This window comes from Hemiscyllium ocellatum, chromosome 2 (assembly GCF_020745735.1).
Source record: "Hemiscyllium ocellatum isolate sHemOce1 chromosome 2, sHemOce1.pat.X.cur, whole genome shotgun sequence".
NCBI classification, from domain to species: domain Eukaryota; kingdom Metazoa; phylum Chordata; class Chondrichthyes; order Orectolobiformes; family Hemiscylliidae; genus Hemiscyllium; species Hemiscyllium ocellatum.
The window spans coordinates 120,316,313-120,438,208 of record NC_083402.1 but is presented as its reverse complement, the minus strand read 5'-3'; the positions used below and the strand labels follow the sequence as shown (position 1 = coordinate 120,438,208).

The following is a 121,896-nucleotide window of genomic DNA, read 5'->3' as shown; positions in this document are numbered from 1 at the left end:
GATGAAGTGTATTTGAAGGGTTGTATTTGGGTCTTGGGTGGATAGAAGGAATTGTACATCAATCACCATGTACTAATTATAAATGATTTTTTAAAATAAATCAAATCCTCAAATATTCAAAAAGTAGAGATTTGAATGTATCTTTGAAATTACTTCAGTCAAATCTATATTTCTACTTTCAGTAAAATATAAACTACTTGTTTGTTTCAGTTTCAGATGCAGTTTTCTTTCTCTATAAATAAACCTGAAGTCCAGTTTGACTTTATCCAAATTAAATTTATTAATTTGACAACTGTACTCAACAGATTCAGTTGGTATAATGTAATAACTGGAATGCAGAAGTCTTCACTGGAACCATAAGGTGGGAACTCATTCCTCTCAGGGGAATGTTCTCCTGACAGTACAGGGAATTATTCCTTTCCCATTCTTGGGTTCGGAAATGGTGCTCGTTTAGAAAACTTACATTTATCTGTGTTACTATAGTCCATTTATAGTGTCAAACTTCAACCTCTGACTACAATGCAAGAACATCTTCTATTTTGGTGATGCATCCATCACAGTTTGTAGCTAAAGGTTAAGAAAAGGTTAAGTGGGCAGCACGGTGGCACAGTGGTTAGTACTGCTGCCTCACAGCGCCTGAGAACCGGGTTCAATTCCCAACTCAGGCGACCGACTGTGTGGAGTTTGCACATTCTCCCCGTGTCTGCGTGGGTTTCCTCCGGGTGCTCCGGTTTCCTCCCACAGTCCAAAGACGTGAGGGTCAGGTGAATTGGCCATGCTAAATTGCCCGTAGTGTTAGGTAAGGGGTAAATGTAGGGGTATGGGTGGGTTGCGCTTCGGCGGGTCGGTGTGGACTTGTTGGGCCGAAGGGCCTGTTTCCACACTAAGTCTAATCTAAAAAAAAATTATCAGTCTTCCACTGAACACCATCAGCATTCCACTGAAACATTAAAATAGTTCCAGCAGATGACACATATCTTTGTCATTTAGCAGGGTTATGAAACAAGTACAAAACTGAGGTGCTTCATAGAATGCTTCTTCACTCTTTATTGGTCAATTTCAAATTTAATAGTTCTTGTCGACCTGTAGAGCTGAGCAATGAATGGAAATCTTTGGAGTCAATGCCAATGGAGAGACTCATAGAAGCATTCTGAACTGCAGAACGTTTCAAGACAAGTGCTTTTTCAAGTGCTGTTTCAACTGTGGAATGGTGGATTGTTGCTGCTGGCAGACATGGCACATGAGTGGGAGTTTTAATAATTCAGCTACTCCGTCCTTGACTGTCACTTTTCCATTCTGTTCCACCATCTTCATTACATCTGGTTGAATTTATAAAACAAAAAGCATTAACATTGCATTATTATTATTATTATTATTGGCTTCTTGTTTGTCCACATTTTTGATTTTTAAAGTACCAAGATGGCAACAATTATTTAGCTGATTCGAGTAAAAACCCTCACTCAGTAAACAGTAAAGCCCAAACAAAGGAGGAAAGTCCTCTCCTCTTGCTTAGAGAGCGCATTGGTAAAATAAGCCATAACTACTTTCCATATCACTAGTCAGAGGAAAACTCTCCACTATCTGGAGTCATAACAAATATAAATGATAATGAGGAATTAACTGAAATAGTTCCCTCAGGGTAGGGACCTAAGCTGAATTATCACATGGAATAGAATTAGCGAATGGTTATAAGCGCAGGAAGAGGTCATTCAGCCCACCATGTCCATGGTCGCCCTCCAACTGAGCAATTCACCTTTGTTGTTTTCTGGGGCGTAAATGTAGATATTAGCTAATGAGTACACAATGTTCAATACAGTTATAGGAAGGATGTTATTAAGCTGGAGAGGGTTCAGTAGAGATTTTCCAGGATGTTATTAGGTGAGGAAAGTTCGAGTTATGGAAAAAAAAGGCTGGTTAGACTGGGACTTTTTTCACTGGAGCATAGGAGGTTGAGAGGTGACCTGATAGAAGTTTATAAAATAATGGAGAAGTTTAGACAGAGTTAATGGTAAATGTCTTTTCCCTAGGATGGGGGATTTCAAGACCAGGAGGCACATTTTTAAGGTGAGAGGAAAGAGATTTAAAAAAGACATGAGGGGCAAATTTTTTACACAGGCGATGGTTCACCTGTGGATTGAACTTTGAGAAAGTGGTGGATGCAGGTACAATTACAATGTTTAAAAGATATTTGGACAGGTACATGAATTAGGAAAGGTTTGAGGATATATGGGCCAGGAGCAGGCAGGTGGGACTAGTTTAGTTTGGGATTATATTAATGGACGTTGTTTCAAAGGATCTGTTTTTCTGTGCTGTATGACTCTAGTTGTGATTCCTCAGACAATGAAGGAATCTCAAACCACATACAGCATGATCTGGTTTATGTTCAAGCTGAGGAGTAGAAAATAACATCAATGATACAGAAGTGCCAGAAAATGATTATCTCAAGCAAAAGAGAATACAGCATCTCCCCATGGCAGTCAACTGTATTACGGAGTTCTCCATTATCAACATTCTAGGGTTTCGAGACAATGAACTGGACCAGCCATATAAATACTGTAGCTACAGTAATAGATCAGAAGCTGGAGATTCTGAAGCATGTTGGAACTGGAAGATGAGTTTTGTAACTCACTTCCATCTCCAAAGTGGGAATCAGGATTTTGATGGAAAACTTCTCCTTTTGCTAACGATACCACAACTGCAAGAAGATGACCAGTTTTTTGACTTGATTTATTATTGTCACATGTACCTAGGTACAGTGCAAATTTTGCTTTGCGTGCTGTATCGGCAGACCATACCATACAAGGTACACAAGGGTAATAGAACAGAGCAAGGAATACAATGGTACGGCTGCAGAAAGGTTGGGATAGAAAAGAGGAGCCAGAGAGACGACTTCATAGAGGGCTTTGAAATTATAAAGTTGATAAGATGGGCATCAAGATGTTTGCACTTGCAGGGAAGACAAAAATTAGAAGCCATAAGTACAGTGCAGTTTCTAATAAACCCAACAGAGAATTTAGTGTACCTCCTGTACCCAAAGAGTGGGGAGAATGTGGAATGCACTATCACATGAAATAATTGATTTGAAAAGTGCAAATGAGTTGAAGGGAAAACTAGTTAAACATGAGCGAGAATGGAACAAGGGGATATGCTGATAGGGTGAAATGAAGTGGGAGAAGTTTTATCTGGAGACAAATATCAGCATTGACCAGTTGAACCAAAGGCCAGTTTGTGTTATACATTCTATGTAATTCTAAAATATTTGTAAAATCATTTACAACCCATTAATTTAAAAAAATTAAACTTAAAAATTCTAAAATTTGAAAACCTTAATGTTAATCTTACTCTACCACACTGGATCAGTCATTTTCTTCACAACAGGTCCCAAAGGGTGTTTGTTAATGAATGTTGAAGCTCCTCACGGTGGTATACTGTCACATTTATCTTTCACCTATGCAAATGATTGTTGGTCAAAGTATAGTGAGATAATAAATGAATACGAAAATAATTTCTTGTGGATCTCAACAGGAATACCAAAGTAAAATGTAGGAACTCAGTGGAGATCTTCATAACATGATGTGAACAAAAATAAGATGAAAGAAAGTTTATAGATTTTAGGGAAAATCCATGTATGATATTGTTCCTGTGAAAACTCACAGCGCACATCTGAACAGTCACCAACTACAAGTAACCAGGAGTCCAAAGTTTCACTGGAGGGAACAGTGTGCAGATATGGGGCCAGTGGACATATGGTTATACTGTCTCAGAAAACTAAAATATTTCTGAAATGATCCTATAATCATGAAATTCTTTTTAATAGTTGTATAGAAAGTGCTATCCTTTTTCGAATGTCTCATCTGGAACTGTTAGGAAAGCAGACTCTCTAAGTGTACAAGTTTAACACGATCTACTCTCATTTGATTAATGTAAAGAATGTAATGGATAATGAGAATTGCCCTTTCTTTGGTAATATTATGGGACGTATTCAAGGAAAAGGCTCCAATTCCTTAGATTCCATAGCAAAACAAGTTGATTCTTGAATTTATTTGTGCCTTTCTTCAAATGAATTTTTAACAGGAGTCTGACATATGGACAAATAGCAAAGCTTGATATTGGGATGATGGAGACTAAAATACTCTCAAAATTATATTCAACAGCAAAGATGACTAAACAACAGCACAGCAATTAAGCAACTGTGGCAAAACCAACATTCAACAATTTTCCAATTACATCTAATTTATAACAAAAGCTATATATTTCCGAACATCATTTCAGAATTACAAAAATGTCAATTTTCAAATATCTATATTTGTTGATTATATTAAAATAATATCAGTATGTTTCCTTTGCTGTACATTCAGTAAATCCTCTGCATCCTTGAAATCAAGAATTTGCCTGTGCCAAAATATAAGTTACAACAAAAATCAACATCTATGGGCAAAAGTCACATACCTGCAATTTTTAACCTATTTTTAATGAATGCAGCACTCATGAATTTCATCATTCCTCGGGTTTCTCAGGATCAGAATGATTATTTAAGGTAGTAAGGTTTCATGTGGGCAGCTGACACCAACTTGAGCAGAATAAACAAGGGTCCCATGAAAAAGTAGCAATAGAGACCATTTCACGACAACTACGCATCGCAAAGCACTTTATAACAATTAGTTAAAAATCACACAATAACAGGTTAGTGCCCAGGTTTATTTGGAAGCACTAGCTTTCTGAGTGCTGCTCCTTCATCAAGTGGCTGTGGAGTATAAGATTGTAGAATGGAATTTATAGCAAAAGTTTACAGTGTGATGTAACTGAAATTATATATTGAAAAAGACCTGGATTGTTCAAGTCTCTCATCTTTTAGAATTAACATGTTGGTTTCAGTTCATATGTAAATGACCAGCACCTCCAAGTTACAGAAATTAAATATTTTAAGCCTATTGCAATTTTACTGTAGAAAAATGGGGCACCAATTAGTGCAAATCAAATTTCTACAAATAAAAATATTAAAATGAGCAGGTAATCTGATTTTAGTTTAGGTTTTGATCAAGGTATAAATATTGGCCGGAATAACCAGAACAACTCTCTTGCACCTTTTCAAAATAGTGCAGGAATTTTTTTTTATACACCAGTGCTTCTCAAAGTTTCATATCATTGTGATCCCATTTAGCTGCCTGATAATAGCGGTGACCCCTCATTTGTGGGATTTGGATTAAGTGCAGGAGCAGTGTTGTGACCCTGTGTGAGAAAACATTGTATTATATTCACCTGAGGGGGCAGACATGACTTTAAAAACATTGGCTCTAAGAATGCAATACTCCCTCAGTATTGCACTGTGGTTATCAGTCTTGAATCACATTCTGAAGACTTGAGACCCAAACTTTCTGACTGAGTGGTAAGAGTGCTACCAATTGGGTCACATCTGATGTACTGGGAGTCCACTCAATGCAGAAATGTTTGAAAACCAAGTGGATGGCCAGCTTACCTTCTGATTCCAGAAAATAGTCTGTAGTAAATGAATTCCAATGTTTTTTGGTTTTCAAGCAAGGTGAATCAAAGTCTTGGCTGATCACATGAAGGTGAATGTGGCTGAAGGTGAAAGAGCATGGAAGAAAAAGTAATTAATTGTTTGATATCCTTCTTCTTTCAAAGACAACCGATAACTATGATATCTTACAGCAGATGGCCTGTCTAAATGGAGTTCAGTTCAATGAAGAGTATAAAATTCTTAAGGTTATTCAGAGTTTGTTTCCCTGACTGAACTGGAGTTCACAGTCTCAGATAAGAGATAAGCCACTTCAGGACTGAGACAAGCAGAATTTTTTTTCACTCAGATGATCATGAACCTTTGGAATTCCCTACTGAAACTGGTGGATGTTCAGTTGTTGAGTATATTCAAGACCAAGATCAGTATCAAACATCATGGGAATTGGGTTTAAAGGTGGAACTGGAGTAGAACATCAGCCATGGTCTTAATGAATGGCACAGCAGATTGAGGAGATCTTTAAACAACAACAGCTCCTATTTCTTCTGTTAACAGGAGCAATAAAAACTGCAAACTAATATCACAATAAACCCTGAGAAGTGCCATTTAGCAATCCAACTATATTTCATTAAGACCACAAACATGCTTTTTTTTTTTACACAGAGTTTATAAGTTTATTATGTTTATGCACAGCTATACTGATTCTGATTTGTACTTAAATACCCATAAACATAATTTTGATATCCTGCTATACAATTGACAGTGATCACATGAATCAGAAGATTACTGATTTCAATCTTTACAAGGATTTCAGCATTTACTGCGGCTGTGTAGTACAGGAAGTGTTTTTATTTCCCTTCGAGATTAAAATAGAGAGCCTACTTATTGATATAGTTCAGGGAAATGTTAAAAGTTTCAGATGTATGATATGTAGAACCAAGGGCTTCCCAGTACTTTTGATCAATATTGTTCCTTCAATTAAAGCAAATGGAATGGTCATGTGGATGGTTACTATTTGGAGGTCCTTATTGAGAGAAACAACAAGCATTCCACTCAAAGTAATTTATTATAAGTAAAGCAAAGATTTTGGAGGTGCAGTAAGACAACCAGTAAATGGGAGTCTACATTAATGCAATCTACAGGCCAATTTAAAACTATTCAGAATCATAGAGATGTATAGCATGGAAACAGATCCTTTGGTCCAACTCGTCCATGCCAACTAAATATCCTAAATAAATTGAGTCCCATTTGCCAGCATTTGGCCCATATCCCTCTAAATCCTTCCTATTCATATACCCATCCAGATGCCTTTTAAATGGTGTAATTGTACCAGCCTTCATCACTTCCTCCAGCAGCTCATTACATACATGCACCACCATCTACATGAAAAAGTTGCCCCCCGGTCCCTTTTAAATTTTTCCCCTCTCACCTTAAAACTATGCCCTCTAGTTTTGGACTCCCTTATCCTGAGATGACCTTGGCTATTCACCCTATCCTTGTCTCTCATGATTTTATAAACTCCTGTAAGGTCATCCCACAGCCTCTAATGATCCAGGGGAAATAACCCCAGTCCATTCAGTATCCCCCTATAGCTCAAACTCCAACCTGGCAACATCCTCCAAATCTTTCCTGCAACAAGTTTCACAACATCCTCCCTATAGCAGGGAGACCAGAATTGCACACAGTATTCCAAAAGTGGTCTAACCAATGTCCTACTTTAATATAATTGCACATAGGACAGGAATACTTTTCAAGACGCTCCAAGTATTCACTTTAATGACTGGTCGCTGTAAGACCTTGAAGCATGATCAGATTTTAGATACTCCCAGCAAAGGACTGGACAGCGATATCAATGTGAAAACAAATTTCTCTCACCTCATGCTGGGAATAGCATGGTAACCGAGCCGAAATTTCAGTGTGTCGGTATCCAGACATTCTTGCACCAGCTTTTGGCCAACTTGGTGCATGTGTTGAAGTAGAGTTAAGTGATCCCTCCCCACAACCTTCAGATCAGAGAGAGATTCCCATGGCAAAACCAGCCAGTGAAATCGGGCCTTTGGATATTTGTCCTTAATTACAACAACTTTATCATCTTTATACACCTGTTGGAGGGAGAAAAATAGTAATGGCACTGATCAGTAAAAGCACATAACACTGTTGCATTAATATAAAACATAATGTTATCTTCCCATCACAAAACGCTCCTCCCCCCAGCCCCATCATAACTTTTCTGGGAACATTTCATAGGTACCAATAATTAGCAACCCAACAGCAGGTATGTAGAGGTAACAGAGATGGTTCAGCAGGAAGGAACAGAGTGGAAATGGTCAAAGTAAAACCTAGGGTAATGAGCTCACAAATTTGAGGGGGAAGAGGGAAAAATGAGCAATGTTCCAGGTTTTGTTTGCCTCACAGAGCTGCAGTTTTTAATGTTGGTAATCTTTCAATTGCTGACTGTATGATACAAACACAGAATTTTACAGTTCAAACTCAGACCATTTGGCCCATCAACAAGCCTTCTCCCACTTCTCATACAGTCATACAGCACGGAAACAGACCCTTTGGTCCAACCAGTCCATGCCAAACAGAATCTTAAACTGAGCTAGTCTCCCCTGCCTGCTCTTGGCCTATATCCTGCCAAACCTTTCCTATGAAGGTATTTATCTAAGCATTTTTTAAATGTTGTAACATGTCCCCACAGCCACCACATCCTCAGGAAGTTGATTCCACATGCAAACCACCCTCTATAAAAAGTATTTGCCGTTTATGTCTTTTTTAAATTTCTTGCCTCGCAACTTAAAAACATGGCCCCTTTCATAGGGAAAAGACACCTGCCATTAACCCTTTGCATACCTTTCATGATTTTATAAACCTCTGTAAGGTCATGTCTCAATCTCCAATGCTCCAGTGAAAAACGTCCCAGCCTATCCAGCCTTTCTTTATAACTCAAACCTTCCAAAACCAGCAACATCCTTCCTATAACTGGTCTCATCCTATCCATACATTTCACTATTCCTTTCACCCTCATGGGTATGTCTAGCTTGGGTTTATCTTGCTTCCCCTTAACTGCATCTCTGCTTATCAACTCAGTTCCATTATAGTTAATAAATTCCATAATTTCATCACACTTCTGGGTTAACAAGCTTCTCCTTCATCCCTTTCCCAATAATTAGTGACTATCCTAGATTTGTGACCCTAGTTTTAGTCTCCCAACAAAAAAACAATGTATGTGTCCACCCTATCAAACACAATTCATAATCTTAAAGACCTCTATTTGATTACCTCACAACCTTTTCATACAGAGGATGGAACTTGCATTGAATGATCTGCCACAGCAAGTGGAGGAGGCAAGTACAATTAGAACATTTAAAAGGCATCTGGATGAATATATGAATAAGAAGAGTTTAGAGGGATATGGGCCAAATGCTGGCAAATGGGAGAAAGTCACACTGGGGCATCTGGGTGGTGCGGATACGTTGGACTGAAGAGTCTGTTTCCATGCTGTATACAGTAGAACTTCAATTATCCAAACAAGACGGGCGGCGAGTATTTTGTTCAGATAAATGATCGTTCAGATGATCGATCTGATCGTAAACAAGCCGTAATTTATGAGTGCCGTTTATCTGAACATGTCTCGGTTATCCGGCAACGCACGCCATAATGCCATTTAACCGATAACTGAATGCTGAGTTGCCTAATGCTATTTTTAATGGGATCTGGAGATCCTGTTCGGATAATCTGGAATTTGGATAATCAAGGTTGTACTGTAACTCTATAATAAAAAATGTGAGATGAGTGTGAACAGCCTCATGGAACATTTACACCAAAGAGCCAGTTTGTGGTATGATGTAGCTCCATGATCATCCATTTTCACTCCTTTCTGACATATATTTATTAAGTGACAGTGAGTGTCTGTCTCACTCAATATAAAAGTTGAAATTTTATTTATACAAATGTATTACAAATAACTGTAGAAAAAAATATTTAGTACCTGCATTTTGGGGTCCTGCATGGAGACCTTTAGTCCCTGACTCCACATTCCTTTAAAATCCTAAAAGGACAAAGCAGAAACATACTTATGCAACATATTGATGTTTGGACAATAAATATCTCAACCTCTAGATCGTTATAATGACAAACATGTTTTATTTTGTTAATGCTCTATGGATTTTCTTGTTACTGGCAAGGTCAGCATTTACTATCCACCCCTAATATCTTTGGAGAAAGTGCTGGTGAACCATCTTTTTGACTGTAACAGGGGGTCATTTAAAATTCAATCACATTGCTATGGATCAAGATTCACACATAACTCAGATAGGCAAGGCCTTCCTGAAGGACACTACTGAGAGGTATTTATGACAATCTGGTAGTTTAAGATTATTTTATTCCATATTATTTAATTAATTGAAATGAAATATTCCTGAAAAGACAGGCATGGTGCTGAACCTTTTCAACTTCCACTCATCAGGACAAACATAAAAATGCTAAATTTTAAATCATCATGACAGGTTCTACTACAGGAGAAAAGGGTGCACATTGATTGGCAAGTCAACTGATCAGCCAAACATTGCCACAGAGAAAGTAATGAGGAACTACAGACTGCCTAAGCTCTTGGGTAATTCAAAAGAGGTACAAGACTTGAACACATTCCTTGTGTTTGCAGAGCTGCCTCATACAAATGCATGTCACTTTGAGTAAGCATAAATTAGCCATGGTAAATGTAAATTACCAGCTGATGAGGTCCGATTTGAAGTTGTGTCTAGATCAACGTCCAGGAAACCAGATTACTAGTAACATAACATTCATCATGGTATATCCCTAATCATATATATTTGTGCGCAGACCAAAGACTGTAACTTTACCACTATCTGTCTTTCCCCTTATGTTACTGGACTGATAACCTAGGAGGTCCAAACTAAAATTTTGGGAGCATGGGTTCATATCCCATCATGGTGGAAGTTAAATCAAAATGTAAAAAAATTTTAAGTGAAAAACTAGCTGGTAGAAGTGAGTGGTGATCACAACAATCATGACTAATTATCATTAAAATCCATTTGGCTCACTGACAATCTGGAGGAAATCTGCCATCCACAGAAACAAAGTGGACTCGTAACCATTTTATAAAATGATCGAGCAAGGCACTCTGTTCAGGGGGAATGAGGGACGGACTTGCTATTGACACCCACATCATGAGAAAATGGATTTTAATTTTTAAAAAAAGCTTTTAAAAGTGTACACATTATGTAAAAAAGATGGGATAATAGCTCACTGCCAATTCACACAAGTTACTTGCCGTGGATGGAAGTGGACACATAGAAGACCCCATTCTTTCTGGTCAAGTAAAGGTACTTTTCACCAGACTTTAAACGTATTAAAATTACAATACAGACATCGGCAAATAAACTGAAGAATACTGCATTCTGCCTTTTCAGAACTAAAGTTTTTATCAAGCTAAGATTTTGATCATCATTGTTAAATCATAAACCACTTGATGCTGGATACAGGCTTTCCCCAGACTACAAACGCCCAACTTACAAACGTCTGTACTTACAAACCGATCTCCGTAAAGGCTATTATTTTTGAAAAATCGAGTTACATTCAATGGTTCCTACTAACGAACAGGCAGACTACTTTGTGCGACGCACAAAACACTGCGAGATTTTAGCGGTTCGTTGGCCTGAATTACGTATTATAATATTTAAGATGTTTTAGGTAAAATATATTTGATATACTAAGACAAACATTTGACTAATTGACACTAGATGTGAACTGCACACAACTATTCCGACTTAAAAACAGAACTCGTTTGTAACCTGGGGACTTGCTGTATTCATTGAGCAGCAGCTAATGTTTAAGACAAGGACCAAATCCTGCCGACCATTCACTCCATCTGTTTCGTTAATGTTTGGGCTTTAACAGAAACGATGGTCAAGGGTTATTTAAGAGAAGAGACCAGGCAGTGTGGTATAAACAGAGGTGTTACATAAAGTGGGCAGAATAATTAATGAATTACTTTTCTTCCCGAGGCATCAGAGGAGTTTACCAGAGTCACCGAGTTGCTGCTATTTTCTGCCAAATGCCCATCTTTTGTCTTCTCTTTCTTCTCTTCAGACTTCGAGTTAAATGTGTGGTACTGTCTTGGATTGGAGTCCTCAGTCTTCAGATGTTTATTTGACATATTGGAGCTACTGTTTGGACAAATCTCTTCACGTGTTCTCTTTGGTGACAACGTGTCCCTGTCCGAGGTCCCTTCTTCAAACCTTATGGAGTATGGGTAGAGCCGATTGACAACGTATAGATCCTGTCCTGGCTTTAACTTCACCTCTTGATCTCTTCTCAAGTCTTCAGAATTGACATTGCTTGGATTTATGCCCAACTTTAGGGTTGTTTGATTGGGGGAGGGAAACAAAACAAAGTTATTTTCCTAAACCTGCTGAGTACTTTCAATACTTACTGTTTAGATTTCATACCAATGACTTTCACAGAATCTTGTCTCAAATTATTTGTCCAACTCTTTTGGGAGGAGTATATTAATTCTAAGCTTTAGAAATGGCTCAGCAAAGATTTTTAAATGAAAGCATATAACAGACATAACAGAACAGAGCCAAAATACTTCAGTAAAGATTAAAAGATCTAGTCTTACATATAGATCCACCATTTAATCCATTCAGGGAATTATTTTAATCAATCAACTAATAGGAAATTAATCAGTATTCAGAATAGTGTAATTATTCCTCATGGAACATGCATCCTAAACAACAAGCAAGCTTAACGACAACCACACTCTTTAATTAGTTCAAGGTTTGTTTAAACCTTTAATTAGTGTTTTACGCTAAAGACAGATTTACGCACTGTAATGTACTGCAATACCATACTTCTGGAGATAGATAGGTTCTTGCTTGTCAAGGGGATCGAGACTTACAGGGAGAAAGTGGGAAATGGGGTTGAGAAACTTATCGGCCATGATTGAATGGTGGCGTATACTCTATAGGCTGAATGACCTAATTTCTGCTCCTATGTCTTATGGTATAATATAAGCTCACGGCCCACGGAACTCATTGTTTCAGTGTTATTTCTTTCAAATAGTCATCTCAATAACCCTAGCTTTCTCTCTTTCAAATATTTATCCAATCCCCTTTTGAAAGTTACTTTTGAATCTGTTACCTCCACTCATTCAAGCAGAATTTCAGGTCATTAATCATCGCTTTAGAAATAAATAATCATCCCATCCCAGATTATTTTGTCAATTCTGTGGTAATTATTTAGCTTTGTATCCTCTGATTACCAATAGTCCTGACAATGGAAGTAGTTTCTCCTGATCAAATCCACTTATACATTTGAGCAGATCTGTTCAATACATAACAATAGTAAAAAAAGCAAAGCATACCTGTTTTACAAGAACATATCCCTTATTGTAATCTGCTTTCAGCTGTACTGGAAAACAACAATACAAAAACAGTAATATTAATTTTCCTCATCCTCCCAAATTCCATTTTAATTTTTTAATATATCCCTTCCTCTCAATATAACTCAGGACAAGAATACCATTAATAGAATGAATAAGAAAGGTGAGGCCATTCAGCCTATCAATACATGCCAACTCTTTGTAATTAGTAAGACTCAATGGATTATATTTTTCATAGCTCCTTGAAAGTGGAGTCACAGGTAGATAGGATAGTGAAGAAGGTGTTTGGTATGCTTTCCTTCGTTGGTCAGAGTATTGAGTACAGAAGTTGGGAGGTCATGTTGCGGCTGTACAGGACATTGGTTAGGATACTGTTAGAATGTTAGAGTCATAGAGTCATAGTTGCGTGCAATTCTGGTCTCCTTCCTATCAGAAAGATATTGTGAAACTTGAAAGGGTTCAGAAAAGGTTTACAAGGATGTTGCCAGGGTTGGAGGATTTGAACTTTAGGGACAGGCTGAACAGGCTGGGGCTGTTTTCTCTGGAGCGTCGGAGGCTGAGGGGTGACCTTATAGAGGTTTATAAAATCATGAGGGGCAGGGACAGAATAAATTGAGAAAGTATTTTCCCTGGGGTCGGGGAGTCAAGAACTACAGGGCATAGGTTTAGGGTGAGAGGGGAAAGATATAAAAGACATCTAAGGGACACCTTTTTCACGCAGAGGGTGGAATGGGTATGGAATGAGCTGCCAGAGGAAGTGGTGGAGGCTAGTACAATTGCAACATTTAAAAGGCATTCAGATGGGTATACGAATAGGAAGGTTTTGGAGGGATATGGGCCAGGTGCTGACAGGTGGGACTAGATTAGATTGGGATATCTGGTCAGCATGGATGGCTTGGACCGAAGGGTCTGTTTCTGTGTTGTACATCTCTATGACTATAAATAGGACCAGGGGCTTGCCGCCTCTTGAAATTTTTCCATTAGCCAAAAGATCACAACTATCTGATGCAGCCTCAACTCCACTTTCCGATCTGACCCACGTCCTCCTCATTCCTTGACTGCTTTGTCAATCAAAAATCTATGATTCAGCCTGAAATATATTCAATGACACAGCCACCACACCTCACCAGAGGAAGGAAACTCCATGTCAACTCCATCTTAAATTGAACCTATCTGGCTCTATATTGCCTCATTAGAGAAAGTATCCTCTCAGCATCTACCCCATCAAGTCCCCTTAAGAGCTGATGTTTCAATAAGATCAACTCACTCACCCGAATGCCAAGTATACTGTATATCCCATTTGCTCAACCTTTTTGATCCTTATCCTGAGCAAAAATATATTCTCAAATTCGATCCAATGTAGTATACACGGTTATAGCCAGTCAGCTGACTTTCATATCAAGATTGATTATTCCATAGATTATATACAACACAAAATATATAATATGGAATATTCTGCTTAATGTTTTATGATCAATTCACAAGGACAAATTAGACCCTGCTCCAGTCGACAGATCCCCTGTAATCAACCCAAGTCTCCCAAGGACATTCTCTCCACACCAAAGGAACCATGTTCTCCCTCAATTTTGCCATTTCAGCTTGTAAATATCTCTAACCTACTGTGATCTCAAAGCAATTGTTGTTTTGAAACTGTAGGATATTTCATATAAACGTACCACTCACCTTGATGCCGTGAACACTTTTTATCTGTTATTTTGGTTTCAGGGCTTCTTCCAATCATAACACAGACTGCATGCGCAAGTCGTATTGGTTGGTGCCTCCCATCTTTACTCACCAACCAACAAACTCGCATTATGCTGCAGGACAGAAAATTAATTACACTCAGAGATATCCCTCTTCATCCTTCAACGATCCAAGATTTCTGTATGCCAAATTAGATCTCCTGTTTATTACAGCCTGCTAATGCTCTACCAATGCAATCTGCATTCAGCACCAAAGACCAAATTTGTGAACTCTCCCCATAAACCTCTCCACTTCTCTCTCCTTCTTAAAGATGTTCCCTAAAGTATGTCTGTTCAACAGAGTTGTTGGTCATTTGTCCTATTACACCCTTACAAGGATCAGTGTTAAGTCTTGTTTCATAATCATTACAATGTTAAAAACTCAATAAAAATGTAAGTTGTTGTTATAATGTCATAGAGATGTACAGCATGGAAACAGACCCTTCGGTCCAACCCGTTCATGCTGACCAGATATCCCAACCCAATCTAGTCCCACCTGCCAGCACCCGGCCCATATCCCTCCAAACACTTCCCATTTATATACCCATCCAAATGCCTATTAAATGTTGCAATTGTACCAGCCTCCACCATTTCCTCTGGGAACTCATTCCACACAAGTACCACCCTCTATGTGAAAAAGCTGCCACATTGGTCTCTTTTATATCTTTCCCCTCTCACCCTAAACCTATGCTCTTTAGTTCTGGACTCCCCGACCCCAGGAAAAAGACTTTGCCTATTTACCCTATCCATCCCCCTCATAATTTTGTAAACCTCTATAAGGTCACCCCTCAGCCTCCAACACTCCAGGGTAAACAGCCCTAGCCTGTTCAGCCTGTCCCTATAACTCAAATCCTCCAACCCTGGCAACATCCTTATAAATCTTTTCTGAACCCTTTCAAGTTTCACAACATCTTTCCGATAGGAAAGAGACCAGAATTGCACGCAATACTCCAACAGTGGCCTTGCCAATGTCCTGTACTGCCGCAACATGACCTCCCAACTCCTGTACTCAATACTCTGACCAATAAAGGAAAGCATACCAAATGCCTTCTTCACTATCCTACCTACTTGTGACTCTACTTTCAAGCAGCTATGAACCTGCACTCCAAGGTCTCTTTCTTCAGCAACACTCCCTAGGACCTTACCATTAAGTGTATAAGTCGTGCTAAGATTTGCTTTTCCAAAATGCAGCACCTCGCATTTATCTGAATTAAACTCCATCTGCCACTTCTGAGCCCACCTGCCCATCTAGTATTCGATTATTAAAATCTAAAGCAATTTAAAACTTAAGGTGTCATTTATTCTATGCAAATCCACAACACCAACATCTAACAAACATAACAGTTTTCTTTAAAAAAAATCTGGCTACAATTTAACCAACCAGGACTTCTAAGTTCAAGGCCTAATCTAAATGAAGTGCTAACATAAGGTAAAGCAGTAACGTTGGCATGATATAAATGTTATTTGTAATTTTCTGATCAGTGAAATCGAAAGTCATAAAAATTTGCATTTTATAGCACCTTTGATAATACAAAAGCAACTTACACCTATTAAACTACTTTAGGATGTGTAGCCACAATTCTAATATAGGAAACAGAACAGCTGATTTGTTCATATCAAGGTCCAATTTACAGTACTCCAATGTCACAGTGAACAAATTACCCTATTGAGAGGGAGAATGAGGTCTCAAATTAAACCTCATCAGAAAGACAACATCTCTGATAGCATGACATTTCCGCAGTATTGACGTTGGGCAGTGTTCTCTCAAGTCTTCTAGAGCGAAGACTCAAACAATCCTCTTAGAGGACAAAAGAAATCGGCTTTGAGCAATGGGTAATTGTTGCAAAGCCACTAAGTACGTTTAAAGTGAAGCGGCTTAAATCACAATATGTAGAAGAGCAGACTACAATGATCCCAGGAGGCATACCAGTCATTCCTGTGCCGGCTCTCTGAAATCACTAGTCCTACTCTGCTACTGTACTTGTTTCTTTTTCATGAGTTTACGCAATTTCCCTCGGAGGGTTATTACTATATCGAAGCGGTTATTAAACCTAGTCCTACCTGCCTGCAGCAGGACTGACAAGACTCTGCAATCAGTGGGCCCAAAGGCTCAGCTCAGCAAACCTGTACAAAATAAATCCGCAGCCAACTAACTCCCACACTGGGATACACTTAAAAACAATCGCGTCACTTAGGTTTCCTGTGTGGTTCCACTATATAATTTTGCTTTAAAAAAAGCTACTGGAACTTTTCTCCCACAACAATCAGCCGCTGCAGGACACTGCTAGTGTCCTACTTCCCGAAATGCACCGCGTTCGGTCCCCACTGCCTCACTCCCCGACATGCACCGCGTTAGATTTCCACTGCCTCACTCCCCGACATGCACCGCGTTAGATTTCCACGGCCTCACCCCCGACATGCACTGCTTTGGGTTCCCACGGCCTCACCCCCGACATGCACTGCTTTGGGTTCCCACGGCCTCACCCCCGACATGCACTGCTTTGGGTTCCCACTGCCTCGCTCCCCGACATGCAATGCGATCCTGGCGTTAGCTACTCTTGTGAGCCGACGATGTGGATGTCATCTTTGCAGTTAAAAATCACACAACAGCAGGTTAAAGTCCAATAGGTTTATTTGGAAGCACTAGCTTTCAAAACATTGCTCCTTCATCAGGTAGCTAGTGGAACAAGATCATAGTACACAGAACCTATAGTAAAGATCAAAGTGTCATACACCTGATGCGATGTATTGAACAAACCTAGATTGCTGTTAAGTCTTAACCATTTAGAATGAGTTGCAGGTTTCAATTCATTAATATGTAAATCCAAGAACTTCTTTCAAATTACATTCCTGAGATAACTTAAGGTTTTATAAAAAAAATAAGTGACATCTCATCTCAGACAATGCATTCAAGGTTTGAGGTTGGAGTCTGCATCCCCAACCTTGAGGCAGACCAGTTCTGTTTGCAAAAGTAGGAATTTATAAAATGTCACATAGACTGACTGCCTGCAGATTGTGCTTTTGGAATAAAATAAAATGTGTCTGCAAATACAAATAAACTAGCCATTTGGAGACAGACCTGGCTCGAAGGTAGATGATGGTGGTGGAGGGCTGCTTTTCAGACTGGAGACCTGTGACCAGTGGTGTGTCACAAGGGTCACTGCTGTGTTCACTGCGTTTTGTCATTTATATAAATGATTTGAATGTGAACAATGGAAATATGGTTAGTAAGTTTGCAGATGACACCAAAATTAGAGGTATAGTGGAGAGCAAAGAAGGTTATCTCAGAATGTAATGGGATTTTAATCAGATAGGCGAATGGGCTGAGGAGTGGCAGATCGAGTTTAATTTAGATAAATGTGAGGTGCTGCATTTTGGAAAGACAAATCAGGGCAGATCTTAATGGTAAGGTCCTGGGGAGTGTTACTGAACAAAAGAGACCGTGGAATGCAGGTTCATAGTTCCTTGGAAGTGGAGTCATAAGTAGATTGGGTAGTGAAGAAGGCATTTGGTATGCTTGTCTTTATTAGTCAGCGCATTAGGTATAGGAGTTGGGAGGTTATGTTGCAGCTGTACAGGACATCGGTTAGGCCACTTTTGGAATATTGTGTGTAATTCTGGTCTCCCTGCTATAGGAAGGATGTTGTGAAAGTTGAAAGGGTTCAGAATTGATTTACAAGAATGTTGCCAGGGTAGGAGAGTTTGAGCTATTGGGAGAGGTTGAATAGGCTGGAGCTGGAGCATCGGAGACTGAGGGGTAACCTTATAGAGGTTTATAAAATCATGAGGGGCTTGGATCAGATAAGTAGACAAGGTAACTTCCCCAGTATGGGGAAGTCCAAAATTAAAGGGCATAGGGTTTAAGGTGGAAGGGGAAAGATTTAAAAGGAACCAAAGGGGCACTTTTTCACGTGGCGTGTGGTGTGTGTATGGAATGCCTGAAGAAGTGGTGGAAGCTGGTATAATGACAACATTTAAAAGGCTTCTGGATGGGTATATGAATAGGAAGGGTTTAGAGATATATGAGCTAAATTCTGGCAAATAGGACTACAGAGGAATCTCAATTATCCAAATATCAGTTATCCGAATTTCGGATTATCCAAAAAAGATATCAAGGTCCCAATGGAAACATTACATTAAAAAGGTGTTACCAACACTGATCGCGACTTTTGTTTATGATGATTAAAAGTTAATTCAGCTTAGTGAAATGCTGCTGAGACCAGACCCGGACATCAATGGAAGTCCATGCACCTTCTCCAAATGACTGACTGACCTCCCACCCTCTCTGTTTCTTGTCACACTTTCCCTGGAGTTCTATACAGGGATGTACCCTAAACCCTTCTTTCCCAGATAATCTCTCCAACATTGACCTGTACAGGGCAGAGTGGGAACTTGTCAAAAAGTTGTGTGTGTGTGTGTGCAATTTTGAGACTCATCCCCCAAAGACAGCAGCAGTCTTTGGGGGGGTGGGGTGAGTATCAAAAGGGGAGGGGGGTGGTGTTGCGCAGTGTGCTGCTGCTTTCTCCTGAACAGGAAGTGGACATAGCAAGTGCTCGCTCTGTCAATCCCGTTGAAGTGAAGCAGAGGCAGGAACATGCTACATCAATGCTGCAGGTCCCTTACACACAAGTGTATGTCTGCTCATAAACACAAACCCTGAGACAGAGGGAGCAAGGCTGGCAGAGCATCAATTGTTAAACCCACGTTTGTTCGAAATTTTTCCTCTCATGGCATTAGGTTTAACAGACCCAACCATCATGGCTAGATAAAAGCCCGAATCAAAATGGCGGACAGATCTGCTTCCAAATAATTCCAAAAGGGCTGCATCTTGTAGAAGTTGTCTATATTTGTAAGAAAGTCTAAACGAATGTGTTCCATAATTAACATACACCACCTCGACAGACTTGGGAGGTTTTCAGACACCCAACACATCAGAATGTTCTTACTCACACAAAAAGTGAGAATGTTAAAAAGCTTTTTCCCATGGACATCTAAGTGAGATAAATTCGGCAAACCTACCAGCAAAGAGACCAGGTCCACCTTGACTTCGGTCCCCAGGACCCTCTCTATTACTCCTGCCACAGTGATCCAATCTGCACGGAGCCTGTGGCAGGACCACAGGCAAAGAGTGGGGGTACCCATATTTATTTTACATTTGGGGAACATTGAAGATGCTCCCTGCTTAAACTTTGCAAGATGATCTGGAGGCTAGATGAGTTCTATGAAGAATTTGTAGCTGCATAGCATGGTCCTATTACATATCGAAATCATTCTCACATTCTCACAAATGTCCTCCCATGTTTCCAAAGTGATCTCAACTCCTAACTCTCTCTCCTAGACCTCACATAGATGCTTGATGTCACCCAAGTAACCTCCCCCCAACAAACGATAGTGAGGACTCACTGAAAGAGTGCCCTTAGCCTGAAGCACCCTCTTCTCCATATCAGATCTATAACACTCAGTCAAGAGTGTGGTCTCCTTTCGAATAAAATCTCTAATCTGAAAGAAATGGAAGAGGTCCCTACTCAACAATCCATATTTCCGAGTCATTTGATCAAACGACATTAATGTTTCACCCTCAAACAGATCACTCAAACAAGAGACCTTCCTATCTGCCCAAAATTTAAACCCGGGATCCATTGTCCCTGGCCAGAAAATCAGCATGCCAACTGAAGAAGGTAGAAAAGATGTTTTAGACATATTATCTTCCATCTGCCTCATTGCCCTCCATGCTTTCACCATGTTTTGGATTACGGCAATGTTCCACAACTGTCCTCATTTTGTCTAAAAACAACAGGTTAATAAGAGGACACTTTGTCTGGGAGGCCTCAATGTCCAATCATGTCGACACCAAGTCCCCACAGGTCCAGTCACTTACAAAAGATGGGAGGGAGCACAGTTGATATCTTCTAATGTCAGGGACGTCCACTCCCCCCAGGTCCCTGGGACAACTGCAGTTTCGCAAGCTTAATAAGGGGCCACTTATCGGTCAAATAAAAGAACTAAACCTCTCATTCAATTTCCGAAATGTTTGCCTGGGAAAGAGCAAAGGGAGCATCAGCAAAGGGTACAATTTGCTAGGAAGAACATTGATTTTGATAAGAACGACTCAACTCAACCATGATATTGGAAGGGCCTCCCATCTTTGAAGGTTTTGTTTAATCTTGTCAAGCAAATGAACAAAATTAGCCTTGAATAACTTACCAAAGTTAGGGGTAACAGGGAGGCGCAAGTAAAGAAAACCTGCCTGTGCCCACTTAAAGGGGAACTCACCTTCCACATCAGGTATTCCCTAAGACCCCGCCCTGCCTCCACCCCCTCCCCTCCACCCCCACCCCCCCTCCACCTCCCCCCCCCCCCCCACCCCCACCCCCCCTCCCCAATAGGCATGGCATCTGACTTTGAAACATTGATCTTGTAACCTGAGAAAGAACCAAATGAATTAATACACCGTATCAAACAGGGCACCAAAACTGCTGGATTCGAAAGAAAAATAAGAACATAATTTGCATATAGTGTAATCTTATGTACAACCTTTGGGGCAGCTATATTAGAGTCCCACAAATATCCTCTGCCAGCGGCTCAACCACCAGTGTGAAAAGCAAAGCTGAAAGGGGACAGCCCCTGCCAATGTTAAAATTGTACCTTATACCATTGGTGAGAATTGCCGCTATAGGATCACTGTAAAGGACGCTTACCCACCTAGTAAACACTTCACCCAGGCCAAACCACTCTAGGGTATAAAAAAGATATAGCCTATCTCAAGGATGGCAGGAGGCAATCATGATTTTATGAATAGTTATACATGTCCAGCATTGTCCTGACGGTATGTTTACAAATTCTTGACAGAACTCACTGAAAAAACCATCAGGGCCAGGTGATTTTTCATTTTGAAGTTGCCTCACTGCCTCCTGTATTTCTTGTACTGTTAATGGAACATTAAGGAGAGATGCCTGCTCAGCAAACACTCCCAGAAGGTCCTAGTTCCTGCCTATCCTCACAACATTCAGACTGATACAGTTCAATACAAAACCTCCAAAACGCCACGTTGATCTTTTTTAGCATTACAAGTACAAGCCTCATTCCCTTCCCTAATAGAAACAATAGATTGGGAGGTATTATTCTTCCTAACCAAATATGCTAAATACTTACTCAACCTATCAACACGCTCAGACAACCTTTGCTTCACAAAGGCTTCTTCCTGGCTGTATGTGTAAGCATGGGGTTTAAGGTGGATCAAAGGGCTGTGATCCACTGCAGCTTAGTCACTGATGGTCTACTGTAATATGCTGTCTCAGCTGCCTTTAATCATGCCTTGAGCAGACGGTGCTGCTCTGCCTTCCATCGCTTCTGACTGGCTGAGAATGCGATAACTATCCCTTTAGCATAGGCCTTAGCAGTCTCTCAAAGAATGGACGGATTACTAGCTGTACTCAGTTTGGTGGCCAAAAATGCTTCAAATTCCTGAAAAAAGTACTCAAAGAACTTGCTGTCCTTGAGGATGAAGGGATCCACTTGCCAGTACCATGAACTTATTGGATTGCCCCTAATCTCAACCACTAATCTCGATCATACATGGTAATATTCCCAATTGAACATGATACCACCAAATCTAAAAGAACAGTGGGTGTTAGGAAAAAAAATCAATCCTTGTATGGCATTTATGAGGATTGGAAAAGCACATAACGTTCCTGCCTGTAGAGTGGAGAGATCTACCAACCCCAGTTCCAAACATAGATCACCCAACTCTTTAGATTGGGTGGAGAAAGCTTTTGGGGGGGGGGGGGGGGCTTTGGGTTTTCTATCCAGCACAGGATCCATAAGGCAATTAAAGTCTCCCCCACCCCAATAATATGCTGCAATGCAAAGGCCATCACTTTAGATAGTGCATCAGTCAAACATTTGAGGGGTTGGGCCGGAGGACAATAGACATTCAAAATACCATATACTTCACCATGTTTTAGGTGCCTTATGGATAACAAACTAACTATATTCACATTTAACACAATCTATTAACTTAAATCAAAGATTCTTCCAGACTGGTCTGGCCAGCTCCTTGCTCTTAGTATTATAGGACGAGAAAACACCTGGTCAAACCTGCATTGCTATAACTTCAAAAGTTCCTTGCCATTAGGGTGAGTCTCCTGCAACAGGGCAACATCCACCCTCTCCTTTTTAAGGCTCAATAACACCTTTTTTTCTTTTAACTGGTGAATGGATCCCTCTAATATTCCACATTCACCATTTAAGAACACTGCTAGCCATGATCCTTTACAACCACCTTTGTCTTCAGAAATGACATAACAAGAGTCCAAAGACAATATATTCCTGTTAGGGTGAAAGGTAAGGCTGGTAGGTATAGGGAATGCTGGATGACTAAAGAAAATTGAGGGTTTTGTTAAGAAAAAGAAGGAAGCATATGTCAGGTATAGACAAGATAGATCAAATGAATCCTTAGAATTGTATAAAGGCAGTAGGAATATACTTAAGAGGGAAATCAGGAAGGCAAAGCTGGGACATGAGAGATCTTTGGCAAATAGAGTTAAAGAGAATAAAAAGGGTTTTTACACATATATTAAGGACAAAGGGCAAGTAGGGAGAAATGGGGCTCCTCAAAGATCAGCAAGGCTGCCTTTGTCTGGAACCGCAGAAGATGGGGGAGATACTAAATGAGTATTTTACATCAGTGTTTACTGTGGAAAAGGACATGGAAGGTATTGAATGTAGGGAGATAGATGGTGAATCTTGAAAAATGACCATATTACAGAGGATGAAGTGCTGGATGTCTTGAAATGCATAAAAGTGGATAAATTCTCAGAACCTGATCAAGTGTACCCTAGAACTCTGTGGGAAGCTAGGGAAGTGATTGCTGGGCCCCTTGTTGCGATATTTGTATCATCGATAGTCACAGGTGAGGTGCTGGAAGACTGGAGGTTGGCTAATGTGGTGCCACTGTTTAAGGACAAGCCAGGGAACTATATACCAGTGAGCCTGAAATCGGTGGTGGGCAGGTTGTTGGAGGGAATCCTGAGGGACAGGATGTACATGTATTTGGAAAGGCAAGGACTGATTAGGGATAGTCAACATGGCTTTGTGCGTGGGAAATCATGTCTCACAAACTTGATTGAGTTTTTTGAAGAAGTAATGAAAAGGATTGATGAGGGCAGAGCAGTGGACGTGATCTATATGGACTCCAGTAAGGCTTTCGTCAAGATTCGCCATGGGAGACTGATTAGATAGCAAGGTTAGATCTCATGGAATACAGGGAGAACTAGCCATTTGGATACAGAACTGGCTCAAATATAGAAGACAGAGGATGGTGGTGGAGGGTGGCTTTTCAGACTGGAGGCCTGTGAACAGTGGAGTGCCACAAGGATCGGTGCTGGGTCCACTACTTTTCATCATTTATATAAGTGATTTGGATTTGAGCATAAGAGATATAGTTAGTAAGTTTACACAGGAAGTAGAAAGATCCATTCCTGGCAAAACTGAAACAGCTGGAGGTGATGGGGGAAACCCAAAAGACCATCACAACCAGAATTGAAACCCTGTTGGACCCAGAGAAACCAGATCACAGTAGAGGACGCCATTTTTATTATGGGGTGCAAGAGTGATTGTCCTGAGCAAAGGTCACTGCCAGATATTGGCTGAACTCTGCCAGAGTATTCCAAGAGGATGTTGGTGAGAAGTTATGTTTGGTAGGCAGGATTGGATGCAGACATAGCAGTGTTGGTGGGGCAGTACCCAGAATGCCAATAAGGACAAACATTACCACCAGCAGCTTCCCCACATTCATGGAAATGGCCGAGTAAACCCTGGACTCGGTTACACCTTGACTATGCAGGTCCTTTCAGGGGCTCAATGTTCTTAATCATTGTGGATGCCCACTCAAAACAGCTGGACATGCCCTGAGTTTGTCAAAAGGGGACAATGATACAAAAACTGTGCACATCTTGTGCAGTACATGGACTCCCAGAGGTACTGGTCACAGAAAACAGGCCATCATTTACCAGTGGGGAGTTTGAGTATTTCTTAAAGTCAAATGGTATTTGTCATATAAGGACAACTCCACACCATCTATCATCTAATAGTTTGGCAGAAAGAGCAGTCCAAACTTTGAAGGCAATCTTAGAGAAAAAGCCCGAAGGGCCAATGGGCTGAGAATTGGCAGATGGAGTTTAATTTAGATAAATGCGAGGTGCTGCATTTTGGAAAGGCAAATCTGAGCAGGACTTATACATTTAATGGTAAGGTACTAGGGAGTGTTGCTGAACAAAGAGACCTCAAAGTGCTGGTTCATAGTTTTTTGAAACTGGAGTCACAGGTGGATAGGATTGTGAAGAAGGTGTTTGGTATGCTTTCCTTTATTGGTCAGAGTATTGAATACAGGAGTTGGGAGGTCATGTTGCATCTATACAGGACACTGGAATACTGTGTGCAATTCTGCTCTCCCAGCTATAGGAATGGTGTTGTGAAACGTGGAAGGGTTCAGAAAAGATTTACAAGGATGTTGCCAGGGTTGGAGGATTTGAGCTACCTGTAGGCTTGGGCTGTTTTCTCTGGATCGTCGGAAGCTGAGGGGTGACCTTATAGATTTTTATAAAATTATGAGAGACATGTATAGGATAAATAGACAAAGTCTTTTCCCTGGGGTGGGGGAGTCCAGAGCTAGAGGTCATAAGTTTAGGGTGTGAGGGGAAAAATTTAAAAGGGACCTAAGGGGCAACTTTTTCATGCAGAGTGTGGTGCATGAATGGAAGAGCTGCCAAAGGAAGTGATGGAGGCTGGTACTATTACAACATTTAAAAGGCATCCAGATGGGTATATGATTAGGAAGGGTTTAGAAGGATATGGGCCAAGTACTGGCAATTGGGACTAGATTAGGTTAGTATACCTGGTCGGCATGGAAGACACTGAAGGTTCTGTTTCCTTGCTGTACATCTCTATGATTCTACAACTGGCCACTCCCCTTCCACTATTAAATTAGACTCTTCAGCACCTCTGCCTTTAATGAACTCTCTTCAAAAAAAACTTAGGACAAAATAACCTTCTTAAAGTGACAGCATTGTCATAATTCATACTTCAGGCTATTCACACCAATTTATCTGCTAGCATCTACATTTCTCACTGTACCAATGTCATCTTTCTTTAGCTTTTAGCCTATATTCCTTTCTCCATTGTACACATATGAAGCTTCCCCTTAACTGCATCCATGTTTTTGTGTCACCTACTCAGAAGTACAGAATTGTAACATAGAAGGAGTCTGTTCAGCTCATTATGTTATAGTGCAACTGCAACATATCTGTTCCTTGTGAAGTGAGTTTCACATTCCCATCACTCTAGAGTCATAGAAATTTAAAGTGCAAAAAAAAAACCTTTCAGGCCATTGTGCCAATGCTGGTCAAAAACAAACCCCATAAGTCTGGATAAAGAAATTTCTTCTGAAGTTTCTATTGGATTTTTTCATTGTATTTATGTTGGACAGTTATGGATACCTCTCCCCTCCTTCCTCCCCCATACCTCACATCCCAGGTGCCTTGAGAATTATGTGTATCTTATCAGTTAGAGTCATACAGCATAGAAACAGGCTCTTTGGTCCATCATGTCTATACTGACCAACAACCGCCAAACTATACTAATCCCATTTACCTGCACTTAGTCCCATATCCTAGTAAGCCCTGGTATTTTAAGTGATTCTTGAATATTCAGGCAATTGATATATTTGAAAACATTAATCATGATGAAATTAAAGACCAAGTATCAATATTGGCTACTTCAAGATCAGATATTGCATTGGTGGAATATTGAGCAATCTGCCTTCTAACTTAACCAGATGTATCAGATTGGTTCTCATTCCTCATGCACTTCAAGAGACAATCTGTCATAGGTTTGTCTCAGTCACAATATGGCTGTCACTAGTAATGTCAGTATTTATTGCCCACTCTAATTACCCTTAAGGAGTTAGTGCTCAACTGTCCTGTTGGCTGCTGAATTCCATTTCAAGGAAGGCCAATTTCTTTCCTGAAGGGACATTAGTAAATCAAAGTGTTTTCCTACAATATCTGGTAGTTGCATGGTCACTGTTATGACTAGGAGAAAGTGAGGACTGCAGATGCTGGAGATCAGAGCTGAAAATGTGTTGCTGGAAAAGCGCAGCAGGTCAGACAGCATCCAAGGAGCAGGAAATTCGACGTTTCGGGCATAAGCCCTTCTTCAGGAACCTGAAGCCTTTCCTGAAGAAGGGCTTATGCCCGAAACGTCGATTCTCCTGTTCCTTGGAGGCTGCCTGACCTGCTGCGCTTTTCCAGCAATACATTTTTAGCACTGCTACCACTACCTTTATTCTTGATTTATTTAAGTAGCAGAATTTAATCCATGATTGGCCATGTTGAGTTTTACACTCACATCCTTGGATTATTAAATCTCAATTATTAGTCCAAAAGCATTACCACAATACAACCTTACTTACACAATGTTAATTAAGTGAAGGATTTATTTCACTTAGTTTTACCATTTTCCAGTATTCTGTGCTACTCTCTGCTTAGTAGCCATAAAAGGTGATTGTTAAAACCTGAGAATAATTTCATTGCTGTCAAAAGATTTTCTTTCTTATCTGTATCTAGGAGAGAATAATTGGCTATCAATTGAATAATTGATCATTAATATGTATATCTCAAATCACAAGAAACACAGAAGAAGGAAACTTATCTAACTTTGTTCAGAAAAACTTTAAAGTCAACATTTCTTGCCATCTTGAATAATTGCTTCTTTGGGATTGTTCACAGAGAGTGTTTGTGGAGCAATCCCATCTCATGCGATTTTAAATGGATTCCTGAACTCCAAGGCTGCTGGTAATTATTCCTTAGTCTCACCCCTCCTCCTCTTTGTGATTTCCTCCAGTCCCACAGTGGTTGAAGATATCTAATTTTGTCCTCGTATATGCCATGAATTTTTATTGTTTCAGCATTGGTGTCTGTAACTTCAATTGCCTTTGTCTCAATTGTTGGATTTCCCTCCCAAGACTTTGGGAATATATTTTGCTCTTTTAAAATATTCCTTAAAACCTACCAATGTGAGCGAACGTTTCGTCATCTGACTTAATATCTCAAATGATTCAGTGTCAAACGTTGTTTTAAAATGTTCTTTTGAAGTGCCTTGGGTCTTCTCATTATTGTTAAGGTAGTATATAAATAAAGATTAATGTTACTATGTCAAAAGCACTGTGTAAATGCAAGTTGTACTATTGAACCAATGTTCTCTGTCTTTATTGCATTCATCCTGGTAATTCAGCTTTTCAGACCAGCACTTTTAGATTAGATTAGATTACTTCCAGTGTGGAAACAGCCCCTTCGGCCCAACAAGTCCACACCTACCCACCGAAGTGCAACCCACCCATACCCCTATATTTACCCCTTACCTAACACTACGGGCAATTTAGCATGGTTAATTCACCTGACCCGCACATCTTTGGACTGTGGGAGGAAACCAGAGCACCCAGAGGAAACCCATGCAGACACGGGGAGAATGTGCAAACTCCACACAGTCGCCTGAGGCGGGAATTGAACCTGGGTCTCTGGCGCTGTGAGGCAGCAGTGCTAGCCACTGTGCCACCGTGCTGCCCATCTGTCTTCTTTTTCCATCATTCCAGGATTCCACTCATCCATCATGGTAGATGGGTTTTTCAACTGTACCTGTTTCATTTCTTGCTTGTCTGTTCTGCCGTCTTTCCTTTTGTTCCCCTCATCAGCAGCCACCAGTCTGTGTATTCAATATATTGTCCTCTGCTATTTTCAAATACATCTGCCATTTCAATATTTTAAAGGAACAAGCAAACTTCTGAGATGTAACACTTGGCCCTTGTACTACCACTCTGACCATCCAAGGCTCCATATATTCTTTCCACTTTAAACATTGTTATTTTCAATTTGTGCTTCTGATGTAATCTGCATTCAAAAATAAACACAGACTGGGTGATGATTTTGCTGAATACTTTTGTTTATTGTACTAGCCTAACTTGCAATTCTTGTTGCTTGGAAAATTAATTCCTCAACTTTCACTAATTCTGTTCTTTCCGTAATTGGCTTTCTACAATGTTCCAAGGAGAATCAACACAAGCTTAAAGAACAGTACCTCATCTTCTGGTTAGGCACACAAGAGTCTTTCAAACTAATCACTGAGTCAACAATTTCAGATTGTAATCTTTGCCTGTTTTATTTCCTTTTCAGTTAAGTTTAATTTTAATGCTTCTTTTTTCTTGATTTCACTTTTGGACCAATATTGTCATCATCCTGCCTTTACACATCGTGTAGCCACACCTTTGGTTTCTCTACTCATCCCATTACCATTCTCTATAGCTTTGCACCACCAACCCTTTTGCCACTTAATCACTCCTAGTCTCTAAATTTTCTCAGCTCTGATGAAATGTGACTGTACCTAGGTCATGAAAGTTGAGTCTATTCATGGGATGCCAGTAGCCTTGGTCCCAGGACATCACTGCAGGAGTTCCTCAGGACCTTGCCATAGGCATGAGTATCGTCAGCTACTTCGTTAATGACCTTCTTTCCATCATAAGATCAAGTAGGGATGTTCACTGTTGATTGCACAATGGTCAGTATCAGTTACAACGTAGCTCACAAAGCAAACCTTGTTCAAAGTTCAAACTTGAGTTCATAAATGGCAAGTAATATTTGAGTCGCACTAATGCTAGGCAGTGACCATTTCCAACAAGAAAGAATATAAGCATTTTCCTTGATCTTCAAGGGGTGTTTTGGGGGACGGGGTCACCAGCAACCAAAAATTTAGCTGTAGCAGTCACGTATATATTGTAGCTGTAATAGCAGCTCTCAGTCTTGATATCTCATAGTATTTAGCCCATCTCTTGATTTCCCATCATTTACACAGTATAAATCAGGAATAAATATTCTATACTGTCACAATAGATCCATGGCAAACAACATCTCCATAGCCAAACACTCAATCCTGGAACATCTGGATAACAAGGACACCTATGTCAGGCTCCTAATAATTCAATTTAGCACCGCCTTAAAACCATAATTCCAACAGAACTCATTGCCAAACTCAAGACCTAGGACTCTGCACCCCACCCCATCTCCAACTGGATCCTTGACTCCTGACCCACATACTGCAATCAGTAAGGATAAGTGACAACACCTCCTTCACAATAATCATCAACACTGGTGCCCTTCAAGGCTACATACTTAGCCCTTTGCTATAATCCTTATTGTTATGACGGTGTAGGTGTGTACTGTACCTTTAAGAGAGTGAGGAAGCTGGCACAGACCTAGGAAAGCAGAGGGTGTGCTGAGAAATTTAAAAATGTAACACTTGGATGTGAAACAAATAGCTGGAGCTAAGTTGCTGTGGTATACAACAAATTTGAATTTGGCCAATCAGTTTAAATTATGCCCGTAGATACCAAAATTGAATCGAATTTCAATTTTAAGTTTTGATGACATCAAACCAATGAGATGGTCCGATGTGTTGAGGTATATAAAATTGGGCATTTGAGCAGTTAGCCAGAGCGGCAAACAGCACTAACAGACTGCGCCTGCAGAATCATTCCCTGGAAGGTACCTGTTCATCTGAAATCTGTGAAGCAGAATACTGAAGAAAGGAAGGCAGAAAGATACAGGAGAATCAACCCAGCTGGCTGGTTTTGAAATTTGAATATTTTTGTAAAGCTTAGTTTGAGGTGGGGGGCTGGGGTTATCAGATCAGTACAGTGTTGTAGAGTGGGAGATAGATAAATCAATCAGACAAAAAGGGATTTCAGTGTCGATAGTTGTTGTTTAACGTTCTCTTCTTTTTTACTTGGAGTTAAAGAATAAATTGTTAATATTTTTCTTTAAATTTGGTAGTTCTTTGTCAATCATAATTTAACACATTCCGAGGCGAGGTGAGCTTTCCTATGTGCCTTGTTTAAATTAGCAGAAGGGTTTACCTGCTGTTGTAACATTATACACTCACACTTACATGGCCAAATTCAGCTGTAACTCCATTTACAAATTTACTGATGATACCACTGTAGCAGTGGATGTTAAACAATAATGAGGCAGACTAAGGAAAGAGATAGCTTCGTGGCATGGTGTAAAAACAACAGTCTCTCCCTCAGTGTCAGCAATACAAAAGAGCTGATCATTAACTTCAGGAAGCAGAGTGGAGGACACATCCCTGTATGTATCAATAGTGCTGAAGCAGAGGTGGTTATGAGCTTCACTTTCAAGGAGTAAATATCACGAAAGTTCTATCCTGATCTATCCATATCAATGCTATAGTCAAGAAAGTACGCCAAAACCTCTGCTTCCTCAGAAGGATAAGGGAATTCAACGTGTCTGCAGTTACCAGTTTTTCATAGAATCCCTACAGCGTGGAAACAGCCCACTCTGCCCAACAGAACCTGCAAAAGAACATCTCACCCAAAACCATCCCCCTACCTATTTCCCATGGCTAACATCCATGGGCCCTACGTGGCAACTTAGCATAGTCAATCTACCTAACTTGCACATCTTTGGACTGTAAGAGGAAACTGGAACATCCGGAGGAAACCTGCACAGAAACGAGGAGAATGTGCAAACTCCGTACGGACAGCTGCCAAGGCTGGACTCGAAACTGGGTCCCTGGAACTGTGAGGCAGCAGTGCTAGCCACTGTGCCACCAGACTGATGCATCATAGAAAGCACCCTATTTGGATGCTTGGTATGCCAACTGATCTCCCAAGATTGCAAGATATTACAGAGAGCAGCCCTGTCCATCATGAAAACCAGTGTTTCCTTTCATTGACACCACCTACACTTCCCACTGCCTCGGAAAGCTGCCAACATAATTAAAGACTGTTCCCATCCCGTTATACTCTCTTCCAACCTCTTCCGTCAGGCAGAAGATACAAAAGTTTAAAAACATATATCAATAGATTTAAGAACTGCTTGTTCTCCAGTATTATCAGACTTATGAACGGATCTCTCAGATTTTTAGAGTTGGTCTTTCTCTGGAACTATGCTGTAGCTGTAACATTATATTCTGCATTCTGTTCTATTACTCTGATGTACTTTTGTAATGTATGATTTGTCTGGTTAGCATGCAATACAATGATTTTCACTGTAACTTGGTACATGTGACAATAATGAATCGAATGAATATTTTCCTTGACATGTGTAGTAATGCTGACACTATCCAGAAGTGTAGCCTGTTCAATTAGCATTTCATTCACCACAATGAGCATTCACTAAATTCACCACTGATGCAGAGTGGCTGTAGGGTAAGATGCACTACAAGAACTCACCATATTTTTTGTTTGACAGTTTCTCTCAATGTCTATCACTTAAAAAGACAAGGTCATCAGGCTTATGAAACATCAACACTTTCAAGTTTCCTTAACTTAACTTGGAAACTTATTGCTGTTCCTTCACATAACTGGGTCAGATCATTAAAGGCTGCTTCTGGTGGTCTGCAGTACATCCTGAAGGCAGTTCACCCTACCTTCACAAGTAATTAAGCATGAGCAATAAATGCTGGCCTTGCTGGGAAGCCCACATTCTCTGATTTACTAAAAGTGCAAGTTTTCTTTCCTATCTCAGTTCTTTTTGATATGATGTCATTTTTAATAATACAATGTACAACTATGATTTGGAGATGCCGGTGTTGGACTGAGGTGTACAAAGTTAAAAATCACACAACACCAGGTTATAGTCCAACAGGTTTAATTGGAAGCACACTAGCTTTCGGAGTGATGCTTTCTCATCACCTGATGAAGGAGCGATGCTCCGAAAGCTAGTGTGCTTCCAATTAAACCTGTTGGACTATAACCTGGCGTTGTGTGATTTTTAACTGCATACAACTATATTCTTTCATGTTTTGTTTACAAAACACAAATGTTATTTACAAAACATTTCAAGCTTTAATTTTAATTCCAAGTTTTGTTTCATGAAATTAAAATACTGCAGATGCAGAATATCAACCAGAAACAAAAAAAAGGAGACTCTCAGCATTGCTGGTACAGTATCCATGGAGAACAGCAAATTTCAGCGACATCATCTTTCATGAGAAAACTAAAAATGTTTGATCTGAGAAAATCGATGCACCCCAAATATTTGCTGTGCTGCTTTCCATACACAATGTACCATCAACAGCGTCAGCATTTTTTTGTATTTATTCCACAGGTTTTGCAGTGTTCATCCATACAGTCTGGGAATACATTAATCAATGATATAACGGAAAGCATTTAGCAGGTCCAGACTGGTCTATGGCCAGAGGAATATTTAACGCTTTAGGGCTGTAATCTTTCAGAATGTGAAGTGGTTAGATCAAGAAGGACTTGTGACTATAAGAGGGTTTTAGCACACGTTGTCAAATTAGAGAAATTCACAACAATCCTGTTTGAATGAGACAACCTTGCATAATTTATAGCCCTGTACAACCTCTCAGGGTCCCAAAGCACTTTCAGCCTAGTACTTTAGAAGTGTAGACTGATCTATTGTCGTGAGGGAAATGTGGCAACTGATTTGCATATGGGAAACTCACACAGACACGACATGGTCAGATAATTTGTTCTTTATAATTTTTTAGGTGAGGGATAAATATTGGCCAGGATACCAGGGAGAACTATTTTGCTTATCTTTAAGATGCTGAAATGATATCTTTTGTAGGGTGTGGGTTCAATCTTGGTTTACATCTATAGTGCCTGTGGTAGTGTAGCATTTCCTCAGTGCGGCTTTTTAACTCAGAAACACAATGGCGTGCTACAATCCAGAGTGGGAAAGATTAAAAATTAATCAGAACCCAAAGAACTGTGGATGCTGCAAGTCAGAAACAAAAACAGAAATTGTGGCAGAAACTGTGTAGGTCTGGCAGCGTCTGTGGCGAGAAATTAGAGTTAACGTTTCGGGTCCAGTTAGCTACCATCAGTTCTAAGGGTCACTGGATCCTAAACGTTTCTGATTTCTCCCTACAAAATCTGAGAGATCTGCTGAGCTTCTCCAGCAATTTCTGTTTAAAAATACTTATAAATAAACATACTAATTAAGGTTGATTTGTCCACCTCATTCATAAGTTACTGCTTTGTTTCTATTTTAAAAATGCAAGGAATCTGCTTTCAATCGAATTGAGCAACTCAGCTTAAAGAGGTAAAAGCAAAGGCTGCATCTGCTGAACCACTACCACCTGGAGGCGCATTGTGAATTTTCGAGAATGTTCTGCCGTTCTCAGTAATGAGTTGTGCTGCTGCTGCTGCAATGAGTGAATGAGGTGGAGAGTTAACCTTGCCTGAATACCAGCCAGCCTCCTACGCATGCTTACTGGGGAGCCCGCGGCACTGCACTTCCGGTGGCTTACGTCAACAGGCGGTCTCGGAAGGACCCGGATGAACCGGCAAGCGCAGAAATTTCCAGAAGCGTCCCCGCGTTACTAGAGCTTAGCTTCGAGCCGCATTGGTAAGTCACTGCTTCTGGGTCCCCTCACGGATTCTAATAATACGTTTTCATCCATCAAATCTCGACCGTCATTTAAATTGTTATAACCGATTTTTAACGGGATTATCAACGGATTTTTAAAAAATTAAAATTTTTAATCGGAGTAGTTCTAGTTTTAGTTTTTTCCACTTCTTTTGGGGATCGGCGTGTTAACAGAATTGATTTTTAAAAAAAATAAACTTGTGATCACAATTAGTCTTGTTTTATCCTTCAATTTTGTGATGCTCCGGGACAATAGCCGCGTTGCGGTTTTTACCGTTTACGTGTCGCTGGTTCTTTAAATATAAATAACTAGTCCCGATTGATTTTACTTATTGTCCGCTTTTCCTTCGGGAATAGTCTGTCGGTTTCGAGTTACCTTTTTTGTACCTTTTTTTTCAGGATTTTAATTTTAATTATGAGTAGTTCCTGTTTCATTAATTAAACCACGAGGGCGTGAGTCTTGTCCTAGATCCGGGCGACGTCACTTCCGCAGAAACGGTCACGCGACCAGCTCCAGCCCCTCCATGTGCCTTTATTGAAGGTCCCAGATATTCTGTTCCCATGTTTTGTAGTCACTGTTTCCATTGAAAAAAAATTCTCACCCTGATGTTATTTGCTGGAAATCCCCGATAGGTTTCAAGAGAATCCCTTAAATTTATTTTACCACACCCACACAACTATTTATATAGATTACCCGAAGTATAATTGCTTTATAGACAGCAGTCCTGATTCCTTTGGACCAGGGAGTTTCTCTGTGGTCAGAGCTTTGAGGGGAATAAACCTGTATTGTCAGGAGTTAAGAACTAGACCTGATCTCACTGAAATGTATGAATCAAAGCTGCTGGATAGATGCGCTGAGGATATTTCTATTGGTGTTGAACTTAGGGCTAGGAATGTGTCTCAGTGCAGGGTTTGCTATTTAGAGCTGAGCTGAGGAAACTTTTTTGTTTTTCATTCAATCTTTAGAGTTCTCTACGCTAGAAAGCTGTAGCTGCTCTAAGCATATTCAAAACTTGCCAGTGGATAATTACGTATTAAGACTGGGGCTAGAATGTAAAGTTGAGTTTAGAGATCAGCCATACCTTGCTGAATGATGGAGCATTACTTTTATAATAACTTGTGATTTCTGTTTTGCTCTTTCCAAGAGTCTACACAAGTATGAAAGGCTAAATCACCACATAATTTTCATGAATAACTAAACCTTAACAACTTTGTGAATACTGAGTAAGTTCCTTCCTCCTGCCTGTCTTTATGGGGAATATGGATCATTTCTTCCACTCATACTTGGGTGTCTCCCTGTAACACTCTCTGGTACATAGATAACATCATTGGTGCTACTTCTCTCCCGTTCTCCCCAAAGAAAATCTGGAATTGGGGGAAGAAAATTTAAATTTTGCATCCTTTCCCCTCTTCTGGTCCATCTATGACTGCTCCTTTCCTTCATATCTCTTCATCTCTGCAGATAGGCTGGCCACCGAAATCTATTACAAGCCTACCAATTGACTGAGGGCACAGCAGTAGATGTGATCTGTATGGACTTCAGTAAGGCGTTCGACAAAGTTTCACATGGGAGACTGATTAGCAAGGTTAGATCTCATGGAATACAGGGAGAACTAGCCATTTGGATACAGAGCTGGCTCAAAGGTAGAAGACAGAGGGTGGTGGTGGAGGGTTGTTTTTCAGACTGGAGGCCTGTGACCAGTGAGTGCCACAAGGATCGGTGTTGGGCCCTCTTTGTCATTTACATAAATGATTTAGATGCGAGCATAAGAGGTACAGTTAGTAAGTTTGCAGATGACATCAAAATTGGAAGTGTAGCGGACAGCGAAGAGGGTTTTCTCAGATTACAACAGGATCTGGACCAGATGGGCCAATGGGCTCAGAAATGGCAGATGGAGTTTAATTCAGATAAATGTGAGGTGCTGCATTTTGGGAAAGCAAATCGTAGGACTTATACACTTAATGGTAAGGTCCTAGGGAATATTGCTGAACAAAGAGACCTTGGAGTGCAGATTCATAGCTCCTTGAAAGTAGAGTTGCAGGTAGATAGGATAGTGAAAAAGGCGTTTGGTATGCTTTCCTTCATTGGTCAGAATATTGAGTACAGGAGTTGGGCGGTCATGTTGGGGCTGTACAGGACATTGGTTAGGCCGCTGTTGGAATATTGCGTGCAATTCTGGTCTACTTCCTATCGGAAAGATGTTGTGAAACTTGAAAGGGTTCAGAAAAGATTTACAAGGATGTTGCCAGGGTTGGAGGATCTGAGCTACAGGGAGAGGCTGAACAGGCTGGGGCTGGTTTCCCTGGAGTGTCGTAAGGCTGAGGGGTGACCTTATAGGGGTTTACAAAATTGAAGGGCATGGATAGGATAAATAGGCAAAGTCTTTTCCCTGGGATTGGGGAGTCCAGAACTAGAGGGCATAGGTTTAGGGTGAGAGGGGAAAGATATAAAAGAAATCTAAGGGGCAACTTTTTCACACAGAGGGTGGTATGTGTATGGAATGAGCTGCCAGAGGATGTGGTGGAGGCTGGTACAATTGCAACATTGAAGAGGCATTTGGATGGGTATATGAATAGGTAGGGTTTGGAGGGATATGGGCCGGATGCTGGCAGGTGGGACTAGATTGGGTTGGGATATCTGGTCGGCATGGACGGGTTGGACCGAAGGGTCTGTTTCCACGCTCTACATCTCTATGACTCTAATTCCCAAAGCTACCTTGACTATATGTCTTTTGTACTCTGCTTCCTGTAAGTACTCTATTCCTCCATTCCCACCCCAACCCTGGTCGTTATTTTCAGACTCTGCATTCAAGTGACTATAAATTACCATTTCCACCGGAAACACAACCCATATTCTGCAGAGGCCATTCCTCCAGGCCATCCTGGACAACTCCATGTAATACCTTCTCCCTCCTAAGTATTCAAGGTTTCAGGCACCTTTTTAGGCAACGCTGTGATTTGCCTGCATCTCAATCTAATGTAGGAGAAAGTGAGGACTGCTGATGCTGGAGATCAGATTCGACAGTGTGATGCTGGAAAAGAGCAGCAGGTCAAGCAGCATCTGAGGAACAGGAGAATCAATGTTTCGATCAAGAGCCCTTCATCAGGAATGCAGCGCTCATCCCGATGGAGGACTCTTGCCCGAAACGTCGGTTGCTCTAATTACAACTAGATAGGAGTGAAATTGAACACCACTCTGCTGATTTGATTGACAGGCAGCAGAGAATTCTATGGTCAACCATTCAAAGGCCAAAGATTGAGCACTAAAGCTTAGGAGTAGTTTACTTTGTAATCTGTGCCTTTCATTAGAGCTATTTTGGTACAATGGCAAGGGTAAAAATTTTGTGGCAGGATTCAGGCATGCTCTCATGCATTCAGGTTGCTCTCTGACCTGCTGTGCTTTTCCAGCACCACACTCTCGACTCTCAATTTGATATACCATATTTGTGCAAGGCAGACTCCAATTTATTAAGGAGGCAAAACACAGAACAGGTGACTCCTACGTGCAACACCTATGTTTTATCTGTAAAACTGAGCCTGAGCTTCCAGCTACCTGCCACGTCAGCGCTCCACTCTTCCCATGCCAATTGTTTGTCTCGAGCCTACTGCTCCAGTGAGGCTCAATACAAGTTGGAAGAACAACACCTCATCTGCTTGGGGACCTTTAGCGTTCAGAACTCAACACTGTGTATTTAATTATTTTAGAGCACAACCAACACCCTCCATGTCTCTGAACCACTCCTAACACCCCAGGTCCTGTCATGAAGTTGTTTGCTTTGTATGCCAACCCATTTTTGGCCATTCATAGTTCCCAATATCGCCAATCAACTTCTTCCCTGGCTTGCTATCAATAATCCCTTTCTCTATGTTTCCTTTTACATATACTTGTACCTCTTTCTCCAAGCTCCCTATCCACCTAAACCCACTCCACACCCCAACCTGACACCATAGTCCTCATAAATACCGCTTTGTACTAGCTGCTGTTAGTGCTGAAGAAAGATCCCTGAACTCTATTAACTCTTCTTTTGTCTTCACGTATACTGCCAAACATGCTGATTCTGATCAGTTAGCCTTGTTTTTCTTTCAGAGTCAGCTGAACTAAAATATAAACCCTTCCATGTCAGTATCATATGTGGTCAGACACTTTGGCCAGAGAAAAGTTCTAAAGGGAGTTCTGGGCATACTAAATCAGTCTTTGTATTCAAACCTGATTAGTAAAGATATAATTACAATTCAAATTGATACATTTAATTAACTGGAAAAAGGAAATTACCTACCTGAAAGGACAATTAAAGTAGATTCAGAAATGGTTTGCAATTGGGATTTGGGTATATAATTGAAAATATTCAGTTTGCAGAATTTTGGTGAAAGCGCAAGAGCCATTACAAGCAATTGACGAATATTATTGTCTTAGGAAGATGGGAATGAGAATAGGTCATTCACATCTTTGAATCTGTTCCACTATTCAATTAATGTCATCTCACTCAGTTGCATAACTTTTAATTCCCTTGTCTGCTGTATGATTGAGAGGTTATGAGTTGTCTTTGCATCTTTCTTTACCATGTGTTAGGTTTTGTTAGCAGAAATTGTTTTTCCCTCTTTGACAGTTAAAAGAATTGGAACTTCGAGGAGGAGTTTGTGGGATATGTGGGGCATGCCTCTCTGAATGTTAAATATTCAGTTTCTCACTCCAGAAACACACATCTACCAATATAACAACAGTGTGACTTTTGAGTAGATACTATAGCATTTCCTGTAATCGGTGTTATCAGTTGAAGGAAGTTCTACATGTCCTTTCTACATAGTGGGTAGCAGTTGTATTGTCAGATGCTACAGTTCTAGTTTGTAAAGAGTCTGAATTGTGTTTTAGCTTAATTATATACCTGGCATTACCCCTTTTTCAAATTAGCAGTCACTACTACTTTCCTCAAAAGCTCTTGACTCCATTCAAGCATCTCTTCAACTCAAGTTGTGCATTCCAATCTCTGATTTTCATGCCTGAATCCTGTCACAAGATTTTTACCCTTGCCATTGTATCAAAATAGCTCTAATGAAAGGCACAGATTACAAAGTAAACTACTCCTAAGCTTTTGTGCTCAATCTTTGGCCTTTGACTGGTTGACCATAGGATCCTCTGCTGCCTGTCAATCAAATCAGCAGAGTGGGATTGAATTTCACTCCTATCTTGTAATTACATTCAGGTTTGGTAGCTTCATTTGGTGTTTCTCTATCTCCCAAGAGTCCTTCCTTTGCCCCTCCTATACATCCAAAAATATTGTTGGTTTCCATATTTACTTTGTCTCAACCTCGCACCATCATTCCATTCTCTTGAATTCTGTATTGTCTGATTTCCAATACTGGAAAAGCAGAACTTTCTGACCAAATAAATATTGGGAACACTGAAGTCATTGTCTTGTTCAATCTGCTTCCTAGCCAATAACTAAATTCTTGCTGACTTCTAAGGCAGAACCACTCAAACTTACTAGTGGGTCTCCAGATGAGTTTCCAAACATCTCCATGCCCCCACATTCCCATCTAATTCCAAATCTTTAACATTACCTGACTCTACCACGTCTCAGTGCTTTTGTTGAACCCCTCATTTATATCTGTTATGTCTAAACTTTTTCTAGTGTTCTTCTAACTGGCTTCTTGCATTGTTGCTTCCGTAAACTTGAAGTCTCCTAAAACTGTGCTGTCCCTGTCCTAAATTTCACCAAGTTGCTGCTACCAACCTGGCTTAAACTGGCTTCAAGCTAATGCCTCAAATTTTTAAATTCTCATCCTTGTTGCACTTCCGTTTCTGTAATTTCCCCTCAGTCCACTGAGAACACTATACCACTCCAATTCTGGCCTCTTGAGCAAACACCTAGTTGTAATTGCTCCACAATTAATGTCTGTGCTTTTGTCTGCTGTGAACCTGTGTTCTAGGAATTTCGTCACTATATCTGTTTCTCTTAATCCTTGTAACGACGTTATTTAAAATGATCTTTCTTGACTAAGCATTTTTTTTGTGTGTCCTGTAAAATGTTTGTGGTTAGTGTCCCATTTTGTATGTCTTTTTTGTCCTGAAGTAGCTCAGGGTGTGTATCAATTGCAAAGTTATTTTCTATTTTTGTCTCAAAAAAAACTTTTGTTTTCAGACTGCTACTGTGAAAAAATGGTGAAGGAGACTGTATTTTATGATGTTTTGGGGGTTAAGCCCAATGCAAGTGGTGAAGAACTCAAAAAGGCCTATAGGAAACTAGCTCTGAAATACCATCCTGACAAGAATCCAAATGAAGGTGAAAAGGTAGGTGTATTTATCCAAATCTGTTTGATACAAATCATTAATGGCAACAAAGTGTTGAGGGCTATTTCTATTTATCTGGGATTAGTAACATTTAATCTTAATTTATATTGTCATTATGAAAATTGCAAATTATTGGTGCTGTGGATTCACTCAGTAGATCTGTTTAGCCCCCACCTATTTCTGTTTCAGGAAGGTACCTCTGGCAGCAGCTGTCATCAAGGCAACCATCTAAACAAATGAATGATTATTTGCAAAATTTGAATATCAAATTTTCCAACAGATTTTTTTGAGTAATTGTAGAATTGCACTGCTTTGAGTATTACTTGTCACATTTGAATAAGCTACTGTGCTAAGTCGAAGATTATTTTAAAATTGTCATGAGACCATAAGGGTGTAATCAAATGTTCTAATCCCAAGGGAGTACTGTATTTATTTGTTCAGTGATCGTGTTGATTATATTGGTTTCAGTTAAATTGAAATATTGCTCACTAGTGGTTTGATAATGATGGGGGTAGAATTGGTTGGTGAACCTGTGATTTTTTTTTGTGTGTGTGGTAACTAACCTATGAAGAGAAATTGCTGTGCATAAATCTAAACAATTTTCAGATACCTGATAAGTAAAGGTAATTTATTTAACAGATCTCTAGAACAAACATTTGGCTCAAATGTGGATTTGAAATCTGGATATTAATGTAAAGACAGTCCATCATATTAACTATTTCAAATGGGATATCTGTTATCTAATATCTGAAATGTTATTAACTTACTGGGTCATTCAGTTTTAATACTGAGTGTCTGTAGTTAAACCAATATGGCCTTGTAGGATAACTGGTTTTCTTTTGTCACAAGTTCAAACAGATTTCTCAAGCTTATGAAGTGCTGTCTGATCCCAAGAAACGAGAACTTTATGACCGAGGTGGCGAGCAAGCTATTAAGGAGGGTGGAGGCGGTAGTGGTGGATTTGGTTCGCCTATGGACATCTTCGATATGTTTTTTGGTGGTGGAGGCAGAATGCACAGAGAAAGGAGAGGTAGAGATTGTCTGTTTCTGATTCTTGAAGACTCTTTTTAAATTGTCTTTTTTTTTAAAAGAAAAGGCAAAAAAAGGTTCAGTATGTGGGAGCAAAATTAGACATTTGACAGCCCCTATCACTTACAGTGGGTGCACTAATATGATGTGTAGTAAGACAATGGATAAGTAATTGACCTGTTTCAAGTAGGAAATCTCACTTGCTGATGGTTTACCAAATTATCAAGTTCTGGATACAACTGTACAACTGATCATACTGACAAGATCAGAAAAGCTAACTGAACTTGCTTGAAAATCCAATTTCACCTAATATGTACATACTACAAATGGTGGTAGAATTGGGAATAGCCAGTGGGCAGTCTATCATTTCAGACTTCCAGTTACACAAGTCTGATTCCTCATTCCTGATGAAGGGCTCCTGCCCGAAACGTTGATTCTGTTGCCCCTCGGATGCTGCATGACCTGTTATGCTTTTCCAGCACCACACACTCTTGACACTTTATCATTTCATTCCAGTGTCTGAAAGTAGTAATCAATGGTTTTTTTTTTGTGGGATGATGGGGAATTCAAATGATCAATATCAGTTAGATTTGCAGATGATAACCCACGTTTTGTGCTTCCTAGAAGTGCTTTGAGAGCTATTAGCAATGGATATCACAGCAGCAGGCTATTAGTGATCATAGGCCCCTCAAATTTTGTCAGTCTTGAAGATAACTAAAATAGATTCAAATATTTAGCAACCATAATATCTAGAGATGGAAGATGCAATAAAGAATAAGGATAGACGATAAAGACATTTATTTTACAAATCTAGCCAAACTTATTTGTTCTTAATGGGAGTATAATCTGCATTTTTTTTTTGGGGGGGGCGGTGGGAGGAGGTTGATCAAGATCTTGATTTGGATTGTTTTGAATGAATGAGAGACTCCAACCTTAGGTAGTGACCAATTTGGTACATATCTTTTGAATTGTGGGTTGGAGGAGAATGGAAAGACAAAAATGTGAAAATACAGTACTATGGAGAGTGAATAAACAAATTTGTTGAATTTAGTTAGGTTGAAGAAGGGGAGGGAAAGAGACTATACTTGGAAGTAAAGTTTCAAGGAAGGAAGAGAAATATTTGTTGGATAGCTTAAATTGATAGAAGTTATCGGTGCATAAAAGGAATGGCACAGGATAGAAAAGAATGAAAATGTCAATGACCTGCCTTAAGGGAAAGGACGTGATTATGAAATAAAAGATGTATCTATCCTCTAAATATTTACAACATTCTGTATCAATCTGAACCTTTACAGTAAAAGTTGGATTTTAACTACAAGACCTTTGCCTAGCTGAGAGAACAGACTTTTTACACTATTTCCAATTAGTGTATCTAGGGAAAGCATCTAGTCAGTGTTTGGAGATAGTATTTTTTTTAAAACTGTTTTTTAATGTTTGGAGAGAAATCAATTTTGAGTGCCTTACACTGAAAACATGTGCCATGTCACTGCCATACACCTGTATTTTATCCAGTTGGGAAGTTTGCAATGTTAGTTTGAAATAGCAGTATTGGAAGTAATTTTAATGCACCAATCTTGATGTATTCTTACTCAGCATGAGCAGAATCCTATTAGTCTCTGACTTCTGTCCAGATGCGTGCTCATGGCATTGACAGCAATGATTTGAAAAGTCTGATCTCTAATTGAATGGAGAAAGCAAAATGCAATGATTTTTCAGTCAGTTCCTTGGCTAGAGAAAGTGATTATGTAATAAAGATAAAGTTGCATATTCCAGGAGGACGACTAGGCTGCTCTCATTAAAAGGATGACTGGTGGGATTAACTTGAGTCACCATGTCTCCAGCAATGGGTGAGATTGAAAAGGTGGGATCTTCATAATGACCTTGATATGGGAAGTGAACCCACACTGTTAGCATGACTGCATTGCAAATCAGCTGTCCACCTCATTTGAGCTAAGCAGCCATGTGGTAAACAAAGGCAGTCTTGAAACAGGATATTTAATTTGTGGGGCCTTGGTAACTTGTGCAGTTAAGGAGTTTTCTAGGTTTTTCCTAGCTATTTTAATAAGAATTGTGTCATGGGAACACAGCCTTTTTCCAGTTGATTTGATGACAGATGCAATTATTTCTTTTTTTAATAATCTTCAGGGAAAAATGTGGTTCATCAACTTTCTGTATCATTGGAGGACATGTACAATGGTGCAACTAGGAAACTAGCACTGCAGAAGAATGTAATATGTGAGAAATGTGAAGGTATGTAATTTTGTTGAAATGATGGCTATGATTGGAACTTATTTTCACCAAATGGGTTACTGTAGATGTATTCCAAAATGATTCATTTCCACGTGCCTTTTTCAAATTATCAAACCATATTTTCATCACATGGTCTGCATAGATTTAGGCGAGTTGGAACACTCCTACTGACTGCTTCATCTTTATATTTCACCTTTGTTGGCTTTCATATTCAATGGATCATTCTGTCTTGGGTGTGATGTCACCATCGAACATAGTACCTTTTGGAATTTTAAAGGAACCATTTCCTCCACAACACTCTACTACGTTCCTCAATTGCTTTCTCCCTTTCCAGTGCAAGTGCATTTCCTTCCCACCCTTCAGGGTTTCAAACAGTCCATCAGGTGAAACACCAACTTTTTGTACTTTCAGTTTGGTTTACTGTTTGCTCCTCAATTATTCTGCTTTACATCGGAGATAGCAAGCACAGATTAGCCGACTGTTTTGCAAGAAACCCTCCTTCAGTCAGCAAGAATAACCTTAACAGGCACTTGTGATTATTCTCTCTCCTTTCGTTCTGACTTCTGTGTACTTGGTCTCTGACACTGTTCCTTAAAACTGAACTGAAACAATGCTCTCTTTAATTTGGGTACTTAATGACCTTCAGGACTTGACATGTCAACTTAAGATCGGAACCTGTCTTTTTTTTTTGCCCAGGTGCCAAGTGCTTTTTTTTTTAACACTTTCAATTCCTCCAGATTTACTTTTATTGCTTTATCACATACCTATAGCTTTGTTTATTTCTTTGTCTGCTGGCTGCCACCCTAACAAAGAGTTTCTTTCTTCTGTCATGTTCTCTTTTCTACCCCTTCCTTAGTGCTTCCATATTTGCTTAAAATCTTAACATACTAGAACTGGATTAAAAAGTTGTCAGATATCAAGCATCCACAATATTTTGGTTTTATAACTTATTTTGCTTGAAATCTCTTCTCTGCTAATATCGCAAAATTTCTATCATTGCGACTTAATCTATTATCCTATTGCCACAAGTCTCCACAACCCTTTGTCTTTTCATTAACCTCTGGAGGATGGGGCTGAGGTAGGGAAATACTGTGTTCTCCCCCAACCATGGTATTGATGGGGCTCTACCCTGAGGCTTCAATACAGGCAATCTTGATAGCAATATAAGCAGTGTGTAAGTTATTCTGACAATTGGCCTGATATGACCGATCACAGTATCTACCTTATTGTCACAGGGATTATATATATTTTTAATTCTATATCCTTTCAATGATGAAATATGTGTACTAGTGGTATTTTGATTTGCTAAGCTGGAACTATTTCCCCATCTTTCTTGTCTATCCCCTTCCATAATAGGTCGTGGTGGAAAGAAAGGGTCTGTAGAGTGTTGTCCTGTCTGTCGTGGATCAGGCATGCAAGTAAGAATTCACCAAATTGGACCAGGCATGGTTCAGCAAATTCAGTCTGTGTGCCAAGAATGTCATGGCCAAGGAGAGCGCATCAGTCCGAAGGATAGATGTAAAAACTGTAGTGGAAGAAAAATTGTTGTGGAAAAGAAGATCCTGGAAGTTCACATTGATAAAGGTAATGATAATACAGTTGTAAATTGTAGGTTTGAAACAAACAGCGAGAGAGAGAGAGAGATACTTTTCCTTTCTGTCAGTAGTTCTAGCTGACCTCTTCATGCAGAGCAGAAATTCAATTCAAAGTTTAATGTGATGACCTGTACAGAGGCTGGGCAGAGTTTTTTTCTCATCTATTTTGGTACCTTGTGCAGTACTTTGTAAGTTTTAAACTATGCAATATGTCAAAGAATTTGCACTCCCAATAATAACCTGATCCATTCCTTTTCTAAAGCTGCCTGGATGTGAATTGTAATTGTATTTGACATGCTTTCGTTAAATTGCCTAAATAACTTGTTTTGCTGGAAAGCTCTTGCTAAGTCTGCTCTTGATTGATCCACATGTTGGGGATGGACCAATTGGACTAATTTATTTTATTGTTCAAGAGCTGGCTGTATGAATATGAGCAACATTATGTTCAGTCTTATGTTCACTGTCTGATCTGATGCCTTAGTAGGTTTTAAATTCTATTTTAAGTGTATTGGCTTAATTTGCCTCCTGCCCCTTCAAATGTGTGTATCCCTATGAAGTTCTGCACTTTAATCCTTTTGCAGCTTTCACATATTATGCAACTGGTTTTCAAGGTTTTTTTCTTAAATGAAATGTTTTTGGATAGATTCCAGTCTAACACCATTGCTTTCTTATTGTGAAATAAAGGAATGAAGGATGGCCAGAAGCTAACATTCCATGGAGAAGGTGACCAGGAACCTGGTTTGGAACCTGGAGATATCATCATTGTTCTAGATCAAAAAGACCACAGTGTCTTCACTAGGTAATGTCTTTCTGAAGGATAATAGCTGATCTCCTCATTGAGGGTAGCACATAAGCTAGTTTTATCAGTGATATCTTGTCATATGTCTGATTTTAGTTTTTTGTTTTGCTTTAGGCAAGGTGAAGACCTTGTTATGCATATGGAACTGGAGCTGGTGGAGGCTCTGTGTGGCTTCCATCGTCCGATCACCACTTTGGATAAAAGAACAATAATCATTACATCACACCCTGGTAAGTAGTTTATTGGATAAAGACACTACTGTCTGGTAGTACACATAACAAACTACCATGTGTGCCTTTTTTCTGCTAATGTACAGTTTTCATTAGTATTGTCCTAGTGTTGGAGCAGAAAATGGTGAACTTGTAAGAAAAACTGTTTTGAGGTAGAATAAAAGGAATTCTGCTTTCACTAGCTGAAATGGGAAATGTTCCATTACATTTGTTACCTGAAAAGAGTGGCACGGTGGCTCAGTGGTTAGCACTGTAGCCTCACAGTGCCAGGGACCAGGGTTTGATTTCAGCCTCTGGCAACTATCTGTGCGGAGTTTGCACATTCTCCCTGTGAAAACTGTATATTAGTAGAAAAAAGGCACACATGTTAGTTTGTTAACTGTACTACCAGACAGTTGTACACATTCTCCCTCTGTCTGCCTGGGTTTCCTCCCACAGTCCAAACATGTGTAGGTTAGGTAAACTGGCTGTGCTAAATTGTCCATAGTGTTAGGTGCATTAGTCAGAGGAATGGGCTTTTTTGGGTTACTCTTTTGGAGGGTAGGTGTGGACTTGGACCGAAGAGCCTGTTTCCACACTGTAGGGAATCTAATCTTTTCCTAAATGATGATTCTTTGTATTTGTGACAGGTCACATTGTTAAACATGGAGATATCAAGTGTGTGCTGAATGAGGGTATGCCAATTTATCGCAGGCCATATGAAAAAGGTCGTCTAATCATCCAATTCAAGGTATGTAATATGTGCTGCTCAGTAACTTTCTCAAGCACTTTGTGTTTTAGATTTCAATGTTTACATTTGCACTTTTAAATGCAGAAGTTTTACCACCAGATTAGTCCCGTGAACTAAACCTGGTGTTGTGAAACTTCTGATTTTGTCCACCCCAGTCCAACACTGATACCTTCACATCAGAACTTAAATGCACACAGAAGCATTTGGCGTGAATACTGGTTTGTACTGTTCCTAAACTGTACATAGTTGAGTGTGCGTGTCAATCATTATTTCAAAAGGCCTTTTTTTTAATGTATCCTAAGAACTAATTTACAATTTTTTGTCAGCACATGTACTTCCATTTTAGTGAGATTGGGTGTTTGTCTATTAAAGCTGCATATAACTTATATTCCAACTCTCAAAAATAAATAAATTCACCTAATGTGATTTCACATTATCTGTTATGATCACATCCTAAAAAATCTGTCTGTAGCTGAAACCAGAATTGACCCCCACCAATCAGTTTGCCTAGACATTTGTGCAGTCTGGTCCATGTACAAAATTCCTGAAAATCAAAACCATTTGCTCTTGAATGTATGAAGCAAAATTGCAATGGAGTCTTATCCTCTCTTACCAGTATCAGAGCTTCCTTTAAATTTGTGATGCCAGTTTTTAGTATTAATAGGCAAAGTAATTTTTTTTTATTGTGGGAATTGTGATATCAAGGTGGTGGTACTGGGAATTTAATTGCTGCTTAGAAATTTGTTTTGGATCACTCCTAAATAGAAATGTGGGATATGGTATTACTTGGAACAATGGCAACATTTGTGCCACAAAATCTTGATTTGTTATTGAAGTCATTAGTGCAACTGTTAAGCCTCTGTGTTACAAGTATTGGGAATCTTGAAGCTTTAGGAACTACCATGGCCTGAGCCAAAATTATCTTTCAAGCAACACCAAAAATAGATTCACTGTATTTCAGAATTGTTGGAGGGTATATTGTATTCATGTAAATCTCTTGTTCACTGCAGATGTGGCCTGTGCCACAGGCCTGTCTCAACAAAACTGACAGTTAACTTCTCATTTATATGCAACATAGATATGCTCTTAACACAATCATTTGCATTTTAGGTGAATTTTCCTCCAAATGGCTCCATCCAGACAGATAAACTAGCTCTTCTAGAAAAGTTACTCCCTGCACGGCATGAGGTTGATATCACTGATGATATGGAACAAGTAGACTTGGTCGATTTTGATCCACAGCAGTCGAGGCAACGCTACAATGGTGAAGCATATCATGATGATGAGGATGATCACCCTAGAACTGGAGTTCAGTGTCAGACCTCGTAAAAAAACAAGCCTTCTGTCTGACTTCAAATTTGTGTTTTGTTTGTTGAAGACCTAAGACTGCAACCTCAATCATTGTACATGCTTAACACCCATGGTTGCATTTGCTGTTATTGGATGATGATGCTTTTGTGTAATGTTTATTGGTGTATTCTACAAACTTGTATTTAAATAAAACTATGCTCTTTGGGGGCTAACTTCACTTGAGACCTTGTGAATGTGGCTGAACAGATCAGATGAAAACACTTAAATGATTAAGGGGCAATTGGATATAGTTCTTGAGGCTAAAGGAATCAAAGGTGAGTAGTGATACAACCTCACCTGAAACTATACCAAATAGCACCAATATACACCTATAAACGATATCCTGAATTGGAACTAAAGCTCCTCCTTGAAAGGGTGATAAATACAATCATAAGGGATAGCAATAAATGCTGGCATAGACAGAGTATTATACAATGAGTTGGTTATACCATTGATGAGGATTGTTGGGCTGAATGACAATATTTACAAAGCTAGTTGGGCATGTAAACAGGACTGCAAAAGGAGAGATGAAATGAGTAACATGGCAGATGAAGTATGAAAATTCTCATGGGTTTCTTTAAAAAGCATTGAGCAATTTACTGACATTCAAAAATACTTTATACTGTTTAGAATTTATTTGCAAGGAATATGATCTTTATTGCACAAGTGTTACAACCATGTAGGGCTTTGCAACTGTTAAGAGTACAATTTCAGGTCTCCAGGGATATGCTTGAGTTTGAGTGTGCACTGAAGGTTCACTAGACTGGGTCCTGTGACAAAAGCATTGTGCTATCAGGCAGTGATCTCTCTTTTTGCAATCCTCAGGTTTACATGCCTAACTACCTTTGTAAATACTGACTTGACAAGATAGACACTGGGTTCAACTTGCTGTGAAATTTAAAAAAAAGTCAAACTAGGTCAATCAGTTATTACATACAACACCTTTTAAAAGTGTTGAAAATCAAGTTTTTAAACCACACCAGGTTATGAATTGAGATTTTTATTCTCTGGAATCAAGGCACATGAAGAGCACACAGGAAAATTGACTTCCTTTATTCATTCATGGGATTATAGACATCACTGACAAGGTCAGTATCTGTTGCATCATTCCTAAATGCCCCTGAAAAGTGGCTTGCTAAGTGTCAACAACATTCATGTGGTCTGGAGTCACACATGGCAGACCAGACAAGGATGGCAGATCTTCCTACCTTAAGACATTCGTCAACCAGACTGGTTTTTAATGGCAATGGCAGATCCATATTCATCACTGTTGATTAGTTTTAGATTCCAGATTTTTATTGAAGATACTAGAGTGACAACTGAGAAAAGTTCAGCAGTGTGCAACTGTTTGTGGGTTATTGGCTACTCCTGCTCCTAATGTTCTTGAAAGCAAATGCCTTTTGATGGCACTAACAACAATTTTGTGAAATGTGACTTGTATTGCTTATTCGGAGGTTAATAACCACCTGTCCACTCCTCTCACCCACTCCAACCTCTCACCCTCAGAACGTGCAGCCCTCCACTCCCTCCGCTCCAATCCCAACCTCACCATCAAACTCGCAGACAAGGGAGGCGCGGTGGTAGTTTGGCACACTGACCTGTATACCGCTGAAGCCAAACGCCAGCTCGCGGACGCCTCCTCTTATCGCCCCCTTGACCACGACCCCACCTCCCACCACCAAACCATCATCTCCCAGACCATCCAGGACCTCATCACCTCAGGGGATCTCCCATCCACCGCCTCCAACCTCATAGTCCCACAACCCCGCACCGCCCGTTTCTACCTCCTGCCCAAAATCCACAAACCTGCCTGCCCCGGCCGACCCATTGTCTCAGCCTGCTCCTGCCCCACCGAACTCATCTCCCAATACCTCGACATGGTCCTGTCCCCTTTAGTCCAAGAACTCCCCAACTACGGTCAGGACACCACCCACGCCCTCCACCTCCTCCATGATTTTCGCTTCCCTGGTCCCCAACGCCTTATCTTCACGATGGACATCCAGTCCCTGTACACCTCCATCCCCCATCACGAAGGACTCAAAGCCCTCCGCTTCTTCCTTTCCCGCCGCACCAACCAGTACCCTTCCACTGACACCCTCCTTCGACTGACTGAACTGGTCCTCACTCTGAATAACTTCTTTTCAATCCTCCCACTTCCTCCAAACTAAAGGAGTTGCCATGGGCACCCGCATGGGCCCCAGCTATGCCTGCTTCTTCGTAGGATATGTGGAACAGTCCATCTTCCGCAACTACACTGGCACCACCCCCCACCTTTTCCTCCGCTACATCGATGACTGTATCGGCGCTGCCTCGTGCTCCCACGAGGAGGTTGAACAGTTCATCAACTTTACTAACACCTTCCATCCCGACCTGAAATTCACCTGGACTGTCTCAGACTCCTCCCTCCCCTTCCTAGACCTTTCCATCTCTATCTCGGGCGACCGACTCAACACAGACATCTATTATAAACCGACTGACTCCCACAGCTACCTGGACTACACCTCCTCCCACCCTGCCCCCTGTAAAAACACCATCCCATATTCCCAATTCCTTCGTCTCCGCCGCATCTGCTCCCAGGAGGACCAGTTCCAACACCACACAGCCCAGATGGCTTCCTTCTTCAAGGACCGCAGATTCCCCCCAGACGTGATCGACGATGCCCTCCACCGCATCTCCTCCACTTCCCGCTCCTCCGCCCTTGAGCCCCGCTCCTCCAACCGCCACCAAGACAGAACCCCACTGGTTCTCACCTACCACCCCACCAACCTCCGCATACAACGTATCATCCGCCGCCATTTCCGCCACCTCCAAACGGACCCCACCACCAAGGATATATTTCCCTCCCCTCCCCTATCAGCGTTCCGCAAGGACCACTCCCTTCGTGACTCCCTCGTCAGATCCACACCCCCCACCAACCCAACCTCCACCCCCGGCACCTTCCCCTGCAACCGCAGGAAATGTAAAACTTGCGCCCACACCTCCACACTCACTTCCCTCCAAGGCCCCAAGGGATCCTTCCATATCCGCCACAAGTTCACCTCTACCTCCACACACATCATCTATTGCATCTGCTGCACCCGATGTGGCCTCCTCTATATTGGGGAGACAGGCCGCTTACTTGCGGAACACTTCAGAGAACACCTCCGGGCCGCCCGGACCAACCAACCCAGTCACCCCGTGGCTCAACACTTTAACTCTCCCTCCCACTCCACCGAGGACATGCAGGTCCTTGGACTCCTCCACCGGCAGAACATAATAACACGACGGCTGGAGGAGGAGCGCCTCATCTTCCGCCTGGGAACCCTCCAACCACAAGGTATGAATTCAGATTTCTCCAGTTTCCTCATTTCCCCTCCCCCCTTGTCTCAGTTGGTTCCCTCAACTCAGCACCGCCCTCCTAACCTGCAATCCTCTTCCTGACCTCTCCGCCCCCACCCCACTCCGGCCTATCACCCTCACCTTGACCTCCTTCCACCTATCCCACCTCCATCGCCCCTCCCCCAAGTCCCTCCTCCCTACCTTTTATCTTAGCCTGCTTGGCTACTCTCTCTCATTCCTGATGAAGGGCTTATGCACAAAATGTCGAATTCTCTATTCCTGAGATGCTGCCTGGCCTGCTGTGCTTTGACCAGCAACACATTTGCAGCAAATTCAACTTAAGTTCAAATTCTAACAATCAGCAAAATCTTCATGAAAAATAAAATAAATCACTGCATTTAAATGAGTCTGGTCACCTTCAAAATGTTGAATTTATTTTAAAATTCCTCACTGTTGAACTCTATGATGATCTTGGCTCCAACAAAACATCCTAAAGACACTGCAAATACAGTTACTAGGTGCATTAATTACATGCCTTAAACTGAGGTTCACCATATCAATCTATGTCAAACATTATACAGTTGGAATGGGGGAATGTGAGAGCTTTAAAATTGTACTGCAACAGGATATTCTGGAGAAAGCTCTGAGTTATAGGTGTCAGTAGATAAAGATTTAAAAACAAGCTATTTCTTTAAGGTTTCCAGAGTTTAAGGAGACCATCTTCACTGTAGGTACCAATCAAGTTCTGATGTGGATGATGAGCAATTCCAATAACATCTTTTTCATGAACCTGTAAAATTAAACAGATGGCAAATGTACCCCCTAATATAAATCAAAATAAAAGTTTAGAAACTGGTCATAAACACCCCTCATTAAATTGTTGCTATCAATAATCAGCACAATGCAACTCAATAGCACCTGGATTTATAAAAATACACACCATTATTTCTCTTACCGTCAAAGTTCTTTCCAGCTTTCCAGTCACTGTACTGAAACAGTATAACACAAAGTCTTCACCAACACAATAGATCCATTCACCACGTGGAGACAGACAGCAACACACAAAGTCACCTCCCTCTCTTTTACCAGAGCTAAAGCTTCTCACAATCTGTAACACAAAATGGATTATAGTTGTGGACCAAATAAGAGGCTTTATTTAAAAGCTGAATCACAGATGAGCTGCAGTGTAAAAGGAGGCCATTTGGCCACCACATATTCAAACAAGCATTATTTTGTGCCAATATTCTAGCTGAGGTCTAAATGTGTCTTGCACAAGTTTAATATCACCTCTATGACTTTGTACTTGACACCTGTATTATTAAAACCAAACACTGTATACCTATTAACTGCTCTGCCCACCTGTCCTGCTACCTTCAATATTTGTACACAAAGAAACACACGTCCTTCCGGTCCAGCATCTCCTTCAGAATTGTACCCCTGATTTTATATTGTCTTTCAACATTGTTCTTCCTAAAATCCATCATGTCATATTTCTCTGTATTGATTTCATCTTCCATCTTTTTTGCCCACTCCACCAAGTTGTTTGTCCCCTTTGAGTTCTACATTGTCATCATCACCATTTACAATTATTCTGTGTTTTGTATAATTTTTTATAGTGTCATACAATATTAACAGGTGGCCATTCAGTCTAGTGAGGTGAAAGTGAGGACTGCAGATGCTGGAGATTAGAGTCGAGAGTGAGGTTCTGGAAAAGCACAGCAGTTCAGGCAGCACCCGAGCAGGAAAATTGATGTTTCGGGCAAAAGTCCTTCATCAGGAATGAGGAATCAGACTCTTCATTCAGTCCACTGAGACTACTGAATCTTTCCAAGATCCACAAGATAGTTCTAATTCCACTCCCTTGCTCTTAAATCATATTCCTGTATTTTTCTTCCCCCCCCCCCCCCCAAGTATTTATGAAGTTCCCCTTTGAAAGCTACTATTGAACATGTTTCCACTATGTTATCAGGCAGTGACTTCAGAATCCAACCACCCGTTGGTTCTTTTGCCAATCAAATTAAATCCACGCTCTCTAGTTAATGATATTTCAGACATTAGAAATAGTTGTTTCCTTATTTCTTCTCTCTAAAAATCTCTCATGATTTTAAAGATCTCCACCAAATCTCTTTGCTTTCTCTGCCTTAAAGGAGAACTTTTCCAGTCTTTCCATGAGAATGTAATGCCTCATCCTTTTGATTAAAGAATCATTACATCAAATCAAATATTATCATTAAAATAAGTAATGACAACTATTAAAACCTCAATTTTCATAGTAATTTTAAAACAATACCAGCTGATTTCATGACTTTCCACTTAGATCATTTCATAGAATGCTCATGACTTGAAACAAATGTGGCCCATTTGGTTTATCCCATCCCCTCTTCAATCAGTATGTATTTTCTAATCCTTCCTCCCTTGTACTTCACTAGATTCCTCTAAATGCAGCTATTTGCCTCAATTAAACCTCGTAATTGTCATCCAGTGTTAAAATACTATGGACAAAAAGGTTTCTCACGAATATATTAATATTTTATAATGTATTATATATATTTAAATATTTAGCTTTATAAAGTAATTTGTCAATTGGCATTGCACCTTTTTTCTAAACATGCCATATTAACCACAATGCTTCCACTATTTCATCACTTTTCTCCCATTCAAGCATCATTCCTCAAGGCTTGAGAGAGGGCCTCATGACAAAGCGGTTATTTTTTTTCTTACACAAAACTAGTTAATACTAACAGGTTAGCAGAACCATTTGAATACCAGGTTTTGAAAATGGCCTTTTGAAAATATTAACCAGACTTTAAAGATTTTCACATTTACATACTTTTGACTAACATGTATCATGCTCACTAATATGAGAAATCAAATCCATGGAAAGGACCAGCAGAAAAAATAAAAATTGAGATTGAAGTGAAAACTCAAACATGCTTTAATTTCTCCTTAGACTTTTGCACATCAAAAAATTTTCTGAATAATTGAAAATTAAGATGATTTTCAGCCTCCAAAAGTGATAACTTATGTGTCTAATAATAAATGAATATCCAATAATACCCGTTTCTTAAAAAGCAACCCATCATCCCATGAAAAATCTTAAATGCTTCAATTTAATTGAAGTAATAACTATTAAGGTTATGTAAGCTTCCTTCATAGGACTGAGGAAAGTGAAACATGATTCTTATTTCATTGAAAACAAATCACTATATCGATCTAGTATGTTGCCTTACCTGTCCCTGCATATTCATGATGACTACTGTATTTGACCGATTACACACTACAAAATGTTCAGGATTCTTTGGCAGCAGGTGTACGCTGTTCACTGTGATATCAGTACCAGCAGAGCTGCCCAATGACTTGAAAGTATTTGCACACTCTGTTGTTTTCACGTTCCAGATCTGCAAGTGAGGTGACAAAAAATATTTCACTCGACTCAAAAGAGATCAGCCTTTTATTGATTCAGCATGTGGAAACATACTGTTGAACATTTATGGTGCTCATTTTTGTGTCAGCCACATAGATCACACAAATTTTACGAGAAACAATTCCGATGATTTGAATAAAAGAATATGGATAATTTAGAGTCAACTTGAAAACTTTAGCTGTATCTTCTCAATTCCAACACCAGAAGCATGTAATACCTTTGGCCTAATAGCACACATTAACCAGACTTTAAAAGGTTTTCACACTTACATATTTTTCACTAACATGCGTCATGCTCACTGATATTATTTACATACCTTTACACTACCATCCGATGATGCACTCAAAATGTAATGTCCATCTTGTGTAAATGTTACTTCATTAACGAATGATGTATGACCTCTAAATTCCTTTAAGGTTTTTCCAGACTTCAGACCATGAATCCTACCAAAAGGTCAAATATACAATTATTCACATTAGATTTAGACATCAGTACAGTTACCCTCTCCTCAATGTGGACCATAAGGAGGAGTAAGGTTTCTGGAAGTCACAGCAGACAGTGGTCACTCCACATTGTGATAGGCGGGCAATTAGGAGTGCAGGGGAATGAGTGACCATTCGCCAGAAAGAAAGGAGACAGAATATCCAGGACTCCTTGGAGCCGTCTGACAGGTATGAAATTTTAGATGTCCATTTAGTTAGCAATATGACTGAGTTGGAGGTGAATGAATAGAGGGAAAACCACCGCACCATGGTGATTGAGGCTACTCTAGGAAAAGAGGCTGGTAACTTGATTAGGTAGTAGTAGTAGTGGGTATAGTTCAAGGGATATACTGTCTAGTTTGAAGCCGGGTTTGAGAGTCCTGTATGGTCTATTGCCTCAAATGCAAGGGTTCAGGACATAACAGAATGGCTGGATAAACTTCTACAAATGGAAGGTGAATAACCAGTGGTTGTGGTTTATGTGGGAACCAATAACACAGGGAGGGATAGCATGCAGGATCAGTTTTAGGAGTTAGGAAATAGTTGAAAATCAGGCTTTCCAAGATGGCAATCTCAGGGATACTACCTATACCTAAGTTGTGGAAGTTGTAGCAAAGGTAAATCAAGGAGGTAAATTGAGGGATTCTGTAAAAAAGAAGGGGTTTAGGGGGCTTTGGGATCACTTATGGATGTTCAGAAGTGATCAGCTTCACCTGGAGATAGCGAAGAGAGTAAATACTGCAGTGGGGTTGGACTTAAACCTATGAGACGGGGGCGGGTAAGTTCCCTAATGGGCATCGTTTTGGAAGCACTAGAGAGGGCAAAAAAGAAAAAAAAAGACAAACAGATAAAAAGAAGCCAGGGAAGACTTGAATGTTGACAGTGAACAAGGAAATGGTTCCTTCCAGTGGGCATGGAAGAGGTAAGGGCAGGATTCAATAGTATGCATGTAAATTGAGAAAATGAAATTGGGGAACTGGAACAGAAATTGCTCTAGGGGGATATGACAAAGTGGCACGGACAGATATGTGGCTCAAGCCAGAACAAAGCTAGATATTTAACATCCCAAGTTATCAGGCTTTTAGTAAAAACAGGGTGGGTGAAAAAGGAGGAAGTGTAGCAGTTTTGGTTAAAGGTAGTACCTTTGCCCTTGAACAAGATGAAGTTCCTGAATTAGAATCTATATAGTCAGAGGTGAGAAATAGGAAGGGAATAGCGAACTTATGGAGAGAATGTAGAAGAGGACATTTGTAGGCAGATTACAGCAATTTGCAGGACAAGTTGGGTTGTGCTAACCAGTGATTTCAATTACCCAAGGGTAGATTGGGAAAAAGGTAGAGGGTTGGAGCACAGAAGGGGAGAACTTTCTTCAATGCATGCAGAACTTTACAGAGCAGTCCAGGCCCTTCGGCCCTCGATGTTGCGCCAACCTGTGGAACCAATCTGTAGCCTTCTATCCTACACTATTCCATTATCACCCATATATTTATCTAATGACCCTTAAAGTTGGCAAGGCTACTACTGTTGCAGGCAGTGTGTGCCACGTACCTACTACTACTGAGTAAAGAAACTACCTCTGACATCTGACCTAAATCTATGACCCCTCAACTTAAATGTCCCCTCATGCTAGCCATCACCAACTGAGGAAAAAGGCTCTCACTGTCCACCCTATCTAACCTTCAGATTATGCATCTCAATTACATCACCTTCCAACCTTCTTCACTCTAACCAAACAGCCTCAAATCCCTCAGCTTTTCTTCATAAGACGTTCTCCCCAATACTAGGCAACATCCTAGTAAATCTCCTCTGAACACTTTCCAAAGCTTCCACATCTTTCCTATAATGCAGTGACAAGAACCATACACAATACTCCAAGTGCTGCTGCACCAGAGTTTTGTACAGCTGCAGCATGATCACACGGCTCCGAAACTCAATCCCTCTACCAACAAAAGCTAACACATCGTATTCCTTCTTAACAACCCCATCAATCTGGGTTGCAATCTTCAGGGATCTATGTACATGCACACCAAGATATCTCTGCTCATCTACACCGCTAAGAATCTTACCGTTAACCCAGTACTCTTTATTCCTGTTGTTCCTTCCAAAATGAATCACCTCACACTTTTCCACATTAAACTCCATTTGCCACCTCTCAGCCCAACTCTGCAGCTTATCTATGTCCCTCTGTAACTTGCAACATCCTTCAGCACGATCCACAATGCCACCGACCTTAGTGTCATCTGCAAATTTACTAACCCACCCTTCTACGCCCTCATCTAGGTCATTTATAAGAATGACAAAAGTGGTCCCAAAACAGATCCTTGTGGTACACCACGAGTAGCTGAACTACAGGATGAACATTTCCCATCAACCACCACCCTCTTCCAGCTAGCCAATTTTTGATCCAAAATCGCTAAATCACCCTCAATCCCATGCCTTCGTATTTTGTGCAATAGCCTACAGTGGGGAACCTCATCAAATGCCTTACTGAAATCCACATAAACACCATCTACCATGTTCATCCACATTTCTTTTGTATTTTTTTAATTGAAAAAGATTTTGAATTATAAAATTACAATAAAATAATAACAATCTTATAACATAATAATAAAAAAACTACTACTCTACTTCACAAATAATTTAAAGAAAAAAAATCTACCCACACTACAATTCAATAAATAATGAAACAAAATAAACTAAATTAAAATAGATTGAGCTAAGCTAAATTTTAGCACTCAGCGCAACCCCACCAAAGCTCCCCAACACCGGGAGCATCAGTTGGCATAACCGTATTTATTCGGGATTCTTCCTCTCAGGGGCCCCTGGCCTGCCAAACACATACCTGGCAGCTACACAAAGACTCTAACCAATACAACCAACAAGTCTGCGTCTGTACAGTTTAGAAAGAGCCGCCATGTCCTATAAAAAAGTTGCGTTTACTGGTGCACCATTCTTGTAAGGAAGTCTAGGGAGAACTAACATATGCCATCCCAAAAGTCCTGGGTGATGTTCTGATATCCAGCTCATCAGAATGCTCTTCCTCGCACAACATGAAAGAATATTAAACAGTTTTTCTCCCCATGCACATCTGAAGACGGCAAATTCGGCAGACCCAAGAGGAGGAACACCAGATCTATCTTGATCTCGGTTCTCAAGATCGCTTCCAAAACACTCGCTGTCACGCCCCCAATACCTACGAAGCTTGCGGCATAACCACAAGCAATGAGTAAGAGTGCCAATATCTGTTTTAATATTTGGGACACATTGGACACATTTTAAATTTCACAAGCCACTCTGGAGCCAAATATAGATCCTGTGGAGAACCTTCAGTTGCATAGCCTACACGCTATTACAAATTGAAATCTTCCTCATGTTCACCCAAATATCCTCCCGTTCTTCTGATGAGACCTCCACCCCACCCCCTCAATTCCTGAGTTCAGATACAGCACAGCCATTCAAAGTCCTTCGAGACACTACCTCCTAGTAAGTGTAGTAAGTGGTAGAGGGTACTGATCATGAGAGTACCTGTAGACCGATGTACTCTCCACTCCACATCAGATTTATAGGGATTAACCAGTAATGTAGTCTTTTTCTGTATAAAGTCTCTAATCTGAAAATAATGAAAGAGGACCCGACTGGTCAATTCATAGTCCTGGCTCAGCTGATCCAAACACATCATGACCTCGCCTTCAAATAAGTCTCCCAAACAGGAGACTCCTCTAGACTCTCAGAACCTAAAGCCAGAATCCATCGATCCGGGCCGAAATCCTGGCATTCCTACCATGGGAAAAGGGAAGTTCTACATAAGTTGCCCTTGTTTTGTCACATCATTCTCCATGGTTTAACCGTGTTAAGGACAATTGGGTTTCTGCAATGCTCCAGGACAGTCCTCATCTTGGCCAGAAACAAGAAATTAATAAGGGGGCATTTTGCCTGGGAAGCCTTGATGTCCAGCTAAATTGACCTCTGGTCCTGGCAAGCCCAATCATTAACATAGGATAACAGGGAACTTAATTGAAATTTCTTGAAATGTGCAAAGTCCACCACCCATCCCCTGTGGAAGCTGCAATTTAACAAGCTTAGTAAGAGTTCACTTGCAACACCCAATGACAGAACCAAGCCAGCTGTTAAGCCTCTAACGTTTGTCTAGGTAACATCAGAGGGAGCATTTGCATGGGATATAATAAACGAGAAAGAACATTCACTTTAATCAGAGCTATTCTACCCTACCAAGACATTCTACCCAACACTGATCTTCTCCAACAACTGCACAAAATTAGCTTTATATAACTGATCAAAAGCCAGAGGAATAAAAATGCCCAAATGTAGGAAACCTCCCTGTGACCACCTGAAAGGAAATCAGATTCCACCCCCAAGATCGGGTACTCCCACAAGACACCCACCCATGGGCATGGTCTCCGACTTCATAAAACTGATTTTAAACCCTGAGAAAGAGCCAAATAAATTAATCTTTTGTACTAAACATGGCACAGATATTGTTGGATTAGTTAGAAAAAGAACAACACTGCCTGCATAAAGAGTGATTTTATGGCCCCCGATCCCACCTCCGGAGCAACATATTGGTGTCCCTCCAGATAGCCTTCGCCAACGGCTCAATCACGAGTGTAAACAGCAGCGGTGAAAGGAGGCACCTTTGTTAGCTACCTCTACCAATACTAAAATTGTCAGACCTTATGTTATTAGTGAGAACTGATGCCTCAGGTTTGTTATATAATACTGCCACAGACCTGGCGAAGACCCCACCCCGCCACACAAGACAAAACCGTTCCAGGACAAAAAAGATACAGCCACTCCGCCCGGTCAAACGTTTTCTCTGCATCTAGGAAGACTACCAAGCCCGGAATTGGCCTCTGCTGGCACATGTGGACCATGTCCAGCACTCTTCTAGTATTATTAGAGGACCTGCGACCTTTAATAAAACCTGTCTGGTCCTCTTTAACAATAGAGGGCAAGTCCTTCCCTAACCTCAACACCAGCGTTTGACAGAATTTTAAAATTCAAGTTTAACAGCGATATGAGCTTATATGAGAAAGGATGGGATGCAGTCCTAACTGTACAAATAATTGTACATGTCCAACATTGGCCCAGCCAACATGTTTATGAACTCCTGATAAAATTCACTCGGAAATCCAGTTAGACTAGGTGCTTTACCACTTTGGAGCTGAGTCACCGCCTCCTGTATCCCTTGGATTGTCAGAGGGGCATTCAAAAGGGACGCCTGCTCCATAGTTACACCTGGGAGGTCCAAGTTCTTAAAAAAGAACTCCATCTTCGCCAACTTGTCCTCAGTCTCCAACTGGTACAACTCAGAACAGAATTTCCTAAATGTCGCATTAATCTTTTTGGAATTACAATTAAGAGCACACTCTCTGATGGATGTGATAGATTGGGGGGCACTCTTTTTACTGGCCAGATATGATTAGATTAGATTAGATTACTTACAGTGTGGATACAGGCCCTTCGGCCCAACAAGTCCACACCGACCCGCCAAAGAGCACCCACCCAGACCCATTCCCCTACACCTAACACTACGTGCAATTTAGCATGGCCAATTCACCTAACCTGCACATCTTTGGACTGTGGGAGGAAACCGGAGCACCCAGAGGAAACCCACGCAGGCACGGGGAGAATGTGCAAATTCCACACAGACAGTTGCCTGAGGCGGGAATTGAACCCGGGTCTCTGGCGCTGTGAGGCAGCAGTGCTAACCACTGTGCCACCCTAGATATGCCAGGTATCTACCTGGTTTATCACCATGCTTGAATAACTTCTGTTTCCCAAAAGAGATCTCCCTCTTGGCTGTCTGAGTGAGCACCAAGTTCAGAGCAGCCCTGAGGGCTATAATCTGCTACAACTTGGTCATAGACGGCCTATCAAAGTATGCAGTTTCAGCTGCATTCAAATGGGCCACAAGCATATGCTGGTGCTCTCCCCTCTGCCGCTTCCGGGTCGCAGAGTGAGAAATAATCAAACCCCTTGCTCAGGCCTTGGCAGTCTCCCAAAGCACCGATGGGTTACTGGCCGTACCCGAATTAACACCCCCAAAAAATTTTAAAATCACGCAAAAAGTATTCAATAAATTTACTGCCCTTCAGGAGAAAAGGATCCATGTGCCAATGTTGCAAGCCTCGCCCACTGCCTCTAGCCTTAACCTCCAGATACACTGCCGCATGATCAGAAATGGCTACGTTCCCAATTCATCCATCTGTTTGGTCACCATCTCGAAGAACTCAAGAAAAGGTTTGTGAGGCACAACCTACCCTTCATGAAACCGTGTTGACTATCCCTAATCAAGTTATTCCTCTCTAGCTGATTATAAATCCTATTTCTTGTTACCTTTTCTAACACTTTACCCACAAGTAAGGCTCACTGGTTTATAATTACCAGGGTTGTTCTACTCTCCTTCTTGAACAAGGGGATTACATTTGCTATCCTCCAGTCTTCTGGCACTATTCATGTAGACAATGATAACAAAGATCAAAGCCAAAGGCTCTGCAATCTCCTCCCTGGATTCCCAGAGAATCCTAAAATAAATCCCATCCGGCCCGGGGTGTATTTAATTTCACATTTTCCAGAATTGCTAACACCTCCTCCTTATGAACCATAATCCCATCTCGTCTAATAGTCTGTATATCTGTGTTGTCCTTGACAACAATGTCTTTTTCTAGTGTGAATACTGATGAACTCTTCCCCTAACACTTCCCCTATCTCTTGGGATTTCATGCACAACTTCCACTACTATCCTGAATTGGCCCTAATCTTTTTCAAGTCATTTCAAAATTCCTGATATACCTATAGAAAGCTTGAGGGCTTTCCTTGATCCTATCTGCCAATGACTTCTCATGTCCCCTGTCCCCTAACAGGATGGAGCTGCACTGGATCTGGTCCTAGGAAATGAATCAGACCAAGTGGAGAATGTCGGAGTGGGGCAGCAGTTGAGAAACAGCGAGAAGAAATTTAAATATTAATTTGGGAGAAAAATAAAAACCAGTCAGCAATTAGGATCACAGACTGGAGAAGGGAAATTTTAGGGATCAGAAAATTGAACTGGAGGAGGTTGACTTTGGTGGATAAAATAAGTGGACGAGAAATGGGAGAATTTCAAAAGAAATGAATAGGTGCATGCTAGTACATACCTATGAGAAAAGGAAGGAAGAGCAAGGAGCCATATGATTCACTCCAGAATACTAACAGCAATAGAAATCAGGAAGAGAGGCTAAGGCTGAAATAAGGAAGTTGAAAGGAAGTATGAGGAAAGGATGGCAGGCTGCACTAAAACAAATAGTGAAATGTTCTTCAAACATACTAATATAAAATCAGTGAAGCACAGAGTGGGGCCCATAAGGAACAAGCAGGCAAAGCTGTTCACTGAAGTAAAGAGTTTGGCAGAAGTATAAATGAAAACTTTGCTTGCCTTTACCGAATTAGAAAATGGTGACAATGGTTTATTTAAGAATGTGAGTATGAATAATTGAGCCATACAACAATTGATAAGGAAGTGCTAAAAAGGCTGGCAGCACTCCAGGTAGAGAAGTCGCCACGCTGGGATGGGATGGAATGCATCTATATTGCTGAGAGGTAAGGGGTCAAATTGCAGAGCCACTGACAGAAGTTTTCCAGGCCTCTGAACACAGGATTAGACCCAAGTGACTAGAGGATTGCAAGTGTGACACCGCTGTTTCAGAAAGGGACAAAGGATAACCCATGAAACTGTAGACTTGCCAGTTTGAAATCAATAGTGGGAAAACTGATTAAACTGATGGGAGAATACAATATGGGACAAAGTTAATATACATTTAGAGGAAAACAAGTTAATATTGGACAATCAATACAGCTTTGTCAAGGACAAGTCCGGTGTGACAAATTTGCTTAAGTTATTTGACCAGATGGCACAGGCAGTGGATGAGGTTAGAAAGTTAGGAATGTTTGAGATTGATGAATCCTTGGTGACATGAATTAGAATTGGCTAAAAGGAAATAGAGTGCCTGCATTGATAGGCACTTCTCAGATTTGAGACAAATTGAAAGTGGTGCTCCCCAAGGATGGGATAGGACTCTTGCTTTTTCTGATTTAAATAAAAAAATTGGATTTCTCCCTCATCCCAGGGGCATGGAGAAGGAAGGAAGAAAGAGACAAAAAGCATTCCATCTCCGCTGACTCATTCCTGTATATGCTTCTCATCTATCAGATCAGTAACTTGAACATGGCCTTCAAATCAACACAGCATATAGCATACACCTCCAATCCATATTGCATTACAACATAAACGCCCTGTATTCTATGAGTTGGGGCTTCCCAAACGATGGGTCACTGCCCCAAAGGGTTTGATAGCTGAAACTTTGGGGTTGCAAACTCAGGACTAGTAATGGCTGCTATGGAGATCTGGATCTTAAAAGATTAGATCAGATTAGATTCCCTACAATGAGGAAATAGACCCTTCGGCCCAACCAGTCCACACCGACCCATTTCCCTCTGACTAATGCACCTAGCACTGTGGGCAATTTAGCACAGACAATTCACCTAACTTGCACATCTTTGGACTATGGGAGAAAACCGGAGCACCCGGAGGAAACCCACGCAGACATGGGGAGAATGTGCAAACTCCACACAGGTAGTTGTCTGAATAATGGTGAGTTAGATCTAACTGGCCAAAACTAGGGGCCTGATTACTGTTCTTAAGAAAAAAGGTAGTTCTTCTCTAACACTGTAACTGCGTTCCAGCAAAACGTCACTTAATAAAAATAATGGGACTGATGGGAAAAGTGGAGTTAGGGATAGACCAGCATAGAATATCACTCATGATCGCTCAAAACTGAACCAAAAAGTTTAACACAAAGTATAGCCCAGCCTGAATGAAGGCATAAATTAGATTTATTAACAAAACAAAAGTGAATTTAACACTGCATATTTGAAAAATATTGTTAATGCAGGGACAGAGGGTCATGATGGTGGTAAGGTAGACTCCCTCATTCCAATTAAGTAAGATATATAACATTCTCTCCTTACGTTGCATTCACCACCTGCAATTTTATCACCAGGACACTTCTTGCTAACATTCTTGTCACAATGCCCCTCCAGGTTTTCAAAAAAAAAGTGATAATCTAGGAATAGCGTATCTTTCACAGGAATCTGCTCAAGGTATCTCTCTCAGAAAGCTGCTCCCTGAACAGTAGTACCTCTCATGGCAGCTCACATCAGCACATGTGCAGAACGGCACAGACACTTTGGTGCATGCGCAGAATGAAGCACACAAAATGATTACTGCTGGAATCACACTATTGCAGACAAAGATAACCATTTTCAAAAATACCATTCCTTAATTCCTCACCGACATTATAAGCAAACTGCACCACAGAATATGCATTATCTGAGAACCACCTGTAATTGAAAGGGATTTTTTTTAAAAAAGAATTTGAATAAAATTACTTTTCCCCCCATAGTGCTGACCTCAAAGATTTTTAACCCCACTTTCTCCATCCTTGCTCTGAGGTCCACCTTCTAACCCGTCTCAAAGATCTAAACACCCTCTGCATGCAATTCTGTTCTCACTGGTCCATGCTCTCAGCAACTTGCAAGCATCAAAATGGGGTCTCAATGGGGAAAAAGGTTGGAGAAGCACTGTTCTAGGTCATCAATCTTAGCCCTGCCTTTTGTGATTAAAATCTGAGTGTACTAAAAATATCCCAATTTATCAAATTAAAATACATCTCACCGAATGGTCTGATCAAAGGAGGCACTGAGAATCTGACTACTGTCTTTGGAGAAGCTCAGGCAGGTAACTCCCTTACTGTGAGCACGTTCAAATCGGCGTAGGCACTGACCACTCTGAATCTTCCACACCTGTGGAGCAACCAACAATTCTGTTAGCAATTTTAAATTTATAGTACAAAAATCCTGTAATTGAAAACCATCTTTTCCGTTTTTGTTTAGAGAGAAGTGAATGCTGTTGACCCACGCTCTGCTGCCTCCACGTTGAGAGGGAACTAAGGTTAGGGGTAGTGAAATCAGCACTACTGAGGAGTTTGGAGGTCATGTTGCAGCTGTACAGAATATTGGTTTGGCTACTTTTGGAATGTTGTGTGCAATTCTGGTCTCCTTCCTATCGGAAGGATGTTGTGAAACCTGGAAGGGTTCAGAAAAGATTTACAAGGATGTTGCCAGGGTCGGAGGGTTTGAGCTATAGGGAGAGGCTGAATAGGCTGGGGCTATTTTCCCTGGAGCGTTGGAGGCTGAGGGGGGGAACCTTATAGATGTTTATAACATCATGAGAGGCATGGATAAGGTAAATAGACAAGGTATTTTCCCTCGTCCAGAACTGGAGGGCATAGATTTAGGGTGAGAGGAGAAAGATTTAAAAGGGACCTAAGGGGCAATGTTTTCACACAGAGTGGTGTGTGTGTGGAATGAACTGCCAGAGGAAGTAGTAGAAGCTGGCATAATTACAACATTTAAAAGGCATCTGGATGGATACATGGATAGGAAGGGTTTAGAGGTATATGGTTCAAGTGCTGGCAAAAGGAACTAGATTAATTTAGGGTATCCAGTCAGCATGAACAGGTTGGATCGAAGGGTCCGTTTCCATGCTGTACAACTCTATGGCTCTATGTTATACAAAACTCAGCAAGTGTGTGAATACCATTACAAAATAAGGTGCACTTTCAAGCTTTTGATTCATTTTGCTTTCTTTACAGGAAAAGCATAGAAAGGGAGTCATTGTAATATAGATCAAATAAATATTTAATTGCTATTAGAAATTAGCATTTTAAACATATGAACATATGAATTAAGAATAGGAGTAGGTATATGGCCCCTTGAGCCTGCGCCGTTATTTGTCAAAACCATGACTGAGCTATTTGTAGGTGCTCTCAGCTACCTTCCCCCCACCCCAGCCCCAAACCCCTCCCATTTTTCTCTCTACCCCCTTGGCTCACAAGGCTCATTCCTGATGAAGGACTCTTGCCCAAAACATCAATTCTCCTGCTCCTCAGATGCTGCCTGACCTGCTGTGCTTTTCCAGCACCACACTCTCGACGACAATATATTCCAGGATGGTGTAGATAGGAACAAAGATTTCCCTTGATGGAGGTATCAATAACTCAGGGCTTAGATTTATGGCATGGAAACAGGCTATTTGGCCCAATTTGTCCATACCAACTGGGTTTCTTAAACTGAACTAGTCCCATTTGCCTGCGTTTGGCCCATATCCCTCTGGACTTTTCCTATCCATGTACCTGTCCAAATGGCTTTTAAATATTGTAATTGTACCTGCAACTACCACTTCCTCTGGCAGTTCATCCTATATTCGCACCACACTGTGTGAAAACACTGCCCCTCAGATCCCTTTAAAATCTTTCCCTTCTCACTGTAAACCTCTGCCCTCCAGTTTTGGACTATCCTATCCAAGGGAAAAGACCTTGGCTATTCATCTTATCTATGCACCTTGTGATTTTATAAACCTCTAGAAGGTCACCCCTGAGCCTGGTACGCTCCAGGGAAAAAAAAGTTCCAGCCTATTCTTATAACTCAAACCTTCTAGTCTCTGTAACCTCCTTGTAAATCTTTTTTGCACTCGTTCCAATTTAATAACATTCTTCCTGTACCAAAATTATACACAGTACTCCAAATGTTGGTAACATGACACCCCAACGCCTGTACTCATTGCTCTGACTGATGAAGGTAAGTGTGCCAAAAGCCTGCTTCACCACGCTGTTGATGTGTGACACCACTTTCAAGGAACTATGTACCTGCACCCCTAGGTCTCTCTTTTCAACAAAACTCCCCAGAGCCCCACCATTAACAGTCCTGCCGCGGTTAGTTTTATCAAAATGCAACACCTTGCATTTATTGGAATTAAACTCTTTCTGCCATTCCTCTGCCCACTAGTCTAGTTGAAGAAGTTCCTGTTGTATTCTTAGATCAGTTTCTTCCTGTCACTATACCACCAATTTTGGTGTCATCTACAAACTAACCATGCCTCCTACACCCTCATCCAAATTGTTTCTGTGAATGATGTACAACAGTGGACCCAGCACCAATCCATTTGATGGACCACTGGTCACAGGCCTCTAGTCTAAACAATGCTACCACCACCATCACCTGTCTCCAACCGTCAAATCAATTTTGTATCCAATTGGCTAGCTCTCCGTGGATCCCATGTGATCTAATCTGTTAACCAATCCAGCACGTGGAACTTGCAGAAGGCCTTCCTAAAGTCTATGTAAATGTCGACTACTTTGCCTTCGTCCACCTTCTTGGTCACCTCTTCAAAAAGTCGGTCATGTTTGTGAGACATAATTTCCCAACATAATTTCCCACACAAAAAGCCATGCTGACTATTCCCAAGCAGTCCTTGCCTTTCCAAATGCATGTAGATTCTGTCTCTCAGAATGCACTCCAACACCCTACCCATCACTGATCGGAGGCTTACCAGTCTGTAGTTACCTGACATTTCCTTGCAACCTTTTTAAAAATATTGGCATATTATCTGTAATGTGGATCCTTTTCAAGTCATCACTATTTATTTTCCTGACTTCACGAGCTTTGATGTCTTTTGCCATGGCAAACACTGACGCAAAACATTTATTTGGGATCTCATCCATCTGCTGTGGTTCCACACATAGACAACCGCATTAAACTGTAAGGGGCCCTATTCTCTCCCTCGTTACTCTTTTGCCCTTAGATGCTTGTAGAATTTTTGATTCTCCTTTATCCTATCAGCCAAAGCTACGGTCTCCTTTTTGCCTTCCTTATTTCCCTCTTAACTGTATTCCTAAACTCCATCTACTCAAGGGATTAATTTATTCCCAGCTGTTATCAGATCTTAAAGTCCAACTCTACACAAAATTGGGAAATAACATTAACCTTGAAGCTGATGACCACTAAGTTGTTTATTTGCACCAGTCACATTTTACTCAATTGAATGAGTTAACTTCCCAAGTTGAACAGCTATTGCAGACTGTGTTAGGAAACAGCGTCTGTTTTGCAAAAAAAAAGTTCACGATTTTTGGATGGAACTTTAAGACTTTGCCCTCCAGCTTTTCTTATTTGAAGAAAAGTTTTTTTTTCTATGCCTAACACATGTCTCCTCCATTTTCTTAACCTGAGATTCAATATCTTGAGTCATTCAGTGCTCCCTGTCCCTGCCAGCCTTGCTGTTCACATTAACAGGTACATGCTGGTCCTGAACTCGTCACCTTGCTTTTGAAAGCCTCCCACTTGTCCCTTTACCTATGGACAGCCTCCTCCAGTCAAAAAAAAGAGGTAGAAGGTTCAGAGGAAATACGACAAAAAAAACCCATTTCACCCAGAGAGTGGTGAGAATCTGGAGCTCATTGCCTAGTAAGGGTGATAGAGGCACATCATAACATTCAAAATGTACTTAGACATGCACATTCAAAATGCCTTTAGACAAGGCATAAAAGGTTATGGGCCAAGTGCTGGAAAAGGAAACAGGGGATTAAATTAATTAGGCAGTTTTGACTGGCATGAACACAATTGACTGAAGATCTTTTTCTGTGCTATAGATCTCGGACTTTAAGACACTATGAACGATTTGAAGGAGAACTTGTAAGGTGGCAATGTTGCAGAACTACTTAATGAGAATAATATCCAATGTGGTGAAATTTTGCTGTTAAAGTAAATTCATAGGGATAATGCAAAAGAAAAAACTTTGAAAGTTTTATAATTTATATGAAATTTCCTCAATTTAGTTACCCACCTTAATCTTTCCATCCTGTGCTCCTGTTGCCAACATTTCAGTATCACGACTGAAACACATGCAAAGAACTGCATCATCCATCATCATGAAGTTATCTTGTGCTTGGTACTTTAGATCCTAGAGAATAACATTAAAGGGGTAAAGAATCAAGTATCTATTACTGGTGCAACAGCAACACAGCCATTTGCTAACCAACCTTACTATTGCAAAACCTTACTAACAAGATAAAACAAGTCGAAGAGATCTCTGTCCACCATTTCCATCAATAAACGGCTAATGGGAAACACAAACTAACAATTCATAATACATTAATATTGATCCATTCTGTCAAATTGTACAGTTCAATCATAAGAAACAAGAACTGAAGTAAGCCATTATATTCTTTTAAACAATATTCACCTGAGACCTAAAAATACTGAATGGTCTGCCTGGGAAAATCCTCTGAATTCAACAGCAGGAATGATTGAACAGAACTTTGCAATTGTCAAAACACCAGAAACAGTGACAAGTTCATGCTAATTTGTTAAATTGAGTTAATTCTTGGCGGGGGGGGTGAAGAACTTGATCTCCAAACTATCAGAAGACAACTCCACTAAGCCCTCTTTTTGTACTTACTTTTCTAATTTTGCCAGTGGTGAAGTTCCATACTTCAATAAAGCCATCCACAGAACCAGTAACAAGATACTGGCCATCTGGCGAGAATCGAGCACACTCTACATGGGACTTTTGACCAAACTGTTGAAACAAAAATTGCTCACATCATTCAATGCAAGTGTGTCATTCTGAAAATTCCAAAGAACTGTGTTACCTATAAGGCGTCTAGATTTTCTGAGTTAAAGGCACTTAAGTCCCCTAACTTCCTTCAAATATCAATGTTACACTTAAATAATGGCTTGAAACTTATTTCAGCATCATTTCTCACCCAAATTTATGATAAGTTCTTAAAGACTTGAAAACAAAACATCAAGACAAGTTTAGTTGTACTCGGTTATTAAATGGATGCTCGCATGAATGGATTTCCAAAATTTCCATTTTGGGATGGGTGCAGGCACCAGGTATTTCACAAATCAATCTAAAACTTTTACCTTGATGTGTCTGCTGAGTTGAGTTGGGAATTTCTCCTCTTCAACATCTTTCACAGCTGCTTTACCTCTAAACAAGTCAATTGTCATACCTGGAGGCAGAAGCCCCTGGTGTTGCTGCCATTTTAATGCCTAGAACAATAAAAAAATTACAAGAGGAATAGCATTTTTCTCTTATATAAAATGATTTAAAACACACTGTAAAGGAGAGAAAGCTGGTCATAGATAGTTTCTATTCTTTAGTTATTACCTAGGTCTTCCAGTGACAACACTGATTTAAACTGGACAGGTTTCAATATGTTACTATGGAAATTATTGAACTATATCAATATTTCTCTTATGGCTTTAAATTGCCAATGTACAAGAACTAAATGACTTTTGCAGTGCAATCACTCTCGCTACTCAAATGAATGAAGAACACCACAGCACAGGAACAGGCCCTGTGGCCCTCCAAGCCTGTGTCAACACATGCTGCCCTACCTTACGAAAGCTGTCTTCACTTACAAGACCCGTATCCTTTTATTCCCTTCTTATTCATCCAGATGCTTCATGAATGTAGTAACAAGAACTGCACACAATATTCCAAGTGTGGCCTAAAGTTCTATAAAGCTAGAGCAGAACTTGCCTATCCTTATACTTAATGCTCCTTCCAATGAAGGCAAGCATGTCGCAGGCCTTTTTTTAAATGACCTTTCTACCTGCACAGCCACCTTCAGTGATCTGTGGACCTGCACACCCACATCCTTCAGCATATCAATACTTCTGTCGGTCCTGCCATTCACTGAATAATTACCATCTGTACTTGATCTTCCGAAATGCATCACCTCACATTTATCCAGATTAAACTGCATCTGCCATTTCTCTGCCTATGCCTCTAACTGATCTATATTCTGCTGTATGTTCTGACAATCCTCTCACTATTCACAACTCCAAATCTTTGTATCATCTGCAAACTTGCTAATTAGGCCAGCCAAGTTTTTCTCCAAATCATTTATTTAGACCACAAACAGTAGAGGTTTCAGCACTGATCCCTTTGGAACTCCACTAGCCACAATCCTCCATTCCAAAAAGCATCCTTCCACTGCTATCCTCTCTCCTATGACTCAGCCAGTTTTATATTAACTTGCCAGTTCACCCCTGATACCAAGTGACTTCACCTTTTGTACCAATCTGTCATGAGGGACTTTGTCAAAGGCTTGACTGAAGACCCTGTTGACAACAACTGCTTTTCCCTCAATCATCTCCATCATGTTCTCAAAACATTTGATCAAGTTAGCAAGGTACAACCTCCCCCACCCAAAACCATGTTGTCTATCGCTAATAAGTCCATTTGCTTCTAAATTCATATAGATCTTGTCTCTAAGAACCTTTTCTCATGATTTCCCTAACTCAGACATGAGGCTGAAAGGCCTGTAATTTCCTAGATTATCCCTAATACCCTTCTTAAATAATGGGACAATGTTGGCTTTTCTCCAGTCCTCTGAGACCTGACCTATGCCCAAAGAGGATACAAAGATGTTTGTTAATGCTAAACCTCAATGCTTTGCTCGAGAAATTTCATGGCAATTATTATTAGTACTAAATTATCACAGAAAATGTAAAACACTTACTTGCACGCAGAAGTCAGGAAAAGGTGAATGTCATTCAACCCAAGCTTGTTCCATCATTCAATTAAATCAACGAATGACCTGGTTCTTAACAGAACTACCTGCTGTAGTTTTATAAATATCAATACCCTTGCCTAATAAAAATCCACTTCAAACTTTGTGTCCAAATATCTCAAAATATGCTCATTCCATAACAAGAGCTTCTGATAAGATTTGAGGAATAAATGTCTGAATGCATGGAAGTCTCATTTTATTTTTTTTCTTGTGACTGTTCCACAGCAGTATTAGAGTCAGATACATTAGGGACATTTAAGAGACTCTTGGATAGACACATGGATGATCGTGAAATGAAGGGTACATAGGACCGTTTGATCTTAAGATAAAAGGTCAGCACAACATCGAGGGCCAAAGGGCCTATACTGTGCTGTACTATTCAACGTTTTGTTGTTCCATTTCTGATAGCAAACCCAACGCAGACTTGTTTCAGGGTGTTTTCATTCCAGTTTCATATCTCATCCAAGGTATGTGATGTTGGCTATAATGTTAACCCCAGTTTGAAGATTTAATTGGTTATAAAGTCAAAGTTACAACCATTCAGATCAAGTTGCTCTCCGTTCCCTCCCTTAGGATAATTAAGAATATTGAATATTCAATTAGCATGGAAGAAATTTGTAATAACAATGTGATGAGAAGAAATACAGTTGTATTATACTTGAATGGAAAAACTGAAATAACATTGTCATCTACCATCCATCATACCTTATAGATTACTTATAGCATGGGAGTAGCAGTTCTATTAATCTCAAAAAAGATACAACAATGGAGGATATGCCTTTTGAAGATTTCACTATTTATCATTTAACACATAAATTTTATTTACCTTCCACACAGGAACAGAAACTGAATGCAACAGGTATAGCAAAATAGGCACATTTACCTGACCCAACAAAGCCATGAGACGTGAAGGGGGCACTACACTGACTTCCCCTGCCAAAGCCTGAGCAATGGCTGCTCTTCGCTTCTCTTTACTACTGCCATCTGGGTAAGCCTAAGAAGTAGCAAACAACAATGCAGTGAGTAAACATCTAGGTGCCAACTTACCATACTTGGTTAAATATATTCCATTCACCTATCTCATACCACCTCTGCTACTATACAGCTGACAAGGTGCTTTTAAGGTTTTCTTCTAAAATGCATAAACATATTCAGGAGGATGCAGCTGCAAGATGCTGGATGTTACACTGACATGAAGCCAAAAGGACTTCTAAAAAGGTGAGTTGCCGTGATCTAGAATGAATTTCACGTGAACGGGTGGAAACAGATTTACTAGCTCCTTTCAAAAGGGCATTGGATAAATATTAAAAGGATACAAAAAATTTAGGGCTGTGGGAAAGAAACTGAATAATTAGATCGGTCTTTCAAATTGGTGACATAGCCACAATGGGACAAACGGCTTTTGTGGGAGCACAATCATTCTCTGATGCTTTTATTACAAAATTATGCACTGCAATGAATAAGACACCCACAAGTCCATGCACCTGCATGGAAATACCATTGCCATACCATTGAAAAGGAAGCAGTGATCAGAGGTCAATTAGATTTCTAGTTTGAAACACGTATGAAGCATTGCAATTGGGAGCATGGAACATCTGATGTCCACTACAGTCCTTTAACATAAAACTACCTGTGGCAACAAAGAGCAGTAGTGTTCAAACAAAAACCCCTTGGTATGCACATCAGGAATGAACACAGGTTTCATGTGGCTACATCATGACCCTGTTTTTCAAATAAAAAATGAGGTCTGCAGATGCTGGAGATCACAGCTGCAAATGTGTTGCTGGTCAAAGCACAGCAGGCCAGGCAGCATCTCAGGAATAGAGAATTCGACGTTTTGAGCATAAGCCCTTCATCAGGAATAAGAGGCTCTTATTCCTGATGAAGGGCTTATGCTCGAAACGTCGAATTCTCTATTCCTGAGATGCTGCCTGGCCTGCTGTGCTTTGACCAGCAACACATTTGCAGCTGTTTTTCAAATGGCAATTGCAGTGAGGTAATAACCAAAGTGTCAATGGTCTGAATATGCAGCACAGAAATAAAATACACTTCCGCTTCATCTAATATTCAAAAGACACCAGTTAAATATTGATCATTAAAATTATTGTAAATTTAAAACTCATCTTTATTCAGGTTGTACGTTTGGCAAAGAAAATTAGTTGGGCAATACATGGCAATGAAGTGTGGAGGTAACATTGCAGATTTTACTGAGAGTAATTTGAGAATTCACCAGTAAAAACAATAGAAAGTTATTAATAATCTACACTTGTACAGGAAAAGTAGTATGCATTCAACAGTTCTCAACACTGTTACCCTTGTGCCTTCTAAAAGCTTGATGAGAGAAGTTCAAGTACCTCACGTGGATCAAAGTAGGATCTTGCTAACAGGTTCTCCAGATGAATATATCTCTCTGGTTGGGTTTGTTTTAGCATAATCATGGGGTCAGTCTGTCGAAGCAAAGATCGAGCAGCACCTAACTCACGAAGTTCAATCAGCTCTAAAACCACCTACAGAATGAACAAAAAAAATTTCAAAACTTTCAGTAACATAGTGAAGCTTATTTTTGGATACACAGAAAAAATGTTTTATTTGACCCCCACAAAAAGGAAAGATATGCACAAAAACAGGAAATATCTGGATTCTAAAGTCATTTGCCCTACATAAGACCACTTGTTAAACCAATCATGAAAATCATACATTTTAAGTCGAGATAAGGAGAGCTATAATTTGTTTTGCATTCATCTGAGGCAGCAGATAGAGGTGCAATTCAAGAAAACATCTGAAAGATCACTTGTTCAATAGAACACAGGAGGTGTGGTTAGTAAATTTGCAGGCGACACCAAAATTGGAGATGTAGTAGACAACAAAGAAGGTTACCTCAGAGAATAACAGGACCTTGATCGAAAGGGACAATGGACCGATAAGTGGCAGATGGAGTTTAAATTAGATAAATGTGAGGTGCTGCATTTTGGAAAGGCAAGTCAGGGAAGGACTTATACACTTAACGGTAAGGTCTTGGGGACTATTGCTGAACAAACAAAGAGACCTTGGAGCGCAGGTTCATAGCTCCTTGAATGGAGTCCTAGGGAGATAAGATATTGAAGGCGGCATTTGGTATGCTTGCCTTTATTGGTCAGTGCATTGAGTGTAGGAGCTGTTGTGGCGGGCGGGGCGAGGGGTGTAATGTTGCAGCTGTACAGGACGTTTGTTGAACCACTTTTGGAATACTGCATGCAGTTCTGGTCTCCCTGCTATGGAAAGGACATTTTCAAACTTGAAAGGGTTCAGAAAAGATGTACAAGGATGTTGTCAGGGTTGGAGGGTTTGAGCTACGGGGGTGGGGGGGCTGCATAGACGGGGCTATTTTCCCTGGAGCATCAAAGGTTGAGGGGTGACCTTGTGAGATTTATAATCATGGGGGAATATATAAGGTGAACAGTCAAGGTCTTTTCCCTGGGGTGGGAGAGTCCAAAATTAGAGGGCACAGGCTTAAGATGAGAGAGAAAAGACTTAAAAGGGATCAAAGAAGCAAACTTTCACACAGAGGATGGTGCATAGAATGAGCTGCCAGAGGAAGTGGAGGAGACTGGTACAATTACAGCATTTAAAGGCAACTGGATGGATATATGAATAGGATGGGTTGAGAGGGATATGGGCCAAATGCTAGCAGATGGGACGAGATTTATTTAGGATATCTGGGTCGGCATGGACAAGTTGGACTAAAGAGTCTGTTTCTGTGCTGTACAACTCTATGACTCTACAGTACTCGCTCAAGTCTTGCAACAGAAGTATTACCTAGTGATTGCGCACAAGTGAACTTTGCTGTTCTCACACTAAGAGACCAATGGTAAAATACTATTGTCGGAGGTATCTCTGTTTACATGGCTTCCAACACAAAAAGTTGCATTGATTGTTTATAATTTTCAATGCATTGTCAAATAATGGTAATACCATTTTAACTTTTAAAATGCTTTTTCCTTGCATCAATTTTTTCTCACTGCACATTGTGCTTGGTGCATGATTGTTGAGATCATGTGCTATCTGCCTTGATACAGGATTTGTACAATTTGCAACAATGCAATCTTAATCCAATGAAAAATAAGAAAGCTTGATCACTGAAGGAAATGTGACTCCTTGGTGAAAGCTATAAAATGTCTTTTAAAAATCACAACACCAGGTCGTAGCCCAACAGGTTAATTTGGAAGCACTAGCTTTCGGAGAACTGCTCTTTCATCAGGTGACAATCACCTGATAAAGAAGCAGCACTCTGAAAGCTAGTGCTTCCAAATAAACCTGTTGGACTATAGGTGTTGTGTGATTTTTAACTTTGTACACCCCAGTCCAACGCCGGTACCTCCAAACAATGGTAATTAGCTTTCAGATACTGTGGAAATTGCTTGCTACCTTTAGCATTGGCACTGGGAGCCTTAATATTCCTGTTAGATTTAGAGAACTGATAATTAAAAGAGTGGGAGGGCAAATGGGGCAGGAATGAGAAATTCACAAACACATTTTCTCTTTCAGGTAAGAATTACCCACCACAGTACAGAAACATCAACACAATCCCTTTCTCTATCTATTAATCATGTTTGATCAATAATCTTACCTGTTCATACAAATCAATAAGTGTTTTATCAGGCAGCTTCAGTGACTGTATGGCCTGTAATACAGTGTCCCAGTGGCCACTGTTTATATCTGCTACAAAACTCTCAATACTGTCCACAGTGTTTAAAGACACTGTGGTCTCTTCTTGCAGAGTTGCTAGGGTCCGATGCAAATTATTCTCCTTCAAGTACTGCATGATCAGACGGACAACACTGTGAATAAAGAAAAGCAACCCTATTAAACATTAAGAGACCAGATTTATTAAATGCATTTATATTACAAATCCTGCACCTGTATTTACTTCCTAATTTTCCTTTCATAAATGCTTACCTCCATACTTCGAAAAAAATAAACTTGCACTGTACCTTTTGCAACCTCAGGGCAACTCAAGGCACTTCACCTAGCAACTGAATGCTTCTGAAGTATGGTCACTGTTGTAAGGTAGGAAATAGGGTACCCACTACATTCACAGTAAGCTCCCACAAATAGCAGTGTGGTAATCATTGGGAAAGGATACGTACAAAATAAAGCTGTATGTTTTGGAATTTTGGAGGGCCTTCCTAATAGCACTGGAAGTACTTGCACCAGATAAACTGAAGTGGCTCAAAAGGTGGCTCCCCACCATTATTTTTTCACAAGCAACTAGAGATAGACAACAAATGCTGGCCTTGTCACGAGCACCCACATTCATATACGTGAAATAATTTTTAATATAAGATCAAGGGTGATTTGATTTAACTTTCAGACATTGAGGGAAACAAACTATTTCCACTGACTGGGGACTCTTGGACTAAGGAATATAATCTAAAATTAGAATCAGATCCCAGAGGAGAAATAAGTAATAATTTCTACACACAAAGAAAGTTAGGTGCTTGGAACTCTGTTACACAAATAACATGCTTGATCAATTGATGACTTAAATTCTAAGACTGATAGATTATTAAATTATTCCACAGTAAGTGATACGGTGCAAAAACAGGTACATAGAGTTAGATCAAATTAGCCAGAATCTCACTGAATACTGGAACAGGCCCAAGGAGATGAAAAACCTGTACATTAATGCCTAATGGTTCCTGGGACCAAGTTACCTGCTCTTTCCCCTAGTTCATGCATACATTTGCTGTCAATAGTGGACAGAAGTACTGACAAAACCAGACATTACTCATTTTACAGAAACTGTATTCTAATCTCATTTTCCAACTCTTGATCCATAGCCTTGCAGCTTAACATCCAAGTGCACATCTAAATAATTCTTAAATGTTATGAGGGCTTCTGCTTCTAGTATCCTTTCAGGCAGCGAGTACCAGTTTCCCACTACCCTCTGGGTTTTTTCCCTCCCAGATACCCTCTAAATGTCTTGGCGCTTACTTTAAATCCATACCCCCAGTCACTGATCCCTCCAACAAAGGGGAAAAGGTTTCTTCCTGTTTACTCTGTCTTTGTCCCTCAATTTTCCTCAGTCTCCTCTGCTCCAAACAAAACAAAACACAATCTTAGTCTATCCAATCTTTCTTCATAACTAAACTTCTCCAGCCCAGGCAATATCCTGGTAAATGTCATGTACACCTTCTCCACTACAACCACACCCATCCTATCATATGGATTCCAGAACTGTAAGCAATACTCTGCCTGTGGCTATTTTGCCCACTATGTACCATTTTACCAATTTTCTACAACCTTAGTGATCCATCCTCTTGCATTCAATCATTTATATCTATACCACAATCAGCAAGAGCCCCAACACTGATCCCTGCAGAACACCACTAGACATAGGCTTGTAGTCTCATAACACTCCATTACCATCACCCTCTTCTTCCTGCCACTCAGCCAATTCTGGATCCAATTAATCAAAGTTCTTTGGATCCCATGGGCTCTCATCTCCCATGTGAGACTTTATCAAAACTCTTGCTGAAGTCCAACTAAACTATTCCAAATGCATTGCCCACATCAACACATCTGGTTATCTCTTTGAAAAATGACATGATCTCCCTTAACAAAACCATGCTGACGCTCCTTGATTAGTAAATGCCTCACCGAGTGCACCTTAATTGTTTCCATTGGTTTGCCCACCACTGAGGCTAGACTAATTGGCCTGTAGTTTCTATCTTATCCTTTTGTTTCACTTCACACCATAACTGATTTAACAAGACTTCTTGGAAATTACAAAGTCCTTCCAGTTTGCTGATCAACAGCTAGTACTCACAAACATGTAAATTCCAGGAAGAGGTGAGATCTGTACATTGACTCTTCAACGTAGAAACATGCCATTTGGCTTATACTGGTGTTCACGCTCCACACAAGCCTGGGTCACCTATCTTCATCTCATCACAAAAGCATATCCTTATATTGCTTCCTCGTATTTTATCCAACGTCCATTTCAAATGCTTCAATATTACTTGTTCCCCAAGATCCACAAGCCCAAAGACACCGGCTGACCCATCGTCTCCGCAAGCCCCTGCCCCACCGAACTCAAGTTGTGCTATCTCGACTCCATCCTCTCCCTCTTGGGTTCAGGCACTTCCCATCTCCACCTGCACCAGCCATGCCCTCCACCTTTTCAGTAACTTCAAGTTCCCCAGCTGCCCCCGCGCTTCATCTTCACAATGGATGTGCAGCCCTTATACCTGTCCACACCCCACAATGATGGCCTTCAGGCCCTCAACTTCTTCCACTCCAACAGATTCATCTAGTCCCCCTCCACTAATACCTTCCTCCACCTCACCAAACTAGTCCTAGCCCTTAGTAATGTTTCCTTTAACTCCTCCCATTTCCTCCAAATCCAAGGGGCAGCCATTGGCACTCGTCTGGGCCCCAGATACACCTTATCGGCAAGGTTGAACAGTCTCTCTTCAATACCTACACAGGCACCTTGCCCCAACTCTTCCGCTGTTAGATCGATGACGGCATCAGTGTAGCGTCCTGCACACAGGCTGAACCAGAGCAGTTCATCGACTTCGCCCACAACTTCCACCCCATCCTCAAATTAACTTGATCTATCTCGGTCACCTCCATCTTGACCTCCATTTCCATCTCTGGTGACAGCCTCCAGCTGGACATTTACTATAAACCCACAGACTCTCAACTATCTGGATAAGACCTTCTTCCACACACATCCTGCAAGAACTCAATCCAGTTCTCCCAATTCCTCTACTGCATCTGCTTGGACGAGGAGACATTCCACTCCCAAGCATCCCAGATGTCCACCAATTTTAAACAATGTGCTTTTACCCCCTGTCATCCAGACAGCCCTCCGCCGCTTTGCCTCCATTCCACTGGTCTAACCCATCCCCTCCAAACTCAATAAAGACAGGGCCCCACTTGTTCTCACCTACCACCCCACCAATCTCCACATCCAATGCATCATCTTCCCCTCCCCACCCCTCTTTGCCTTCTGCAGGGACTATTCCTTTTGCCAATCCTTGGTTCGCACCACTATACCCACCACCACCACATCCTTCCCCGCCTTCCTCCCAAACCTCCAGGTACCTTTGCCTGCAAGCGTGAAAAATGCAAAACTTGCTGCACACCTCCCCACTCACCTCCATCCAGGGCCCAAAACAGTCTTTCCAGGTGAGACAGAGGTTCATCTGCCTCTCCTCCAGCCTAGTTTACTGTATCCAGTGCTCCGAATGAGGTCTTCTCTACATCAGGGAGACCAAATGTAAACTAAGGGAATGTTTTGCCTAGCATTCAGCTGGGCCCATGGGGCAGACTTAACCTCCCAGTCACCGCCAATTTTAATTCCCTTTCAGACATGACCATCATTGGCCTCCTCATTGCCACAACGAATTAAACTACAAACGGGAAGAATAATACCTCGTCTTCCGCTTGGGCAGCCTACAGCCTGACAGATTCAACAATGATTTCTCCAATTTCATATAACTTACCTTCCCATCACCGACCCCCTTCCCAGCCCCTCGCTACTCCCTTCCATTCCACTCATCGACACTCACTTCTAGCCACCAACGGGATTCATTCTTCCCATCGAACAACCAGGTCGTACCCTCTACCCATCTTCACCTAACCCACTTCACCACCCTGACCCTCCTTTATCTGCAGCTTCCCTTACACCGACCCCCAGTTCTGAAGAGTTACACCCAAAATGTTGACTTCTCAATCTCCAGTTGCTGCCTGGCTTGCTGTGTTCTTCCAACCTCCTGTTTGTCTACCTCAATATTACTTTTCTCATCTAAATCACTGTGGTAGCAAATTCCAGAACCTCACCACTCACGGGCTGAGGAAACCTCTTGAGAACTTGCCACCGTATTTATTATTGATTGTCCTATATTGAGGCCCCTTTAGTTTTGGCCTAAACCACAAGGAGGACAATAATATGGTAATGTGAGCCAAGTTATAATAAACAGCTCCAGGTTTCTTACTAATGCAAATTCAGAGCGACTGTATTATCAAACACAGCCACAAATGCGAATTACAAATTAATTAATTTAATTCCCTACACTGGGATGTATGTGTCAAACAAACAGCTCAGGTTGTGGCGGCCTTGTTTTTGTCTGCACAGTCACAAACCGCCCCACGTTCTATTAACGGTTAACTCAGAGTTTGAACTCAAACTGCTTCGCTTACTCCGCCGATTCGATTTCGATCGACATGTTGGCCCGCACCCAGGCCGCTGCCTGTCTCCTTCACCGTCCCAAACAATAAAAAAAGGAAAAAAAAATACACGATCCAGAGAAACAACTCCTCAAGGCCCGCTGCTTCAAACAGCGGACTTCCGGTTTCCCCGATCATCTACTTCCGGGGTATGTGTAAATGATGTCAGATCTCCGCCAATCAGTGAAGAGGATCCTGTAACACATCCAACAAACCTGAAAGGGAAAGGTCATCTCGTTTAACAGCATAAAACCTTCAGAAAAAGGAACGGGAGGAGGAAATCTAACCCCTTCAGTCTACTCCATCATTCAATAGGATAATGGTTGATCTGAAACTCCTGACTTCCACATTCCTGCACTTTGCCCATAATACTTGATTCCTCTACTGATCAAGAATCTATCTATCTCAGCCTTAAATATATACAAAGACTCTTACCCCACAGTTCTCATGGCAATGAGTTCCAAAGACTCACAGAAGAAATTTGTGCTCATCTCAGTCTAAAACTGGCAACCTTTAATTCTGACATTATGGACACTGGTCCTAGAGTCTCCCATGAAGGGAAACATCCTAGAACAGAGAACATTTATAGCGCAGTACAGACCCTTCAGCCCTTGATGCTGTGCTGACCTGTGAAACCAGTCTGGAGCAATCTAACCTACACTATTTCATTCTTGTCCCTATGCCGCCTGAATGACCATTTAAATGCCCTTAAATATGGTGACTCTACTACTGTTGCAGGCAGTGCATTCTATGCACCTACTACTCTCTGAGTAAAGAAACTATCTCTGATATCTGTCCTCTATCTATCACCCCTCGCCATCACCATCCAAGGAAAAAGCTCGCACTGTCCACTCTCTCCAATCTCATGACTATTTTATGTCTCGATTAAGTCACCTCTCAACCTTCTCTCTCACGAAAACAGCCTCAAGTCCCTCAGCCTTTCCTCTTAAGACCTCTCCATACCCGGCAACATCCTGGAAAATCTCCTTTGAGCCCTTTCCAAAGCTTCCATGTCCTTTCTGTAATGCAGTGACCAGAACTGTACGCAATACACCAAGTGCGGCCGCACCAGAAATTTGTACAGCTGCAGCATGACCATATTGTTTCTGAAACTCAATGCCTCTACCAATAAAAGCTAACACATTGTATGCCTTCTTAATAGCCCTGAAGATTGGGATAAATTTAGAATCCAGCAAAATAGGACTGCAAATATAAAGACAGAGCAAATTATGTCTGATGGCAAACTAGCAAGGAATATAAAACTGACAATAAGAACTTGTTTAAGTATATGAAAAGGAAGATAGAAGTCAAAGTGAACATAGTCACTTCAGAAAATGAATCTGATAAGACATCGTTGGGGAACAAGGAAATGGCAGAGGAGTTAAACAATTATTTGATATCAGTCTTTATGGTGCAAGATCCCATTAATACTAAAGAATGCAGGGGAGGAATTAAGTAACATTGCCATCAAAGAAGTAGTATTCGGTAAACTGATAAAGCTAAAGGCAGATAAGTCCCAATGCCCTGATGGCTTGCATCATTTGGATCCTAAAAGAGATAGCGACAGAGATAATGGATATATTATCATTGAATTTTGGAGAAGTACCAGAGGTTTGGAAAACTGCCGATGTGACACCCCTATTCAAAAAGGGAGGGAGGCAAAATGTGGGTAACTTTAAGCTGATTAGCCTGAATTCTATTGTAGGAAAAATATTGAAATTAATTATTAAATAAATAACCACAGAATGTTTAGAAAGTCATAATCTAATCAAACACGGCTTCCTGAAAAGGAAATCACGTATGACTAATCGAGTTTTTTTGAGAAAGGCTCAATCAGAGTGGATGGAGGGGAACCAGTAGATATGATGAATTTGGACTTTCCGAAGGCATTTGACAAGGTACTTCACAGAAGATTACATCATAAGAGCTCATAGCTTTGGCAGGATAGTGAATTGGCTAATGGGTGGGATACAGCAAGTGGGGATAAGAGGTTTATTTACAGGTAGTGTTAGTGGTGTTCCACAGGGATCAGTGCTGGGACCACAACTGTTTACAATTTATTAAAGACTTGGAGGAAGGAAGGGAATATGCTTTAGCCAAATTTGCAGATAACACAAAAATAGGTGGAAAGGTGGGTTGTGAGAGATAAAAATTGTTTACAGAGAGATATTTATAGGTTAAGTAAGTGGGCAAAAAATTGGCAAATAGAGTATAATTCCTGAAGAAGGGCTTATACCCGAAATGTCGATTCTCCTCCTCCTCGGATGCTGCCTGGTCTGTTGTGTTTTTCCAGCACCACATTTTTCAACTCTGGTCTCCAGCATCTGCAGTCCTCACTTTCTCCAAATAGAGTATAATGTGGAGTTCATTTTGGAAAGGAGAACAAATGAACATAATGCTATGTAAATGGAGAATAATTGCAGAAAGCTTTAATAGAAAGGGACTTGGGGTGTTTCTAGAGAAAGCTAGCACACAGGTGCAGCAGGTAATCAGGAAGACTAATGGAACGTTAGCCCTTATTTCAAGATGGTTGGAGTACCATAGTAGGGAAGTCTTACAAGTTGCTGGTGAAACCACTGTGAGTAGGTTTGGGCCCCTTATTTAAGGAAAGACATCATTTCATTGGAGACAGTTCAGAGATAGTTAACTAGGATGATCCCTGGTATGGAGGGATTACCGAATGAGCAAAGGCCAAACAGATTATGAGTCTATTGACTGGAACTTCGAAGAATTAAAGGTGATCTCATTGAAACATATAGGATTCTTAAGGGACTTAACAGGGTAAAAGCTGAGAGGACATTTCATCTCATGGGAGAGACTATGACCAAAGGTGTAGTCTCAGAATTAAGGGGCATCAATTTAAGACTGAGATGAGAAGGAATTTGTTCTCTCAAAGAATTGTGAGTCATTGGAACTCCTTGCCACGGAGACCTGCAGAGGCAGAGTTCTTGTGTATATTTATGGCTCAGATAGAGAGATTCCTGAGCAGGAAGGGAATCAAGGATTATGGGGTAAATGCAGGAAAGTGGATGTGATGATCCAATTCAAGAGAGGAGCAGGCCTGCACTGCCAAATAATCTACTCCTGTTCCTATTTCTTATAGTCAAAATTGAGGAAAGAGAGCTAGCGAGAACTGGGGGCATAATTGGATGTGGACTGTTGAGAAGTTGAGCGAGCTGGGTAAGAATGGATTAAGTGTGGCTCTCAGGGAAAAGGAAATAAGGAGACGAGTGAGGGGAGGGGTGAGTTGGAGAAAGTACAAAATGCACAAGAATAAGTTTTAGAGTAGGGAGAGATCAGTAACAGCAAACTAGGTGACATCTATATATCACTTTAGATGGGATGAAATCCAACGTAAAATGATGGGATGAATATCTGGTCACTGTATTAGATATTTGGATCCAATGTGAAATGAGTTGCCAAGTCTAGTTGGACCTTATCGTGGGAGTGTATTCCATGAATTACTTCCTCCAACTATCACATCACTGTGTTCCTTCTGTTGATCATACAACATCTTCTTCATCATGGCATGCAACATTCCCACACCAAACAGTTAATGAATAACCACTTTCATTACTCAGTTAGATGATTCTTGACTAACAATCAGAGAACTCGTATTCCAATCTTCAATATTATTTAAACTGGTAAACAAAAGTATTTAAAGAATTTTAAATTTTATTCTCCTCATAATGTTTTTCTAGATTTTGCGCACAGTGAGTCTTGGAGTTTAATTTTTAGTTCCTGGACATTCCCGGGGATTCCAGCAGTGGTACATAACAATGCAAAATATTGAGCAGATACATTCCCAAAATGGAAATCTGTACTCTTTGGAATTGAGAGCAAGTTTCTGTTTTGGCATTCCTGAAGCAAGGAAGATATAGATTGAGGAAAAAAATACATAACTTCAACCCATTATATTCCACCCACAGACAAAAAACATGTGGACTGAGGTACTCAATTTCCAAATGGAAGTTGCATCCTGCACACGGGACTCCAAAGTGCAAAATCTCACCAACCTGTCACTCTCACTTATAAAGAGTGAGGACAGTTTGGTTTGAGAAATTTTCATTTGTATAAAGAGAAGGTAGGTGTTAAAGTTAGGCACCAATACATTACTAGGCGGAGTAGCATTATAGGTTGCATTGTTGTCCTCAATCCTAGCCTGCTTAATGTTGCTATTGTCTGAGAATCTAAATGTTCTCTGTTCTCCATCGTCAACCTTCTTACAGAATCACAGAATTGTTATGGTGTGAAAAAAGCCATTCATTCCATCGTGTCTGTACCTGCTGTAATTTTAACTTAGTGCCAATCTTCTGCCTTTTTCATAATTCTTCACATTGTTTCTAATTAAGCATTAATTCGATGCCATCTTGAATGCCACAATTGGGTCTGTCTCCATCATATTTCAATGCAGTACATTTCATATCCTAACTACTTGCAGAAAAAAGTTTTTTTTCTGTCATAACTGTGCCCTGGTTCTCAACCTAGTTATGAGTGGAACCAGTTTCTCCATATTCACTTTGTCTAGATGCCTCATGACATTGAGAATTTGTATCCAATCTCCTCTTATCCTCCTTCTCTCCAAGTAAAACAGTCCCAATTTCTCCAATCTTTTCTCATAAGAAGTATTTGATCATGGAACTATTTTTGGACTGTTTCATTCTTCCTCAGTCAAAAAAAGTCCATAAAATCTTTTCTTTCTGCCATTCACCCTGCACCTTTCCTCCTGAGATCAAACTCCAACATGTCATGTCGTGCAGCAGTGAAGACAAGATGAGCATGCCCTCCGTCCATTACCCATTGTGAGCTCTTTCCAATGTATTCACATCCTTCCTGTAGTGTGGTGCCCAGATCTGTACGCAATGCTTGAGTAGACATCTAACTGGCGTCTTGCAATAATTAATCAGAACTTTACTCCTCTTGTACTCTGTACCCCTTTTTATGAAGTCTAGAATATTGTGTACTTTAGTAACAAATCTGTCTGACCGTCTTGCCACCTTTAATGCACACAACATCAACAGCTCTCCTTTCATCATCCATCCAGAAGTTATTTTTGTATGAGTTTTCCTTAATGAATCTATGCTGACTCTTCGAAATGACTTTTAATTTTATCTTGAATGATTATTTCCAGAAGTTTCCCCATCACTGAAGTTAAACTGATTTGTAATTGCTGGGCCAATATTTATGATCTATTTTGAATGAGGGTACAAAGTTTGCATTTCATCAGTTCTTTGGCACCACTTGGCAAGGTTGAATTCTCCAGCAATTTAAGCTTCCTGCTTAAGATATCCTTTGTCAAAAAGTCTAGTGTTTGATATTTAAACATAAAATCCAGTGACTGGAAGGGAGGCTGATTTTATAAAAATGAATGTTCCTCTTGTTTTGAATTGGTAAATGAGGAGTATCTTTATTTTAAATAGCTTCCAGTCCCCCTAGGTCAGCTCATAATTTGTTGGAACATCAATGATCCTGGTAGTTTAGGATGACAGAATTGAATTATACATGTCTTGCATTGTTACTCAGAGTCGAGAGTGTGGTGCTGGAAAAGGGCTTATGCCCGAAATGTCGATTCTCCTGCTTCTCAGATTTTGCCTGACCTGCTATGCTTTTCCAGCACCACACTCTCAACTCTGATCTCCAGTATCTGCAGTGCTCACTTTCTCCTTGCAACTCATCTTTCAACTCATGTTACTCAGCCTATCCACTGGTGACATTTATGTTCCTTAGCTATAGCATTGCAGAAATCTATCACAGGTTTAGGAGCTGTAAAAGTTAACTAATCTGATTTTGGATGGCAACAATTTTACTTCACATGTTAAGTTTGCTTGTCTGCTGAGTCTCACCACCCTGTGCATAGAGTTAGTAACTTGACTAAAAACTCTCCACAGATCAGGTGGGGTATACGTATATTTAAAGCAGATTTTTGTTTTTGATATGCTGACTGTGACTGCCAGCATATTAGTCACATTTCAGAGAACAAAATATCTGCTAACTGATCAGCAATAAGTTCAAGAACAATAATAAAAAAGCTCTTGCATTTGATTGTTATGATCTTTTTGGCATATTACAAACCAATAAAGCTAAATTTACCAAGTCACCCCCAAAAGAAGAAATTACCACCAAGATCCTTTTATAGCTTTTACTTTTAACATAAATCAGAACCAATGCAAAATGCACATGTAATAAAATGCACAAAATACATAACACATAAATAGAAAGATAAATTTCACTTTAAATAGTTGATATAACAAACATACATTTTACAGAACCACAGATACTTGTGTCACTCCCGGTACAAATGGAATGCTGTATAGCTACACAGTTCCACAGTAAACTGTTCCTTATACACACAAAGTTGGTCGGGAGTCCTGTCCACAGCATTGTTCATCTTCAAATTTCGTATGATTGTCATCAACAAGGTTTACTGGGCAACCCCTCCCTCCCTTGGATCATGATCTGATGACCCAGTAGCTTTCCAAGAGTCCTTTTCAACCATTTAATAACATTCTGGTGCATGGTTTGGCCACTTATGGAATAATATCTTGCTTTTTAGTGTCTCCAAGCTATTCACATAGCTTTCCAGGTTTTAGAACTGTTTGGCATCTTGCAGAATGCTTCCAAGAGCTCCTTTCTCTATTAAGCTGAAAAGTGCACCTGATTGTCTCCTCACAAAACTTCTCTGTGTTCCTTTTCCTGTCTCTGTCTGCTTTCTCTATGTGCCTCTTGTGCACTGATTGCCTTCACCCTCGAGCTCCTTTGTTTGTAGCTCTCTTTATCCCTGCAGCTTTCTGAGGTTTGAATGATGTACTCTTGTTCCTATGCTTCTATCACTGATGTAAGGTATAGGGTTAAAATTGTGCAGAATAAGGGAACAGGTGTTGCTTCTGCAAAAGCTTGCATGATAAAATTGGGCTGCGCATGCAAATACTAAACAGTGAGAAGCGAAAACAGGTAGAATTATATATGACTAATAGGGCAGAGCAACTGTGGAGCAGGGTGTACCAGTCGCAGGAGAATAGTATGCCAGTCGCAGAAGGGATGTGGCCGACGGATAGAATTTAGTTTGGCAGGATGATCGCATGAAGACAGCAAACTATGCCAGGATAGTCACATATAAGGAATAAGATAAATAAGAAGCAAAAGTAACCAATGGGGTAAAAGGGGAGGCCTGAGAGACACAGCTGAACTGCATAAATCAGAATGTAACCCTCAGATCAGGGTGCCTCCTCGTTAGACATCCGACTTGCAAGTATGTTTCAATAAAATTCGATGCTTCAGAATTTGACTCAGACTGAAATTTATTGACATGTGAGCTTTGTTTCTCACACTGAGTTTTCTGAATGATAATCAAACTTCAACAAGATGAGGTCAACTGTAATATAAAAAAGAATCTGCTTGATTCGCCCAAAATAGTTGATGTACTCGACATATTTTTAAGATGCAGGTTTGTAATTGGTTCCTGTTTGTGATAAATGCATAAAGCATTCGCCTAACACAGATTGCCATCCAGGATAGCCAATAACAATGTTATTAATAAGGACTAAATCGGTGGCATTTAAAGCAAGATATGTTTCTGTAGACCAGAAGAAGTGATGTAAATTATCAATTTAATTCTCATGTACAGTTCATCGAATTGTAGAATTATATCACACAGGAAGAAACTATTCTGCCCATTGAGCCATGCCAGCTTTTTAAAAGAGCTCTTGAGTTGATCACACCCCAATGACCCTGTAACTTTGTCCCCCTCAAGTATTTATGTAATTCCTTTTATTCAATTTTGACTGTGGAGAAAAAATAAATTGAGTCACTAGGTGTCACCACACTCTAACCTTTGAAAGGAAACTGACCTCCTTTCACAAGAAAGCTAGTGTGTTTCCAATTAAACCTGTTGGACTATAACCTGGTGTTGTGTGATTTTTAACTCCTTTCACAAACACAGTGTAAATATTTCTTCTGATGACTGGGCAGAATGAATGATTTTAAGCCTTTACTGATCTGTTTGATAGGCCGAAGTGAAGAAGAGTGGAAGGAGTCTTATGTCTAGTCTAAGTGACCAGTAAAACAAATGGCTTCTGTGTTCTAAAAGTCTATTTTATTTTTCCACTTTTGGTAAATTTCAGTGTTGCTAATGCTATTATGAAGGACTGTTACAGCTTATAATATATAATATGTTACTCTGAATTTTTAACTTGTGGCTGTCCTTAAGATCACCAGGACATTGGCTTCAAGTAAAGGCATTCTATACATCTTAGGGATAGGATTGGCAGCTTAACATTTGGGTTATCAATGTTTTGGACAAGACAGAGGAGGAAGCAAAAGAGCTTGGCGAGTTGCATTATATCACAATTGTGTTGAGGGAGTTAAAAATCACACAACACCAAGTTATAGTCCAACAGGTTTAATTGGAAGCACACTAACTTTCAGAGCGACGCTCCTTCATCAGATGATTGTGGAGGGCTCAATCGTAACACAGAATTTACGAGCCCTGCACAATCACCTGATGAAGGAGCGTCGCTCCGAAAGCTAGTGTGCTTCCAATTAAACCTGTTGGACTATAACCTGGTGTTGTGTGACTTTTAACTTTGTACACCCCAGTCCAACACTGGCATCTCCAAGTGTTGAGTGAGGACAGCCTGGAGGGATTTTGCAGTGATGCACTATGGATAGAGCTCAAGAATAGGACAGGTTCAGTCACAATGCTGTGAATGTACTATAGACCTCCCAGCTACTAGTGGGAGATGGAGGAGGAGAAATGTAGTCAGATTCTGGAAGGATGTGAAAATAACATCTGGGTTGTTCTGGATGATTTTAACTTCCCCCATATTGACTGGGATTCCCTTAGTGCTGAGGGTTTAGATGGGGAGCAATTTGTTAGGTGTGTCCAGGAGAATTTTTTCAAACAGTATGTGGATAATCCCATAAGGGAAAGGGCCTGGTATTGAGAAATGAGCCTGGTCAGGTGATCTAAGTTTCATTGGCGAGCATTTTGGGAAGAGTGACCATAATTATGGTTTCAGTTACTTATGGATAAGGACAAGAGTGGACCTTGAATGAAGGTATTAAATTGAGGGGAAGGCCTACTATAACCGAACTAGGCAAGAATTGGAGAATGTGATTGGGAACGGCTATTTGAGGATAAGTCACGCAGAAGTCTTTTAAGACTAGTTGATTAGAATATAGGACAGGCATGTTCCAATGCAAATGAAGGACAATAATGGCTGGATTCAGGAACCTTGGCTGACAGGGGAAATTACCTGCTTGGTCAAAAAAAGGAAATATACCTAAGGTCCAGGTAACTAAACACAGACAAAGTCCTTGAAGAATATAAAGAAAGTGGGAAGGAGCACAAAAGGGAGTTAGGAGGGCTAAAAGGGGTGATGAAATGTTCTTGGCTAGCAAGGTTAAGGAGAATTCCAATGCATTTTATACATATATTAGGAGCAAGAGGCTGGCTGGGAAAGAGTAGGCTCACTTAAGGATAAAGGGGGGAGTTTACGTGCGAAGCCAGAGGAAATGGGTGGGCTCCTTAATGAGGACTTTACATCAGTATTCACCAAAGGGAGGGATGTTGAGATTTGGGAAGGGTGCATTTAGGCCAACATAATAAAGGAGTAAGTGTTAGATGTCTTGAAATACATTACAATAGACAAGTCCGCAGGCCAGACACGTTCTATCCTAGGATACTGTGGGAGACAAGGGAGGAAATAGCTGAAGCCTTAATTGATATCTTTGCATCCTCTTTGACTCCTTGTGAAATTCTAGAGACCTGGAGAATGGCCAGTGATTTTCTCTTGTTTAAGAATGGAAACAGAGATAATTCAGGTAATTATAGGATGCTGAGCCTGTCGTCAGTGATGGGGAAGCTGTTGGAGAAGATACTGAGAGACAGAATTCACTAACATTTGGAAGTGAATAGATTTGTTAGTGATAGGCAGCATGGAATTTTGTGGGGAAGGTTGTGTCTCACCAATTTGATTGAGTTTTTTGAGGACATGACAAGAATGATTGATGAGGGAACGGCAGTGGATGTTGTCTACATGGACTTTAGTAAGGCATTTGACAAGGTACCTCATGACAGGCTAGTACAGAAGGTAGAGTCTCATGGGTGAGCTGGCTAGATGGATACAAAACAGGCTTGGTTATAGAAGACAGAGTGTCGTGGGGGAAGGGTACTTTTCAGAATGGAGATCAGTAACTACTGGTGTTCTGCAGGGATCAGTACTGGGACCTTTGTTGTTTGTAATATATATTTATGATCTGGAAGGAAATGTAGTAAGTTTGTGGATAACACTAAAATTGGTGGATTTGCACATAGAGAGAAGGATTGTCAAAGGATACAGCAGGATATAGGTAGAATGCAGATTTGGACAGAGAAATGGCAGATACCATTCTAAACAAATGCGAAGTGTCGTATTTTAGAAGATCAAATTTAGGTTTCGAATTATACAATAATTGATAGAACATTGACATACAGAAAGATCCAAGAGTACAGGTCCACAGATTCCTCAAAGTAGCAATACAGGCAGATAAGATGGTCAAGAAGACAAACAGCATGCTTGCCTTCGTTGGTTGAGGCATTGAATATAAAAGTTGGCAAGTTATGTACAAACCTTTAGTAAGGCCACTTGGAATATTGTGTGCCATTATGGTCACCACACTATCAGAAGGGCACAAATACTTTGTCAAGGTTTGCCAGGATGTTGCCTGGTCTGGAGGATTTTAGCTATGAAGAGAGGTTGGATAAACTCAGATTGTGTTCACTGGAAAGAAAGAAAAAGGCTGAGGGGCGATGTGATAAAGATCTGCAAAATTATGAGAGGCATAGATAAGATGGATAATCAGAATCTCTTTCCCAGAGTGGAAATGTCAACTACAAGAGGGCACGGTTTAACGTGAGGGGGGACGTTTAAGGGGGAAGTGGAGGGAACTTAAGGGAGAGGCTGGTGGGTGTCTGGAATGCATTGTGAGTGGAGGTGGTGAAACAGGCACATTAGCAATGTCTTAGGTATAAAACAGGAGGCAAACATAGGGAAAGAAACTGTGTAGAGGCAATAAGTAGCGGATTTAAATAGGGATTGGAATCAGCACAGGGTTGGTGGGCCAAAGGGCCTGTTCCTGTGCTGTATTGAATTGTATTGTATATATCATGTAGTCAGAGATTAATTCATTTACTTTCTTTACCTTTTTTTGTTTCTTTTTTAAAAAGAACAAGTTGTGTGATGATTGCTATTGTTATTCTCCTCATATAGCAAGCAGTGTCACTCCTTGCTGTTCTGTGTATTTATTCTATCTATATTTCATTGTGAGGCTAAAGTATATTGAGCATGGCTCTCAGGGTGAAGGAGCTTCAGTATCACTTTCTGTTGTACCAGAAGATATCCTTATATCCATGGGAACAATTGATCCCTAACACTTTCCAAGCCATGGCAAACTGTTTGGGTGAGGTGGAAACATGGTTGAACAAATGTAACCTTATCTTTTGAGACATTGTGTAAAGCCCTGCTTATCTGTTGCTGTTTACTACTCAACATTAGTCAGCAATCAGACATTCAATCCCTCCTAATGTTCACCCAGACAAGAGGAGATGCTACTGTATTTTCCATTTGAGGAAGATAATTTTAATCCATTTGGAAACTCACACGACTTGATGGATGCTGGTTTTACATACTTCCCAAAATATTTTCTGGTGACTCTTCATCTTCAAGTGGACATGTTCCTTTTCTGCAACTTAAGGGATAAAAACCTCCAGGGTGTCTTGCTCAAAAAGACCATTCCTTTAAATATCTTCAGAGCGCCATTCTTTATTAAGTGCAAGTAACAGTGCTTAAAGAACTGAGGTCAACTTGTCAAGTATCTAACCAGAAGGCACAAGCACAGACTGCTCCTGTTCCAATGGATAAAGTATTGCAGTCAATCTATTGATATTATTAAAATGACCTGAAAGACTACTTAAATCATTTGAGAGTTCATTATCATTCCGAGTATGAAGACAAAAGCAGTACAGTCACGACAAGCATCTAAATAGTTAACACCTACTGCAATTAATCGTATATAAAAGACATAGCAGTGCACCAGTTTGCTATCAGTTTCAAAACTGCCAAATAACAGCTTACTGTTGTCTTTCTAATGAACAAGCCTGCTGTTGTATTTTTCTGAACATGTTTGACAAATGTAAGGTGCAATTTAAGTTTGAATAATAAATTTAATACACAATTATTTTGCATATGAAATATTCCTGAAGGATTCTAAACATGATTCACAATGAGGCAGCATCAGGCTACTTCAGTGAAGGAAGTTTACAAGATTATCTAGATTATAGGTGAGTAGTAACGTTCAGTAAGCATTGTGCATACAGGCTAGACAACCAAAAGAATTATACAAGTGTGACTACAAGAAGAATGGTCAAGCAGAATTTCACATTTAAGTTAATGGATAAATCTGATGAAGCCCTGCAACACATCTTGAGAATATGTATAGCTCCATGCTTTCACTTTAACATCCCAACACGGAAAATCTTGATGCTTCCTGAAGCTCAAGGTGATGATAAAGAAGAGGAGATTAGAAGGACTGCTCTTAAGTGGCTGAGGAAATCCTCACATATTCTATATAAATCCGAGGACACCATTCAGACCCTGAATGTTGCGCCAATTATTTAAATCATGACTGATTTCTATCTTCACTTAATTCATAAGCATGTACAAGAAAGTCTTCTGACTCAGTATGTGGATGTACCTACTAGAGAAGGTGCAAAACTTGACCCACACTTGGGAAATAAAGCAGGGCAAGTGACTGAGCTGTCAGTGGGGGAGCACTTTGGGTCCAGCAACCATAATTCTATTAGTTTTAAAATAGTGATGGAGAAAGACAGACAAGATCTAAAAGTTGAAGTTCTAAATTGGAGAAAGGCCAATTTTGAAGGTATTAGGCAAGAACTTTCAAAAGCTGATTGGAGGCAGATGTTCTCAGGTAAAGGGATGGCTAGAAAATGAGAAGCCATCAGAAATGAGATAACAAGAATCCAGAGAAAGTATGTTCCTGTCAGGGTGAAAGGGAAGGCTGGTAGGTATAGGGAATGCTGGATGAATAAAGAAGTTGAGGGTTTGGTTAAGAAAAAGAAAGAAGCATATGTCAGGCATAGACAGGAGAGATTGAGTGAATCCTTAGAAGAGTGTAAAGGCAGTAGGAGTATACTTAAGAGGGAAACCAGGAGGGCAAAAAGGGGACATGAGATAGCTTTGGCAAATAGAGTTAAGGAGAATCCAAAGGGTTTTTACAAATACATTAAAGACAAAAAGGTAACTATTGAGAGAATAGGGTGCCTCAAAGATCAGCAAGGCAGCAGGAGATGGGGGAGATACTAAACAAGTATTTTGCATCAGTGTTTACTGTTGAAAAGGATATGGAAGTTATAGAATGTGGGGAAATAGATGGTGACATCTTGAAAAATGTCCATATTACAGAGGAGGAAGTGTTGCACAAAAGTGGATAAATCCCCAGGACCTGATCAGGTGTAACCTAGAACTCTGTGAGAAGCTAGGGAAGTGATTGCTGGGCCCCTTGCTGAGATATTTATATCATCGATAGTCACAGGTGAGGTGCCGGAAGACTAGAGGTTGGCTAACGGGGTGCCACAGTTTAAGAAGGATGGTAAGGACAAGCCAGGGAACTATAGACCAGTGAGCCTGACATTGGTGGTGGGCAAGTTGTTGGAGATAATCCTGAGGGAATCCAGGACGTACATGTATTTGGCAAGGCAAGGACTGATAGTCAACATGGCTTTGTCCTTGGGAAATCATGTCTCACAAATTTGATTGAATTTTTTGAAGAAATAACAAAGAGAATTGATGAGGGAAGAGCAGTAGATGTGATCTATATGGATTGCAGTAAGGCATTTGACAAGGTTCCTCATGGGAGACTGGTTAGCAAGGTTAGGTCTCAATGGAATATAGGGAGAACTAGCCATTTGGATACAGAATTGGCCAATGGTAGAAGACAGAGGGTGGTCGTGGAGGGTTGTTTTTCCTATTGGAGGCCTGTGACCAGTGGAATGCCGCAAGATTGATGCTGGGTCCACCACTTTTCATCATTTATATAAATGATTTGTATGTGAGCATAAGAGGTATAGTTAGTAAGTTTGCAGGTGACGCCAAAATTGGAGGTGCAGTGGACAGCGAAGAGGGTTACCTCAGAATTCAGCGGGATCTTGATCAGGTAAGCCAACAGCCTGAGGAGTGGAAGATGGAGTTTAATTTAGATGAATGTGAGATGCTGCATTTTGGGAAAGCAAATCTTAGCAGGACTTATACACTTAAGGGTAAGGTCTTAGGGAGTATTGCTGAACAAAGAGATCTTGGAGTGCAGGTTTGTTCATACCTCCTTTAAAGCGGAGTTGCAGTTGATAGGATAGTGAAGAAGGCATTTTGTATGTTTTCCTTTATTGGTCAGAGTATTGAGTACAGGAATTGGGAGGTAATGTTGCGGCTGTACAGGGCATTGGTTAGGCCACTTTTGGAATATTGCTTGTAATTCTGGTCTCCTTCCTATCAGAAGGATGTTGTGAAACTCAAAAGGGTTCAGAAAAGATTTACAAGGACATTGTCAAGATTGGAGGATCTGAGCTATTGGGAGAGGTTGAATAGGCTAAGGGTATTTTCCCTGGAGCGTCGGAGGCTGAGGGGTGACCTTATAGAGGTTTATAAAATAATGAGAGGCATGGATAGGGTAAATAGACAAGGTCTTTTCCCTGAGGTGGGGGAGTCCAGAACTAGAGGGCATAGGTTTAGGGTGAGACAGGAAAGATATAAAAGAGACCTAAGGGGCAACGTTTTTACGCAGAGGGTGGTAAGTGTGTGGAATGGGCTGCCAGAGGAAGTAGTGGAGGCTAGTACAATTGCAACATTTAAAAGGCATTTGGATAGTTATATGAATAGGAAGCATTTGGAGGGATATGGGCGGGACTGGCAGGTGGGACTAGATTGGGTTGGGGTATCTGGTCGGCATGGACGGGTTGGACCGAAGGGTCTGTTTCCATGCTGTGCATCTCTATGACTCTATGACTCTAATATTTCTTTGTGCATGTCGATTTCAGCTGACATTTTCAGTTCATCCCTAGCCTCAACAGCATTTTTGGAAAGAGAAATCCAAATTTCCACTATCCTTTGTGCTTCCCAAAATGACTCTTTAATGGCCTGGCTCTCCTTGTAAAGTTATGCCTCTTTTCTGGATTCCTTTCTCTCCCTCCCATTCCAGCAGAGGAAATAATTTCTCTCCATCTAGCCTAAGGACTACTTCAATCATGTTAAACACCTCAATTAGATTATCCTTTAATCTTCTATATACAAGGAAATGCAAAGTAAATCTCTATAATCTGTCCTCGCAATTTAACCCTTTATGCTCAGTGTAATTCTGCACCCCCCATACTTTCATCTACTGCATTACAACAATTCTTCAAAAGCACTTAATTGGCTGTAATGCACTTTCAGATGTCCCTTGAGTTTTTACACAAATGCAAGTTGGTAAATTATTCAAATAGAAGTAAAGTACTGTGGATGCTGGAGATCTCAAATATAAACAGGAACAAAAAGAAAGAGAAAATGCTTAAGAAACTTCAGGCATGGCAGCGTTCATAGAATTATACAGCATGGAAACAAACCTTTTGTCCACCCAGTCCACACCGACCATAAGCCCAAACTAAACTAGTCACACCTGCCTGCACTTGGCCCATATCCTTCCAAACTTTTCTTATTCATATACTTATATAAATATATTTTAAATATTGTAACCATACCCAAATCCACCACTTCCTCAGGATGTTCATTCCAAACATGAACCAGTCTTTGTGTAAAGAAATTGCCCCTCACGTCTTTTTAAAATCTTTCTCCTCTCACCTTAAAAATATGGCCCCTAGTCTTGAACTTCCCCACCCTAAGGAAAAGACTCCTGCCAATCACCTTACCTATACCCCTCATCATTTTATAAACTTCTTTGAAGTCACCCCTCAACTTCCTATGCTCCAGTGGAAAAATGTCCCAGCCTATCTAGCCTCTCGTTGTACCTAAAACCCTCCATTCCCAGCAATATCCTGATAAATCTTTTCTGAACCCTCTCCAGCTTAATAATATCCTTCCTAAAAGGAAGGGTGACCTGAACTGGATTTTCAGCTCTGACCTGAACTGGACACAGTACTCCTTATAAGGCCTCACCAATGTAAAACAATTAAACCAAATACATGGAGACAGAAGCAGCGTTAACATTCTAAGTCGGAAATTACTCTTCTTTAGAACACAGGACTCAAAATCATATCAGATTTGAAACATTCACTTTGTTGCTCTTTCTACTGATTCTGCCAGACCGGCTGAATTTTTCCAGCACCTTGTGTATTTTACTACTAAAGTATCAGATGCTTATCAGACATCCTGCATTGGATAAGCATAGATTTCCTCCAAATAAATATCAGGAAGAATGAAGTTCATTGTTTTCACTCCATGCTTCAAACTCAACTCTCTAGACACCAACTCCATCTCTCTCCCTTGGCAATAGATTGAGATGAAGCCAGTTGTTTTGCAATCTTAGTGTTATATTTAATTCCAAAATGGTTTTCTGGTTTTTGTACGTCACAACTCTAAATCTGCCTATTTCTACTTCTAGAACATCACTTATTTCACTTCTGTCTTAGTTCATTCATGCTTTTGTTACCTCCAGACTCAATATTCCAGTACTCAGCGGGTCTCCCACATTCTACCCTCCATAAATTTAATTGTAAAGCTTGCTGAAAATATATTGAGGCGAATGGCTACAGGTAATATGCAAAAACATTGCTGAGTTAAGCTGCCTGTATTACCTCCTCCAAAGCTCCAGGTCATGTTTAAACAATTAGTCACAGCTATTTGATTCCCCAATGTTGAGAGCTATAATCAGAAGTCACATGACACCAGGTTGTAGTTCAACAGAAGCACACAGCTACAGAATTTATAGGCGGAGAGATCAAACGATCATATAAATGCTCTGAGTGGAGTGTCGAATAATAAGTCTCTGCAGGTGATCAAAAGTTCAACTCCCCCTCCCACTCTGCCAAGGACATGCAAGTCCTGGGTCTCCTCCAACGCTGCTCCCTCACCACCCGACACCTAATGCCTCATCTTCCTCCTCGGAACACTTCAACCCCAGGGCATCAATGTCGACTTCGCCAGTTTCCTCATTTTGCCTCTCCCCACCTTACCCCAGTTCCAATCTTCCTCAGCACTGTCCTCATGACCTGTCCTACCTGCCAATCTCCCTTCCCACCTATCCGCCTCTGACCTATCACTTCCATCCCCACCCCTATTCACCTATTCTACTTTTTACTACCTACCCCCGCCCTCCTCTCTGACCCATCACCTACATCCCCACCCCATTCACCTATTGTACTCTTTGCTACCTTCTCCCCAGCTCCCCCCCTCCATTTATCTCTCCACCCTGGAAGCTCCCTGCTTCGATTCCTGATGAAGGAAATGCCAATTTTCCTGCTCCTCGGAAGCTGCCTGACCTGCTGTACTTTTCCAGCACCACTCGAATCTAAACTAAGGTGATCAAAAGTGTCAGACAGTGTAAGCAAAGTGTCAACAGTTGAATAACACGTGTAAAGCTGACCTATTATCCGATTAAATGAGGTAGACAGATGATTACAAAATATTAAAAGTAAGGTGGTGCTGAAGACAAACCAAATGTCTCGAATAATGTGATAGGCGTGAGAGTCATTTGTCGACGGTCTAACCAAAGTAATAGGTAATCCAAAGCTGTACAAACTAATAAAGGTAGAGTGATCATAACAATTTATCAAGGTGATGAGGTCAAAACAGGACAGTGAGGAATATTTTACAGGAACATTACAATGTGGTAGGTTCACATGTAGTGTAAAATGAACCCAAAATCATGGTTGAGGCTATCTTCATGAGTATGGAACTTGGCTATCGGTTTCTGCTTGGCAATTCTGCATTGTTGTGTATCTCAAAGGCTGTCTTTGAGGACACTTGCCTGAATATTGGAGGCTGAATGTCTTTGACCACTGAAGTTTCCCAAATGGGAGGGAACATTCCTGTCTCGGGATTGTTGCAACGTGTCCACTCGTCCATTATCGTAGCATCTGCATGGTCTTGCCAATATACCATGTCTTGGGGCATCCTTCCCTGCATTTGTATGATCTTTTGAACTATCTGCCTTTGCCCTCGATCTCTCTGCCTATAAATTCTGTGTCTGTGTGATTCTTTCTCACTTTACCTGATGAAACGGCTACGTTCCGAAAGCTTGTGATTTCAAATAAGTCTGTTAGACTATAACCTGGTGTTGTGTGACTTCTGACTTTGTCCACCTTGGTCCAACACCAGCACTTCCAGATCATGACAGCTACTCCTCCCTCATTTTGGTTCTCTCCTTATACATTGTCTTATACAGCAGGAACAGAGAGTGCGGCATTGATATTAAGGTCAAAAATCAAACAACACAAGATTATAGTCCAACAGGTTTATTTGAAACTGCACATTTTTGGAGCTCAGTTCCTTCCTCAGGTGTGGTATGACAGAGAAGTATATGGCACAGTATTCAGAAGCAAAAAGTTAACAACTTTAAAACTAGCTGCCCTTGTTAAACCCTTTAATTAGTTAGGACGTAGACTGCTGATTAAAATGTAAATCCAGATTCCTTTCAAGTCTTTGCCCTTAGATAATATTAAAGTTTTTATCAATATACAAGAGGTGACATCTCAGGTTAGGCAATGCACTTTAGTTGTGAAGTCCCGTTTTGAATCTGTCCATGTTTTAAGCTGAGGCCAAGTTTTTTAATGTTTTTGACAGAAAAGAATCTTGAATGAAATAATACCCCCTGTGTGGGAAGGTGAGTGTGTGTGAGAGAGAGAGAAAGAGAGAGAGAATGTGTGTGCATTTGAGAGAATTTGTGTGTAAGTGTGTATTTTTGCGTGTGTGCCTGTGTGTAGGTGAGGGTCCGTGTGAGTGTGTGAGAGTGTGTGTGTATGAGTCTGTGTGTGGGAGTATGTGGTGTAGTGGACTTACCTGTCACGTGACATGAATCCAAGATCACCGGTGAGGCCGTCCTCATGGGTACAGAACTTAGCTGTCAGTCTCTGCTCAGCGATTTTGCCGTTGTTACATATCTCAAAGTCTGTCTTGGAGGATGCTCACATGAAGATTGGAGACTGAACATTCTGGACCGCCAAAGTGCTCCCCCACTGGAAGGGAACACCCCTGTGTATTGATCTTTGTATAGTCTTCATTCATCTGTTGCCATAGTGTCTGAACGGTCTTGGGCATAAGCCCGAAATGTTGATTCTTCTGCTCCTTGGATGCTACCTGACCTGCTGCGCTTTTCCAGCAACACATTTTCAGCTCTGATCTCCAGCATCTGCAGAACTCACTTTCTCCTGTCTGAATGGTCTTGCCAATGTATCATGCCTTGGGACATCCTTGCCTGCATCATATAAGATAGACAACATTGACTGGGTCACATGAGTACCTGTTGTGTATGTGGTGTTCCCATGTGTGATGGTAGTATCCATGTCAATGATCTGAAATGTCTTGCAGAGGTTGCCATGGCAGAGTTGTGTGGCGTTGTGGTGGGTGTTGTCCTGAAGGCTGGGTAATTTGCTGTGAACAACGGTCTATTTAAGGTTCAGCGGTTGTTTGATGGCAAGAAGTGAAGGCTTAGAATAGATTGTGACAAGGTAGCTATAAAGCAAGTTTAGTGAAAACATCGAAGGCTAAATATCTAACCACCTGATAAAGGAGCAGCGCTCTGAAAGCTAGTGCTTCCAAATAAACCTGTTGGACTATAACCTGGTGTTGTGTGATTTTTAACTTTGTCTATCCCAGTCCAACATTGGCTCTTCCACATCATATCTAAGGCTTTGGATGTAGTGTTTGTTACAGTCCTTGCACGGTATTTTCTAAATGACCTTAGTTTTACTCATTGTCTGTACAGGGTCTTTCAAGTTCATTAGCTGCTGTTTTAGGGTGTTGGTGGGTTTGTGGGCTATTCATGATGCCAAGGGGTGTGAGTAGTCTGGCAGTCATTTCCAAGATGTCTTTTGATGTAGGGTAGAGTGGCTAGGGTTTCTGGATGTGTTTTGTCTGCTTGTTTGGGTTTGTTGCTAAGAAATCAGCAGGCTGTGTTCATTGGGTACCCATTCTTTTTTAATATACTGTACAGATGATTTTCCTCTGCTCTGCATAGTTTTTCTGTGCTGCAGTGTGTGTTGGCTCATTGAACATTGCTGAAAATGTGTTGCTGGTTAAAGCACAGCAGGTCAGGCAGCATCCAAGGAACAGGAAATTTGACGTTTCGGGCCAGAGCCCTTCATCAGGAACATTGAACATTGAACATTGAACTCATTGAACATTGGACAAACAGGCAGAAAACTAGCCACCAGGATACATGAACACCAACTAGCCACAAAAAGACATGACCCTCTCTCACTAGTATCCTCACATACGGATGAGGAAGGACACCATTTCAACTGGACAACACATCCATGCTCGGACAAGCCAAACAAAGACACACCTGAGAATTCCTAGAAGCATGGCATTCCAACTGGAACTCTATCAACAAACATATCGAGTTAGACTCCATCTACTACCCCCTGAGAAAAGGAACAGGAAGTGACTTCACCACAGGAAATGACATCACCAACCCAAAGAAACCCAAACATATAAGTAGAAAGCAAGAATTTTCAGCATTGCTTTGCATGAAGTGCATTGAAGATGTTATCTAGTAAGGTAACGAAACGTCTGGAAATGAACCTTTCAGATCAGTGAGCAAATCTTCATCCAAAACCTCAACCTGAGCTCCAAATCTTCTCAAAACTTGCTAATATCTAAGGCTTGTTCATACAGTGTCTGTGTTGAAGGTGCAACAAAAGGAAAATGGAGTGAACATGTTGAAGGTATATTTCACACTTCACACAGAGTCATAGAGATGTACAGCATGGAAACAGACCCTTTAGTCCAACCTGTCCACACCATCCAGATATCCCAACACAATCTAGTCCCACCTTCCAGCACTCGGCCCATATCCCTCCAAACCCTTCCTATTCATATACCCATCCAAATGCCTCTTAAATGTTGTGATTGTACCAGTCTCCAACATCTGGCAACTCATTCCATACACGTACCACCCTTTGCGTGAAAAAGTTGCTCCTTAGGTCTCTTTTGTATCTTTCCCCCCTCACCCTAAACCTATGCCCTCTAGTTCTGGACTCCCCAATCCCAGGGAAAAGACTTTGTGTATTTATCTTATCCATGCCCCTCATAATTTTGTAAACCTCTATAAGGTCACCCCTCAGCCTCCGACGCTCCAGGGAAAACAGCCCTAGCCTGTTCAGCCTCTTCCTATAGATCAAATCCTCCAACCCTGGCAACATCCTTGTAAATCTTTTCTGAACCCTTTCAAGTTTCACAACATCTTTCCGATAGGAAGGAGACCAGAATTGCATGCAATATTCCAACAGTGGCCTAACCAATGTCCTGTACAGCCCCAACATGACCTCCCAACTCCTGTATTCAATACTCTGATCAATAAAGGAAAGCATACCAAATGCCTTCTTCACTACTCTATCTACCTGCGACTCCACTTTCAAGCAGCTATGAACCTGCACTCCAAGGTTTCTTTGTTCAGCAACACTCCCTAGGACCTTACCATTAAGTGTATAAGTCCTGCTAAGATTTGCTTTCCCAAAATGCAGCACCTCGCATTTATCTGTATTAAACTCCATCTGCCACTTCTCAGCCCATTGGCCCATCTGGTCAAGATCCTGTTGTAATCTGAGGTAACCCTCTTCGCTGTCCACTACACCTTCAATTTTGGTGTTATCTGCAAACTTACTCATTGTAGCTCTTATGCTCTCATCCAACTTATTTATGTAAATGACAAAAAGTAGAGGACTCAGCACTGATCCTTGTGGCACTCCATTGGTCACAGGCCTCCAGTCTCCACCACCACCCTCTGTCTTCTACCTTCAAGCCAGTTCTGTATCCAAATGGCTAGTTCTCCCTGTATTCCATGAGATCGAACCATGCTAATCAGTCTCCCATGGGGAACCTTTTCGAACGCCTTACTGAAGTCCATATAGATCACATCTACTGCTCTGCCCTCATCAATCTTCTTTGTTACTTCTTCAAAAAAACTCAATTCAAGCTTGTGAGACATGATTTCCCACACACAAAGCCATGTTGGCTATCCCTAATCAGTCCTTGCCTTTTCAAATACATGTACATCCTGTCCCTCAGGATTCCCTCCAACAACATGTCCACCACGACTTCAGGCTCACCGGTCTATAGTTCCCTGGCTTGTCTTTACCGCCCTTCTTAAACAGTGGCACCATGTTTGCCAACCCCCCAGTCTTCCGGCACCTCACCTGTGACTATCGATGATACAAATATCTCAGCAAGAGGCCCAGCAATCACCTCTCTAGCTTCCCACTGAGTTCTTGGGTACACCTGATCAGGTCCTGGGGATTTATCCACCTTTAACCGTTTCAAGACATCCAGCACTTCCTCCTCTGTAATCTGAACATTTTGCAAGACGTCACCATCTATTTCCCTACAGTCTATATCTGCCATTTCCTTTTCCACAGTAAATACTGATGCAAAATATTCATTTAGTATCTCCCCCATTTTCTGTGGCTCCACACAAAGGCTGCCTTGCTGATCTTTGAGGGGTCCTATTCTCTCCCTAGTTACCCTTTTGTCCTTAATATATTTGTAAAAACCCTTTGGATTCTTGTTTTGAGCTGGGGGAATTACTTAAGTGTTGTCTATTCTGGTACTCCTGTTTTTATTGCTCCAATTCACTTGAAGCATGTTTGAAAAGTAACACCTCATTCGATTATCTGGACTTCAGTTTAACTAAGAATCACACCCTATAACTTGTCTCGCACTGCCTAATTTAATAAATGTCTGGCAGATGTCCTTTCAAGGTTAGAGCTAAAGTTGTTTGTTGCCTTGCTGAATTTCTTATCAGCAAACATTGTCCCTGCTTGTTCAGAGTGGGTGCAGTGACGTATTGTTAGTGAAAGCCTTCTGGCTGAAAATCCTTTTAAAGTAAACTCCCTTTTAAATGAATGCAGGGAACTCTGCATCATACGAAAGATTACAGATGTGTGGAAATATTTACCATGAAAAGCAATAAATGTTAGCTCAAATTTGATAATGTTCATATTAGAATCTGTAAAATTGATAGATTTTTGTTGGAAACGAGTGTGGAGCAAAGGTGCATGAATAAAGTTGTTTACAGATCTAAGTTAAAAAACATTCCACACCAGGTTATAGTCCAACAGTAGTCATGACTTGGAGATGCCGGTGTTGGACTGTGGTGTACAACACCAGTTAATAGTGCAACAGGTTTAATTGGAAGCACACTAGCTTTCGGAGCGACGCTCCTTCATCAGGTGATAGTGGAGGGCTCGATCGTAACACACAGAATTTATAGCAAAAATTTACAGTGTGATGTAACTAAAATTATACATTGAAAAATTGATTGTCTGTTAAGCCTTTCATCTGTTAGAATACCATGACAGTTTCACTTCTTTCATGTGTAAATCTCAAAACCTTTTTTTAAATAAAAAAGTTGTATTCTCAGGTTAGCTGTTAACAATGGTGATAGCTAGACAATATATTGAAGGTGTTGGCTCCCTGTGTTCTCTGTCTATGCCATAATGTTTAGATTGATTCTAAGTGAGATAACGGAGTTTTAAATGAATTCATGCAGTTTTTGAGCAAAGTACAATGTAACCCTGCAAGTACAAACTCACCCTACAAAATATATGTCTGCATGTGGGTCTTTGTCTGTGTGTGTGTGTGTGTCTGGGGTGGGGGATTGTGAGTGTCAGTGAGGGAGAGTGTATATGTGTGTGCGCGTGTGAGTGTAAAGGAGAGGATGCATGTGTGAGTTTGGGTGTGTGTGCGTCTGCAGGAGTGTGTGTGAGTGTCTGTATATAGGAGTGTATGCGTGCGTATGTGTGTGTGTCTGGGGTGGGGGTTTGTGAATGTCTGTGTGAGAGAGTGTATAGGTGTGTGTGTGAGTGTAAAGGGGTTTAAGTCTGTGAGAGGGTGCATGTGTGAGTTTGGGAGTCTGTGTGTCCAAACCATGTCTACAGCAGCTGTAATCTCATTATATGACTAAGTTTGAGGTACTGAATGGCTTACTCCATTAGAAACTTATTTAACAGTTAAAAGTTAAAAGTTAGCCACTTCCTTACAAGATGCATCTTCATCAAAATAAGCAGAGATGCCTGCTGGATATTACCTACCTCAATTAATGGTTAAAAATCACACAACACCAGGTTATAGTCCAACAGGTTTAATTGGGAGCACACTAGCTTTCGGAGCGATGCTCCTTCATCACCTGATGAAGGAGCGTTGCTCCGAAAGCTAGTGTGCTTCCAATTAAACCTGTTGGACTATAACCTGGTGTTGTGTGATTTTTGACTTTGTACACCCCAGTCCAACACCAGCATCTATAAATCAATTAATGGTGTCTGTTTCGATCCCAAAATTAATCAGGTGAACTGGTTCACATGTGAGAACAAAGGACAGTATCAAACAGGAATATGTCCTTCTCCACACCAAGCCTGTGCTGACACATGACACCTTTCTAAACTAAAGATCTTTTGCCTCTGTGTGGTCTACATCCCTCTATTCCATGCCTATTCAAGTATCTGTCAAGATGCTGCTTAAGGCCATGGGTGACCTGCTGTGCTTTTCCAGCACTACTCTAATCTTTGTCCATGGGAAACCCTGTCTCACTAACTTGATTGAGTATTTTGAAGATGTAACAAAGAGGATTGATGAGGGCAGATCCATATGGACTTCAGTAAGGTGTTTGACAAGGTTCCTCATAGTGGACTGGTTAGCAAGGATAGATCAAACGGAATAGAGGGAGAACTATCCATTTGGATACAGAACTGGCTCGAAGAATAGAGAGTGGTGGTGGAGGGTTGTTGTTCAAACTGGGTGCCTGTGAACAGCAATGTGCCAAAAGAATCAGTGCAGGATTCACTGCTTTTTGTCAATTTTATAAACAATTTGAATGTGAACATAGGAGGTATGGTTAATAAGTTTGCAGATGACACCAAAATTGGAGGTGCAGTGGACAGCGAAGAAAGTTCCCTCAGAGTACAACAGGATCTTGATCAGATGAGCCAAGGGGCTGAGAAGTGGCAGATAGAATTTAATTTAGATAAATGTCAGGTGCTGTATTTTGGAAAGGGAAATCAGGGCAGGAATTATACACTTAATGGTAAGGTCCTGGGGAGTTTTGATGAACTAAGAGACCTTGGAGAGCAGGTTCATAATTTCTTAAAAGTAGAGTCACAGGTAGATAAGATAGTGAAGAAGGCATTTGGTACGCTTTCCTTTATTGCCTGTATTGAGTATAGGAGTTGGGGATCATCTTGCAGCTGTACAGGACATTGGTTAGGCCACTTTTGGGGTATTCTGGTCTCCCTGCTATAGGAAGGATGTGAAACTTGAAAGGGTTCAGAAAAGATTTATGAGGATGTTGCTAGGTTTGAGGGTTTGAGACATATGGACAGGCTGAATAGGCTGGGGCTATTTCCCCTGTGTGTCAGAGGCTGAGGGATGACCTTATAAAGATTTATAAAATCACGAGGGGCATTGATAGGGCAAATAGACAAAGTCTTTTCCTTGGGGTGGGGGAGTCCAAAGCTAGAGGGCATAGGTTTAAGGTGAGAGGAAAAAGACATAAAAAGGATCTAAGGGACAACTTTTTCACACAGAGGGCGTGTATGGAATGAGCTCCCAGAGGAAAAGGTGGAGGCTGGTAGAATTACAGCATTTAAAAGGCATCTGGATGGGTATATGATTAAGAAGGGTTTAGAAGGATATGGGCCAAATGCTGGGAAATGGGACAATAATAGGTTGGGATATCTGGTCGGCATGGATGAGTTGGACTGAAGGGTCTGTTTCTGTGCTATACATTCCTATGACTCTAAATGTTGCTGTTGTATCTATTTCAACCAGATCCTCTTACGGCACATTCCAGACACTTATTGCCCTCTTGTGGAAAAAACTTTCCTCTCACATCTTTTTCATACTTGCCCCCTTTTACCTTGAACCTATATTCCTTAGTAATTGGCATTTCTGCCCTGGAAAATAGTCTCGGATTATCCATTCTAACCATATCTCTCATAATTCTGTAAACTTCTATCAAATCCTCTGTCCCCTCTCCAAAGCCTCCAGATTTTTCTTGCAGTTACATAATATTCCAAATATAGCCTCACTGAAGTTTGTCACCAGGCCGTTTTTTTCCTTAAAAGCTGTTTCTTTTCTCAAGGATACTGTATCCTTGGTTTTTTTCCAGAGGGGTCGTGAACAGGCCTGGCTCCGAAACGACTGGGTTTGGTACAGGGATGAAAGGACTTTTAATTTATACTAAAGGTGAATCTTTAGGCCAAAGCTTTTATATTTTAGAAGTAACCTGTATAAGTCAAAAGGTCGTGGCTAGCTTGCTAGCTGAGCAGTTCAATCGAGGACTAGCTAGGAAGTTCAGCTGTGGAGCTGTGTGGACACAGACTGTGAGACTCTCTCTCCTTCTGCCCTTTTAACTTCAACCTGTAAAAACCTTTGTTTCAGTTTTACTCTATGTTTAAGTGGGTTTGTTTATTAGGACTGTTGTGTATATTTGGAACAGCATAATTATGTCTAGTTTGGACAGACTGAGTTCTGTAGGTGTTTTTTATCCTGTTCTTTGTGTTTCATTCCATAATTTTGAGAATACATTTTTGTCTGTTTTAAACCCTGGTAGTCAACCTAGCTAATTTACTCTGGGTAATTTTCACTGCACACTTACCAAAACAAATTGCAAAGTTATGGTCTGGGCTGCCTGCTTAAGAATGTTTTGACTGGTTTGGCCTAGTCCATAACAAGTTTTATGCAGCTACAACACAACTTGCCAATTTTTATTTTCTATGCCGCACTGATGAAGGCAAACATGCCATATGCCTTCTTGACCACTTTATCCACTGTGTTGCTACTTTCATGGAACTGTGGATCTGTACACCTAGAAAAGAAAATTCTGTACTGAAGTTTGGACTATAGGCCTTCCCTACCAGCCTGAGATATGAAAAATGGTGCATTGATTATGGAACTTTATATAGTCCAAACATTGTGTTTATATTAGGGATTCTGATAAAAGACGTGATACATAAAGTCTATCACTGTGTCTCCAGATGCTGCCTAACCAGCTTTGTAGTTCCAACACTTTCTGTTTTTATTCCATTTACAGTGATTGAGCAAACTCATGTATTACTCTGGTACTGAAGTTAAGTTATACATTCAGAAAAATATATGCAACAGCAATTACTTCAAATGATAACAGCAAAGAGTTGTCAGATATAGATTACTTACAGTGTAGAAACAGGCCCTTCGGCCCAACAAGTCCACACCGACCCGCCACCCAACCAAACCCATTCCCCTACATTTACCCCTTCACCTAACACTATGGGCAATTTAGCATGGCCAATTCACCTAACCTGCACATCTTTGGACTGTGGGAGGAAACCAAAGCACCCAGAGGAAACCCACGCAGTCACAGGGAGAATGTGCAAACTCCACACAGTCAGTTGCCTGAGGTGGGAATTGAACCCAGGTCTGCTGACACTGGGAGGCAACAGTGCTAACCAATGTGCCACGTAAAGAAAGAACACATGAATATACAGTCAGTTATTATTGTATTCTCTGCTTTCTTCAGGTACTATGTTGTCAGTCAAATATCTCCACTGAAACTGCTGCATGACAAAGAAGTAAAGCTCGAAGAGCAAATGAAAGCAGATCAAGTCTATCAGCACAAATGTTGAAAAGACACATCATGCAGTAAAAGAGCTAAATAGAACATTTCTAATAAATAGAACATCTAGCTTGGTTTTAAAAAAATGTACCTATAAAAGGAGGAATATGGGAATATTCACTCTTTTATCAGATTTATTCTTATAAGCTAATGCTGTGCTACACTTCTTTATACAGGTTGCTATTTCAACAAGTTCAAAGTTAAAAATCACACAACACCAGGTTATAGTCCAACAAGTTTACTTGGAAGTACCAGCTTTCGGAGGGCTGCTCCTTCATCAGGTAGCAAATTCAAAATCACTGTTCATGATACTACAACATAATTACAGCACAGAGATAGAAGCCCACATTGGTGTGTCGGCTCCACAGGAGTCTTCATCCGCTCAATCTAATCTTATCAATATCGTTACCCTTTTTCCCACATGTCTATACTGCTCAGCTCAACCATTCCTTATTGTAGAGAGTTGCATATTCAAAACATTTCTCCTTTTGCTTCAGTTTTTTAATCAAGAATTCTGACTTTGCTACTGAATTTATTATTGACTATGTTATACTTATGTCCCGTATCTCTGCTCCCACCCATCATATACTGTACATCCTCAAACCACTTCATTGTAAAGACAGCTCTCAGGTTACTCTAAAACTTTCATTCTTCTAGAGAAAGAGCTGAAGGCAGTGCAATCTTTCCTGATCTATATTGTCCTCTCAATTCTGATGCAATCCAGTCAATATATTTTGCACACTCTCCAGCGTCTCTGTTTTCTTTTTATAATCAGAGATATTCACACTCAAAGTGTTGCTGGGAAGGGGAAGTTAATTCCAGAGATTTCTGATATTAATGAGATGCAAATACATGCAAGTAATTGGGCTTCTAGTAACCTAATGATGATATAATTGACCTACCACCTGAAAGGGGTGAACTTAATTGCTGGAGTTTATCCCGAGAGTGAGAATATAAGTTTTTATCCCTCTCTAACCGATTAAGTTCACTCACATGCCAACATTCTCATTGTGTTGATGACTGGAAAGTCCTGCCAAATGATTCAGGTCAATGATCTTTTATTGACCTGAAAAATTAACTCCGTTTTTACCCATAGATACTGTCTGACATGTTGGTTATGTCAGGCATTGTTCTGTTTATATACCCTTAAACCTATCTGTGCTTTGTGCCCACAGCACTCCCTGCTGTAGCAAGTTCTATGTTCTTACTGTTCTGTAGATAACAACATTTCTCCTGAGTTCCTTCCTGGATTTATTTGTTGCTATCTTATTTTGATGGCGCCCAGCTTTAATATTGAAAATGACAAGTGAAAACATTTTCTCCAGATGTCCTTAATCAACTCTTTCATAAATTTAAAGGCCTCTGTCAAGTACTTCTTCACTTCTTTTTTCAGAGATTTGTTAAACTGAAGCCAGATCTGGTCTCCAAAGTTCATTGAAATCTTTATGCCCTCAGGTCACATGCTTTGATGACAGTGATGTCTCGTAAAGTAATGTTGAGCATTGAGGAGACGATATAACCAAGTATTTTGAAGAACAGCTGCAGAGTTGTCCTTGGTGCCCTGCCCAATATTTGTCCCTCAACCAAGATTACTAGGAACAGTTATTCTGTTCATTATCACAAGGCTATTGGTGAGAGCTAACTGTGTCAGTTTTCTACATTTAAACAATGATACACTTTAGAAGTATCTTGTTAGTCATGAGATACTTTCAAACGTCCTGCAGTTATGAAAGTACCACATAAATGCAAGTTTCTTTTATCTTCTTCTTCAGAGAAAAGGGTCCCAACCTGTCTTGTACTGTTGTACAAACCCAGAAAGGCATTATAGCTTTGAGGTATATAGGTTTCATCACAACTTGTCATAAAGGATCTACCTTTGTTCATTCAGTCAGCAGACAGACCAGTCTGCTAGGCAATCCTTCAGACAACTATGTATGTATTGTATTTTTTATGGATATTTTTATTGAGAAAAGAACATTTTTAAGATTTGTTTTACAGAATTACAAAAATAATTCAAACTAGTGTATTCCATATTACAATATAATAACAACACCAAAATAAAATTAAATAAATAAAAAACCCCAACTAACTACTAACCTATTCTACAAAAAACCAAAACATAAAATAGGATATCATGCGTTACTAAGAGTAAACAACAAAGTAATCAAATAATTAGATACATTCTCAAAATAGATTTACATCAAGTCATAATAGAACCCATATTTATACGGGATTCCTCCTCCCATGGGCCCCCGAACTAGCCAGAGCCATTACATCAGCTAAACAAAAGCCCTGGACAATATGGCCGAAAAGTCTGTGTTGATGTAGTTTAAAAAGGGCTGTCATGTTTTATAAAATAATTCCTTTTTTGGTGCACCATATTCATGAGGAAGACAAGGGGGATATATTCCATGACTATCTTGTGCCAGTTTGAAGTCCTGGGAGGCTTTTGGACAACCAATTCACTAAAATATTTTTCCTCGCACAAAAAGAGAGGATAGTAAATAATTTCCTCCCGTATACATCCAGGAAGGGAAAATTTGGAGAGCCCAAGAGTAGGGACATTGGATCCAATCCAATCTCTGTACCCAAAATCTCTGTTAAGGCATTCGCTACTCTATCCCAATTGCAGTTATGAAAGTACCACATAAATGCAAGTTTCTTTTATCTTCTTCTTCAGAGAAAAGGGTCCCAACCTGTCTTGTACTGTTGTACAAACCCAGAAAGGCATTATAGCTTTGAGGTATATAGGTTTCATCACAACTTGTCATAAAGGATCTACCTTTGTTCATTCAGTCAGCAGACAGACCAGTCTGCTAGGCAATCCTTCAGACAACTATGTATGTATTGTATTTTTTATGGATATTTTTATTGAGAAAAGAACATTTTTAAGATTTGTTTTACAGAATTACAAAAATAATTCAAACTAGTGTATTCCATATTACAATATAATAACAACACCAAAATAAAATTAAATAAATAAAAAACCCCAACTAACTACTAACCTATTCTACAAAAAACCAAAACATAAAATAGGATATCATGCGTTACTAAGAGTAAACAACAAAGTAATCAAATAATTAGATACATTCTCAAAATAGATTTACATCAAGTCATAATAGAACCCATATTTATACGGGATTCCTCCTCCCATGGGCCCCCGAACTAGCCAGAGCCATTACATCAGCTAAACAAAAGCCCTGGACAATATGGCCGAAAAGTCTGTGTTGATGTAGTTTAAAAAGGGCTGTCATGTTTTATAAAATAATTCCTTTTTTGGTGCACCATATTCATGAGGAAGACAAGGGGGATATATTCCATGACTATCTTGTGCCAGTTTGAAGTCCTGGGAGGCTTTTGGACAACCAATTCACTAAAATATTTTTCCTCGCACAAAAAGAGAGGATAGTAAATAATTTCCTCCCGTATACATCCAGGAAGGGAAAATTTGGAGAGCCCAAGAGTAGGGACATTGGATCCAATCCAATCTCTGTACCCAAAATCTCTGTTAAGGCATTCGCTACTCTATCCCAATAGCTACGGATCTTATGGCATGTCCATAGACAATGCGTGAGAGTGTCAAATTATACTTTACATTTAGGACACATTGGGGATGCTCCTGCCTTGAATTTTGCAAGTCATTCAGGTGCCATGTGAGCCCTGTGAAGTATCTTTAATTGAGTCACCTGAGTTCTGTTACAGATAGAGATCTTTCTGGCATTTTCCCAGACGTCCTCCCACATTTCTAAAGAGATTTCCAACCCTAATTCTTGATTCCAGGTTTTATATAATCATTCCATGTTTTTCGAGACCTTATTGTATAGTGAATGATAAAGAGTACTAACCGAGGGCGGCCCCGTTGGCTGTAGCTCTCTCCTTTCCCTATCCAATTTGTAAGGATTGACTATCAGTGTGGTCTTCTTTTGCATAAAGTCTCGTATTTGAAAATACCGAAAGAGGTCCTTGTTAGGCAATCCAAACGTCTGATGCTGCTGCTCAAAGGACAACATAACCTCCTCATCGAACAGGTCTCCCAAGCATGAAATATCTCTGGACTCCCAAATTTTAAATGTAGCATCCATCAGCCCTGGCTAAAATCCCGATGCTCCCACTATGGGAGTATAAGGGGAGGTTTTTTTGCAGGTTAGCCTCATCTTGTTGCATTATCCTCCAGACTTTAATTGTATTTAGTACAATAGGGTTTTTACAATAGTTCCTAATAACTCTCATCTTGTCCATAAATAATAGATTGATGAGAGGACTTTTTGTTTGACAGGTTTCAATATCTAAACAGATTGATTGTGGGTCACAAGAGACCCAATCAGCTACATAAGATAATATGGAGATCAATTGGTACCTCCTGAAATCTGGAAAGTCAGTCTTCCCCTTGCCTGTGGGAGCTGCAGCTTTTCTAATTTGATAAGGGGCCGTCTACGATTCCAAATAAAGGAGCCAAGCCAGCCGTAAAGCTTACACAACGCCTGTCTCAGCAGCATCACGGGGAGCATTCTCATAGGATATAGAAGACGAGGTAGGATATTCACCTTAACTAAGGCCACTGTGCCTAGCCAGGATATTGGGAGATCTCCCCAGCGTTGAAGGTCCTGCCTTATTTTCTCTAATAAGTGTACGTAATTAGCTTTGTATAGCTGACCAAATATTGGAGTGATAAAAATACCTAAGTACAGAAAACCTTCTAGTGACCACCGAAAGGGAAAGCAAGATTGTCCGGTAAATTGGATACACTGGCAGGGCCTCCCACTGGCATGGCCTCCCACTGGCATGGCCGCTGATTTCATAAAATTGATTTTGTAACCTGAGAACATACCGAACAGATTGACCCCTTGAATTAAGCGGGGCATGGATGTCAAATGATCAGTTAAGAAAATGAGGACATCATCCACATAGAGAGTAATTTTGTGCTTGCCCGATCCAACCCTCGGAGCTGTTATATTAGGGTGCGTTCATATAGCTTCTGCTAGTGGTTCAATCTCTACCATAAACAATAATGGTGAGAGAGGACATCCCTGGCGACAGCCCCTGCTAACGCTAAAGCTATCTGAACTTAAACTGTTGGTGATCACTGCTGCTTTGGGATCATTATATAATACTAAAACCCATTTAGTAGAGACCTCTCCAACACCGAACCTTTCCAGCATATATAAAAGATATGGCCATTCTACTGGATCAAATGCCTTCTCTGCATCCAAGGAGACAGCTAAACCAGTACTGTTCCCTGTTGACAGGCTTGTATCATATTTAAGACCCTTCTAATGTTATTAGTTGATCTGCGACCCTTTATAAACCCTGTCTGGTCCTCTTTTATAATGAATGGTAAAACCCTCTCCAGTCTTAATGCTAACATTTTTAAAAGAATTTTAAAATCCAGATTTAACAAAGATATGGATCTATTGAAGAGCAATCTTTTTGGGTCTTTTCCTTCTTAAGAATGAGAGAAATATTTGCTTCTCTCACTGAAGGCAGGAGGTAGCCCTGACTGGGTGAGTATTTGTACATATTTATGAATGGCCTGGCCAGTTCCCCAATAAATTCTCCATAGAACTCAACCTGGAATCCTTCTGGGTCAGGCGCTTTGCCACTCTGAAGCTGCCTAAATGTGTCCTGTACTTCCTGAGTTGTCAAGGGGGCATTCAAGATCAACACCATCTCTGAGGTTAGACTTGGAAGGCCCAAATTTTTAAAGAAAGACTCCATCTTCCCAGTTCTATCCTCACAGTCCTGTGACTTATAAAATTCAAAATAGAACTTTCTAAAGGCTGTATTGATCTTTTCAACAATCACAAGTCAGGGTACCAGCACTTTATGTAATGGACGGAATGGCTTGGTAAGGTAAGCTAGATATCTGCCAGGCTTGTCACTGTATTCAAATAATCTCTGCTTCGCGAATAATATTTCCCTCTTTGCTGTTTGGGTAAGTGCTGTATTCGAGACTGCCTTAAGGGCTGTGATCCTCTGTAGCTTAGTAATGGAGGGCCTATCAATACACGCAATTTCAGCTGTCTTCAGGCGAGCCTTGAGTAGGCACTGTTGCTCTCCTTTTTGTCTTCTCTGGGTCACAGATTATGAGATAATCAAGCCTTGTGCGTATGCCTTAGTGGTCTCCTACATCATCGAAGGGTTACTGGCCGTACCTGAGTTCATATCCGAGAAGGTTTTGAATTCCTGTGAAAAATACTTTATAAATTTGCTATTCTTCAAGAAGAAAGGATCCATACGCCAATGTCGGGGGCCTATCCCATCATCCCTAGTCCTGACTTCCATATATACAGCGGCATGCTCAGAAATAGTTATATTACCCTATTTTACAAGACAGTATCGAATTCAAAAGGATCAAGGGAGCAAAAAACATATCAATTCTGGTATGTCACTTGGGATGAAGACACCTCCACACATCTACTAGTCCCAGCTCCTTGTTCAGATCTGCCATTTGCCTAGATCTCAGAGATATACCCGCAGTGCTCCTAGGTATCCTCTCCATTTCTGGGTCAATAATACAGTTAAAATCTCCCCCTACCATTGTATGGCTGACCCTAAAAGCCATTAACTTACAGAATGCTTCCGTTACAAATTTAAAATGGTGTGCCGGGGACAATAAAGATTCAAAATCTCATATTCCTCTCCCTATATTAGGGCTTTGATCAATATATACCATCCAGACTCATCTTTTATCTGGCTTAACATTTGGAAGGAAAGATTCTTCCGATTAAGAATGGCTACTCCCTTATTTTTTGAGCTGAAAGATGAAAAGAACATCCGACCAAACCCAGCCTGTTGTAGCTTTGAGTGTTCCCTATCAAGTAAATGTGTCTCCTGTAAGGGAGCTACATCAACCTTTTCTTTTTTAAGACTTGATAATATCTTTTACCTTTTGATTGGCGAATGGCTCCCCTTGACATTCCAGGTGCACCACCTAAGCGAATGGCTAGCCAGGATCGTCCAGGCAGGCCCAAGACTCCCCAGGAGGAAGAACCCCACCCAAAAGACATTGAATAAAGACCATAGAAAATTCACATGTAAAAAAACTCTTTAAAACATTTAAATCAACACAATTAAGAACCATGAGAATTTGAGGACTGCAGATGCTGGAGTATCAGAGTTGAAAAATGTGGTGCTGGAAAAACACAGCAGGCCAGGCAGCATCCGAGGAGCAGGAGAATCAATGTTTTGGGCAGAAGCCCTTCTTCCTTGGATGCTGCCTAGCCTGCTGTGTTTTTCCAGCACGACATTTTTCAACAATTAAGAACTACACCTAAGTAAAAATAACACAAAACATATTTGAAAGGAGATTTTTCCCCTTGCTCCCAGGGGGCATTACTACCTACCAATAACCCCGCCATAACCTCTCCCAGCTAGGGCCCTGCCCTCGGAGCAGGCATTACAAAATTGAGTAAGTAAATGCAAGTGTCTTATAAAACAGGAGTTAAAAGTGAGTGATCCACCCCTTCCCCCACACCATCCCCTGGATACGTGTAACAGAAATAATATAAAATAGAAATATATAAAGTTACAAAATTACAGTCCCAGCAAGTATTAGGCAACTAAATAAGTAAAAAAAGAAAACCCCACTCTAGAAAAAAACCTCCCTCACAAATCAGATAAGCCGCAGGATCTATAAAAAGGAGACCAAAGAAAGAGTAAAGAAAAAGCCCCTCCCACCCAGATAAGTAAAAGGAGATGGAGAAAAAAAGGGTAAGCAAAAGGGAGGGGGCGAAATAAAATTGTTATCCATACAGTTCAAGTCCCGCGGTCTATTTGAGAGAGTCCAAGAATTCTTCTACTTTCTCTGGTGATCCAAAGTTATATACCGATCCTCCATGGCTGAAGCGCAGCATTGCTGGATATTGCATGGAGTATTGAATATTTAAGTCTCTCAAACGCTTCTACGCCTCATCGAATGCCCTCCTCTTGTGGACCACGACTGGAGAAAAGTCCTGAAATAGCATTATCTTGGAGCCCTTGTACATCATGGCCTGGGGATCCTTCCCCAGGACTCTGGAGGCCTCTAGGACATTGAAGCCGGACTAGAACCGGGCAGGGGTACTGGTCCGACCCAGGCCTGCGCGCAGCAACCTGGAGGGCCCTCTCCACCTGCACCTGGCCCAGCTCTGACTCCAACTTCAATAATTGTGGGAGCCATTGCTCCAAGAAATCCACAAGCTGGCCTTCCTCCTCACATTCGGGAAGGCCCAGCAACAGAATATTTTTCTGATGACCTTGAGTCTCAAGGTCGTCAATGTGCTCCTCCAGAGTCCGGACTCGCTGCTGTGGAGCCCGGACCTGACCCATGGATGACTCAGCAGCAGTGTCCGAGGCTGCAGCCCGTTGCTTCGCCCCTCTGATGCGCTGCTCGAGATTTTCAATCTCTCGGTCATGCTTCTGCTGCTTGATCGAGATCGACTCCCACCTAGACCAGGTCTCTTCAATGCACGCGTTGATCTTCTCCTGCAGTTTGACGATCTTGGAGATCGGCCTCACCTCTTCAGGTAAGTCCCCTGTGGTGGCCGCGGACGTCTCTGCTGCTGAGGGAGGGGGTGGGGGAGGGGTCCCTGCCTGTTGTGAACTGTGGGAATTTTTGCCCTTAGTCATTTTTTTAAAATGCACCAAACTTAAAGTTTGACGTAAAATGGGCAAAAGCTATCTTGAATGATTTAAAGGGTGAGGTGAAGATGAGTCTTAGGCAGAGCACTGGGTCCTACTGGGTTGCCACCATCTTGGATCTCCCCATGTATGTAGATTAGATTAGATTGTCTACAGTGCGGAAACCGCCCTGCAACCCAACCAGTCCACACCTACCCTCGGAAGAGTAACCCACCTAGACCCATTTCCCTCTGACTAATGCACCTAGCAGGATGGGCAATTTAGCGTGGCCAATTCATCTGAGCTGCACATTTTTGGACTGTGGGAGGAAACCAGAGCACCTGGAGGAGACCCACGCAGACACGGGAGAATGTGCAAACTCCACTCAAACTGCCACCCGAGGCTGGAAGTGAACCTAGGACCCTGGTACTGTGAGGCAGCAGTGCTAACCACTGAGCCACCATGCAATGTTAATGAAATCTAAGTACAGCTCCCAGACTGTAAATGCAGATCTGAGATATTGTTTGCACATGCATGTGGGTTGGTACTAAACTTCCAGATATCTGAATTGATATGAATATTGGTCTTTGTGGTATTTGTTAAACGGGTTAACGTATAGAAACCCTCTAGCATAACAACCTGTTCACATTTTCTTAATACCAATAACTCACTTTTTTGACATTACACTGAAATAAGAACAGAAGAAACAGGAGCAGTAGTTGGCCATTCAGCATCTCAACCCTGCCTACTTTCTACAAGATCATATCTGACTTGCCCCAAGCTTCAACTTTGCTTTCATGCCAGCCCTTCATAACCCTCAACATGATATTTTTAAAAACCTATCTTCCTCTTCTTTAAATATTTTCAGTGATCTAGCCTCCACAATCACCTGGGATAAAGAATCCCAGACTGTTAGTCTACAATTATTATTCATTCCTTATCCTGTGGGAGGTGAGAATCCTTCACGTCACAGTTTTAATTAAGACTGCCCTTAGTTTGAGATATCTCCACATTTGGAAAATTCTTCTCAATACCTAGACAGTCAAGCTTCCTCAGGATCTTTCGATAGTATGTTTCAATAAGATCACCCTTCACTCCAAATGCGCTAATGAATAAAGGTATAATTGGTTTAGCTGTTCTTGATAAATTAACCTCTTCAATCCAGGAACTGCTTCCAATGCCAGTAAACATATTTTCAACACTGGAATCAAAACTATATACTGCACTCCAGGTGCAGCCACACTAATGCCATGTACAGTTGTAACAAGACTTCTATTTTAAACTCCAAAACCTGAGCAGTTAAGATTAAAATTCCATTTACATTTTTAATTACTTGCTGCATCTATATGCTAACATTTTGTGTTTCATGCATAAGAACAGCCCTCTGTTCCCTCTGTGCTGGACTTCTTTGGAGTTTCTCTCTTTCTTTCTCAAACAATAATTGTCTGCTTTTTTATTCTTCACATCGAAGTCCATGACCTTACACTTTCCTACATTACATTCCATCTGCCACATTTTTGCCCAGTCACCTAACATTTTTAAATACGCTTACAGGTTCCTTATGTTCTCGTCACAACATGCTCACCAAAACATTTTTGTATCATCAACAAATTTAGATACATTACACTTTTCCCTTTCCTCAAAGCCATTAATCTCCATAGAAAATAACTGAGACCCTCGGATAGATCTTTGTGGCACTCCATTAGTTACATATTTTGAAAAAATTCCCATTAATCCCAATTTTCTGTCTTCTTTGTATTAAACAATACTTGCTTGTATTTCTGTTTTCCAAAGGACTACATTTATAAACTATCTGCTCCTTCTGTTAAATACTACTTATTAATGACCAGTAATGACATATAACACAGTAACACCAACAATCTATCCAAACTAAAAGTGTTAATGTTGGTACATGTAAAGGATTCCAGGTCAAAGAGGTTTGGGAACATGGACTGATTCTAAATATTAAGTTATCTTAATAATATACAAAGATCTTCAACCTTCAATCAGAAATAAATCTGCTAACAGAACAAATAATATAGCAATAAACCCAACAGTTAAAACTCAGCAACATACAGTCCTACAATATTCTTCAAAGTTGAAAGTGGATCAGAGGGAGGGATTACTGCACTGTCAGGAAAGCCATCTTTTGGATGAAACATTGATGCCTTTTTATTAACATTCTGACTGATATTTATCCCTCAACCAACACCTCCAATCGGTGATGTTCTCATCAAAATCTTTACATCAAGACAAACTTGAATCACAGAAATTGAATGGGCCATCTCCACAAGTAATTAGGAAAGCACATGATAAGTTTTGTTTTTGTTTAAAAAGGTTGAACATAAATGTAAAGAAGTGTTACTTCAATTACCCATGGATTAGTGAAGTCACATCTAGAGTAGTGTCTACAGAATTTGTCTCCTTACTCAAGAAAGGACAGACATACCTAAAAGGGAATACACAAAGGCTCATTGGACTGTTTATGGGGCTGAGGAGATATTGAGGAAGATATTTGCTGATTCGCTATATTTGCTGATTTTTAGAAGAATGAGAGCTCAGGGATCAAATTGAAAGATAAAATTGTTACTGCATTTGACAGGAAATACAGACAAAAGTTCATGAATCTAGACAGAGTCACAGGCTGATATTCACTTTGTTCTTATATGAAATGTTTGGTTGAGGAACCTTAATGCCCTCAAAAAAACCAAAGATGCAGATGCTGGAAATCAGAAACAAAACAGAAATTGGTGGAAAAACTCAGCAGGTCTGGCAGCATCTGTGGAGAGAAAGCAGAATTAGTGTATTGGGTCCAATAGCCCTTCTTCAGAACTGATTGGAACGAGAAAGATTTTGGTGTATAGATTAAAAATGGAATGAAGGGAGAGGTGAGGGGTAAATGAAAGATGGAGCTTGAGCCCAGAGAAAGAGAAAACACCAGTTGGGCAGACAAAGGAATGGTAAACCTTCTGCTCCAGATCAAAGGGTAGCCATGGGCACCTGTATGGGCCCCAGCTATGCCTGTCTCTTTGTTGGCTACGTAGAACAGTCAATCTTCCGTTGTTACACCGGCACCACTCCCCACCTCTTCCTCCTCTTCATCTCATCAACATCCCGCCCCTCCGCCCTCAAACCCCTCCAACCGTAATAAGGACAGAACCCCCCTGGTGCTCACCTTCCACCCTATCAACCTTCGCATAAACCACATCATCTGATGACATTTCCGCCACCTCAAAATAGACCCCACCACCAGGGATATATTTCCCTCCCCACGCCTTTCCACCTTCCGCAAAGACCGTTCTCTCCGTGACTACCTGGTCAGGTCCATGCCCCCCGACAACCCACCCTCCCTTCCTGGCACCCTCCCCTGCCACTTCAGGAAGTGCAAAACCTGTGCCCACACCTCCTCCCTCACCGCCATCCAAGGCCCCAAAGGAGCCTTCCACATCCATCAAAGTTTTACCAGCACATCAACCAATGTCATTTATTGTAGTCGTTGCTCCCGATCTGGTCTCCTTTACATTGGAGAGACTGGACGCCTCCTAACAGAGTGCTGTAGGGAACATCTCCGGGACACCCGCACCAATCAACCCCACTGCCCTGTGGCCCAACATTTCAACTCCCCCTCCCACCCTGTCAAGGACATGCAGGTCCTGGGTCTCCTCCACAGCCGCTCCCTCACCACCCGACGCCTGGAGGAAGAATGCCTCATCTTCTGCCTCGGAACACTTCAACCCCAGGGCATCAATGGGGATTTCACCAGTTTCCTCATTTCCCCTTCCCCCACCTCATCCCAGCTCCAACCTTCCAGCTCAGCACTGCCCTCATGATCTGTCTTCCCTGCCTATCTTCCTTTCCACCTATCCACTCCACCCTCCTCTCTGACCTATCACCTTCATCCCCACCCCCAATCACCCATTATACTCTTTGCTACCTTGCCCCACCCTCCTCTCTAAACTATCACCTCCATCCCCACCCCCATTCACCTATTGTACTCTATGTTACTTTCTCTCAACACCCACCCCCCTCTCATTTATTTCTCCAGGCACCCTGCCTCTATTGCTGATGAAGGGCTTTTGCCCGAAATTTCGATTTTCCTGCTCCTCGGATGCTGCCTGACCTGCTGTGCTTTTCCAGCACCACTCTAATCTAGACAAAGGAATGGGT

General features: G+C 40.8%; 3 protein-coding genes across 4 annotated transcripts; 1 reads left to right on the top strand and 2 right to left on the bottom strand.

Moving 5' to 3' along the window:
• Window positions 1-255: 255 nt before the first annotated feature.
• On the bottom strand, window positions 256-16,928 carry aptx (aprataxin). 2 transcript variants are annotated; one of them, XM_060839475.1, is made up of 8 exons: window positions 16,685-16,928; window positions 14,565-14,698; window positions 12,864-12,910; window positions 11,490-11,852; window positions 9,468-9,527; window positions 7,352-7,578; window positions 5,477-5,580; window positions 256-1,319 (listed from the first exon to the last, which is right to left on the bottom strand). In XM_060839475.1, exons 2-8 carry the CDS (start codon window positions 14,692-14,694, stop codon window positions 1,168-1,170), a joined length of 1,083 nt encoding a protein of 360 aa, XP_060695458.1. In that variant the 5' UTR covers window positions 14,695-14,698; window positions 16,685-16,928; the 3' UTR covers window positions 256-1,167. The 2 variants fall into 2 exon arrangements, with proteins under 2 accessions (XP_060695458.1, XP_060695466.1); XM_060839483.1 differs by lacking the exon at window positions 11,490-11,852.
• Window positions 16,929-33,975: 17,047 nt separating this feature from the next.
• LOC132828803 (dnaJ homolog subfamily A member 1-like) lies at window positions 33,976-48,539 on the top strand. Its single transcript, XM_060845908.1, has 9 exons — window positions 33,976-34,068; window positions 40,230-40,378; window positions 41,228-41,408; window positions 43,553-43,657; window positions 45,014-45,241; window positions 45,937-46,051; window positions 46,166-46,281; window positions 46,911-47,011; window positions 48,122-48,539. Exons 2-9 carry the CDS (start codon window positions 40,247-40,249, stop codon window positions 48,338-48,340), a joined length of 1,197 nt encoding a protein of 398 aa, XP_060701891.1. The 5' UTR covers window positions 33,976-34,068; window positions 40,230-40,246; the 3' UTR covers window positions 48,341-48,539.
• Window positions 48,540-52,091: 3,552 nt separating this feature from the next.
• On the bottom strand, window positions 52,092-81,416 carry smu1a (SMU1 DNA replication regulator and spliceosomal factor a). The gene is made up of 12 exons (XM_060845895.1): window positions 81,256-81,416; window positions 76,673-76,883; window positions 74,421-74,573; window positions 72,950-73,060; window positions 70,409-70,537; window positions 69,939-70,058; window positions 69,324-69,440; window positions 65,319-65,446; window positions 55,420-55,546; window positions 54,910-55,077; window positions 52,635-52,787; window positions 52,092-52,469 (listed from the first exon to the last, which is right to left on the bottom strand). Exons 1-12 carry the CDS (start codon window positions 81,279-81,281, stop codon window positions 52,371-52,373), a joined length of 1,542 nt encoding a protein of 513 aa, XP_060701878.1. The 5' UTR covers window positions 81,282-81,416; the 3' UTR covers window positions 52,092-52,370.
• Between the last annotated feature and the right edge of the window lie 40,480 nt (window positions 81,417-121,896).

Coding starts and splice junctions, on each gene's coding strand:
- smu1a (XM_060845895.1), bottom strand. CDS start 81,281: ATGTCGATCGAAATCGAATCGGCGGA. Junction 76,884..81,255: donor ATCGAAATCGAATCGGCGGA/GTAAGCGAAGCA, acceptor CTTTATTCACAG/TGTTGTCCGTCTGATCATGC. Junction 70,059..70,408: donor AACTCAGCAGACACATCAAG/GTAAAAGTTTTA, acceptor TTGTTTCAACAG/TTTGGTCAAAAGTCCCATGT.
- LOC132828803 (XM_060845908.1), top strand. CDS start 40,247: ATGGTGAAGGAGACTGTATTTTATGATGTTTTGGGGGTTAAGCCCAAT. Junction 46,052..46,165: donor GACCACAGTGTCTTCACTAG/GTAATGTCTTTC, acceptor GTTTTGCTTTAG/GCAAGGTGAAGACCTTGTTA. Junction 47,012..48,121: donor GTCTAATCATCCAATTCAAG/GTATGTAATATG, acceptor TTTGCATTTTAG/GTGAATTTTCCTCCAAATGG.
- aptx (XM_060839475.1), bottom strand. CDS start 14,694: ATGCGAGTTTGTTGGTTGGTGAGTAAAGATGGGAGGCACCAACCAATA. Junction 12,911..14,564: donor AAAGTGTTCACGGCATCAAG/GTGAGTGGTACG, acceptor GTTGTTTTCCAG/TACAGCTGAAAGCAGATTAC. Junction 5,581..7,351: donor CATGCTATTCCCAGCATGAG/GTGAGAGAAATT, acceptor TTTCACCTTCAG/CCACATTCACCTTCATGTGA.